Consider the following 144,179-nt stretch of genomic DNA (forward strand, 5'->3'; position numbering starts at 1 on the left):
GGAATCCTCTACCCCCTAGCAGTTGTTTCCCTCCTGTCTAGGCAGTCACTAATCTATTATGTGTGTCTATAAATCTGCCTTTCCTTTCATTGTTTTAAAGATTCTATCTTTACTCTTCAGCAGTTTTAACTTTATGAGCTTAAATGTGGATTTCTTTGTTTTGACACCCTTCCAAACTTGGATTCATAAACTTTTGTAATTTATAGTCTTACATTTTGTCATGTTACAAAAGTGAAAGTGAAAGTTGCTCAGTAGTGTCTGACTCTTTGCAACCCCTTGGACTATATAGTCCATGAAATTCTCCAGGCCAGAATACTGGAGTGGGTAACCTTTCCCTTCTCCAGGGAATCTTTCCAACCCAGGGATCAAGCCCAGATCTCCCACATTGCAAGTGGATTCTTTACCAGCTGAGCTACAAGGGAAGCCAAAGAATATCGGGGTGGGTAACCTATCCCTTCTCATGTTACAAAAACTATCTTCAATTATATGTCTCCCTCACTTGTTCACTCTCTCTTTTAAACTACACCTGCTTTGCCACTATGTGTGTATACCTTCACAGAGCTCATTTAAAAATATATATATATATATATATTTATTTATTTACTTGGCAGTACAAGGTCTTAATTGTGGCATGTGGAATCATTTGTGGCAAGTGGGATCTAGTTTCCCAACCAGGGATTGAACCAGGCCCCTTGCATTGGAAGCCTGGAGTGTTCGCCACTGGACAACAAGGGAAGTCCCACTCATCTTATACATTGAGTTCCCATAGTACATTTTGCATAGATCCTGTCACTATATTTTACATTTCATGTTTCAGTCTTGAGATGTGTTCTATATTTAATATTCTGTCTAGATTAGGAGTAGTAGTGGGAAAAGCAAGGGAAATTCTGAGAAACTGTACATTTTGTGTAGCTCACAGTCCAAAACATTTTTTATGGATTTATTTTAATAACTTTCACAGTTTTCAACCTACTCTGAAATGACCACAAGGGGATCACTAAGGAATCTAGAGCATATTAAGCTCTTATCTCCAAAAGTATGTATTTTGAGTTTGTATTTATTTATTTATTTTTGGATCTTGATTAGAAAATAAGAAGCTCTTGTGACTTTCCATAAAAAAAAAACATGCAGAAAAGCATGAAATACTTTATCATAACGTCTTCCATTGCCTTTGAAATCTGAATTAATTCTTGTAATGGATTCAGAAGCCATTTAGGCTTATCCAGGAAGTGATGATTCCTCAAAAATGATGACACAGAGTATTGACAAGGTTAAAAAATTTTTTTTTTAATTTAAAAAGTTTCATCCTGAATCCTTAGATATGGACCCAACAGACCCTAATATGGGCAACAATTAAAAAGTAATTTTTTAATATTATTTTTAAAAATTTGCTAGTGAACTACAGTACCTGAAAGCTGCACTGTAAATTTGCCATTTGGAATGAAGAATGCTGAGATGGAAAGTTTATTATTATAAGATTTTTTTTCTTTATATACCTACAAGGACATAGAATAGCATGAAATCTTCATAAAAGTTTAATAGGATTTTCTTTGAATAAGGTATTTACTTGTATTTGCTTGAAGGCAAACACTCTTCTCTATAGAAAATGAATAATAAGGTCAGTGTCATAATCTCAAGTTTAAAACATTAGATAAAGAGGGCAGCTTACCCATCCACTTTTCCTCACCCATCCATTCACTCAACAGATGTTTACAGCAATGCCTAATGACTAACATTTTAACAGCCAATCTATTATATGAAATTATTGGTTTAGTGGTCATATAAAGGTCTATAAGCAAACAAATAAGAGACTATGAGCTGAGCTGTCAGAACAAAACCAACAAAACTATCCTGCATTTTATCATCACAGTGCTGCTTTTTTATGTGAAGAAAAGAAAATTCATTCAGAATTTTAATGGTATAATCATGCTAAAAAAAGACATGAGTCAAAATAACCACCTGAGAATGTTAAACATCTTCGACTAAAACAGTAATGAAGTGAAAATAAGTGGAGGATTCAATTCTAGCCTGGGATGTAAGTCCAAGATTGTAATAAATGAATAATGAAAGTGTTTGCCTAATAATAATCAATTCTTCCAATAACAGGTTTGCTGTCAGTATATAATCATTTTGAGTAATTAAATTTCAATGAATTCAGTTGCTAACTCAGGCATATGCTTTGCGTTATCAATATGGCCAGGAATCTCTCCTAGGTACCTTCCTTGAGCCATTTTTCTGGGTTAGATTAAAAGAGTTTCTACACTAGTTGCTACAGTTTCCTTCTGTGGAGGCTTGGCTCATTAGATCAGTTATTAACCAGTGCCTGCTATGAGAAGGGAAGGAGGTAGGAGCCAGGGCCATGTTTGCCACACTGCCAAATCACAGATCCCTGCCCAAATATGGATACCTAGTTCTGTATCATGGTTCTGGATGAAATAAATACTGTCCTCTTATAATCTTCCTCTTTTCTCTACCAGAATCTCCTCAAGCTTTCCCTTTCAGGGTAATTTAGTATTCTGTCTCTCCATCCCTCCCTCCTCTTCCCCTCTCCCTTTCTCTGTCTCTAATGCACACATCACTTTTTCTCTCTTTTTACCATTACAATTTAGCATAACTCAAATTATGACAAACCTAGACAGCATGTTAAAAAGCAGAGAAATCACTTTACCAACAAAAGTCTGTATAGCCAAAACTCTGATTTTACCAAAGTTCAGGTAAAAATGTGAGAATTGGAGCATACAAAAGGCTGAGTGCCAAAGAATTGGTGCTTTTGAATTGTGGTGCTGGAGAAGACTCTTGAGACCCTTGGACAGCCAGGAAATCAAACCAGTCAATCCTAAAGGAAATAAACTCTGAACATTCATTCATTGGGATGAATGAATGATGCTGAAGCTGAAGTTCCAATACTTTGGTGACTTGATGTGAAGAGTTGACTCATTGGAAAAGACCTTGATGCTGGGGAAGTTTGAAGACAGGAAGATAAGGGGGCGACAGAGGATGAGACAGTTGGATGACAACACTGACTCAATAGACATGAGTTTGAGCAAGCTCCAGGAGATAGTGAAGGACAGGGAAGCCTGGTGTGCAGCAGTCCATGGGGTTGCAAAGAGTTGCAAAGGTTGTTTTACCAGAAATTGACTTCAGTTCAGTTCAGTTCAGCTGCTCAGCTGTGTTCGACTCTTTGCGACCTGATGGACTGTAGCACGCCAGGCATAGTCAATAAAGCAGAAGTAGATGATTTTCTGGACCTCTGTGGCTTTTTTGATGATCCAACAGATGTTGGCAATATGATCTCTTGTTCCTCTGCCTTTTCTAAATCCAGCTTGAACATCTGGAAGTTCACAGTTCATGTATTGCTGAAGCCTGGCTTGGAGAATTGTGAGCATTACTTTGCTAGTGTGTGAGATGAGTGCAATTGTGCGGTAGATTGAGCATTCTTTGTCATTGCCTTTCTTTGCGATTGGAATGAAAACTGACCTTTTCCTGTCCTGTGGCCCCAGCTGAATTTTCCAAATTTGCTGGCATATTGAGTGCAGCACTTTCACAGCATCATCTTTTAGGATTTGAAATAGTTCAACTGGGATTCCATCACCTCAACTAGCTTTGTCATAATAATACTTCCTAAGGCCCACTTGGTTTCTCATTCCAGGATGTCTGGCTCCTCCAGGTGAGTGATCACACCATCTGATTATCTGGGTCATGAAGATCTTTTTTGTACAGTTCTTCTGTGTATTCTTGCCACCTCTTCTTAATATCTTCTGCTTCTGTTAGGTTCATACTATTTCTGTCCTTTATTGTGATCATCTTTGCATGAAATGTTCCCTTGGTATCTCTAATTTTCTTGAAGAGATCTCTAGTCTTTCCCATTCTGTTGTTTTCCTCTAATTCTTTGCACTGATCATTGAGGAAGGCTTTCTTATCTCTCCTTGCTATTCGGAGCAACTCTGCATTCAAATGGGTATATCTTTCCTTTTCTCCTTTGCCTTTCCCTTCTTTTCTCACAGCTATTTGTAAGGCCTCCGCAGACAAACATTTTGCCTTTTTGCATTTCTTTTTCTTGGGGATAGTCTTAATCCCTGCCTCCTGTACAATGTTACAAACCTCTGTCCTTAGTTCTTCAGGCACTCTGTCTATCAGATCTAATCCCTTGAATCTATTTCTCACTTCCACTGTATAGTCATAAGGGATTTGATTTAGGTCATACCCGAATGTTCTAGTGGTTTTCCCTACCTTCTCCACTTTAAGTCTGAATTTGGCAATAAGAAGTTCATGGTCTGAGCCACAGTCAGCTTCGGGTCTTGATTTTGCTGACTGTATAGATCTTCTCCATCTTTGGCTGCAAAGAATATAGTCAATCTGATTTTTGTATTGACCATCTGGTGATGTCCATGTGTAGAGTCTTTTCTTGTGTTGTTGGAAGAGGGTGTCTGCTATGATCAGTGTGTTCTCTTGGCAAACTTTATTAGCCTTTGTCCTGCTTCATTCTGTAATCCAAGGCCAAATTTTCCCATTACTCCAGGTATTTCTTGATTTCCTACTTTTGCATTCCAGTCCCCTATAATGAAATGGACATGTTTTTTTAGGTATTAGTTCTAGGTGGTCTTGTAGGTCTTCGTAGAACCATTAAGCTTCAGCTTTTTCAGCATTATTGGTCGGGGCATAGGCTTGGATTACTGTGATATTGAATGGTTTGCCTTGGAAATGAACAGAGATCATTGTGTCATTTTTGAGATTGCTTCCAAGTACTGCATTTCAGACTCTTGTTGACTATGATGGCCACACCATTTCTTCTAAGGGATTCTTGCCCACAGTAGTAAATATAATGGTCGTCTGATTTAAACTTACCCATTCCAGTCCATTTTATTTCACTGATTCCTAAAACATCAATGTTCACTCTTGCCATTGTATTAGTTTCAGGTGAACAGCATTATATGTGTGTGTGTGGGTGTGGGTGTGGGTGTGTGTGGGTGTGTATACATATGTATATTCACATATATATACATGGAACAACAGACTGGTTCCAAATTGGGAAGGAGTGTGTCAAGGCTGTTTTTTGTCACCCCGTTTATTTAACTCATATGCAGAGACCATCATGCAAAATGTCAGGCTGGATGAAGAACAAGCTGGAATCAAGATTGCCAGAGGATATACATGCAGATGATACCATCCTTATGGCACAAAGTAAAGAAGTTCTAAAGAGCCTCTTGAGGAAAATGAAACAGGAGAGTAGAAATGCTGGTTTAAAACTCAACATTCAGAAAACTCAGACCATGACATCTGATCTCATCACTTCATGGCAAATAGATGGGGAGACAATGGAAACAGTGACAGATTTTAATTTCTTGGGCTCCAAAATCACTGTAGATGGTGACAGCAGCCATGAAATTAAAAGATGCTTGCTCCTTGGAAGAAAAGTTATGACCAACCTAGACAGCTTATTAAAAAGCAGAGACATTACTTTGCTGACAAAGTTTCATCTAGTCAAAGCTATGGTTTTTCCAGTAGTCATGTATGGATGTGAGAGTTGGACTATAAAGAAAGCTGAGCACTGAAGAATTGATGTTTCTGAACTGTGGTGTTGGAAAAGACGGGAGTCCCTTGGACTGCAAGGAGATCCAACCAGTCCATCCTAAAGGAGATCAGTCCTGAGTGTTCCCTGGAAGAACTGATGCTGATGTTGAAACTCCAGTACTTTGGTTACCTGATCGGAAGAACTGGCTCATTGGAAAAGACCCTGATGCTGGGAAAGACTGAAGGCAGGAGGAGAAGGGGACTACAGAGGATGAAATGGTTGGATGGCATCACCAACTCGATGGGCATGAGTGTGAGCACACTCTAGCAGTTGGTGATGGACAGAGAATCCTGTAGTGCTGCAGACCATGGAGTTGCAAAGCATCGGACATGACTGAGCAACTGAACTGAACTGATACCCACCTCCCAACACACACACCCATATGTATAAAGTGAAATTATCACCACAGTAAGTCTAGTTAATGGGCTTCCCTTGTAGCTCAGTCGGTAAAGAATCTTCCTGCAGTGCAGGAGACAAGAGTTCAGTCCCTGGGTTGGGAAGATCCCCTGGAGAAGGAAATAGCAATCTACTCCAGTATCCTTGCCTGGCAAATCTCAAGGTCACAGGAGCCTGGTGGGCTGCAGTCCATGGGGTTGTAAAGAGTCAGGCACGACTAAGCAATTATCACTTACTACATATTGTTACATTTTCTTTTCTTGGGATGAGAACTTTCAATATCTACTTTAGCAACTTACAAATACACAGTACAGTATTATTAAATATAGTCACTGTATTTTACATCCAGGGTTTTTGACACTCACTCTTTCTAGACTTTTTACTTTCTAGACTTTTTCTCCTTACTCTCTAATTGTGGGCCTACCTTAATCTGTGTTCTCTAGTAACTGAATCCAACATACTTCAGTGTAATTGTTGAGGGCCATGTGTGATGTTGACTGAAGTCAGCCCTAATTTTATAATCCATAAAACATGAAACACATTTTAGAATGTATTTCTTCTTTCAAGAGAACATTTCTATTACTGTCTTCTGGTTTTGATCACTATATGTTTCACAGCTGTGTATTACATCCCAAGTCTTACTTATTTTGTAACTGGAAATCTGTACCTTTTGACCACTTTCAATCATTTTTTCCTACTTCCTACCCACTGCTTCTGGCAGATGTCAATCTGTTTTCTGTATCTATAAGTCCATTCTTCTTTTTTTTTTTTTTTTGCTTCTATATACATAATGAGATTTTACAGTATTTTCACTTCTCTATGTGACTTATTTCACTTAGAATGATGCACTCAAGGTCAATTTGTGTTGTCACAAGTAGAATTTCCTGCTTTTTATGGCCGAATAATATTCTGCTCTGTATGTGTGTGTGTGTTTATGTTTGTGCACACATGCACACACACATTTTCTTATCCATTCATCTATCAGTTAACACTTAGATTGTTTCTATGTCTTGGATATTGTGACTATTGCTGCAATGAACATGGGGTGCAGATTTTCTTTGAGGTAGTATTTGTGTTTCTTTTGGATAAATGCCCAGATGTAGATGTAGCATTCTTGGTTCATATGGTAGTTCTGTTATTGATTTCTTTGAGGAAACTCTATGTGGTTTCCACCAATCTACATTTCCATATATACAAGATTTTTGACACTCACTCTTTCTGACTTTTTACTTTCTAGTATTTTTCTCCTTACTTTCTAATTGTGGGCCTACCCTAATCTGTGTTCTCTAGTAACTCAATGCAATATACTTCTATGCAATTGTTTAGGACCATGTGTGATGCTGACTGAGGTCACCCCTCATACTGTAAGCCATAAAACATGAAACACATTTTAGAATGTATTTCTTCTTTCAAGAGAACATTTCTATTAATATCTTCTTGGTTTTGGTCACTATATGTTTCACAGGTGTGACTTTTTTTTTTCCTTCTGTCATTGTTTTTCAAAAAGGTAACTAGTTACTATCTGTGGTAGGTTTGGTCTAATTTGGTTTGTCTGACATCAGAAGAAGTAGAAGCATTTTCTGTTCAGATTAAAACTTGCCTATAATTGATGACTGAATAATCTTATCCTGAAAGTTACATATTCAGTAAAAGTATATATGCCCTAAATAAGAGGAACAGAAATACTCACAGGAGCTCCATCTTAATAGTTAAAATTGTAAGCCATTAAAATTAAATCAGCAATAGAGTGAATGAACACATTTTGACATATGAAATCTTATACGATAAGAACAATGAAATGATTACAGATGCACTTAACAACACAGAGTAACTTTTAAAAGATATTTTAATGAAAGAAAATGATTCAAGAAAGTATACTGCTTGATTCCACTCGTAAAAATCCAAAAAAAAAAAAAAAAAAAATAGAAAAAAAAAAAAAAAGAAAATATGAGCTATAGCCATGGTTTATGTAACTTTAGAGAAACATGAAGGCCACTGTAATTCTGAGTGCCATGAGAGGTGCTACATCTTTGTACATTTTTTGATGACAAGCTGAACTCACGATGACTTATTTTTGAGTTTTTATATTTGCCTATTTCTTATATATGCCACATAGAAATTAAAAATAAGTGAAAACTTAGAAACACAAAGAAGCCATAATACTATATAGAAAATGGAAATAAAATAATTAGAATTAGAGAGATCTCCCAAACACATTGTTGATTTAAAAAAGTCAAATACAGAACAATGAGTATTCATTAGTTCAGTTCTGTTCAGTCACTCAGTCGTGTGTGACTCTTTGCAACCCCATGGACTGCAGCACACCAGGCTTTCCTGACCATCACCAACTCCTGGAGCTTACTCAAACTCATGTCCATTGAGTCAGTGATACCATCCAACCATCTCATCCTCTGTCATCCTCTTCTCCTCCCGCCTTCAATCCTTCCCAGTGTCAGGGTCTTTTCAAATGAATCAGTTCTTCACATCAGGTGGCCAAAATATTGGAGTTTCAGCTTCAACATCAGTCCTTCCAAAGAATATTCAGCACTGATTTCCTTTAAAATGGACTGGTTGGATCTCCTTGCAGTCCAAGGGACTCTCAAGAGTCTTCTATAACACCACAGTTCAAAAGCATCAATTCTTCAACACTCAGCTTTCTTTATAGTCCAACTCTCACATCCATACATGACTACTGGAAAAACCATAGCTTTGACTAGACCGACCTTTGTTGGTAAAGTAATGTCTCTACTTTTTAATATGCTGTCTAGGTTGGTCATAACTTTCCTTCCAAGGAGTAAGCATCTTTTAATTTCATGGCTGCAGTCACCATGTGCAGTGATGTAATATCTGCAGCGATGTAGTATATTTAGCAGCATTGTACCAGTGCCAGTTTTCTGTTTCTGATATTGTACTATAGTTGTACATGTACTATAATATACATGCTGTATACTATAGTATACAGCATGTAACCATTGTGGAGAAACTTAGTGAATGAGTCATAAGAAGTACATAAGAACCCTTTTGTACTCTTTTTGCAACTTCCTTTAGTCTATAATTATTTCAAAATAAAACATTAAAAGCAAAGACTTGATACTTTAAGTTGTTTATTTTCTACACATACTATTACAGAATATATGATTTATACACCTTGGCATAAGTAAGTGACAATATTGACTGGATAAAATAATAAATAAGTGATGTGGAAAATTAAAGTCTATTGACAAATAATCATGGGTCATTTTTCTAAAGGAAAAAAAATATATTGGTTTAGGAGCCCAAGCAGGGTATTTTCTTTAATCTCTATTAACTGAAATTTTCCCTCCTACTCCACCATTTGCACATAGAAAAACATTTTATTTCTATGATTTCAAATTATTTTCATACTGCACAATTAATAGGACCTCCCCACATATTTTTTTCCCGCTTTATGATCTAGTATGTCTACTTTATGAGTATCATCCCTGCCTTTATATTTGATCATCTTGAACATAATTATTCAAACCTTGAATATATAGCCTTCTCCATATTCTGCAGGGGAATATCTTCCTAGTCTCAAGGCCCTAAGATTTCTATTGTATTTAGGTGAGGAGAAATAAATATGAATTTCTCCCCTAAAATATACATTTAATATTTTATTGTAAAATATGCAAACATGTTTAAAATAATAATGTTGAGGGTCAAAAATGAAAGAGAAAACCAGAGCAAAACCTATCAGAGAATTTTAGGTCTTTCAGGTGTCAGATGTATATTTTATAATATACAGATTTGGGGGAGGATACATTATATTGAGATTTACTAGAGAGATATTGTGATACTTTATAAATAAACTGAAAGAAGGTAAAAATATTTAAATATTAAGAATCTTTATTATTTTAATGTCAAATTAAGTCCCTATCATGTAGATCATTTAAATTATTATACTGAATAGAAAGAGTTCTATTGGCTGCAACTGTCTGGATCCTCTTAGGAAAACAAAACAAACTAATGCTGTGTGTCTTATGTTTATACATATGTAAAATGTAATTATTATTTACTGTATCTTTTTTCTGGAGTAATACTATTATCCATAGGGCTTATGAAATTGTTTTTACAGTTGTATGCATGGAAAATGAACACAGTATTTATCAGTATTTAAATTATTTTAAAAAGTATGCAATTTAAGAATGGAGAAACCTATATATTCTATTTCTTTTCTGAAATACTAACCTAGATAAGCAGCTTTTTTTCACTATTTTCCTAACTTACACATTTTCCAATATCTGTGACATGAATATATTCACTGATTTAAGAAACATTCATTTGTACTCTTAGAATATTTAAAAGAATGTATTTTCAGTTTTACATCAGTGTATCAAGTTATGTGTTAAGCTAAATGTAACCTTCCTGAACTAAGTTAATATGCAATTTAATTTTAGTGTGTAGGAGGAAATTTAATATGCTTATTAGTTTTTTTAAGAGATGTTTTAATCTATTTTTATTCAGTCACCCCAAATCATTCTCGTTACCACACAAAAACAAACAGAATTAAATTATGTACAAAGTTTTTGTAATTAACATTCTAGTTTCACTTAAAAAAAATCTAGCTTTTTTCCCTAACAGTCTTTTTTTTTTTTTTTTTTTTAGAAAGCCATTGACTAAATCTGACGTTGTTGTTGTTCAGTCTCTAAGTCATGTCCAACTCTTTGCATTCTGAGGTTCTACAGCATGCAGACTCCCCTGTCCTTCACTGTCTCCTGGAGTTTCCCCAAAGGTGTGTCCTTTGAGTCAGTGATGCCATCTCATCCTCTGCTGCACCGTTCTATATTTGCCTTCAATCTTTCCCAGCATCAAGGTCTTTTCCGGTAAGCCAGCTGTTCTCATCAAGTCGCCAAAGTATTGGACCTTCAGCTTCAGCATCAGTCCTTCTGATGCTGAATATTCAGGATGAATGGATATTCAGGGTTGATGTTCTGTAGCTTTGACTGGTTTGATGTCCTTGCAGTCTAAGGGACTCTCAAGAGCCTTCTCTGGCACCACAGTTCCAAAGCATCAATTCTTTGGCAGTTAGCCTTCTTTATGGTCCAACTCTCACATCTGTATATTACTACTGGAAAAAACATAGCTTTGACTATCTTGACCTTTGACAGCAAAGTGATGTCTCTGCTTTTTAGTATGATGTTAAATCTGATGGGAAAACCACATTGTTTGCTTTAAACACTGTTTAAAGCAGTTCAAAAGTTTAAAACTGTTTAAAAGTCTGTTTAAAAGTCAGTTCATATCTGACTTTTTCCTTATATTGTACACACTGTTTAAAAGTCAGTTCATATCTGACTTTTTCATTGTATTGTACACACTGTTTAAAAGTCAGTTCATATCTGACTTTTTCCTTATATTGTACACAACTACACATAAGCTTAAGCTGTTGTATAATACCTTAATCTTTTAGGGTTTAATTGTATTATCCTCTGATATTTCTTGGTAGCAGCATTCTTTTTCATTTAGAAGGACTAAAAGTTGATTTCAATTCTTCAATTTGCATAGGAAAATGTAGTAGATATACTTTTTTCTCTTTTTCCTAAGTATGTCCAAAAATGCCCTGGGCATTATATGCAAAGCAGGCATAAGAAGGCCCTGAAAGGTAGAGAGAAGGCAGACTGGCCGAGGACTTGAGGACATGAGGCATAGCATGATGACAAGTTCTCTGAGCTTCATGTTGGTCTCTTGTACTGTAGTGTATGCTAAGTCGCTTCAGTCATGTCCGACTGTTTGGACCCTGTTGACTATAGCACACCTTGAAGCTTAAGAAGCTGGAAACTGGAAATGCCATTGAGTGACAATATCCCTCTTTCCAAAAAAAAAAAAAAAAGCCACAGCAGAAACCTACAGTTATCTCAAAGATTCTATAAAAAATTTAAGGTAAAAAAATTAATCAGGCTCATTTAAATATTTGACTGAAAAAAAAATTAATGTCCCATTTTACTTGTCTGTTCCCATCAGTTCAGTTCAGTTCAGTCGCTCAGTCGTGTCTGACTCTTTGCAACCCCATAATTCGCAGCACACCAGACCTCTCTGTCCATCACCAACTCCCAGAGTTTACTCAAACTCATGCCCATCCAGTCGGTGATGCCATCCAGCCATCTCATCCTCTGTTGCCCCCTTCTCCTCCTGCCTCCAATCCCTCCCAGCATCAGGGTCTTTTCCAATGAGTCAACTCTTCGCATGAGGTAGCTTAAGTACTAGAGTTTCAGCTCCAGCATCAGTCCTTCCAATGAACACGCAGGACTGATCTCCTTTAAGATGGACTGGTTGGATCTCCTTGCAGTCCAAGGGACTCTCAAGAGTCTTCTCCAACAGTTATCTCAAAGACTCTATAAAAAGTTTAAGGCAAAAATATTAATTAGGCTCATTTAAATATTTAACTGAAAAAAAATTAATGTCTCATTTTACTTGTTTGTTCCCATAGGTCTTATTAAACAAAGTATTTGGTGTCAACAAAACAATGAATTTTTTCAACTAACATATTTTGTTGAAAATTATATTGAGATAATTTTAATTTACATGATAATAATACATAAAGATGTCATGTACCCTTCAGCAGTTTCCCTCAATGGTAACATTTTATAAAACTATAATGTAACCAAGATGCTAACATTGATAACATCCACTAATCTTTTTCAGATTTTCTCAGTTTTATTTGTGCTCATGTGGGTATGTATTGTTTAGTTTTATATAATTATATAACATTAATCACATATCTGCATCAAAATAAAGATATTGAGCAGCTCAGTTGTCACAAGGATCCCTCATGTTGCCCTTTTATAATTGCTATCATCTTTCTTCCCCTACCCAGATTCTAATACCTGGCAATCACTAATATCTTATCTATTTCTAAAATGTTATCATTTTTTTAATATCATATAAATGGAATCCTACAGTAGTAATCTTTCATATTGTCATTTTCTCCCTCAACATAATTCCTTGAAGATTTATTCAAGTAGTTATATGTGCAATAGCACATTCCTTTTTGCTCCTGTGTAATATTCCATATTATGTATGTATGTATTGAAGGTCATCTGGTTCTTTCCAGTGTTGAGTTATTAAAGCTAAAGTTTCTATGAACATTTGTGAACCTAAGTTTTACTTCCCTGTGGAAAATGCCCAAGAGTATGATTGCTGAGTCATTAGATGGGTTCATATTTATTTTTATGAAAAACTGCCTAACTATCTTCCTGAGTGGCTATACAATATTACATCTCCATCAGCAATGTATGAGTGATTCAGTTTATCTGCATTCCTGCAGGTATGTGATGTTTTCACATTTAAAAAAAATAGACATTCTGATAAGTATGTTGTGATTATCTTGTAGTTTTAATTTGTATTTCCTTAATGGTATTTATTTTTCACTTAAGTCTATAATCCATTTTGAGTTAAATTTTATGTAAATTTATGAGGGTTAGGTCAAGGTTCTTTTTTTCTCTTCTCTATATATATCCAATTGCCCCAATATCAGTTGTTGTGCTGACTGTACTCCCTTCATTAAATTGCTTTTGTATCTTTGTCGAAGCTCACTTGAGCATATTTGTAAATGGTATATTTCTAGGCTCTTAATTTCAAAAATACTTTTAATGTGTCAGAATTCTATAAGATGCACAGAATATTGAGGTGAGCCAGTCATAATTTTTTTTCTTCAAAGTACTCAAAGTGTTATAGGGGCAAGGAACTTAAGCAGACATGACAGAATATAAAAGACACTATGTTTGAAATTTGTATCACTATATTTTGAGGCAAAATGTAGGGAAGAGACAGTTCTGTATAAAGAGGGACCTATCAGGAAGGACACTGATGAACCTGCTAAAAAAATAACCAGTAAGTGGACAGAGAAAGCACTTCAGGTATAAGAAGAAAATAATATTTGTAAAGGGTTTGAATATGAGAATCTAGAGCTTTGAAATTATCTGGGGGCATTAGGAGAACTGCATAAAGTTTGGAATGGCCTCAGCGTAGAGTCCAAGAAGACCTGATGAGATGTGAGACTGGAAACTTAAGAAGATAGACTATGGAAGACCTGCTTAACATTCTAACAAATGTGGCAAAAGGGAAATATTAAAAAAAAAATTAAGCTAGAGAGTGACATTATCAGTATAAAGAAAAGTATTGTAGACTTCATATTATTTTCTTAAAAATCAATTCTGCTTATATTTGTATTAGCCTCTCTGCACCTTCTCTTTCAATTTTTACAAATAGATTTATTTAGCTCCTGCACTTTCTGATTCAGTTCATACAAATAATATTCTACACATAGCCGTGATAATGAAGGCCTTACAAATTATAGATAAGGGAAGAAATGGCTGTTGGTTTAGGTGCAAAAGAACAAAGGATTAAAAAAATTATAACCATTTAAAGAATGTTTTAGGTAAAAATAGAATGTGAAAGTGTTTACAAAAAGGGAAATCCTGTTCTATAACCAGCAAGAAGGACTGATGCTGAAGCTGAAGTTCCAGTATTTTGGTCATCTGATGTGAACAGCTGACTCATTGGAAAAGTCCCTGATGCTGGGAAAGATTGAGGGCAGAAGAAGAGGGCGTCAGAGAATGAGATGGCTGGATGGCATCACTGAAGCAATGGACATGAACTCACTCAAACTTCTGGAGATGATGAGGGACAGGGAGGCCTGGTGTGGTGCAGTCCATGGGGTTGCAAAGAGTGGGACATAACTAAACAACAACAATTAGCAACCATGAAACAGTCTATGTAAAGTTATTGTATGGTTCCATTTTATAGTATATAAAGTATCTCATTTATAATTTTGTCTTCCTTTCTTGTCTATTAATTGATCTTTATGAATATAACTAATCAAATGGATGAACATAACTTCAGAAAATTTATTTTGAAGACTTTTAGGACTCTACTTCTATCTTTATTGTGTGTGAAGTTACATTCATTTGTTTGCCTTTGATCTCTTAATACAAAATACTAACAAAGGAGTTTATTCTAAAAGGAGTTTGAATTAAATATATAATTGGCATAATTTTATGTATATATTTGGCTTTGTGTGGCATAAAAACAGGTTAATATAATGATGGTACTGACCATTTAACAACATCTCTTCCAACATATGCAAATAGGTACAGATATTATAAGGATGCTTTTGAACTATGATGTTGGAGAAGACTCTTGAGAGTCCCTTGGACTGCAAGGAGATTCAACCAGTCCATCCTAAAGGAGATCAGTCCTGAATATTTGTTGGAAGGACTGATGTTGAAGCTGAAACTCCAATACTTTGGCCACCTGATGCAAAGAACCAACTCATTGGAAAAGACCCTGATGCTGGGAAAGATTGAAGGTGGGAGAAGGGGACAACAGAGGATGAGATGGTTGGATGCCATCACCAACGTGATGGACTTGAGTTTGAGTAGGCTCTGGGAGTTGATGACTGACAGGGAAGCCTGGAGTGCTGCAGTCCATGGGGTCACAAAGAGTCAGACACGACTGAGTGACTGAACTGAAACCTTAGACCAGAATGAAATTAAAAGATTCCTGGAAAATTTTTGTGATTAACAGGAGATAAGTTAATATGGAGTGATAGTATACTAGATGTGTGAGTAGCTGCACAATGTATTCTAGTTACTCTCGGGGTGATGTTTTGGTGTCATTTCCAACAGTGATTAACTCCTTTCTTGTAGTATTGTGGTAAAAATCATACTAGACAACATGACTAAAATATATGCCATTTAATAGCTGCTAAATAATTCATAACTTTGATTAAAGTGAATTTCATATACCTGGATTCTGGACTGCCATCCTCACATGTATTTTTAACACTGCCATTACTGCCTCCTTCTTTTTAGCTTTAGACATGCTCAAGGGCAGCAACTTTAACTGTTGCCTCTACATTTGCCTCATTTCCCCTGTTTGTACTCTGATGAAACCCTGCTATGGCTTACCTACTTAGGTAGCTTTTCTTTCTCACTATTTTCTACTGGATCATCTTCCCCTATCTGCCCTTAAATCTTGGCTCTTCTCCCAGTTGTATTTCTGGACAAATTTTCTTCTACCTTTATGCGCACTCTCTCTCTCTAGGCAATTTCATCCATTCTCATTGTCTTAACTATCATAAACTTTCTGATAGTTATATTCTTGTCCCTGAGCTCTGAAGCCATATATTGAACTGTTAATAAACATTTAAGAGATGATAGTTTAAAGCAGTTTCATTGACAGCCTGAATTTTCCATTTGCTAGCTGCTGCAGTATCATATGAATAAAATGAATAGCAACAGTTTTGCAAAAATCAGCTTCTTAGAACAAAGGCATAAGTACTCTCATGAGCTTATTCTATGCCTGCAGACAAGCTTGACTATGTTTGTTGTTGTTTTTGCTGTGCTTAACCAAGAGAAGATTGAATAGGCATGATGGCAGCAGATAAGAAATATTTAGTCAGTCAGTTTCAGTTTCATGATCATTCAGATCAGTTCAGTCACTCAGTCGTGTCCGACTCTTTGCAACCCCATGAACCGCAGCACATCAGGCCTCCCTGTCTATCACCAACTTCCGGAGTCCACCCAAATCCATGTCTATTTAGTTAGTGATGCCATCCAACCATCTTATCCTCCTTAGTCCCCTTCTCCTCCTGCCCTCAATCTTTCCCAGCACCAGGGTCTTTTCCAATGAGTCAGCTCTTCACATCAGGTGGCCAAAGTATTGGAGTTTAACTATCATGCAGGTGGCTATTAAAAAATATCACTGATAGAATATGTACAGAAATGTACACAAATTCTAAAGCACAACATAGTTATCTATGTGTAACTTTTCTCAGATTAAGAAATTTAATATTATTGACATCCCATAAGCTCCATTATTGCCCCCTTACAATTATTAACCGTGTCTTCCTGATACTGTTTCTAAAAGAACATGTAGACTTATGACAGCAGTTAGAAAATCCTCAGGCAATTGGTTTCAAACTTTTGAGTGCTACACATAGGCCATCGTCAGTTCAGATGTGCTGAATGTACAACACCATTGTAGGTTCGAGCTCAATGGAGATAAAAGTAACTTGGGAAACAGGGTTATAATTTTTCCTCATCAAAATATATGGACCTTCCTCTTGAGGAAGTATATGTGGCAGCAAGGACAACTAAAATATTACAAGGTCTCCATTAGATTTCTGTGTCTATCGGCTAAGGAGCCTACAGGTAGAGTAATGATTTTGGACTTGCTCTTTCTAATGAGAATGCTAAGGTTGTCTCATGAATTCCTAAGCATTAAATACACAGTGCAGCCTGTGAAGCCCTCAAGTATGTAACTTATGAGAAAAACTAAAATTAAAATTTGGCTCTGGAGACTGATGCATATTAAAACCAAATTTTGTAAGTTGAAATTGATTTTGAAATGGTTCTTTTGCTGAAACTATATGGACAAAAGAAAAGTTCAATTAATGTGGTCCAATTACCTGATTGTCCCATGTGATGTGTATTTAATCAAGATGATAAAATATACTTTAATATTTTTTACTGAGGAAAAATAATAAGTTATACTAAGCCCCGTAGGCCATTCCTAAGCATCAGGCTTTACAATCAAGCACAAGACAAAATCTGATCATGAACATCTGAATGTATTAATAGCAAGTCTCATATTGTAACTTAGGCAGTGCTCAGAGATCTGAAATGTTGTTCACATGTCCAAATGTAGTCAGAAAAGTCTAGCCTGAAAATGTCTACATGGAGACTTACAGATATCAATATCCTGTGTAAGAAAAATATATATCCTGTGTAGGAGAAAGGTATACAAACACAGGAAAATTTTTAGTTGCATAGCAGTCTGGAAGCTTCTCTTTAATGTCCACATAATAAAAGCCTTCATATGGTAAACAAAGCCTTTTCAAAGTTTGAATTAAAGCTTTCTTATCTTAGCCACAATTGCACATTCATTTTCAAATAGCACACTAACCATAAAAAACTGTACTCCCATAATCACTTCTTTATGAAGTACCTTGGAGTAGATCCTGGGTGATTTTGAATATATACCTATAGTGGTTAAATTTATTTACTAGGCATTAGAGAGTACTAAAAAACTCAGATTTATGAAAGTGTAGAATTATTTGTGTGTTTAAGGAAATAGCATTATGCAAATCAGTTCAGTTCAGCTGCTCAGTCAGGTCTGACTTTTTGTGACCCCATGGACTGCCACACACCAGGCCTCCCTGTCCATCACCAACTCCCAGAGCTTGTGCAAACTCATGGCCATTGAGTCGGTGATGCCATCCAACCATCTCATCCTCTGTCATCCTCTTCTCCTCCCCACTCAATCATTCCCAGCATCAGGTTCTTTTCAAATGAGTCAGTTATTTGCATCACTTGACCAAAGTATTGAAGCTTCAGCTTTAGCATCAGGCCCTCCAATGAATATTCGGACTGATTTCCTTTAGGATGGACTGGTTGGATCTCCTTGCAGTCAAGGGACTCTCAAGAGTCTCTCCAACACCACAGTTCAAAAACATCTATTCTTCTGCTCTCAGCTTCCTTTATAGTCCAACTCTCCCGTCCATACATAACTACTGGAAAAACCATAGCTTTAATTAGAAGGAACTTTGTTGCAAAGTAATGTCTCTGCTTTTTAATATGCTGTCTAGGTTGGTCATAGCTTTTCTTCCAAGGATCAACTGTCTTTTAATTTCCCAGCTGTGGTCACCATCTGCAGTGATTTTGGAGCCCTCACAAATAAAATCTGTCACTGATTCCACTGTTTCCCTATCTATTTGCCATGTAGTGATGGGACAAGGTGCCATGATCTTAGTTCTCTGAATGTTGAGTTTTAAGCCAACTTTTTCACTATCCTCTTTTACTTTCATAAAGAGGCTCTTTAGTTTTTCTTTACCTTCTGCCATAAGGGCGGTGTCATCTGCATACCTAAGGTTATTGATATTTCTCCCTACAATCTTGATCCCAGCTTGTGCTTCATCCAGCCCGGCATTCTGAATGATGTACTCTGCAGATAAGTTAAATTAGCAGGGTGACAATATACAGCCTTGTCATGCTCCTTTCCCAATTTGAAACCAGTCTGTTGTTCCATGTCCTGTTCTAATTGTTGCTTCTTGACCTGCATACAGATTTCTCAAGAGGCAGGTAAGGTGGGTTGGTATTGCCATCTCTAAGAATTTTCCACAGTTTGTTGTGATCCACACAGTCAAAGGTTTTTGTGTAGTCAATAAAGCAGAAGTAGATGTTTTTCTGGAACTCGCTTGCTTTTTCTATGATCCACCGGATGTTTGCAATTTGATCTCTGGTTCCTCTGCCTTTTCTAAATCGAGCTTGAACATCTGGAAGTTCAGTTTGTGTACCTTGAAGCCTGACTTGGAGAATTTTGAACATTCCTTTACTAGCGTGTGAGATGAGTTCAATTGTGCACTATTTTGTGGGCAAAAATCCCTTAGAAGAAATGGAGTAGCCCTCATAGTCAACAAAAGAGTCCAAAATGCAGTACTTGGATGCAATCTCAAAAACGACAGAATGATTTCTGTTCATTTCCAAGGCAAACCATTCAGTATCACAGTAATCCAAGTCTATGCCCTGACCAATTATGCTGAAGAAGCTGAAGTTGAATGGTTCTATGAAGACCTACAGGACCTTCTAAAACTAATACACCAAAAAGACGTTTTTTCATTGCAGAGGACTGGAATGCAAAAGTAGGAAGTCAAGAAATACCTGAAGTAAGAGACAAATTTGGCCTCAGAGTACAGAATGAAACAGGACAAAGGCTAGTAGAGTTTTGCCAAGAGAATGCACTGGTCATAGCAAACACCCTTTTCCAACAACACAAGAAAAGACTCTACACATGGACATCACCAGATGGTCAACACCAAAATCAGACTGATTATATTCTTTGCTGCCAAAGATGGAGAAGCCCTATACAGTCAGCAAAACAAGACCAGGATCTGACTGTCACCCAGATCATGAACTCCTTATTGCCAAATTCAGAGTTAAATTGAAGTAAGGAAAACCACTAGACCATTCAGATATGACCTAAATCAAATTCCTTACAATTATACGGTGAGAGTGACAAATAGATTCAAGGGATTAGATCTGATAGACAGAGTTCCTGAAGAACCATGGCCGAAAGTTTGTGACATTGTACAGGAGGCAGAGATCAAGACCATCCCCAAGAAGAATAAATGCGAAAAGGCAAAATGGTTGTCTGAAGAGGCCTTACAAATAGCTGAGAAAAGAAGAGAAGGGAAAGGCAAAGGATAAAAGGAAATATATATACCCATTTGAATGCAGAGTTGCAAAGAATAGCAAGGAGATATAAGAAAACCTTCCTCAGTGATCAATGCAAAGAAATAGAGGAAAACAATCGAATGGGAAAGACTAGAGATCTCTTCAAGAAAATTAGAGAGAGCAAGGGAACATTTCATGCAAAGATGGGAACAATAAAGGACAGAAATGGTATGGACCTAATAGAAGCAAAAGATATTAAGAAGAGGTGGCAAGAATACACAGAAGAACCTGCAAGTTAACCATACATTACTATCTATATGATTCTAATTATGAGAAAATTGGTGTATAATATATGATTTTGTGATACCTACATAATTTCTATAAGAGAAACACAATTGGTGGGTCTGATAAAAGAAAATTCCTGGTCCTGATAGTAATAGTAAAGTACTATGTTTCTGGGGAATATAATTCTGGTTTAGAGGGAGCCATAATCAAGTTTTAATCAGATGTCATAATAAAATCATGTCACAAATTTGCAGCTGTCTGTACTCCTGCCTGACTTGCTGAGTTAATATCCTTATATTCAGAAGTACAGATTCATAGGATACAAGGGATGAAATCTTAAAAACTTGCTTTTGAAAAACTTTGTTATTTGGAAATAGTTGTACACATTGCAAAAATTATTTAGTTGATTCATTAAAGTTCCAAATATAACAGTAGAAGTTTAGTGTCATGAATTTTATTTACAGATGGTGATTGCAGCCATGAAATTAAAAGATGCTTACTCCTTGGAAGGAAAGTTATGACCAACCTAGACAGAATATTGAAAAGGAGAGACATTACTTTGTCAACAAAGGCCCATCTAGTCAAGGCTATGGTTTTTCCAGTGGTCATGTATGGATGTGAGATTTGGACTATAAAGAAAGCTGAGCACTGAAGAATTGATGCTTTTGAACTGTGGTATTGGAGAAGACTCTTGAGAGTCCCTTGGACTGCAAGGATATCCAACCAGCCCATTTTAAAGGAAATCAGTCCTGAATATTCTTTGGAAGAACTTATGTTGAAGCTGAAACTCCAATACTTTGGCCACCTGATGTGAAGAGCTGACTCATTGGAAAAGACCCTGATGCTGGAAAAGATTGAGGGCAGTAGGAGAAGGGGACTACAGAGGATGAGATGATTGGATGGCATCACCGACTCGATGGACATGGATTTGGGTGAACTCAGGGAGTTGTTGATGGACAGGGAGGCCTGGTGTGCTGTGGTTCATGGGGTCGCAAAGAGTTGGACATGACTGAGCGACTGAACTGAACTGATTTTGTACATGTTTATCTGAGAGAAAAAGTTAGGTTGATGGTGACTTGAGCTTCAAAAATATGCAGTTGGCCCTTTTATCTGATGTAAATTATTTGGAAAAGACCAACTTGATCACCAAAAATAAGAAAGATTAAGTGAGGCACATTTTGTAAGCTTTCTTTATTAAAATGAAGACTATGCAAACATTCTATTCTTCTTTTATTTTAGCTAAGTTAACTGGATGATTGATTGCTTTCTTTTCTAGGATATTAATGCACAATATGTGTTTACTTTATAATCTTCCATAGTTCTCAATATTTAAGTAGGAATTATTCTCTTTCAAAAATCCATTGCAGTGAAAAAAATTGCAGATCTACAACACACTGAAAATAGAATATCATTTATAGAAAAATAATGTGAATATTTAATCTTTATTTTTCTTTTCATCACCACTTTCCCATCTTTTGTATTTTACAAAATAGTTGTCTAGTATATGACTCAGTCTTTCTTTCCTTCAATTATTCATTCATTAATAATCAAACACTGACTGATCAGTTACTCTTTGACAGATTTTGCTCTGCTATCTACATAAGGTCTTTGACATTCTGTTGGAAATTATACTTAGGGACTACTTCATTTTCCCTTTTGGCACCTTCATTGTTATACTGCTGCTTTCTTCTCATACTATATCTAAAAGCTACAAGTGATGTGTCCTGAAGATGCCAGTCCTTCCTCCTTGCTATCTGGCCAAAAGTGGCATAATCAGAAGTTTAACATTTTCTGGATTTAGATGAAACAGCACACCACAAAATATGGAACCTGATATCCTGAGGATCTTCAAATGGGTCAGGTGATGGAATTCTGAATAGAAAATGAATCATCCCCCTATAGGTTGAACTTTGAACAGGCGGAATGAGGAGATACATTTTCCTTCTTTTCTCTCTCAAATACCAAAGTGTATAATAAAGAATAGTTCACCCTCCTAGTCCAACCAGAAAAATCCTGCATGTATGATGTATAAGACTTCTGATAACAATATCTCTAAATCCTCCTAATGATTAAATGATCAGTTCAGCTCAGTCACTCAGCCGTGTCCAACTCTTTGCAACCCCATGGACTACAGTATGCCAGGCTTCCCTGTCCATCACCAACTCCCAGAGTTTAGTCAAACCCATGTCCATCAAGTCGATGATGCCATCCAACCATCTCATGCTCTGTTGTCCCCTTCTCCTCCCACCTTCAATCTTTCCCAGCATCAGGGCCTTTTCCAATGAGTCAGTTCTTCACATCAGGTGGCCAAAATATTGGAGTTTCAGCTTCAACATCAGTCCTTCCAATGAATATTCAGGACTGATTTCCTATAGGATGAACTAGTTGGATCTCCTTGCAGTCCAAGGGACTCTCAAGAGTCTTCTCCAACACCACAGTTCAAAAGCATCAATTCTTCAGTGCACAGCTTTCTTTATAGTCCAACTCTCATATCCATACATGACCATTGGAAAAACCATAACTTTGACTAGATGGACCTTTATTGGCAAAGTAATGTCTCTCCTTTTCAATATGCTGTCTAGGTTGGTCGTAACTTTCCTTCCAAGGAGTAAGCGTCTTTTAATTTCATGGCTGCAGTCACCATCTGCAGTGATTTTGGAGCCCAAAAACATAAAGTCTGTTACTGTTTTCACTGCTTCCACATCTATTTGCCATGAAATGATGGGACTGGATGCCATGATCTTAGTTTTCTGAATGCTGAGTTTTAAGCCAACTTTTATACTCTCCTCTTTCACTTTCATCAAGAGGCTCTTAGTTCTTCTTTGCTTTCTGCCATAAGTGTAGTGTCATCTGCATATCTGTGGTTATTGATATTTCTCCCAGCAATATTGATACCAGCTTGTGCTTCATCCAGTCCAGCATTTCTCATGATGTACTCTGCATATAATTTAAATAAGCAGGGTGGCAATATACAACCTTGATATACTCCTTTCTTGATTTGGAACCACTCTGTTGTTCCATGTTCAGTTCTAACTATTGCTTCTTGACCTGCATACAGATTTTTCAGGAGGCAGGTGGTCTACTATTCCCATCTCTTTAAGAATTTTCTGCAGTTTGTTTTGATCCACATAGTCAAAGGCTTTGGCATAGTCAATAAAGCAGAAGTAGACATTTTTCTGGAACTCTCTTGCTTTTTGGATGATCTCTGGTTCCTCTTTTTTTTTCTAAATCCATCTTGAACATCTGGAATTTCATGGATCACATACTGTTGAAGCCTGGTTTGAAGAATTTTGAGCATTAGTTTACTAGTGTGTGAGATGAGTGCAATTGTTCAGTAGTTTGAGCATTCTTTGGCATTGCCTTTCTTTGGGATTGGAAGGAAAACTGACCTTTTCCAGTCCTGTGCCCCTCCTGAGTTTTCCAAATTTTCTGGCATATTGAGTGCAGCACTTTCACAGCATCATCTTTTAGGATTTGAAATAGGTCAACTGAAATCCCATCACCTCCACTAGCTTTGTTTGTAGTGATGCTTCCTAAATGATAGCAAGGCTAATAATGCTACATCAGTTTGTAATGCTTCCTGTCTTTCTTCACATCCTATGCCTATCTTGTTTACTACTAAACTTTGAATACCTAACACTCTGTCAGGCATACATTAAATAAACACCTGTCACTCACAATTTTCTCTTTACCCTACTGCTGTACTGTATTAATTATTTTGTATTTGTATAGTACCTTTGTTGGTATTAAAATTCCATTTTTGCTACACCTATGGAGATCAGTGTTGCCTCCAAAAATAAAAACTCATATTGGGCCATAGTGAAAAATCACTTGCTAAAACATTGATGGTCAAAATAATTTTGAAAGAAAACCCCAAAATTTAAGCAGTTGAGAAATACTCATTGATTTGATTCACAAAGGATATACCCATCCAACCTAAGGACTGAAAGCAAGCACCATTTTTTATTTATTCTCCCACATTATGCTTCCCTGGTCCACAGGGCAAATCTCACAGTGGTAGCTGACCCATAGAGAGACCAACAAATTTCATCTGCTGAATTATCAGCATTCCTCATTCTTTTAATGAACTGTAACAACTGCAATAAATCAATTGGTTATGAGGAGAGAATGCCCTGTGGGTGAGCAACAGAGCTCCGGAGAGTGAAATCTTTAAATGAAGTGAAATCTGTCTTTAAAGTTTATTAACAACTTGAAGAAATAGCAGTGCCAAAAGCTCAGAGAATATTTTCATGACTCAAGAAAGTTTTTCATAAGTTTATAAATGCACAAGCTACATCTTAGATTTAAGTTAAGGGTAGGTTTCTTTCTTTCTTTCTTTTCTTCTTTCTTTCTTTCTTTTTTTTTTTTTGGAAAATAGGTTTATCCTCTGTCAAAACACAAACCAACACTTTGCGGGGAGAGGAGGAGAGGAAGGCAACACAGTCTAGCTCTATGGCACATTTAGAAGAGGAAATGAGATTAAAAAGCCTCACTCCACTGCTTGCCCAGATGAGAAAAAGTCACGACCCTAACACCCACTTATAAATATCTCATTATATTAAAAAAATAATAATATATTTCCAGGGCCCACCTGACTCTGCCACTGCTCAGAAAGGGTTCACCTTCACTAGTTGATATCAGGGTGCCCGGGATGGAGGTGGTAAGAAGAGGCAGATTGAGAAGAAGGAGATGCAGAAAAACAGAGAGGGAGAAGCCCGTGTGTCACTGGGGCCCTCCGAAATATCCAGAACAAATAAAAGGGAGGGCATCTGTCAGAGACAGAAACCAGAGCTCTCCCAGTGGTTGTCTCACTCCTGTCCTCAGTGCCCAATGCTCTGGGGTAACCTGTCCTTTCAGACACCCCTGTGAGGTTTCAAGATCAGAATTCATCTTCCCCTCTCAGTCCCAGCCCATTCTGCTCACCACCCAGCTTTTAAGGTCCTAACAGGGAGCAGTCCCCTCCCCAAGTAAGAAGCATGGGGAAAGCTGGAGGTCCTGCCTGGGAGGAGAGGATATTCTGGGGGGGTGAGTCCCTTTTGGGGTCCCCCTTCAGTCCCTGATCAGGTGGTAAATGTAGTGCCGCCCCCTTTCCCCGCTCATTGGTGGAAATCTCAAAGACGTAGGGGATGCAGAGCAAGTTTCTTGGTGTCTCCGTCACCACCTGGAGGATGGTGACGTTCTCCAGGATGCTGTTCATCATATAACACTCTGGCAGCTGCCACAATTTGTGCAGAAAATTCACCAGGTACTCCTTAGAAGGAAAGTTATGACCAACCTACACAGCAGAGACTTGACTTTACTGACAAAGGTCCATATAATGAAGGCTATTGTTTTTTCAGTAGTGGTGTATGGATCTGAGAGTTCAACTATAAAGAAAGCTGAGCGCTGGAGAATTGATGCTTTTGAACTGTGGTGTTGAAGAAAACTCTTGAGAGTCCCTTGGACTGCAAGGAGATCCAACCAGTTTATCCTAAAGGAAATCACTCCTGAATACTCATTGGAAGGACGGATGCTGAAGCTGAAACTCCTATAATTTGGCCATCTGATGCGAAGAATTGACTCATTGGAAAAGACCCTAATGCTGGGGAAAATTGAAGACGGGAGGAGAAGGGGACAACAGAGGATGAGATGGTTGGATGGCATCACCGACTCAATGGAGATGGGTTTGAGTAAACTCTGGGAGTTGGTGATGGACAGGGAGGCCTGGCATGCTGCAGTCCTTGGGGTCGCGAAGAATCAGACACGTCTGAGTGACTGAACTGAACTGAACTCGCACATGGGTGAGCGCAGCAAGTGGTACACGAATCTTCCGTCCTCCAGCTGGGCACGCTCGGTCTCCACCTTCTCTACCACCTGCTTGCCGAAGGAGCAGACCTTGGAGCAACAGGTGAGGGTCACGTTCTCCAGGCTCTCATGCTGGCTACTCACTCCACAGAAGCCACCGCTGCTGCCCCTTGCCCCCAGCTCCTCACCACTCGGGCCCTGGTTAAGTTGGCCCCGAACTTGACCAGGAAGAAGATACGGGGGGCCCCATGATTATACAACTCCCACAGACCACCCTTTTTCTTGTGGAATTTGTCGTAGATCTGCCAGACATCCACACTCTGGAGTGGGGGTGCTCCAGGGCTGGGGCAGTGCTGACTGATGTGTACAAAAGTTGCCTCTGCTAAGAGTCAGCTGCATCTGGTGGTTCCACAAAGGCTGAGAACTCCACCAGCTGCAACCGAGCAGTGGCCAGAGCCTGAGCCTGCTAGACTGGGGCTGATGGGGCAGGCAGGGCAAAGCCAGAGGGCTTGGGGGGGCTCCTGCCCTAGAGAGAGAAGAACAAACAGTAAAAATTGCTAATGTTCATTGACTCTGCCAAGCACTAGGTTTCAGGTTTGTATGCTCTTTTATATTTAGCAATGCAGTATTTATAGAGTATGACTTGGAAAATAAGTTCTTTATAAAATATAATCAAAGTATTTTTTGAGTGCTTATTCAAAGGGCTTTGCTGTAATTACTCCACAGATCTGCACAATAACCACATGAGACAGCTATATTTTACCTTTCAGAAGTATTTCTAAGTTCCACACTTAAAAATTACTAAAGTTGGGTTCAGTACCACATTTGTGTGAATCCAATATTTATGCTTTCGTTCCTATTATATCTCATAGATTTAGCATCTGATTTTGTCCTTCCTTGTAATACTATATATACATTTTCTAAGAATAGACTGAATTTTAAGTGAGATTGCTTTAATATTTTTTAAATGTTCTTAATTGTCTCTTTGATGTTAAATAATTCTTCCTTTTCTATTGAATAGTTATTACCACTAAAAAAATTAAAATTTTAAAGAAAAAAATAATTACAGTTCTAGAAATTTGCTGGATAGCTGATATCTCTTAAATTAGAAAATATGGTCCTAAATGACATCATTCCTTATAATTTTATCCTTTTCTGAGATACAGCATGAGGCCTCTTAGAAAAGGATAAGAATAATGTTCATTTACTCCTCATTTACTGTTACAGCTTGAAATGCTAACTGCATCTATTTGGCTTCCAATTTGTATCTCCATGCTTGTCTTCCACCCTTCCCTTTCAGTTGGGTGAAAACTTGTAAGGCCACATGATTTTCCTTATTATTCTTGAGTAACAAAATGTTCTATGGTTATTATAACTGCCTATATGATCTCAATTTAGTTTAAAATGTTTTATTTATATAATAAGAAAATTTGTGAATTTCTCCTTCCCAGCCAAGTCCTGCTACAGGCTAGATTCTTTACTAATTGACAGTCTATAATCTCAATTATTAATGGTATAATTTGTACCCTTACTAGTTAATATAAGTTACATATCAGTAAGTATATAATATGCTATATTATATTTCTAACCTTTTTAATATTTATGGGTAAAAGGGAAAAAGTAGAGGCCGGGGTGGGGGGAATTTCTTTATTAATGTTTCTGAATGGTGCTATTACCTTATCCAAGTTTGCAAACTGTTTAAATCTTCAGTTCAGTTCAGTTCAGTCACTCAGTCATGTCTGACTCTTTGCCACCCCTTGAACTGTAGCACGCCAGGCGTCCCTGTCCATCATCAACTTCCGGAGTTTACTCAAACTCATGTGCATTGAGTTGGTGATGCCATCCAACCATCTCATCCTCTGTTATCCCCTTCTCCTCCTGCCTTCAATCTTTCCCAGCATCAGGGTCTTGTTTCCTAAGTGAGGAAATTTATTGGTACTTTGGAGAACCTTTGCCCTCTTTAATACACACACACACACACACACACACACATGCATGCATACTGTCTTAATGTTGGCAAATCCAGTCCATTCCTGCATTGCTTACTCTTTTTTTATAGCCATACACTCAAAAAGCATCTTTGCCTTCTAATTCTTATATCACTCTTTAGACAGTCTGCGTGAGTAAGTGTCTCCCTCTCCTACATGGTCCACAGCTGATCCATTAGGTCGACTCAAACATTCTCTTCTTGAGATATCTCTGTGAGTGAAGGTAGATCCCAAAGCAGCAGGCATTCTCTTTTGCTCTGCCACCAAAGCAGATAGTCGTCCTATAGATTTCCCAAGATGGCTTAAAATACCAGTTCAGTATGCTTTTCCTAACTGCTCGGGAAGATATCAAGCTTTCCAAATACTTCCATTAAACTCTTTGAAAGAAGAGTGGCACTTACTGTACAATAGCAGGTTTTGCAAAATAGATCTAGAGCAATTTTCTCAATTTTCAGACACATAACACCATAAATACTCATGAAAGGAAGTAATCTAATCCTCAGATATTTTTTGTTTTGCAGCCCTCAGAGAGGTCTGCCTCAAAAGTTGCTATGGTATTTGATATCTGTTCAATATTTGTATCTTATTTTGACATATCTTATTTCACATTTTGACACCCTGTTGTGTTAACATAGGTCTAGTTGATTGCTCCATTGGGGAATTGTTAGGCAAGTCCAGATAAATAAAAACCAGATGATTTACATCTCTTCTTTCTCTTCTGTATCAGTAAATGCCATGTGGATTCATCTAGTTGTGAAGAAAATGGCTTAGGATACAGTCTATATTTTTACTTAGGGCAACCCACCCTCACATATAACCCATCAGCAATTCTTATTCAGAATGCCTTAAAAAAAAATGTAAGCAAGCATCTCCACTGCTTCCACCCTAGCCCTGTTTCATTGACTAGATGACTACAGTCAACTTTTTATTGCCTACCTGCTTCCTTTCTTGGCACAACCCACCCTGTCCCCTTACGTCATCCATAATGGCCTTTAAAAATAGCTTAGATTATTTAATTTCTTTGTTTTAAAAACTTTGATGCATCCCATTGTCCTTGTGAGATAACATAAAAAATAAAAATTAAACATGTCTTCTATGACAATAGAAGATATGACAATAAAAGCCATACTTTTAAAGATTTTAAACTTAAATGACAAGTATAATAATTTATAGCATATTTAAATTGAAATTACATCTGATCACATTTACCTTTTAAAAATATATAACCTTGGGGCTTACTGAGAACTCATAGATAAGGCTGACAATTAAATAATGTTTCAATAATTTAAGAAATGCTTAAGACACCAACTAAAGGGCAAACATGGATATAGATGGTTTCAAGATAGAATTCAAATGGTAGACATGTTAAGATTAGGTAACTCATAAACTACAAGAGGGAGGAAAATGTCAAGGATGGGTCATTGGTTTGTGCTTGGATGGTAGAAAGATTCACTGTGAGAAAAGAACCTGTTTGATATTTACATTTATCAAGTTAATTTTGATGTTCCTGGGAGATTTCTAGATTGAGATGTGCACAAGATAATAGAATGAGAGGTTTGTTAAAGGTAGAGAGTTTTCAGTCATTAACAAAACATTATTTTGAAATCTTAAGTGTACTGGATATGATAATTAATGAATGAATATGATATGAATGTGATAATTACTCCATAATTAAATGGAGTACAGTTGTCCTTTGAACACTTAGGGATTAGGAACACTGACTTTCCCCATAGTTGACAATCCAAGATCATTTATAATCAGCCCTCCCTATTATGCAGTTTCTCTGGATCTATGGCTGTATATAAGCAGATACATGTGGTATCAGTTCAGTTAACTCACTCAGTCATGTCCACTCTTTGTGACCCCATTGACTGAAGGACACCAGGCTTCCCTGTCCTTCACCATTACTCAGAGCTTGCTCAAGCTCATGTCCTTTGAGTCAGTATTACCATCTTGTCCTCTGTCATCCCCTTCTCCTCCCACCTTTAATCTCTCCCAGCATCAGGGTCTTTTCCAATGAGTCAGTTCTTTGCATCAGGTGGCCAAAGTATTGTAGTTTCAGCTTCAGCATCAGTCCTTTCAATGAATATTCAGGACTGATTTCCTTTAGGATTGACTGATTTGATCTCCTTACTGTCTAAGGGACTCTCGAGAGTCTTCTCCAACACCACAGTTCAAAAGCATCAATTATTCAGCTTTCAGCTTTCTTTATGTTCCAACATGCCTATCCATACATGACTACTGGAAAAACCATAGCTTTGACTAGAAGGACCTTTGTTGGAAAAGTAATGTCTCTGGTTTTGCATATGCTGTCTAGGTTGGTCATAGCTTTTCTTCCAAGGAGCAAGCGTCTTTTAATTTCATGGCTGCAGTCACTCACCATCTGCAGTGATTTTGGAGCCCAAGAAAAGGAAGTCTATCATGCTTTCCATTGTTTCCCCATCTATTTGCCAAGATATGATGGGACCAGATGCCATGATCTTAGTTTTTTGAATGTTGAATTTTAAGCCAGCTTTTTCACTCTAGTCTTTCACTTTCATTAAGAGGCTCTTTAGTTCCTCTGTGCTTTCTGTCATAAGGATGGTGCCATCTGCATATCTGAGGTTTTTGATATTTCTCCCTGAAATCTTGATTCCATCTTGTGCTTCATGCAGTCTGGCCTTTTATATGATGCACTCTGTATATAAGTTAAATAAGCAAGGTGACAATATACAGTCTTGACATACTCCTTTCTCAATTTGAAAACAGTGCACTGTTCTGTATATGGTTCTAACTGTTAATTCTTGACTTGTATACAGATTTCTTAGGAGGCAGGTAAGGTGGTTTGGTATTCCCATCTCTTTAACAATTTTCTACAGTTTTTTATAATCCACACAGCCAAAGGCTTTAGCCAACTCAATAAAGCAGATGTTTCTTTTCTGGAATTCTCTTGCTTTTTATATGATCCGATGGAAGTTGGCAATTTGATCTCTGGTCCTCTGCCTTTTCTAAATCCAGCTAGCACATCTGGAAGTTCCCAGTTTATGTACTGTTGAAACATAGCTTGGAGAATTTTGAGCATTACTTTGCTATTGTGTGAGATGAGTGCAACTGTGTGGTAGTTTGAACCTTCTTTGGCATTGCCTTTCTTTGTGATTGGAGTGAAAACTGTGGCCACTGCTGAATTTTCCAAATTTGCTGGTATATTGATTGCAACACTTTCACAGCATCATCTTTTAGGATTCAATTTAGCTCAGGTGGATTTCCATCACCTCCACTAGCTTTATTTGTAGTGATGCTGCCTAAGGCCCACTTGACTTTGTACTCCAGGATGTCTGTCTCTATGTGAGTGATCACATCGTCATGGTTATCTGGGTCATGAAGACCTTTTTTGTATAGTTCTGTGTATTTTTGGCAACTCTTAATATATTCTGCTTCTGTTAGGTCTATACCATTTCTGTCCTTTATTATAACCATCTTTACATGAAATGTTCTCTTTGTATCTCTAAATTAGAGATCTTGAAAATATCTAGAAAATATCTTGAAAATAACTAGACATTAGATCTTGAAAATATCTCTAGTCTTTCCCACTCCATTGTTTTTCTCTATTTCTTTGAATTGATCACTTAGGAAGGGTTTCTTTTATCTTTTTTAAGTCTTTTGTTTAATCTCTCCTTGCTATTCAAAAAGTTAAAAAAAAAAAAAAGGGTCTCAAAAACACTGCATTCAGATAGCCATATCTCTCCTTTCCTCCATTGCCTTTAGTTTTTCTTCTTTTCTCAGCTATTTGTCAGGCCTCTTCCGACAACCATTTTTCCTTTTTGCATTTCTTCTTCTTCTTGGGAATGGGTTCAATCACCACCTCCTGTATAATATTTCAAACCTCCACCCATAGTTCTTCAGGCACTCTATCTATTAGGTCTAGTCTCTTGAATCTACTTGTCACTTCTGTTGTATAATTGTAAGGGATTTGATTTAGGTCATACCTGAGTGGTCTAGTGGTTTTCCCTACACTCTTTAAGTGTGAATTTTGCAATAAGGAGTTTATGATCTGAGGCACAGTTAGCTCCTGCTCTTGCTTTTGCTGACTGTATACTGTAGTATTTATAGCTTGTCTGGGGAGTATGTTATTTCCTCTGTTCTGTCTCACTGCAGCAAAGGTTTGAAATGGCAGACCAGTATTATAGCTCCTTTACAGCTCAGTTTTAGAAAGTACACCCTCTAGGCTTGAGGGCTGGCCCACCCCAAATGAGAGGCCTCAATCCATCTTGGCTTTCTGTTCTTATAAGTTTTGTCTCCTCCCTCTGAGCTTGCCATATGCAAATTGGACTAGCCAGGAAGTGTCTTTGTTTCACCTGAAGTTCTCACTTTGGTCTGTATATTTTCTTTTGTTTATTTTTCTCGGGCTTTTCCCTTTCTTTTTCTTTTAGCCACCGCCATTTTGGACTCCTTTTTCCTATTTTAACTATCTAACATTTCCCCCTCAAGAAATGGGAAGTCAAATTCTTTGGGAATAGGGGCATGAGGTCTCTCTGGCTACTTTCTGCTGAGCTGGGATGGCGAGGGGCCTTGGACCTCACCCTCTTGCCAATCTCAAGCCTCAGAGTTCTAATAGCAGTGTCCATCTAAGGGTGAGTGATATTTTCCATTGTCGGGTGTAATTTTATATATCCTTGTTGAACTTGCACTTCATGTTGTAGCTTATTGACCTGTGCAGAGACAAAATGGGTTAGACAATTGATAATACATGGACCAATCACAAGCAGCATCAATATGGTGATAACAGGGATTAGTAGGGGCATTAACCAACTCCAAATTCCCCCTCACCAGGAGAAAGATCCCCCAAAGAGAGATTGTAGCCACCCTGGGAACTCTCCAGCTTGTTCTTTGAGATCCTGTAGGATCTGAATGTTTTCTTGAGGACTGTGAGACTTTCTTTAACTTCAATTCTGTTCAGTTCAGTTGCTCAGTTATGTCTGACTCTTTGCGACCTCATGAATCACAACACGCCAGGCCTCCCTGTCTATCACCAAATCCGGAGTTTCCTCAAACTCATTTCCTTAACTTAGCTGGAGGTATTTACCCAGAAATAACACGTCTCATTCAAGATTGCTCAAGTCCCTTCTTGTTTAGGGATCAGGAGATCTAGGGATCAGGAGGTCTATCCTTCCTTTCCTTGGGAATAAAGTTGGAATGCTTTTTCTAGATCTGGCAATCTCAAGGCGGGTGCTTGAGTTAAGGCTTGTTTTAGTGTAGCCTCTGCCTTCTTTTGAGGAGTTCCCCACATCAATGGGATTGAATCATCCTGCCCCTTCAAACTTTCATGTAAGGGCTGGGCAATTAGACCACAGTTGGGTATCCAGATTCTACAATACCCAGTTAGCCCCAGGAAAGCTTGCAATTCCTTTTGAGTCATGGGGAAGGACAACTGGAGGATTCCTTGTACTCATTCAGAGGACAGCCTCCTGGACCCACGAGTAATGTGAGCTCCCAGGCAAGTGACCTTTGCCTTGAACATCTGTGCCTTAGTATGGGAGACTTTATATCCCCTCTCTGCCAAAAAGTTTATTTATTTATTTTTTCCATTTATTTTTACTAGTTGGAGGCTAATTACTTTACAATATTGTAGTGGTTTTTGCCATACATTGACATGAATCAGCCATGGATTTACATGTGTTCCCCATTGCCAAAAAGTTTAGAACCTGAATTGCATGTTGTTGGATATTTTCTCATCTGAAGAGCAGATTAGTGGGTCATCTACATATTGTAATAATTTCCTATTAGGTCCCAGGTCCAAATATAGGAGATCCAGGCTAAGAACCTGCCCAAACAGGTTGGGGCTCTGAACCCCTGAGGTAAAAATGTCCAAATCATCTGTTGGTGTTTTGCTCTTGGAGCCTCCCACTTGAAGACAAAAAGATATTGGGATTCTTTAGCCAGTGATATGCTAAAGAATGCAGCCTTGAGATCCAGGGCTGTCAACCACTTGGCACTAGGCAAGATTTCTCTCAAGATGACATAGGGATTGAGTACTGTGGGGACTACAGCTTCATTTCTCATCTGGAGATCTTGAACCATTCACCAAGTCCCATCCTTTCTCTTTACAGGGAGGATTGGGGTGTTGCACAGCGAATTGGTGGGGACCAATAACCCACAGGCAAGGAATTTTTTTTTATTAGAGGCTATAGTCCTTCCTGAGCTTCTCTTCTGGGGGTGGGGGGGGGGGGCGGGTATTGTTTCCTGTTTGGTAACTGAATGGGATCTTGGAGGACAATGACAATTGGTTCAGCCTGGTGGGCTCATTCAGGAGTCCTCTGGTCTCAGACCTGGGGGTTAATTTTGTCTTCCCATATTTCTTGATCCCGCCCTATTGGAGAGAGTGTAATGAGTTCCTCAGTAGAAACCAGAAGCTGTAGGACCCTAAGGGCTGAAAAACTTCCCATTACAAGGGTGGTCCCCAGTTGAGTGAGTATATCTCTTCCCAATAAAGGAGTAGGACTCTCAGAGATCACCAGAAACTGGTGGGAAAATATTTGTCCATTCCAGCAGCAAAGAAATGCTCAGATGAATCTTTTTATAATTGTTTTTCCTGTAGCACCCAAAATGATACAGGTTTGGGAGGAGAAGGCTCCAGAGTAGGAGGCCAGGACAGCATAGGTAGTCCCTGTGTCAACCAAGAAATTCTCAGACCTACCTGCCAAATCCAGTTGTACCCATGGCTCCAGTCCCATGATGGTTATCAGTGACAGGGAGGTTGGCTGGAGTGGGCCACTTCAGTCCTATTGAACCATCCTGAGGGAAGGCTTGGCACTTGACCTTAAGGCTCTTGGGTCCTGAGGGCAGAGTGCTGCCCTATGTCCCAATTGATGGCATTTGCAACAAGCCATTTTAGGAGACTTGTCATAGTTTGGACGTTGGCCCAATGTCCCACCTGTCTACAGATTAGGTGTTTGCCTCATGCTTTGTCCTTCAAAAACCCAGGGTTTGTCATAGAGCTTAACTGGAGGACGGCCAGCATCTGGGAATGCCTGTCTCTTTCCTTTTCTCCCTTTTCTGGGTCTTGGCTTCCCTCTCCTGTTCTCTGTTATGAAAGATATTGGTGGCTGTCTGAACCATCTCATCTAAAGAGGCAGCAAGGTCCTGCTGCTGTAGCTGTTGTAGCTTCATCCTGATGTCTGATGCACATTGGGATAGGAATTTGTCCTTTAAAATCATGTGTCCCTCGTAAGAGTCTAAGTCCAGATTGGTAAACTTTTGAAGGGCCTCTTTCTTCTTTTGAAGAAAGGTAATGGGGTTCTTTTGGGCTCCTATGTTATTGCTGAGACCCTGGCGTAGCTGATTACTTTTAGTTGGGCTGCTTTTAGTCCTGCCTTTACAAGATCAGAAAATGATCCCTTTCCCAGATGTGCTCAGGGTCATTATAATTCCAATTAAGATCTGAGGAGGGGACCACAATTTCCCCCACTGGCTATTTATCACTTGACATGTGTAGCCCCATAGCATACTTTTGAGTTTCATTTAAGACCCCAGCATACTCAGGGTCTGATAAAATTTGACTAAATATGACCATGATGTCCTTCCATGTCAAGTCAAAGGCCAAGGTAATATGTTAGAGTGTATCTATATATTTGTCTGGGTCATCTGTATAGCTTCCTAAGTCTTGTTTGATCTGTCTTGGGATAAGGACTTATGGACCCAGGTTGGTCTGAATTCTCCACCAGTTTCAACTAAGGGACATACCAGAGTTGGCTTTTGTGGAGAGGGTACTCCCTGATATGGGGGCAGGTGGGATATGAGGAAGGAGCACCAGGCAACTTGGGAGCCATGGGAGGTGAGCCTTCATGGGGGGCTTCCTTCTCTTGGTTGTCTGTGCCTAATATTATCTGCTTAGTAGGCTTACCTTTAGGGCATACAACAATCCCTATACTTAAGACAGAGTTCCTTCATATCTCTTGATCAGAAGAAAATTTGGACATAGGGGATCTCTGTCCATTTCCTTTGTCTTTTGCAGCATAAGTGTAGCTGCAGGGTGGTACTGTATTTTAAACTCCCATCCTCAGGCCAGTGTTCTTTATCCCCAGAGGATACCATGGCCACACTGTGGCACAAAAGAATTTTAAGTGACTTCTCCTTAGAGTTAGAGGATTGAACAGCTCCCAGTTATCAAGGATGAATCTCAAGGGCATCTGTCGGGAAGTGGATTGGTTATTTCCCATCCAAAAGACAGTGATGACAGGGAGGAAAAGAAAAAAAAAGAAAAATCCGAATAGACTTCCTTCTATTTTTATGGGTGTACCTCCTTAGGGTTGAGTCTATCTGAAGCTTATCCTACCTAGTACTGTTGCAACCTGAACGCCTGGCATCCCCCGGTCAGGGTGCAGATCCCCAGGCAGGCTGAGGTGTGACAACCTCCTGGAGACCAGATCCCCAGGCAGGTCGAGACAGGTTGACCTCCTGGGACCCCCAGGCTGGAGTTGGGCATCCTCAAGGTTTCCAGTGTGACTAATGCTGGGTAGGATTAAGGGGTTGTAGCCTTAACTCATTGCTGGTTTGTCCACTGCAGATGGGAATAGACATCATGATGTAAAGCAATCCAAGCCTGTGCCCTGAGACTGGGAATCTGGTGAAATAGGCATAAGCCTTATCCTCTCATTCCTCTGAGGGAATGTAAGTCACTGATTTCTTCCCCTAGTCTTCCAAAAGAGCAGTTTAGGGTGTTTCTAATGGTAAATATTTCATTGTCATAGACCCACTTTAGGTAATAACAGAAGTAATGACAAAGGAGTGGGTTATCTGGTCCTACTAGGGGCATTAAGAGTATTTTAATAATAAGCAGAGTGGAGTGATATTGCCTACAAGGGAGCAGGGTCCTGGTTGTAGGAGTTAGTAAGTGGCTTAAGAACAAATTGGTAAGAGGCAACAGACCAGAGGTTCCATAAAAGTGGATGGAGATTTGATCTGGGGGATATGTTTGTAACTTTAGGAGAAGGGTGGTAAGGGTTTGGACCTAAACGGCCTGCAGGGCTAACTTCCAAAGTGGCAAACATTATCCCTGGAAGCCCGATTGCCCTTGAAGGGGTGCCACAAACAGATGGATTTCTATAAGGCATTGTGTGTCTGTCACCCACCCTAGCGGGTTTACTGAGAGATGCTGTTGTTGCACATGTTGTAGGAAACATGGAAGATGAAGGCCTGAATATCTAGAGGGCTTGGATATTATACAGTATTCCCCCCACCCCCCAAGGGCCAGCTATTTTCTGATTGTCCCCCTCAGAAGATTGTAGAGGCAACATTGTAGGCCTGGATGGGGCTCAAGAAAAGAGCATGAAACAGGAATTAAGAGGGCAGAGCACAACTTTTGAAAAAATAACATAGCCCAGGGGCATAACATAAACCAATTAAAATCAAATGGGCACGAGATGGCAGACAAGTCAAATTCATCTAAACCTTGATCCTCAATCTTCAAGCTAAATGACACACCCAGAGGTGACTTGACAGTTCCAAGGTACTGTCAAAAGACCAAGGAGTGGGTGGTTCCCCAATTGTTGGAGTGATCCTCCCACTCATTAGAATATGAAATCACCCAGGTCATAAAAAAACCAACCACACTACATTACATGGCTGCTGCATATACCCTCTGTGATAGGACACACTCTGTGGACTGTGCCTCTCTCTGAATCCAAACAATCTACCTCTTACCTATCACTGTGTCTCTCACTGAACTTTTTTGCAATGAGACATCAAAAACCTGACCTTTATTAGGTCCTGAAATGAGGCACCATGGATTTTAACCAGGCTCAAGTCCCGATCAGACACGACTGAGTGACTAAGCATAGCACAAAGTCCCTGCCACATGGGTTTGAGTCCCAATCTTGGTGAACAGTTTCAAGCACAACTTTTGGAAATGGAAAGATGATGACCTGCCCAATACTTTGTAAACAGTGGCATAGATGGAGAAAGGAGATGAAGGATGGGAGGAAAAAACAGTGGGAAAAACATACGAAGGAACCCCTTTCATAACTTGTCGGAAAAATGTTAATACCTGACCTGTGCCCACAATTATCGTTGGCCTGATCCTTGGCACAAAGGAGGTTAAGGACAGAAGAACTCTCACCTTCTTGGACAGCAGCTACTAGGTTGAAGCAGATAGTGGAGCCTTCAGGACACACTGGGGAGTAGCCCTGGCCAGAGTCCCTCAATTTCACCCACTGTCACTTGCCTGTTCACAGAGAGTTCAAGGAAACAAGAAATGAGAGAGATTGTAAAGGAATTAAGATTTTGTTAGCCATAGGTCCTTCGAGCCATAGGGGCAAGGACCTCCTATCTTAACCAGAGGTCTTCTGGAATCTTAGACAGAGTTCATGAGCTTTCTGCCGAGTTTGTTTTTGTTGTCCCAGTTCCCAGCATGCTAGGCTTCTTGTCACTTCCTCTGCGCTCAGTTTCCTTTGCGTTCAGCTTCTTCAGTGTGAACTTTCACTGAGTTGGGCTTTTGTTGTGCTTGGCCTCCGTTTTACGGGGCTGAGCTGAGGTTGTTTCAGCCAATTAAATCTGAGAAATGGGACCAGATGTGTTGGGGGAGTGTATGATTTCCTTGGTTCTGTCTTGCTGCAGCAAAGGTTTGAAATGGCAGGCCAGTGTTACAGCTCAGTTACAGCTCAGTTTTATTTGGCAAGCAAAGGAAAGTACATCCTCAAGCCTTGAGGGCAGGCCCACCCCAAATGAGAGGCTTCAATCCTTTTTGGCTTCCACTTTTTATAAATTTTGTCTCCTATTCCCTGAGCTTGCCCTATGCAAATTGGGCTAGCCAGGAAGGGGGCATGTTTGTTTCACCTGAAGTTCTCACTCCAGTCTGTGGATTTTCTTTTGTTCCATTTTTGCGGGATTTTCCCTTTCTTTGGAATTCTTTTTCCTATTCTAATTATCTAACAAACTGAACAACAACAACAACAACAAAAATACATATAAATGGACCCTCGCAGTTCAAACCCATGTCATTCAAGGTAAGTAACTACTTTGAAAATTTGATGTTGAGCTTTCAAGAAACCAAAGATATGATAGAATTTGAATTGGACAGGGAAACTGTGAGCAATTTGGCAAACTCTTTGATTAATGAGGAAAAATTATAAATTCTAAATCAATAGATGTCATAGATGAGAAAATTACAGTGTAGATTGGGTGATTTTAGACAAAAGAACAATATCGTTAGGAACATTTTGGAAAGTTAAAAATGAACATAAACTGTGGTGTCTTAAGTATTTTATATCTAATTTCCAAAATTGAATTATACTGAGTCAAATTAGTGAGAATTTCCTTATTAGAGGACTATAAAATTAAAGTTTTCAGGAGAGGGCTAACAGCTTTCACTATGACAAATTAGTATTTCCTAAGAACGATTTGAGATTATAGGAGTGCTGCTCATAATAAAAAGTGAACAGTGTGGCATAGGGATAAGAATATTAGGTGATATATTCTATTTCAAATGGAGTGTTTCCATAAATTTGCCTTAAAGTAAACACAAGATTTTTACCTGAAGGAATGATGATGAAGCTAGCAGCTGTATCCTTGTCCAAAAACACAAAGTTTTGATGCCAAAAACTTGCCCTCTGCACTCCAAACTGAATCTTGGAGACAGAGCTTTCAATGAATTAGAAAATGAATTACTTTGCCAGGTAAAGGGGGCTACATCAAGCTCAAGCCCTCAAAACTGTGTTCCTCCTGGGGAAGATTTGATAACAATGGTTCAAGGGTGGAGTTGCAGATAAGGATCAGGGTGTGTGAAGGGCCTGAACTCCTTTAAACTGGCCTCAGGTGGCCTCTTGAGATTCCTGAGGTTCCTTTAATGTGTGATCATGAACTATGGACTGAGATTCCTGATATTGTACAGGAGACAGGAATCAAGACCATCCCAAGAAAAAGAAATGCAAAAAGCAAAATGGTTGCCTGAGGAGGACTTACAAATAGCTGAGAAAAGAAAAGAAAAGGAAAAGAGAAAAGGAATGATATACCCATTTGAATTCAGATTCCAAAGAACAGCAAGGAGAGATAAGAAAACCTTCCTCAGTGATCAGTGCAAAGAAACAGGAAAACAACAGAATGGGAAAGTCTAGAGATCTCTTCAAGAAAATTAGAAATACGAAGGGAATATTTCATGTGAAGACGAGCTCAATAAAGGACAGAAATGGTATGGACCTAACAGAAGCAGAAGATATTAAGAAGAAGTGGCAAGAATACAGAGAAGAACTGGATAAAAAAGATCTTTACGACCCAGATAATCGCGATGGTGTGATCACTCACCTAGAGCCAGATATCCTGGAACATGAAGTCAAGTGAGCCTTAGAAAGCATCAGTACGAACAAAGCTAGTGGATGTGATGGAATTCCAGTTGAGCTATTTCAAATCCTAAAAGATGATGCTGTGAAAGTGCTGCACTCAATATGCCAGCAAATTTGGAAAACTCAGCAGTGGCCACAGGACAGGAAAAGGTCAGTTTTCATTCCAATCCCAAAGAAAGGCAATGCCAAAGAATACTCAAACTGCTAGACAATTGTACTCATCTCACACACTAATAAAGTAATGCTCAATATTCTCCAAGCCAGGCTTCAGCAATACATGAACTGTGAACTTCCAGATGATCAAGCTGCTTTTAGAAAAGGCAGAAGAACCAGAGATCAAATTGCCAACACCCATTAGATCGTTGAAAAAGCAAGAGAGTTCCAGGGGAAAAAAAAAAAAAATCTATTTCTGCTTTATTGACTATGCCAAAGTCTTTGACTTTGTGGATTACAATAAACTGTGGAAAATTCTGAAAGAGATGGGAATACTAGACCACCTGACCTGCCTCTTGAGAAATCTGTATGCAGGTCAAGAAGCAACAGTTAAAACTGGACATGGAAAAACAGACTGTTTCCAAATAGGGAAAGGAGTATGCCAAGGCTGTATATTGTCACTCTGCTTATTTAACTTATATGAAGAGTACATCATGAGAAATGCTGGGCTGGTTGAAGCACAAACTGGAATCAAGATTGATGGGAAAAGTATAAATAACCTCAGATATGCAGATGACACCACCCTATGGCAGAAAGTGATGAAGAAGTAAAGAGCGTCTTGATGAAAGTGACAGAGGAGAGTGAAAAAGCTGGCTTAAAACTCAACATTCAAAAAACTAAGTTCATGGCATCCAGTCCCATCACTTAATGGCAAATAGATGGAGAAACAGTGGAAACAGCAGCAGACTTTATTTTTGGGGGCTCCAAAATCACTGCAGATGGTGACTGCAGACATGAAATTAAAAGGCGGTTACTCCTTGGAGGAAAAACTATGACCAGCCTAGACAGCATATTAAAAAGCAGGGACATTACTTTGCCAACAAAGTCCATCTAGTCAAGTCTATGGTTTTTCCAGTAGTCCTATATGGATGTGAAAGTTGGACTATAAAGAAAGCTGAGCACTGAAGAATTGATGCTTTTGAACTGTGGTGTTGGAGAAGACTCTTGAGAGTCCCTTGAACTGCAAGGAGATCCAACTAGTCCATCCTAAAGGAGATCAGTCCTGAGCGTTCATTAGAAGGACTCATGTTGAAACTGAAATTTCATACTTTGGCCACTTGATGTGAACACATTGGAAAAGACCCTGATGCTGGGACAGATTGAAGCTGGGAGAAGGGGAGGACAGAGGATGAGATGGTTGGATGACATCACCGACTCAATGGACATGAGTTTTTGTAAACTCCGGGAGTTGGTGGATGGACAGGGAGCCCTGTTGTGCTGCAGTCCATGGGTTCGCAAAGAGTCGGATACGACTGAGGGACTGAACTGAACTAAACTGAACTAATGTGTGATGTTCTGTGGAACGAAGAACGCTAATATCTTCTATTTGTTGGGGGGATGGGGGGGATGTGGGGGTGGGTTTCAGTTCTGTAAAGAGCTCAAAGTTATTATTAAATGTATCCCTTGAAATGGAGCCAGAACACTGCCCTAAGGCTGCACTGTTGTTTCTTGGCTACTCCTCCCTTGTCTCTACATCCCCTCCCTTCCCTGATTAGCAACTGTTTCAAAGGTTTCCATGCCCAGGAGCCCCACAGCATCCTGGTCAGGTTTCAGCTTCGTGAGCCTAATTGATAGATTTAGAAGCAACCCTAGTTGGTAGATTTAGTCTTTGTTGTTGTTGTTGTTGTTTGTTATTGTTTTTGTGTGTGTGTGTGTGTGTGTTTTGTTTTTTTGCACAGAGATAAATTTAATTCCATAAGGTATGAAAAGAAGTATATGTTAATAAGAAGCATAGTCTTAGTTATAATGCCAATAAAAATGATCAGCAATATAACATTTCCATTGTAATGAAAGAGGGTTAATAATTTTCTCATAATTTCATTTCTCAAGTAATGATTAATGTCTCAGATAAAATTTGATTGTCACAGATTTGTCATGTGGTTACACTTTTGGGCAAAGAAGAAAACGACATATTTTCTCATTTTTGTAATTTTTTTTTTTTTTTTTAAGTTGGGCTGAAGCTCACATAGCATAACCTTAACCAAAGAATTCAACAGCATTTATTACATTCATGAGTTTGTTCAACCACCATTTCTATCTGGTTCTAAAATATTTTCATTGCCTCAAAATAAAACCACATACATATTAAACTGTTAATTCACTTTCCTCCCTTACCTGAGCCCCTAACAACTGACAACTCACTTTTTGTCTCCAAATCCTTACAGACCCCTTGTTAAAATATGTATCATTGATTCTTTTTTCCATGGAATAATATTATAATATGGAATAATATTCCAGTACATATATATACTATAGTTTGTTTATTCATTCATCTATTGAAGGACATTTGGGTTGTTTCCATCTTTTACTATTGTGAATACCACTGCTATGAATTCCCATGTGTAAGTATTTAGTTTGTGTTTCTCAGATCTTAGGGCTATATATTTAGGAGTGAGACTGCTGTGTCATATGGTAATTCTGTGTTTGAATTTTTGAGGAATTACAAAGCTTGTTTCTATGTGACTGTAACCATTTTTTTTTTTTTTTTTTTTACTGTAACCATTTTATACTTCCATCAGCAATACGCTTATACATGCACATACATGCATCCTGGCCAAGACGTGTTTTTCAAAGTGTGAAATAGTATCTAACAACTTTGATTTACCTGTCCCTAATGACTAATGATGCTAAGTGTCCTATCCCATGCCTGTGGGCCTTTCTATATCTTCCTTAGAGAAATGTCTATTCAAGTCCTCTGCCCATATTTTAATTGGGTTGTTTATCTTTTTGTTGCTAAGAATAGGGCATCTTGTGTGTAGCCAACAAAGGAAGACATATGAAGGAAAGTGAAATGTTATTATCTAAGTAAAGGCAAATGGATTTTAACAACCAAAAATATGTGTGTCATAATACAATGGAGCAAGACTCTATGGTCTGTCCACAAGTCCTCTGCCTGCATTTTGTTTGTGGGAAAACTTTCACTAAGGAATAAGTTTAATTAGAGAAGTGAGAACATGAAGAAACAAAAGAAAACAGTCAAAGGAAACCGATAAATAACAGTTTAATCATTAAGCATAGGCAAGGACCTTTAACTCCTTCTCAAGGACTATAGATAATATTCTGAACCATATCCTGTGAGCTGTCTTATAGATACTGAAACCCCAAGCATGTGGGAGAAGTTGACTACATGGTGACAAGACTGTAGCCATGGCATAAGCTGCCACAATTCCAAGAACTGGCCTCAGGGGAATAGGAAAAAGCGATCCATGAAACTGAAGATTAACTGTACTTAAAATAGTTGAGATGCCACTGGTCAGACTTGTTGTTTAGTTACTAAGCTGTGTCTGACTCTGCAACTCCATGAATTGCCGCACACCAGGCTTCCGTGGACTTCACTATCTCCTGGATTTGCTCAAACTAATGTCCATTGAGTCAGCAATGCTATCCAACCATCTCATCCTCTGTCGTCCCCTTCTCTTCCACTCAGTCTTTCCCAGCATCAGGGTCTTTTCCAAGGACTTAGATCTTCACACTAGGTGGCCAAAGTACCAGAGCTTCAGCTTCAGCATCTATCCATCCAGTCAATATTCAGGGTTGATTTCCTTTAATATTGACTGGTTTGGACTCCTTGCTGTCCAAGGGGCTCTCAAGAGGTTTCTCCAACACCACAGTCCAAAAGCATCAATTCTTCTGTACCCAGTCTTCTTTACAGTCCAACTCTCACGTCCATACGTGACTACTGGCCAAACCATAGCTCTGACTATACGGACCTTTGATGGCAAAGTGATGTCTGCTTTTTAACACCCTGTCTAGGTTTTTAATAGCTATTCTTCCAAGAAACAAGTGTCTTTTAATTTTGTGGCTGCAGTCACCATCCGTGTTGATTTTAGAGACCAAGAAAATGAAATATGACACTTTTTCCACATTTTCCCCATTTTTGCCATGAAGTGATAGGACTGGATGCCATGATCTTAGATTTTGATTACTGAGTTTTAAGCCAGATTTTTGTCTTTTTTTGGGGGGTCTCCAAAAACTTTATTATTATTATTTTTCATTTATTTTTATTAGTTGGAGGCTAATTACTTTACAATATTGTAGTGATTTTTGCATACGTTGACATGAATCAGCCATGGATTTACATGTGTTCCCCATCCCGATCCCCCCTCCCACCCCCCACCCATCCCATCCCTCTGGGTCATCCCAGTGCACCAGCCCTGAACACTTGTCTCATGCATCCAACCTGGACTGGTGATCTGTTTCATCCTTGACAGTATACTTGTTTCAGTGCTATTCTCTCAGAATATCCTACCCTCGCCTTCTCCCACAGAGTCCCAAAGTCTGTTCTGTACATCTGTGTCTCTTTTTCTGTTTTGCATATAGGGTTATCGTTACCATCTTTTAAAATTCCATATATATGCATTAGTATACTGTATTGGTCTTTATCTTTCTGGCTTACTTCACTCTGTATAATGGGCTCCAGTTTCATCCATCTCATTAGAACTGATTGAAATGAATTCTTTTTAATGGCTGGGTAATATTCCATGGTGTATATGTACCACAGCTTCCTTATCCATTCATCTCCTGATGGGCATCTAGGTTGCTTCCATGTCCTGGCTATTATAAACAGTGCTGCGATGAACATTGGGGTGCACGTGTCTCTTTCAGATCTGGTTTCCTCGGTGTGTATGCCCAGAAGTGGGATTGCTGGGTCATATGGCAGTTCTATTGCCAGTTTTTTAAGGAATCTCCACACTGTTCTCCATACTGGCTGTACTAGTTTGCATTCCCACCAACAGTGTAAGAGGGTTCCCTTTTCTCCACACCCTCTCCAGCATTTATTGCTTGTAGACTTTTGGATAGCAGTCATCCTGACTGGCATGTAATGGTACCTCATTGTGGTTTTGATTTGCATTTCTCTGATAATGAGTGATGTTGAGCATCTTTTCATGTGTTTGTTAGCCATCTGTATGTCTTCTTTGGAGAAATGTCTGTTTAGTTCTTTGGCCCATTTTTTGATTGGGTCATTTATTTTTCTGGAATTGAGCTTTAGGAGTTGCTTGTATATTTTTGAGATTAATCCTTTGTCTGTTGCTTTGTTTGCTATTATTTTCTCCCAATCTGAGGGCTGTCTTTTCACCTTGCTTATAGTTTCCTTTGTTGTGCAAAAACTTTTAAGTTTGATTAGGTCTCATTTGTTTATTTTTGCTTTTATTTCCAATATTCTGGGAGGTGGGTCATAGAGGATCCTGCTGTGATTTATGTCAGAGAGTGTTTTGCCTATGTTCTCCTCTAGGAGTTTTATAGTTTCTGGTCTTACATTTACATCTTTAATCCATTTTGAGTTTATTTTTGTGCACCTTCATCTAGGAGATTCTTTCACCTTCATCAACAGGCTTTTATCTCCTCTTCACTTTCTTCTGTTAAAGTGGTATTATTTGCATATCTGAAGTTGTTGATACTTTCCCCTGCAATCTTGATTCCAGCTTGTGATTCATCCAGCCTGGCATTTCATATGATATTCTTTATGTAAATTAAATAAATAGGGTGACAATATACAGCCTTGACATACTCCCTTCCAATTTTGAACCAATCCATTGTTCCATGTCCAGTTACAACTGTTGTTTCTTATCCTGAATACAGATTTCTCAGAAGGCAGATAAGGTGATCTGATATTCCTGTTTTATTAAGGATATTCCACAGTTTGTTGTGATCCACACAGTGAAAGGCTTTAGCATAGTCAATGAAACAGAAGTAGATTTATTTTTGGAATTTCATTGATTTTTCTGTGATCCAACATATGTTGACAATTTGATCACTGGCTAGCAAAAAGGCAAAGGAGAAAAGGAAAGATATGACCACCTGAACTCAGAGTTCCAAAGAATATCAAGAAGAGATAAGAAAGACTTCCTAACTGATCAATGCAAAGAAATAGAGGAAAGCACTAGTATGGGAAAGCCTAAAGAGCTCTTCAAGAAAATTAGAGATACCAAGGGAACATTTGATGCAAAGATAGGCATCATAAAGGACAGAAATGGTGTGGAAGTAACAGAAGCAGAAGACAAAAAGAAGAGGTGGCAAGAGTACGCAGAACTATACAAATAAGATCTTAATGACCCAGATAACCACAATGGTATGATCACGCACCTACAGCCAGAAACTCTGGAATGTGAAATCAAGTGGGCCTTAGGAAGCATCACTATGAACAAAGCTAGTGGAGGTGATGGAATTCCAGTTGAGATATCTCAAATCCTAAAAGATGATGCTGTGAAAGTGTTACACTCAGTATCAGCAAATTTGGAAAACTCAGCAGTGGCCACAGGAGTGGAAAAGGTCAGTTTTCACTCCAGTCCCAAAGAAAGGCAATAACAAAAAATGTTCAAACTAACACACAATTATGCTCATTTCAGATGTTAACAAAGTAATGCTCAAAATTCTCCAAGCTAATCTTCAGCAGTATGTGGTTTGAGAACTTTGAGATGTTCAAGCTGTATTTAGAAAAGGCAGAGGAACAAGAGATCAAATTGCCAACATGATCATAGAAAAAAACAAGAGAATTCCATAAAAACATCTACTTCTGCTTCATTGAATGTACTAAAGCCTTTGACTGTTTGTATCACAACAAACTTTGGAAAATTCTTAAAGAGATGGAAACACTAAACCGCCTTACCTGCCTTCTGAGAAATCTGCATACAAGTCAAGAAGCATCAGTTAGAACCAAACATGGAACAATGGACTGGTTCCAAATTGGGAAAGGAGTATGTCAAGGCTGTATATTGTCACCCTGCTTATTCAACTTATATGTAGAGTACCTCATGCAAAATGCCAGGCAGAATGAAGCACAAGCTGGAATCAAGATTGCTGGGAGAAATATCAATAACCTCAGATATGCAGATGACACCACCCATATGGCAAAAAGTGAAGAGAAACTATAGAGCCTCTTGATAAAGTTGAAATAGGAGAGTGAAAAAGCTGGCTTAAAACTCAAAATTAAAAAAAGTAAGATCATGGCACCCAGTCCCATCACTTCATGGAAAATAGATGAGGAAACAATGAAACAGTGACAGACTTTCTTTTCTTGGGCTCCAAAATCACTACAGGTGGTGACTGAAGCCATGAAATTAAGATACTTGTCTTTGGAAGAAAATCTTTGACAAACCTAGACAGCATATTGAAAAAACAGAGACATTACTTGCCAACAAAGGTCTGTATAGTCAAAGCTATACTTTTCCTAGTAGTCATGTATGGATGTGGTAACTGGACCATAAAGAAGGCTGAGTGCTGAAGAACTGATGCTTTCAAACTGTGGTGTTGAAGAAGACTCTTGAGAGTCCCTTGGATTGCAAGATCAAGGCAGTCAATTCTAAAGGCAATTGATCCTGAATCTTCATTGGAGGGGCTGATGCTGATGATGAAACTCTAATACTTTGGCCACCTAATGGGAGGAGCTGACTCCCTGGAAAAGACCCTGAGGCGGCAGAGGACAGGATCACTGGATGACATCACTGACTCAATGGACATGAGTTTGAACAAGCTCCAAGAGATGTTGAAGGACAGGGAAGTGTGTGCTACATGGTGTGCTACAGACCATGGGGTCACAAAGAGCTGGACACAACTGAGCAACTGAACAAAAACAGCAGACTACTGATTAACAATTTCAAGATGACTGTCAGAGCTTACTCACTGTTCCTACATGTAATTCCCTCCCTCATACTATAAAAGTTCTTGCCCAGTGATTGTCAGTGGGAGGGAATTGGCTTTTAGATAGACAACACCCTTCTACCCCAAATTGCTGGTATACAAAATCAAGCAAACTTTTCTTTCCACCGATCTGGCCTCTTTATTGACTTTTGAGCTCTGAGCCATCGGATCCCACTTTCGGTTACAAAGATATCTTTAAGCTTTTCTGCCTCACACAAGAGGGGATGTAGTTTGACATTTATTGCATTTAATTTATTTATTTTTCTTTGAATTTGAAGGATATTATAGGTGAGGACTGCATATCTTTTCATTAGTTATACTGAATATAACACAATATTTGTTGAGTTATTTTTTAATTTAGCATGACTTATTTACTCAATTTAGTGATTACTGAGGATATTTTTCATAAAGTTATTTTATCAAGTAGCTGAAAATATGAATGCACATATCCTTTTCTATAATGTCTACTTCTAGGTTGAAATACTAGTTACATAGTAGGTCTGATGTGAACACTTTCAGCAAATAAGTGATTATACTTAAAAGTTGTTTTTTGGTAATTAGTAGGATGTACTTATTTGAAAAAGTCTTGTAGGAAAAAATATTGAGGTGTTAGGGTATGGTTTTTATACAATCAACATAATAGGATTCAGTGGACAGAGGACTGAGTTAGAAGGACTCTGCTGTGATTAGTCAGTTGTGTCCAATTCTTTGCAACCCCATAGACCGTAGCCCACAGCTTCCTCTGTCCATGGGGATTCTTCAGGCAAGAATACTGGAGTGAGTGGACATGTCCTCCTCCAGGGGATCTTCCCAACCCAGGGATCAAAACCAGGTCTCTTGCATCGCGGGTGGATTCTTTATCAGCTGAGCTACCAAGGAAGCCCTAGAAAGACTCTGGTCACATAGCATACTGAGTTATTCAAGTACTTTGAAAATGAATTACCAGGGCCATTTTGAAGAAGAAAATACTTTAAAATGAATTTATATTGAATAAAAAAGCTTTTGAAATGCCCATCTATGACAAGTACAGAAAATATAACATTGAAGTTAACCCAAATAATTCTCACGATGTAATTTGCAGAATTCGCAAAACTTCCGTTTCAGTCACCCAAAGAAAATCCTTAGTCCATTTACCAGGCCTGTATTTTTATTTGTATATATCTTTATTCTCTCAGTGTGGATAAGTGAATGAAATGGACTTGTACATTTCTTGTGTGGCTGTCATTATTAGCCTGAATATAATCAGGCTAGTGAAAGCAGCTTCATTTTTTTATTGTTAAAATGTAACTAGTGATGTAGTTTTGACATGTATGTGGCTATTTAAAACTGAAATATCTCCCAATGACTCCTAAGATTCCAGCATGCTTGAGATAGAAAACCATTCGTCTTATTCCCAATTCTATATCTGACTTTGTAAATGTTACAAATAAGCCCAGCAACTGGAAAATATCCTATGAACAAGTGGCTAATATCCCTTACCAGGTGGTAAATTAGTATAGTGTGCTTGTGTAAAATTTCTTATTCTCCACCTACACATTTATTTGTTCAAAGAATTGCTTCTTACTGATTAATAAGTGAAAAGTCTCTTGCTTCCTAAATAGAAAAGCAGCAATCAAAGAACATGGTATTTTGAGTGTGAGAGTTTTACATTTCAATTCATAATCTTACATTTCTGTAGCTTTGCAACTTTGACAAATTATGTAATTTCCTCAATTCTCTATCTTTGTTTGATTAGTAACTTTAACTTCCATATTATTCATTATTTTTTCATTGTCTGCTACCTTGACCACGCAGGCAACTCTTCTTAGAAGTAATTCATGCCCTTATGATGCTAGTGATTTAGATTATTTAGTCAGGTAGAATTTTATCTTCTGTCTCAGTTGCAAGGGACAATTCATGACCCTTTGGTTTACATTTATGACTTGGATATGTACATGACTTTGTGGCTTCTTGTTCTAATGATGAGTATTTAATTGCCTTTGCTTTTATTTTTACACCTTTAAGATTGATTTTGACATTAGATCACTACTCAAATATAATTCATTCATTTCTCTTTGAAAATGTTTATCATTTTAGTTGCTGAGGATGGGATATTATAGAGTCAATACGTTTTTTTGTTTTTTAATAGGAGATTGAGGAAACAATTGTGTCCTGTGAACTGGAAACTATCTCATTTTATCTTAACATCCAGAACAGACTTATTAATAATATTTTAAATTTATTTTGGTAATTGACATTTATTGAATGTCTTCTATGTCAAATAGTGACTTAAGGGGTTTACCTATATGTCACTTAATCCTTAAAACCCTGTAAGCTTAATACTAATAGTATCTCCATTTTTCATATAGTACTGAGACTTAATATATCCAAGTCACCATATTAGTGAAACATTTTACTTTTCTGACTAATTATTATTCAGTAGTGAGTAAACTCCTAGTTTTTTAATAACTTAAACCATATTTAAGAAAAACTCTCAAAACTGAAGTAAGAAATACCTAGAATAATTTCAATTTCATGCAAATGGTCCACAGGGAATATTTTGATGTAATATTCTTCCCAATCATAACACACTGCACTAGAAAAACTCCAAAGACAGACAAGTTGATTGAGAGTATATATAAAAATAAGAAAGACTTGGCTATTAATTATTTATATTTGGTTTATCCATTGCAGGTATAGAGAATGTAAGTAACATCTAGAGTTGTGTAAAACAACACATATTCATAGTTTGGATGTGTATAGACTTACCAAACTATAGTCAGTTTTGCATTTTCTGGTTTTTTGCTACCATGGAATCAAACTCTTGCTTGCATTTTTACATGATATTGAAAGGTTGTTGCTGAACCATAAGACACCAGGATTCTTGGCCTCTGGAGGAGATGAATTCAATCCGGGGCCAGAGACGAGGCTGGATCACTCAGAGCTTTTGTGTAATAAAGTTTTATTAAAGTATAAAGGAGATAGAGAAAGCTTCTGACATAGGCATCAAAAGGGGACAGAAAGAGTACCCCCCTGCTAGTATTTAGCTGTATGTTATATAGTCACTCACAGTCTGTTAATGAAAAGAAAGGAATGTCTTAAAATTCAGAATGGCACCAGATAATTCATCCCTGGCCATAAAATGATTGACTTGAATCTTATAGAAGGGCAGATAACCACACAAATAGTTTCATTTACATAGATTAGGGGAACAATACCTGAGTATAACATACTGGTTTGTCAAGTAGTTTGAGCCGTTTGGCAGAACTTAGAGTCTGGGGTAAATGCATAGCACATTAATAGAGCTTTAAGATAAACATTTCCATAAGAAAAATGTATTGGTTAACTCAAGGTTTGAGAATAGTTAGCTTCAGGTGAAACCAGGTGTCATGGCAACACAGCATTTTAAGAGAAACCTCATTTTAAATTTGTATAGAGAAGAAAAAAAATATCACTAGTTTCCTACTGCCGCTTAAGAGAGAGAAAAATGTCTGACACTTGCAGCCTATTTCCTCCGTTTGGAGACCCCTGGTCTTCCTGCCTGTTACCCTCTCAATATGATTTCATCAGTATACTTAAATGCATATCATAATTCTGGGAACACTTTGCCTAGTGCCCACTCTAGTTTAATCTAAAATGTTTGATTTTATATATTTATTTATATTTATATATTTATATATATAATATATATATATTTATAAATATATATAACATATATTTATATTTATTGTATATATTTGTGTATATATATATATATATTACATATATAAAATCAGGCCAACATTTAAAAAATCAAGACCTTCCCAATAAAGATCTGTTCTCCTTTGTTTCTTAGGAAAGTGACCAGAAGATTTGGAAACACTGGACCAGAATTTAGCAGGAGTTGAACTGCATTTGCATAATTCAGACAGGATGCATACTTTCCAGTTCAGTAGAATACCCATCAATTTATTATCCCCTTGACAGAAAATCTGAAAGTCATCAATAGATCATCATCATTTGTTTTTGTTTATTTTTAAAGAGTAAATAAATATTTCCTTGTTTTTGTATCTCTAACAAAGATGTGCAAATGAAAAAAATAAATCTAGGAGAGCTTGTATTTCAAAATAACAAGAAATAATTTGTATTTCTTTGTGGAAATAAACATTATTCTTATAATTTGCTGTAAAAACAAAGTATTTATTTAATATGTAATGTGTATCTTTGGTCTTATACCCATGTTACTCCTATAGATATTTGAGTTTGTGATACCTGGTCTAGAGATATGCAACAGTAGAAACACTTTTGAATTTCAGTTTCTATATTTCTATCAACTGTAGTGCTTTTAACAGCACATGTGTGGTTCATCAGTTTAACCAAGTTTTCAGGGAAGGAATGTCAGAGGAATGCATCTGTCACAGAAAATTAAGAAACAGCCATACAGTACCTAGTGGCCTAGGAAGCTTAATCTGTTACCCAAATCACTTGACTTATTGTCTAAGTTTTTTGTTTCTTTGTTTTTTTTTCCCCTCCCATTGAGAATATCAAGATCAATATCATTCCTCAGACTTCAAAAGAAATCAGATTGTCTGTTCTTTCAAACATAAATCCAATAATTAATATTTGGTTGTCATGCTCTCTTATGGATTGTTTCTTAAAAACTAAAGATGATAATTGAGTTTAAAATACTGTGCTTAACATTTTAGGGTGATGCATAGTGAATGCAGTGGAGAATCTTTTCCTGTCAATGTGGCTATCTTAGTGGAAATTCACTTAAATGAGGGCTTATCAATTTGTAATATATTGTCTCACTCTGGTTCAGACCAAACTTCATTGAACACATGCCTGCGCCCTACACATAATACATTTCATCTTGGTAGTGCAATTCTTTTAAATAAATATTTTCTCTTTTTAAATTTTAAATAAGTTTTACCATCTGTTCTGTCCTTTAGTTGCAAATGCCAAAGAACATAACTTACTATTGTGCCACTTGCAAACTGCAGACAGAGAAGTGACTTAGTGCTTGGCATATCCTCGTTCTCAATTCTACAGTCAGTATTTGTTTTCCTCTTCTTATGCTTCAGATATATTGGGGAATATTACTCTGTTCTAACATGTTCAGATCTTTTCCAGCAAAAAGGGAACACAGGGAAGAAAAAATGATGAATTGAAAGACTTAACCAAGGCCATATCTATAGAAATGTGATGTTCCTGAAGATTATAATCATATAAGGAGGATGTTAACCCTAATTATTGGACTTCCCTGGTGGCTCAGATGGTAAAGCATCTGCCTACAATGCGGGAGACCTGGGTTCAATTCCTGGGTTGGGAAGATCTCCTGGAGAAGGAAATGGCAACCCACTCCAGTATACTTGCCTGGAAAATCCCATGGACGGAGGAACCTGGTGGGCTGCAGTCCATGGGGTTGCAAAGAGTCGGACACGACTGAACGACTTCACTTTCAACCCTAATTATATCAGGCAGATACAATAGAGACTGCATTGTAGCCAAGACCCTCTTATACTTGGCAAGGGATCTTTCCAAAGCAACAAAGAATTAAAGCTTGCATTCATCCTATCTACATCTTTTGAAAAGCGACGCAGTCTGAGAACATAGCAAAAATTACCTGGGCATTAGAAAGGCAAACACTACAGAGGAAAGTGGTGTATTAATTCTGGTTAATGTGTAAAAGTTATATTCAATTCAATTTATTGTTAATCAAGCCCTTTCCTTGAACAAATAACATAGAGGCACCTAGCTGAATACGTTCACAATGAGAATCAGAGCTGCTGTTTAAAAACAAAAACAGGGAAACCTTGTATGATGCTTATATTAATTCGTAAGGAACTAATGTTGTTAACAGGAAAATGTTGATATTCTTCAAAACCAGAACACGTGAGGTTTCATTCTTGGCTACTTTGGTCAAAAAGGCTTCTTAGGCTGTGACTAGGCACTCCTTTAAGAGGGTTTTTTCCCTGTATTGCTTTCCCAACTCTGCATTTTACAGCTGTCAGACAGCAGACTCAGCTGTCCAGAATACTGTACCCTGGCCAAGACCAGACTTAACTGAGTTCCCTGGTATATGATTCAGGACCAAATATTATTAGTCAGTAAAATTAAAACCATAGACATACCAAAGACCTCTCAAGCATTGTTGCCCAGAAATATGTCTAGTTTGTTGTAATCCTTCCTAGAGCTAAAATCAGTTCTCATGATAAGCTCTTTAAAGATCACCTAGTAGTAATCATCATGGGTCATCCCATCCATTTTGCCTTTTCTCTCTGCCAAAACTGTACCTCTCTTTCTCCCACTGTATCAAGTGATGATAGAAAGATAAAAATTGCTCATTAAACCTAAATGAAATTAGAAAGCTACAGAAACCTCAGCTGTTTAAAAGTAGTAAAATAAATTATATATATTTTTCTGTTTGATATCAATAGTAGATCAATCAGCAACTTTCCTTATCTTGCAAAATTACCCAAAGAAACAATAAATTAGAAATAGAATTCAGATAATAGAAATATTGTATCACCTATCTACACAATGAAGTAAAAAGCTAGAAGTTGAAACTGAAATCAGAAAAAAGAAGTTCTATCATCTGGATATGTTAACAGACAGACCAAAAAAAAAAAAAAAACTTTCATTTTAATTATCGAATCAAAGACAAAACCTAAAATGAAACTTTAATTAACCTAAAATATAACAATAATGAAATATTATATATAAGAAGGCATAAGGTAGTGCTAAAACAACTCTCAAAGGGAAATTAATAATATACATGCATACATGAGAAAAATGAAATTTAATTAAACATGTGGTTCAGAAATGAACAATAATATAAAATAGAAGCATAGGAAAGAAATAATAATAGTTAAGCAGGAAACAATGTATTAGAACAAAAGAATAGAACTCACAAATGTAAAAAACATCAGGTTCTTTGGCAAAAATAATATAACAGCTAATCACTAACTAATATGAATCTGGAGAAAATGAGAAAAGACCCAATGTGCAAAATAAATAAATACAAAAACAAAGTGAAAAGACTGTTAAGACGCTGTCTTGCACAGTTCAGTTCAATTCAGTCACTCAGTCGTGTCTGACTTCTTGCGACCCCATGAATCGCAGCACGCCAGGACTCCCTGTCCATCACCAACTCCCGGAGTTTACTCAAACTCATGCCCATCAAGTCGGTGATGCCATCCAGCCATCTCATCCTCTGTTGTCCCCTTCTCCTCCTGCCCCTAATCCGTCCCAGTATCAGGGTCTTTTCCAAAGAGTCAACTCTTTGCATGAGCTGGCCCAAGTATTGGAGTTTCAGCTTCAGCGTCAGTCCTTCCAATGAACACACAGGTCTGATCTCTTTTAGGATGGACTGGTTGGATCTCCTTGCAGTCCAAAGGACTCTCAAGAGTCTTCTCCAACACCATAGTTCAAAAGCATCAATTTTTCGGCGCTCAGCTTTCCTCACAGTCCAACTCTCACATCCATACATGACCACTGGAAAAACCATAGCCTTGACCAGACGGACCTTTGTTGGCAAAGTAATGTCTCTGATTTTTTGCCATCTAGGTTAGTTATAACTTTCCTTCCAAGGAGTAAGCATCTTTTAATTTCATGGCTGCAATTACCACCTGTAGTGATTTTGGAGCCCAAAAAAATAAAGTCTGACACTGTTTCCACTGTCTCCCCATCTATTTCCCATGAAGTGGATGGCACCAGTTGCCATGATCTTAGTTTTCTGAATGTTGAGCTTTAAGACAACTTTTTCACTCTCCTCTTTCACTTTCATTAAGAGGCTCTTTAGTTCCCCTTCACTCTCTGCCATAAGGGTGGTGTCATTTGCATATCTGAGGTTATTGATATTTCTCCCAGCAATCTTGATTCCAGCTTGTGCTTCTTCCAGCCCAGTGTTTCTCATGATGTACTCTGCATATAATTTAAATAAGCAGGGTGACAATATACAGCCTTGATGTACTCCTTTTCCTATTTGGAACCAGAATGTTGTTCCATGTCCAGTTCTAACTGTTGCTTCCTGACCTGCATACAGGTTTCTCATGAGGCAGGTCAGGTGGTCTGGTATTCCCATTTCTTCCACAATTTTCCACAGTTTATTGTGATTCACACCCAGTCGAAGACTTAGGCATAGTCAATAAAGCAGAAATAGATGTTTTTCTGGAACTCTCTTGCTTTTTCAATGATCCAGCGGCTGTTGGCAATTTGATCTCTGGTTCCTCTGCCTTTTCTAAAACAAGCTTGAACATCTGGAACTTCACGGTTCACGTATTGCTGAAGCCTGGCTTGGAGAATTTTGAGCATTACTTTACTAGCATGTGAGATGAGTGCAATTGTGTAGTAGTTTGAGCATTCTTTGGGATTGCCTTTCTTTGGGATTGCAATGAAAACTGACCTTTTCCAGTCCTGTGGCCACTGCTGAGTTTTCCAAATTTGCTGACATATTGAGTGCAGCACTTTCACAGCATCATCTTTTAGGATTTGAAAGAGCTCAACTGGAAATCCATCACATCCACTAGCTTTGTTTGTAGTGATGCTTTCTAAGGTCCACTTGACTTTTCACATTTCAGGATGTCTGGCTCTGGGTGAGTGATCACACCATTGTGATTATCTGGGTCATGAAGATCTTTTTTGTACAGTTCTGTGTATTCTTGCCACCCTTTCTTAATATCATTTGCTTATGTTAGGTCCATACCATTTCTGTCCTTTATCAAACCCATCTTTGCATGAAATGTTCCCTTGGTAGCTCTAATTTTCTTGAAGAGATCTCTAGTCTTTCCCATTCTGTTGTTTTCCTCTATTTCTTTGCATTGATCACTGAGGAAGGCTTTCTTTTTTAAAAAATTTATTTATTTATTTATTTTTATTTTTTATTAGTTGGAGGCTAATTACAACATTTCAGTGGGTTTTGTCATACATTGACATGAATCAGCCATAGAGTTACAGGTATTCCCCATCCCGATCCCCCCTCCCAGGAAGGCTTTCTTATCTCTCCTGGCTATTCTTTGGAACTCTGCATTCGAATGGGAATATCTTTCCTTTTCTCCTTTGCTTTTAGCTTTTCTTCTTTTCACAGCTATTTGTAATGCCGCCTCAGACAACCATTTTGCCTCTTTGCATTTCTTTTCCATGGGGATGGTCTTGAACCCTGTCTCCTGTACAACGTTAGGAATCTCCCTCCATAGTTCATCAGGCTCTCTGTCTATCAGCTCTAGTCCCTTAAATCTATTTCTCACTTCCAATATATAGTCATAAGAGATTTGATTTAGGTCATACCTGAATGGTCTAGTGGTTTTCCCTACTTTGTTCAGTTTAAGTCTGAATTTGGCAATAAGCATGAGGTGGACGCCATCACTCATGGAGAGGTTGGACCGCGCAGAAGCGCGCCTGCTGCGACGGACCGCGCAGAAGCGTGGCCGTGAGGAGCTACCCCTCGCCCAGAGTCAGGGGTGGAGACCGAGAGCGCCAGGCTGCGACAGCGCAGGGACGGGGCAGAGGAGCTTCCCCATGTCAGAGGCCAGGGGCGGCAGCCGAGAGGAGCTCCCCCACACCCGAGGTCAGGGGCGGCGGCCCAGAGGAGCAACCCCACCTCCAAGGAGCGGCTGCTGCGCAGGCGCAGGAGGGTCAAGAGGAGCTACTCCATGTTCAAGGTCGGCAGGGGCGGCCCTGAGGAGATAGCCCTCGTCCAAGGTAAGGAGCGGCGGCTGCGCTTTGCTGGAGCAGCCGTGAAGAGATAGCCCACGACCGAGGTAAGAGAAACCCAAGTAAGATGGTAGGTGTTGCAAGAGGGCATCAGAGGGCAGACAGTTCAGCCAACAGTAGTGGAGCAGTGGAGTGGTGGCCGTCAGGTGGTCAGTGAGTAATCACTGAGTGAACTGAAATTGGACATCATAATTGCTCTTTCTGTCACTGAGGAGAACAAATTCTGAGGTGGACGTCTTGCACAGTTCTATGCAAATATACATGGAAACTTGGATAACATTTATTTTTAGAAAATTTAATTTATGAAAACTAATTTTAGAAGAGGAAGGTAGTCTAAATAGAATGATTCTCATGGAATAAAGAGTTAATAACTCTCTCCCAAGTATATGTGGTTCATATGACTTAGAGAAGATTTCAATGCAAAATTCTGTTAAAAAAATTCCAGTGATACTTAACTAGTTTCAGAATATTAGAGGGTAAATGAAAACTTGTAAACTTTTATTTTAAGAAAATATAGTAAGACACCGATGTAAATGACAGAGAAAAGAAAGACCAGTCTACTTTATGAATATTAAGGCCAGAATGTTGATTTTAGTAAATAAAACAGCATAATAGTAAAATAATACAAGATAATAAATAATATAATTTATCATATTAATGTATCTATCAAAAGTTCATATGATTTTTTCTATAAGAAGTAAGCAATTGATAAAATATTTCTGTTCATTTTTTTAAATTAATTTATTTTTTATTGAAGGATAATTGCTTTACAGAATTTGCTGTTTTCTGTCAAACCTCAACATGAATTAGTCATAGGTATACATGGGATTAATGCTTAATGATAAATAAAAAAATAATAAAATAGAGATCAGTCCTATTTAGTTTATAAAATGTGTTCATTAACTCTATAGCATTTTAAGGAAATTAAGTAATATTCACTAATGTGGTTATTACTTAACATTGTACTGATAGTTGTAGTCAGTGCAATTAGAGAAAACAAAGAAATTGGAGACATATAGACTGTAAAATGTGAATAAAATATTACTAGTCTCCTCGCTCTGCTTTTATACTTAGAAAAATTAAACAAAATGAACTAGAAATTTTCCAGAAAAGTGAAGTCGCTCAGTCGTGTCCAACTCTTTGCGACCCTGTGGACTGTAGCCTACCAGGCTCCTCTCTCCATGGGATTCTCCAGGCAAGAATACTGGAGTGGGTTGCCATTTCCTTCTCCAGGGGATCTTCCCGACCCAGGGATGGAACCCAGGTCTCCCGCATTGCAGGCAGAAATTATTAGAAATGTTCTAAGTATATGTTAATTTGTAGAAATAACATAATACATAATTAATATATAGAAACACTAGGTCCCATGTATTTCAGTAACAGTTGTTTAGATGATATCATAGAGGATAATACTCCTTTTAGATTAGTCAGAAAAGATAGAATTTTTGTTGTTCAGTAACTCCGTCATGTCTGACTCTTTGAGACGCCATGAACTGCAGCACGCCAGGGTTCCTTGTCCTTCACTATTTGTCGGAGGTTGCTCAAACTCATGTCAATTCGATCAGTGATGCTATCCAACCATCTCATCCTCTGTCGTTCCCTTCTCCTCCTGCCTTCAATCTTTCCCAGCAACAGGGTCTTTTCCAATGAGTCAGCTCTTCGCATCAGGTGGCCAAAGTATTGCAGCTTCAGCTTCAGCATCAGTCCTTCAAATTAATATTCTGGGTTGATTTCCTTTAGGACTGACTGGTTTGATCTCTTAGGGCTTTCCTAGTAGCTCAGCTGGTAAAGAATATGCCTGCAATGTGGGAGACCTGGGTTTGATCCCTGGGTTGGGAAGATCCCCTGGAGAAGAGAGAGTCTTCCCACTCCAGTATTCTGGCCTGGAGAATTCCATGGACTGTAAAAGGTTTGATCTTTTAGGAGTCTCAAGAGTCTCCTCCAACACCATGGTTCAAAAGCATCAATTCTTCAGCACTCAGCCTTCTTTATGGTCCAGCTCTCACATCCATACATAACTACTGGAAAAACCATGGCTTTGACTATACAGACAAAGGTCAGCAAAGTAATATCTCTGCTTTTTAATATGCTGCCTAGGTTTGTCACAGCTTTTCTTCCAAGGAGAAAGCGTCTTTTAATTTCACGGCTGCAGTCACGGTCCTCAGTGATTTTGGAGCCCAAGAAAATAAAGTTTATTACTGTTTCCATTGTTTTCCCATCTATATGCCATGAAGTGATGGGACCAGATGCCATGATCTTAGTTTTTTGAATGTTGAGCTTTAAGCCAGCTTTTTCACTCTCTCACCTTCATCAAGAGGTTCATCAAAGATAGAATACTAAGGATAAATGTCTGTGGAAAGAACTACATTTGAAAAGTAATGTGTAAAATTTGTTTTAAATAAAAACTTTTGAATTCTGCAGAGCAACTAGCAAAAAATAATAAATAGAAATGCATACAGTGTTGCTACTTAAAAATATCAGAATAATGCCAGTATTAAAAGTTTTATGTGGCTCTATATGCCTTAGGTATAGTATCTCAAATCATTGAGAAAAAGTATGTTCACTTAATAAATGAATTTTGAACAAGTGAAGAACAAGTTAGAAAAATCATTTGACATTCATACTTCAGGCCAAATAAGATAATATGTTTCAATGAATGAAAGATTTAAATATAAGAAAGCTATAGAACTACTAGAGAAAATGTAGCATATTTTTTTACTAACTTTGTGATACAAAGATTTAACTGTGAAAAAGGAAAGATTCAGAGACTTGAAAACATAAAATATTTTCATTTAAAAATAATGAGTCAAAAATAATTGAAAAAAATGGAAAAAAAATCTATGAATCTTAACGTAGAAAATCTTCATATAGATTTATAAAGGAGAAAAGACTATAAAACTGCCAAAGACTGAACACAAAATTTCTAGAAAACTAAGTTTTAAAAAGCTTCTAAAACATTGGAACTGTTAAAAAGTTCAATTAAAACTTGGCTGAGATATTAATTTTCATTTACTGTATTGTAAAATATGTCTGAATTTTGATACTAGAACCCAGTATATATTCCTTGGGCAGTATAATTTGATACAGTCTCTATTGAGGTCAGATTGCCATCATTTAGCACTTTATCAATTCATCTATCCTTTGATGCAAGCAATACCAGTCTGAGAATCTGGAAATTTTTCCTGGAGATATACAGATACAGTGCATTGAAAATGACAAATGTTATTTGCAGTCTTCTTAGAAAACAGAAAATAAACAACACCCCCACCCCCCATAAAAAAAAAAAAGTAGGGAAATTTACATCCATAGCCTACAAGTCCGTCATCTATAAACCATTTAAATAAGTGATATTTTAGTCTATAAAATGGAATATGATGAAACTGGTGAAGGGAGGGGGAGAGAGAGAGTGAGAGAAGTCTATTTGCATTGATATGAAGCATTCCAAAATATGCTTCCTTGATGGCTTAGTGTGAAAATTTCCTTGCGATACAGGAGACCTGGGAGATGTCTGGGTCAGGAAGATCCCCTGTGTGTGACAGTAAAAATGTTAGTTGCTCAGTCGTGTCTGACTCTTTGTGACCCCCATGGACTGCAGCCCCTTCAGGCTCCTCTGTCCATGAACTTCTCCAGGCAAAAATACTGGAAGAGGTTGTCATTTCCTTCTCCAGGGGATCTTCCTGACCCAGGGATCAAACCCAGGTCTCCTGCACTGCAGACAGATTATTTACCATCTGAACTACCAGGGAAGCCCAAAATCTCTGAGTTTCACGTAGAACAGTAAAGTAGAAACAATAATATCTGCTGTACCAACAATATGGAATTGTTATAAAACATAATGAGAACAGATTTTGTGAAAGTATTTGGTAACCTATAAAGGATTTAGTGGATCTAATTTTGCATGTTTTACTACAATATTAATTGGAATATATTACAAAATGAAACCATATCTACTTCAACATATATAATTCATACCATGTTATACAACCATGTCCTAATATTGTGATTATAAACAGTTGACTAATACAGTTGCTGTTATTACAGACTTTAATAGGAAGATTATGCATATGCAGAATTTATTTTTCTAATTAAAAAATGATTTATAGGGCCTATGTTCTTTTATCTACTTTGCTATAAAATTTTAAAACCCACCTGTTTAGTTTATTAAAGGAATTAATTGCTTTTTCCATCTTCCATCTCTCATTTCTGCTACCAAGTAACAATTTGTTGGTTTTTGTTACTACATTTATGGTTTCTCCTTAGCAACTGGGAAGATTCTCAAAGAATATCTGAACCATGGCATGTAAGAGTATTTTAAGTTTCCACATTTATTAGGATAAATTTTTTGAGATTTTGCAAATATTATAGATATTGTGAAAGCTAATTAAAAATTATATGAATCCACTTAATTTCAAATTTCTCAGAAATTTTTTAGACTTTGAAACATGCAGGAAATCAAAATAACTCAAAATCTTGCCTTAAATGCTAACTATTTCTCACATTATCTTTTGAATGTTCAAAGCACTGTAGAACATCTGAAGCAGACCAGGGAATAAAGGCCTTGGTCCAAAGCTTCCCAGGTCTTATATTGTTTTATGTTTTCTTTTCTGAAGTTCAGTTCCTCAGTTCCTCTGATTTACCATGCTGTCTCTTGAAGGTTCTGTTAAGAAACTCTCAGTCCTACCACTATCTCTCAGTGCCCCTTGGATTTATTCATCTTCATTTCACAGTTAGATGACTTGTACAGTGTCAGTTGAGGACTGTATTATTTCTATATTTTTGACCAATGGAATCCCCAGCACTTTTCAAAATCCATTGCTCAAAAAAGTCCCTCAAGTAATAGTCTTCAGAAAAATCAAGTTGAATACAATTCTAATTAAGTAGAAAAGAAAAAGAAATGAACTCATAACCTTAGAAGAAAATTGTCAAAAGTGATCAGGGTAAAAACAGTGTCTGGAAAACTGTAAACATTAATTTAAAACCGGTTGAAAGACCACAAGAATAAGTGAATAAATATTAGGCTTATTATTGAGCACCCACTTTAAGTTTTAAAGAGGAAATCTACAAATCAGATTATTAGTGAATTTGGCACATGGATATCTGGAATATTATGTTATTCCGCATTTGTTTTGGTTTCTACAAAAGAAGCAAATACTTAGTGTAAAGGTGACCAAAACTCAGACAAATAAATATCTTGACATATCAATGTGCTGGTGATCAGAGGAAGAGAAAGTGATGGAGAAATAGTACTTCTCCAGAAATATCACTAAAGCTGAAACCTGACTTATTTGTATAGCAGTATGTGAGGAGCACTTGTTACAGATTGGAGTATATTATATTTATATGATCCAGGTATTGCAAAGTGGTATGAAGAATTTTTTGAAAAGAAGACTGAAAACCTCACCCCAAAATGCTATGAAATCTTTACTTAAGTAATATAGCCTTTGTATCAGAATTTAGAATGCTATTTTTATTTTATAGTAAACTGAGAGTTTCATGCAAATGTAAGGAACATGGTTTCAGAGAAACCTCCCTAGAGACTCACTGAGAATGATTAAAAGGGTATAAATAAAAAGTGTTCTTTACAGTGTCCTCTACAAACAAGCAAGAAAATAAACATTTGAGAAAGACAGCCTAATTGATCATATTTCTTTCAAAAATATTGAGCAAAAGCTAATTACAGTAGGTCCAAGGGTCTTTTAATTTGTATTTCTAGATAGAGAAAAGCTATTGTCTTGTGCATTAATCAGTGTGGGAAGTTATAATAAAGAACTCACAGGTTTTTGGAGAGGTGAGATGAGGAACATAAGCTATTACATGCAAAGCCTTCAGAACTGGGTCTGGCACATAATAAACCTGTGTACATATTAGCTAGTAGCAGATGTAGTAATCACGGTGGTAGTAGTAAAGCTACTATCCCTGTTTTAGCTATGCCTAGCATAACAAAAAATTCATTCAATTTATATCACAAAGCTAAGACTTTCCCATGAAAAAAAGCAAGAAGAAATTGAAATATATAAAGTACTTCTTTACTAGAGAATAAAGAAACCCTAATTAATAGAAATCATTCCTCAAAGACAGGAAGTGTTGTCAAGGATACTATCACTATATATATGCCTTATGTACTATTTTTAATAATGTATTTTGATATCTGATCCTACAGCATACTGCAGTTCTCTGTATTTGTGTCAGTTTCCATTTGTATCCAAAGTAGTACCCTGATATAATCTATATACTATGGAAAACATTTGTCATTAAGAAAAAAACAATAATGCAAATTTGATTCACTTTTACAATATATTAAAGGTAGATATATTTCATAATCTTTAATAATCTGTTTCTAAAATGTGATAAGGTCTTCTCTGGTAGCTCAGCTGGTAAAGAATCCACCTGCAATGCAGGAGACTGCAGTTTGATTCCTGAGTAAGGACATACCCCTGGAGAAGGGATAGGTTTACCTACCCCAGCATCCTTGGGCTTCTTTGGTGGCTCTTATGGTGAAGAATCCACCTGCAGTGTGGGAGACCTGGGTTTGATCCCTGGGTTGGGAAGATCCCCTGGAGGAGGACATGTAAGCCCATTCCAGTATTTTTGCCTGGAGATTGCCCATGGACAGAAGAGCCTGGCAGGCTACAGTCCATGGGGTCGGAAAGAGTCTGACACAACCAAATGACTAAGCATAGCACAAAGTGTGAAACAACCTGTAACTATAGGAAGTAAGCTTTTCATTTGAGTTTTTGGGGTTTTGGAGAGAGCACAGCTTATAAACTCTGCAAGTCAGAATGGAATTCAGATGATGACCAATGTATTTTGGAAATTTATTAAGAGTCTTTCTGTGATGCTGGGATCCATCATATTCTAGAACTCTCTACCATCAAAGCTAAAAGGCCAGATACATTCTATATGTGGGCAGGAATCTAAGCTTGGCCAATCTGAACCACCACCTCCCACCCACCCCGCCACAAGACTTTAATGAATCAGTGTAAAAAGAAAACAGAAACAGTTTAAAATTCTTTCTTCTGATGATACTGATGATAACAGTAACATCTCAGTAGTGTCCAGTGGTGGGGCCACCGAACCAACTCATTTTTGAGTTCTTTCTCATGAATTCAGTTGCCTAGAAACTCTTGACTCTTGCTAGTATTCTGAGATGAATTTTCTAGCACTTGTTTCTGTGAGAAACCACAGAGCTTTTCTAATAAATTTGATTTCCATATAATTAGCCAGAGTCCTTTGAGAGCATTTGCATCTAAAAGTTTGTTTGTTACAAACTTTTGTAGGGAATTTAAGTGAGTTGGTTATCTTGAATATTTGAGGCTAGAGGAAACGCATGTTTAATAATCAGAGTTTGGGTAAATGACACATAAGAATAACCAAATAATCATACATATTTATCTGGAAATAATTACCCAATAAAACTAAATGGTTGAGGATAGAATCACCGATATCATAGAAAAATATGACAGGCAGAAGGAATGTCAGGGTGAGATAGCTGCTAACACTGAATTTATATAGCTCTAAAAAGGAAATGACCAGTTCAGATAACTAACATCCTGAGGCACCAAAAGGATTCTGCAGGATTTTTATTTCTATCCAAAATTGATCTCTTATACTCTGATGTTGCAAGGTGAAGTACCTGAAAACCTAATGTAAAGTTTTATCCTTTAGGTTACTGAATTTAAATGTTTCTTATTTTTCCATCTTTCTCTGGTTCTGTTCTAAAATTTAAGGCATTTATTGTTTGTGTGGCACATACAAATAATGGGACATAAAATAGAGTTTAGAGATTTTTAAATCTCTCCAAATCTCCAAAATGTTACTGAAAGCCCTTTGTAACCAAAGTACTGTTTTCCCTTTGCTGATGAGACAGATTTTTTTTTCTTAATTAAATAAATTGCAATGTCCTAAATGAAGGGGATTACAAAGGAGATAAGACATATTCCTTATTTTGACCTCACATTTGTTCCTCTTTATCTCTGCAATTATATCTAGAATCAATTTCAGACATGCTGTTGGGAATGGAGGAACAATTGCCAAATACACAGTAAGTAAAATAATTATTTATGTTTTGTTAGGAAGATTTGTGTAATTTATGTATGTAAACTATTTTGAAAATATTTGTGGGGATAGAGTCTGATAGTGCTTGACTAAGAAGACAATAATTATATTTTGAATAAAGCTAAACTGATGAAAATCTGGATTAGTTTTGCTAACTCTAGCAATAGGGCATTGTTCATATTTTCATACACTTGTTTGAAAATTGGATTCAGCAGTAAATAAAGATGAGGTACCAAAATTCACTTGGTTTTGTGCTGGAAAATGAATCCAATAATTTAGGGAAATAGAAGTGATGCAGTGAACTTTAAATATTTAACTCACCCACTACACTTCTTATCCTAGGGAACCACATAAACCAATCTGTACTAAAGTCTGAGAATATATATTTGTGTTTAGGGAGGTCCCAAGACCATTCCCAGATTCAGTGATTAACTAGGAGGACTCATAGGATGAAGCATTTAGTTGCACTCAGGGCTGTGACTTATCATAACAAAAGAATACAAAGCAGAGTCAGCAAAGGGAAAATGTGCATTGTGGGGATGTCCAGAGGAATCCAAGCTCAAGTTTCCAGGAGTCCTATCCCAGTGGAGTCACATAGGACATGTTTAATTCCTCTAGCAAGGAGTTGTGACAATATTGTGAAATGTTGTCTACCAGGTATGCTCATTAGAGATTCCATGATCAGTGTTTTAAGTAGGTTCTGGTCACATAGGTCCTTCATAGAAGGTCCACAAAGAAGAAGTGGGTCCTTCTTCTTAGCAAGTACCAACTTCACTATTTCAGACTTCCAGAAGTAAATTAGGTATTCAACATAAACCATATTGCTTATACAAACTGTCTAGGCATTGTGAGTCACATTTATTAGCTCTCAGACTTGTGAGAAAAGTTAAAGTGAAAGTCCCAGGGCTATATAGTCCTTGGAATTCTCCAGGCCAGAATACTGGAATGAGTAGCCTTTCCCTTCTCCAGGGGATCTTCCCAACCGAGGGATCAAATCCCAGTCTCCCGTATTGCAGGCGGATTCTTTACAAGTTTGAGCCACAATGGAAAGCCAAGCATACTGGGGAGGGTAGCCTATCCCTTCTGCAGAGGATCTTCCTGACTCAAGAATCAAACCAAGGTCTCCTTCATTGCAGGCGGATTCTTTACCAACTGAGCTTTCAGGAAAGGATTTGTGAGAACCCTTCTAAAATTTAGTCCCTAGAAACCAGCAAGGTTCCAATCCCACAAGTAAGCCTTTCTAAGGAAAACAGTTTCAAGCATACTAAATTCATTATTTTCTGCCCAGTTTGTGAGAGGAGTACAGTATCTTTGAAAAATGTTCAGTAGCTCTGCAATGTAGCTCTGCCTTCTGATGTTAAATTTTATAGTTGAAAAAGGACCTTTATTTTAAGTGGGGATGAGAGGTAGCAAGGTGACAGCTGAGAAGACTCAGCACTTAGCTTCCATTTGTTCAGAGTCCAAATGAACATGGGTTTATCTCAAGAAGCAAAAGGATAAACATGGTAAACAAAATAGTCTGAGCCTAAAGGATCTTTCTTCACAGCTGCCATTCATGGTGTCCTTATGAATAGCAGGTGAACAGACAAGACGCTACTTGGGCTTCATAATCAAAAGAAATGCAAAATTTTCAGTTCTAATGAATCTGGTTAATTCACATAACCATTAAAAGAGTGAGTTACAAACCCTTACCCAGTTATCAATTTAAGAAACTGAGTATTTTTGAATGAAGGGAGACTGGACTCACTTAAGCAAGGATAATCTAGTCAAATCATAGATAATTACTATGATTTTCCCTCTAGCCCTGCCCTAAATTGATCTGCATCTGTTATTCCCAGTAACAGTGTGAATCATAAAGGAAGATATGGAGATTATGGACTTATTAGACACTTCTATGGTAAGTCTGCAAACCTAACATCGTCTGTTACTTACTTGGTTTAGTCACTAAGTCATGTCCGACTCTTGTGATACCATGGACTGTAGCCCATCAGACTCCTCTGTCCATGGGATTTTCCAGGCAAGAATACTGGAGTGGGTTGCCATTTCCTTCTCCAGAGTTACTAACTTATTTATGTTAATTTTAAATGCCATATTAAAACCCTTACTTCTTTAAGCCTGTAGTGGTTGTGTGTGGTATTTAATTGATTCGACTGATGAACTTGTTCTGAGATTTTCATGGTTCCTTTGGTATAAATTTGTCACTGAAGCCCATTGAGAAATATGCAAAGGGCTTGTAATGGTAAAATAATACCACTGTTAAGCTAATCAGTTTTATGTTGGCCCAGTGGAACCCATCCATTGTAATGTTTCCCATTTATGAGTGAAGAGTAGGTATGCATCTTCTCAGCTAACAGATATTCTAATACTTGCTTTCTTATCTGAGGGAACTCATGATTATAAAAATGACCAACTGAAAGTTCCTAGAATACTTCTGTATGCCAACACTGAATCAAAAGCAACACTATGTCTCTATGGGAATCACATATCATAAAACTAGAAAGTTTCAGAAGTGATCATCCCAGTACATTCCCATGTATCTCTTCAGTCTGGCTGAGACCCAAAAAAGAGATATTTTTTTTTTTTTTCCTGAAGAATTATAGAGCTTTATCATTAATTTAATTAGATGATTTTTTTTTTTTTCCAGTTGCAACTGCTGTTCCAAATATGCTTTGCTTACTAAAGCAAATCAATACAGCCCCTGGCATCTGGTATGCTCTTATTGATCCAGAGATAGCTTTTTTCCCTCAAAACCAGTAAACAGCAAACATGAAAAGCATTCTGCTTTCACCTGGCAGGGACAGCAGCTCAGCAGGATACTCCTAATTTAAGTCACCATCTACTTTTGAAGTATCTTGGAAAACAGGAAGTAGAAGTTATCTCTGTAAAAGGTATTGGTAAGAAAAATTATTTTCTAAGAACATATGACAAAGTCCATGGAAATACAGAGGGTTTTTTTTTTTAATTTTCCTCTTGCTAAACTTTCTACAAATATAGTGATTTGCAGCATATTGGGATATCCCCTTCAAAGGGACAAATAAATGTATGCAGAGTAGAACCAATTTTACTAAGAATAAGCTAAAACACCTAGTGAGTTTTAATAAGAATCTATATTCAATTCAAATTGCATGTGAGTGTGCTAGTCTGATTCACTTAAGTGTTATTGAATAGCTTTGACCTTTACATTCTTTACCTAACCTTTAGATTTTAATTGGAACAGTTTGATATTCAGCTTTATGACTCAGCAGATCCAATGATTCTGTGAATTCCTGTGGTAGAAGGATTTTTTTTTTTTTCTTTTTTTTAAGCATGGCAAGATCTAATAAACAACTCACAGTAAAGGTCCTGGTTTCTTCTTCCCTTCCTTCCTTTTTTTCCTTTTTTCTTTCATTAAAGACATTCCCACTTTAATAAGTAGTGATTCTCTTTTGAGGAAGGCCCTTCATCTGCTTCTAAGCCCTTATAAAGTTTTAACAGCTAACCATGGGACAACAAGTGAACACGCTGCCTACCGAGCTGTTCATCATCAAGTAGACACTGTCTATCCACTTAACCTTAAAAAGAGTTTGCTATGTAGCACTCTATCTTCAAGTGAGTGTACGTTTTATGACAACAGATCCAAGAATGCTCTGAAATCAGAAACTTGCTGTGAGTAAAAACTCTTACATCCTCAGTACTTTGGTTTCACTTCTACTCTATTCTTTATTTACACTTAAGAATTCATGTAGAATGCTTTTTAATTAATTGAATGAATTGGAAAATAGCCTAATTTATAAATGATTTTACTGATTATAACATCCAAAGGTCAATGCTGTGCCATTAGAGAATCATTCAGAAATGTCATGAACACTTAACAGGGAAGTCCTCTTAATGGTGTAAGAAACTTTAAGCAGGAAATATTATTTCCTGTCTGTCTGGAAGATGGGATGGCTTGAGGTAAAAATCTTCAAGGATCCATGGGCACCGGGTAGGTAATGCTTAGGTTTTATGACCAGAGATTTGGAAGGAGCAAAATTGGAGAATTAGTGATAAAGATGCTTCATGAACAAGTAGATGACAGGACCTCACAATATTTGTAAAATATCAGTTTCATATACATATTCACTAAATGTCTTGCACTGGAGGAAGTTTTCAATGTCAGATGAAAAAGCACATTTAATTGTATGAATCAGTAAGCTGTAGGTGAGTTAAAATAAGGCATTGTTGCATATGACATAGAACAGATAAGAGTCACAACTTTCAAAACTTAGAAAGGTATTTTTTTACTCATAGGAAACACTTTGTACTATATAATCAATGACTGTTATGGTGGCTTCATATTTTTAAGTGAACTAGTTTCCTTCTAATTAGTCTGATTATTTTATTACAATGTCTTTCAAGTTCAGCTCATGGTACACAATTGCTGCTGGAGTTCAACCCATCCTTTTTGTGTGCCAAGAAACAAGAATGAGAAAAGGCTGAAATACAAAAGGATCCACATATCAGCTAACTGGATGACTTTACACAAAATGTTTTGGAATTCTTTTGCAATATTTTTATTTTTGTGTCATTGACCAGAACTTAGCCATGTAATCTCACACGCATGAGAGACAAAAGAAGTACAGGCTTTTACCTAGATGCATTGCTGCTCTAGATAAAACTCTGGATTCTATTACTAAGAATGAAACAGCAAAGGTAAATTCAGTGGCAACTAGTCCTGCTTCATCCTGTTTTACTTGCCATTGCCATTTGATTAATATCTTTATTGATAAAAAAAGCTATTTTGGCAGAGATAAACACTATATGTAGAATCAACAACATGGATATCTATACTGCAAAGGCTTGCCTGACCTCCACCACAGCTGAATGTCTTACAGCAGTTTGCAAGAACAGGAAAACTAGGGTGAAATCAGTAATAAACATGTACTCTTATTTAGGTATTAATATATGGTTTATTTCTTCTTTAGTGAAAGTTACAGATATGGGAACTATAGGGTTGGGATGATATCTGTGACAGTCACACTCAAATACCTATACATAAGAAGATCCCAGGTCACTGTATCTTTCCTTTTTTATTGAATTATAGTTAATTTGCAACCTGGTATTAGTTTCAACTGTAAAAGTGATTCATATATATGTATATACCAGTTCAGTTCAGTTCAGTCACTCAGTCGTGTCAGACTCTGTGACCCCATGAATCGCAGCACGCCAGGTCTCCCTGTCCATCACCAACTCCTGGAGTTTACACAAACTCATGTCCATCGAGTCGGTGATACCATCCAATCATCTCATCCTCTGTCGTCCCCTTCTCCTCCTGCCTCCAATCCCTCCCAGCATCAGGGTCTTTTCCAATGAGTCAACTCTTTGCATCAGGTGGCCAAAGTATTAGAGTTTCAGGTTCAGCATCAGTCCTTCCAGTGAACACCCAGGACTGATCTCCTTTAGGATGGACTGGTTGAATCTCCTTGCAGTCCAAGGGACTCTCAAGAGTCTTCTCCAACACCACAGTTCAAAAGCATCAATTCTTTGGTGCTCAGCTTTCTTCAGAGTCCAACTCTCACGTGACCACTGGAAAAACCATAGCCTTGACCAGATGGACCATTGTTGGCAAAGTAATGTCTCTGCTTTTTAATATGCTATCTAGGTTGGTCACAACTTTCCTTCCAAGGAGTAAGCGTCTTTTAATTTCATGGCTGCAATCACCATCTGCAGTGATTTTTGAGCCCCAAAAAATAAAGTCTGACACTGTTTCCACTGTTTCCCCATCTATTTCCCATGAAGTGATATATATATATATATATATACACATATATATATATATATGAATATGCTACTTTTCAGATTGTTTTTCTTTATGGGTTATTACAAGAATATTGAATATAATTCCTTATGCTATACAGTAGTTCATTGTTGTTGATCTATTTTATTTATAGTAATATTCATATGCTAATCCCAAAGCTTCTAATTTATCTCTACCACCCACCCTCTGCTCTCCCATTTAGTAAAAATAAGTTTATTTTCTGTATATGTGTGTCTATTTCTGTTTTGTAAATTAGTAAATATATATTGTCACTCTGCTTATTTAACTTATATGCAGAGTACATCATGAGAAATGCCAGGCTGGATGAAGCACAAGCTGGGATCAAGATGGGCTGAAAAATATCAATAACCTCATATATACAGATGACACCACGCTTATGCCAGAAAGCAAAGAACTAAAGAGCCTCTTGATGAAGGTGAAAGAGGAGAGTGAAAAAGTTTGCTTAAAACTCAGCATTCAGAAAACTAAGATCATGGTATCCAGTCCCGTCATTTCATGGCAAATAACTGAGGAGACAATGGAAACAGTGTGCGACTTTATTTTTGGGGGCTCCAAAATCACTGCAGATGGTGACTGCAGCCTTGAAATTAAAAGATGCTTACTCATTGGAAGAAAAGCTATAACCAATCTAGACAGCATGTTAAAAAGCAGAGACATTACTTTGCCAACAAAGGTCCATCTAGTCAAAGCTATGTTTTTTTCTGTAGTCATGTATGGATGTGAGAGTTGGACTATAAAGAAAGCTGAGCACCAGAGATTTGATGCTCTTGAACTTTGGTGTTGAAGAAGACTCTTCAGAGTCCCTTGGACTACAAGGAGATCCAACCAGTCCATCCTAAAGGAAATCAGTACTGAATATTCATTGGAAGGACTGATGTTGAAGCTGAAGCTCCAATACTTTGGCCACCTGATTCAAAGAGCTGACTCATTGGAAAAGACCCTAATGCTCGAAGGATTGAAGGCTGGAGGAGAAGGGGAGGACAAAGGATGAGATGGTTGGATGGCATCACCGACTCAATGGACGTGAGTTTGAGTAAACTCCAAGAGTTGGTGATGGAGAGAGAGGCCTTGTATGCTGCAATCCATGGTGTCTCAAAGAGTCAGACACGACTGAGCAACTGAACTGAACTGAACTGAATCAGAGAGAAAAAAGAAATAAAAAGAATCCAAATTGCAAAAGAAGTAAAACTGTCACTATTTGCATATAACATGACACTATACATAAAGCATCCTAAAGATGTTACCAGAAAACTACTAAAACTCATCAATAATTTGGTAAAGTTGCAGGACAGAAGATTAATACACAAAAATCTCTTGCATTCCTATATACTAACAATATAATATCAGAAACAGAGATTAAGGAAACAATCCCATTTGCCATCACATTAAAAAAAAAAAAAAAAAAAACCCTAGGAAAAAAGCTACCCAAGGAGCCAAAAGATCTATACTCAGATAACTATAAGATACTGATTAAAAGAAAGATAGCACAAACAAATGGAGATATAGATATACCATATTCAAGGATTGTAAGTATCAGTATTGTGAAAATGATTATACTACCTAAAGCAATCTACAGATTCAATGTAATACCTATTAAATTACCAATGACATTGCTCACAGAATTTGAGCAAAAATTTTTATAATTTGTATGGAAACACAAAATACTTCAAAAAGCCAAACAAGCTTGAGAAAGAAACACGGAGCCAGAGGAATCGTTCTCCCTGACTTCAGACTATGTTATAATGCTACAGTAATCAAAAAGTATGATTGTTGTTGTTGTTCATTTACTAAGTCATGACTGAAACCTTGTGACTCCATGGACGGCAGCATGCCAGTCTTCTCTGTGCTTCACCATCTCCCAGAGTTTTCTCAGACTCATGTCTTTTGAGTCGGTGATGCCATCCAACCATCTCATCCTATGTCGCCCCATTCTCCACCTGCCTTCAATCTTTCCTAAAATAGAAATATAGATCAGGGGAACAGTACAACAAGTCCAGAGATAAAACATGCAAATATGGTCACCTAGCCTATGACAACTACAGTCACAGATAACTAATGAAACTGATCACATGGACCACAGCCTTGTCTAACTCAATGAAACTATAAACCATGCTGTGTAGGGCCACCCAAGATGGACAGGTCATGGTGGAGAGTTCTGACAAAACGTGGTAAAATAGAGAAGTGAATGGCAGACCAATTCAGCATTCTTTCCATGAGAACCCCATGGACAGTATGAAGAGGCAAAAAGATATGACAATGAATGATGAACTCTGCAGGTTGGCAGGTGCCCAATAACTCCAGAGACAATGAAGAGAGCCAAAGCAAAAGTACACCAAGTTGTGGAAGTATCTGGAGATGGAAGTAAAGTCCGACGCTGTAAAAGAACAATATTGCATCAGTTCAGTTCAGTCACTCAGTCGTGTTGGACCCTTTGTGACAACATGGACTGCAGCACACCGAGCCTCCTTGTCCATCACCAACTCCTGGAGTTTACTCAAACTCATGTCCATTGACTCGCTAATGCAATCCAATCATCTCATCCTCTGTAGTCCCCTTCTCCTCTAGCCTTCAATCTTTCCTAGCATCAGGATCTTTTCAAATAAGTCAGTTCTTTGCATCAGGTGGCCAAAGTATTGGAGTTTCAGCTTCAGCATCAGTCCTTCCAAATAATATTCAGGACTGATTACTTTTAGGATGGACTGGTTGGATCTCCTTGCTGTCCAAGGGACTCTCAAGAGTCTTCTCCAATACCACAGTTCAAAAGCATCAATTTCTCAGTACTTAGCTCTCCTTATAGTCCAACTCTCACATCCATACATGACTACTGGAAAAACGATAGTTTGACTACACAGACCTTTGTTGGCAAAGTAATGTCTCTGCTTTTTAATATGCTGTCTAGGTTCGTCATAGCTTTTCTTCCAAGAAGCAAGTGTCTTTTAATTTCATGGCTACAGTAACCATCTGCAGAGATTTTGGAGCACAAAAAAGTAAAGGCTCTCACTGCTTCCACTATTTTCCCATCTATTTGCCATGAAGTGATGAGACCAGATGCCATGATCTTAGTATTCTGAATGTTGAGTTTTAAGCCAAATTTTTCACTCTCCTCTTTCATTTTCATCAAGAGACTCTTTAGTTCTTCACTTTTTGCCATAAGGATGGTGTCATCTGAATATCTGAGGTTATTTATACTTTTCCCATCAATCTTGATTCCAGCTTGTGCTTCATCTAGTCCTGCATCTCTCACGATGTACTCTGCATATACGTTAAATATACAGCCTTGACATGCTCCTTTCCCGATTTGGAACCAGTCTGTTGTTCCATGTCCGGTTCCAACTGTTGCTTCTTGACGTGCATACAGATTTCTCAGGAGACAGGTAAGGTGGTCTTATATTCCCATCTCTTTAGGAATTTTCCACAGCTTGTTGTGATCCACACAGTCAAAGGATTTGGCATAATCAAAAAAGCAGAAGTAGATGTTTTTTTCTGGAACTCTCACTTTTTCGATGATCCAAAGATGTTGGCAATTTGATCTCTGGTTCCTCTGCATTTTCTAAGTCCACTGGAGATGGGAATGGCAAATCACTTCAGTATTCTTGCCTTGAGAACCCCATGAACAGTATGAAAAGGCAAAAAGATAGGACACTGAAAGATGAACTCCCCAGGTCATTAGGTGCCCAATATGCTACTGGAGATCAGTGGAGAACTAATCCCAGAAAGAATGAAGAGATGGAGCCAAAGCAAAAACAACACTGTGGTGGGTGTGACTGGTGATGGAAGTAAAATCTAATGCTATAAAGAGTAGTATTGCATAGGAACCTGGAATGTTAGGTCTATGAATCAAGGCAAATTGGATGTGATCAAACAGGAGATGGCAAGAGTGAACATTGACATTTTAGGAATCAGCGAACTAAAATGAACTAGAATGGGTAAATTTAACTCAGATGACCATTGTATCTACTACTGTGGGCAAGAATCCCTTAGAAGAAATGGGGTAGCTGTCATAATCAGCAGGAGTCTGAAATGAAGTACTTGAATGCAATCTCAAAAATGACAGAATGATCTCTGTTCATTTCCAAAGCAAACCATTCAATATCACAGTAACCAATCTATGCCCTGGCCAGTAATGCTAAAAAAGCTGAGGATGAATGGTTCTACGAAGACCTAGAAGAGCTAACACCCAAACAAGATGTCCTTTTCATTATAGGAGACTGGATTGCAAAAGTAGGAAGTCAAGAAACACCTGGAGTAACAGGCAAATTTGGTCTTGGACTATAAAGAAAGCTGAGTACCGAAGAATAGATGCTTTTGAACTGTGGTGTTCGAGAAGACTCTTGAGAGTTCCTTGGACAACAAGGAGATCCTACCAGTCCATCCTAAAGGAAATCAGTCCTGAATATTATTTGGAAGGACTGATGCTGAAGCTGAAGCTCCAATACTTTGGCCACCTGATGCAAAGAACTGACTCATTTGAAAAGACCCTAATGCTGGGAAAGATTGAAGGCAGGAGAAGAAGGGGACAACAGAGGATGAGACGGTTAGATGGTATCACCCACCCAATGGACATCAATTTGAGCAAGCTCCAGGAATTGGTGAGGGACAGGCAGGCCTGGTGTGCTGCAGTCCATGGAGTCACAAGTAGTCAGAAATGACTGTGCAACTGAACTGAACTTATTCTATGACAGATGTGGCCAGAATATTCAATAGAGAAAGACAGTTTCCTCTGCCCCATTAAAATTGATTTCCAGGATCTGATACTTTTTCAGGTTGTTTATATTATTTAGGAGTTACTTGAACTTATAAAACAAATGATAAACAAGATCTCTAGTCTCTTCCCATACAATATAAAAACTTAGATTCTTTAACTATTAATTGTCTTTTCCTTATGTCCTGTCTTTTGCCAATATCTTAATACCATCTTCCTCAACTATGGACTTACTCATTAGTTAATTTGCCCTGTCTTCAGCAATCTGTAATCATTTTTATTTTGTTCTTAATCTTAAGTGTTAAAGAGTTCCAATACCTTCAGGTTATATTTGTTTTATTTTAGTTTAGTTTGATTTTCTGTCTTCACTCTTTTGATGATTAAGCTTAATATTTTCTTGCTTTTGTTGTTGCTGATGAGAAATCTATTGTCTATCTACTTGTCATTCTTTTATTATATCTATAATTTTTATAGTAATATTAAGATTATCTACCTATTTTAAATGGGATTTTCTTTGTTTTGCCCAACTGAATTCTTCTTTCTTCTGCTTATGAAATTGATATGTTGCTTCAATTTGAGGATTCATGTATTTTCTTGATTCTGTAAATTCCTCATTCATTATCTCATATAATTATAAATCTGTAAGTTTCCTTATAGTTTTCTTCTTGTAGAACTTTACTGAATGGACATTAATTTTAAAACTCTCTCTTATAAATCTTGTCCAGAGAGAAGTATGATTTAATTTCATCTTTTTCTCTCACTAACTGGGTGACTTTAGTGGACTTGGTTAACCATTCTGAGAATCTGTGTTCTCTTCTGTAATGAAGAATCTTAATGGTACCTGATTCCTTTTTGAAAACTAAATGACATAGGCCATTGTACAGATTTTCTATTCCTACTATAATAGCCACAAATAAAACTTTTTTTACATTTTTTTTTCTTTTTTACAATTTTACAATTCTGTAAATCACAAGTCAAGTATGGATATCACTGGGCTAAAAGGAAGGCGTTTATAGGATTCTTTCTGAAGAATCTAGGGCTGGATATGTTCCTGACCTGGGAAAGGTTCTCCATTCTTAAAGACTCATGTGGTTAGATTTGACCCATCTGGATAGTCTTGGGTACTCTCCCCATCTCAAGGTCTGTCATTTTAATCACATCTGTAAAGTCCCCTTTGCTATATTATGTAACATATGGATTCCACCTTTGGAGGTGGGTATTTAGTTTGCCTCCTACAGCATATAAAGATCTTGACAGGTATTATACATCCAAAATATGTTATCCTCTATTTTAAAAAAATAGCTTCGAGACCATACACTATTTGCTTTTTCTCTCTGAATCCCTATTAAAAGGGAAGATATATGGATACTAAAGAGAATGTAGAAGATACATGATATACTATATATTTGAAATATTTGTAATTTGCTTCTATATTTAGTTGTACATATAACTTTTATTTTAGGAATATCAAGGATGGTAGTTAGAGACTAGAGATAGGATGGGTTTCAAAAGTCAACTCTATAGCACACTAGTTGTTACAGTTGCTAAATTGTCTGACTCTTTTGTGACCCCATGGGCTGTTGTCCAGCAACCTCCTCTGTCTGTGGGGTTTCCCAGAAAAGAATACTGGAATGGGTTGCCATTTCCTTCTCCAGGGGATCTTCCCAACCCAGGGATCGAACTTGTGTCTCCTGTATTGACAGGCGGAGTCTTTACCACCGAACCAACAGGGATTAACCACACTAGTAAATTAACCACACTAGTTAATTTATTGCAAAAAGAGCACTCACTTGTTTGCGCACTCTCTCTTTTTCTGTGTATACGTGTGTGTATGTGTACATGCTGTGCTGTGCTTAATTGCTCAATAGTGTCTGACTCTTTTGCAACTGTAGCCTGCCATGTGTGTATGTAAATACGTTTATGTTCATTGTGCTCGAATATGACAGGAATGAGAGCATTAACTCGTTGCTGGTAAGTGTATAACAGATGTCAAGAGTAAAGAAGGCTAAATATACTGAGATTGTATCTGGAACTAATGGGTTCATTTAAAAAGTTGTTTGACTTCTTGACTTTGTTAGCTGTTTTTTATCTCAGTAATTAAACAGGATCTGGTGCCTTTGAGATAGAACATTTATGTTACAGAATATGAGGTTCAGGTATTGGCCAAACTCTGAGTCAAGCACTAATGTGGCACAGGGGTTGGTATCCACTCTTTAATCATTTTGTGCCTGTGTCAGTCAAGATTCAGTTAGAGAAGCAGAACCAGAACAGCCTGGATCCACAAACACAAACTAGAACACACAGATATGCATAAAAATTCACATCAGTTCTCGTTGCTCTGACCTAGATGGTATAGGTATCTTGTAGGAGCCAGGGTACTTTCCTCATCTAGATGAACCTGCAGACCTGGCCTTGAGGTCAGAAAAGAGAAGGAAAATCCTGAGAAGGCTCTGCAACTTCCTTCTGCCAAAGAAGTGAGCCAACAGATGAGTGGCAACCTGTGTGAGCTGTTTAATGGCTGCTACTTTACTTTGCCTTTCATAGAAATCTCTTGTAAACAGAAACATATAAGAAGGCAAATTTGGGGATATGTAGTTCAGCCACCAGTGCCAAGCAACAGAGGAGGCTGAACTACATTTAGAGACTAGAGATACCAAGGGACATCTCATGCAAAATGGGCACAATAAAGGACAGAAATGCTATGGAAGTAACAGAAGCAGAAGATATTAAGAAGAGGTGGCAAGAATACACAGAAGAACTGTACAAAAAAGATCTTCATGACCCAGATAATCACGATGGTGTGATCACTCACCTAGAGCCAGACAACCTGGAATGTGAAGTCAAGTAGACCTTAGGAAGCATCATTACAAACAAAGCTAGTGGAGGTGATGGAATTCCAGTTGAGCTATTTAAAGTCCTAAAAGATGATGCTGTGAAAGTGCTGCACTCAATATGCCAGCAAATTTGGAAAACTCAGCAGTGGCCACAGGACAGGAAAAGGTCAGATTTCATTCCAATCCCAAAGAAAGCAATGCCAAAGAATGCTCGAACTACCACACAATTGCACTCATCTCACATGCTAGTAAAGTAATGCTCAAAATTCACCAAGCCAGGCTTCAGCAATACATGAATTGTGAACTTCTAGATGTTCAAGCTGGTTTTAGAAAAGGCAGAGGATACAGAGATCAAATTGTCAGCATCCATTTGATCATCAAAAAAGCAAGAGAATTCCAGAAAAATATCTACTTCTGCTTTATTAACTATGCCAAAGCATTTAACTGTGTGAATCACAGCAAACTGTGGACAGTTCTTCAAGAGATGGGAATACCAGACCACCTGACCTGCCTCCTGAGAAATCTGTATGTAGGTCAGGTAGTAACAGTTAGAACTGAACAGGGAACAACAGACTGGTTCCAAGTAGGTAAAGGAGTACGTCAAGGCTGTATACTGTCACCCTGCTTATTTGACTTATATGCAGAGGATAGCATGGGAAATGCTGGGCTGGATGAGGCATAAGCTGGAATCAAGATTGCCAGGATAAATATCAGTAACTTCAGATATGCAGATGACACCACCCTTATGGCAGAAAGTGAAGAAGAACTAAAGAGCCTCTTGATGAAAGTGAAAGAGGAGAGTGAAACAGTTGGCTTAAAGCTCAACATTCAGAAAACTAAGATCATGGCATCCTGTCCCATCACTTCATGGCAGATAGATGGAGAAACGATGGAAACAGTGACAGATTTTATTTTTTTTATTTATTTATTTTTATTCTCCAAAATCACTGCTGATGGTGACTGCAGCCAGCCCTGAAATTAAAAGACACTTGCTCCTTGGAAGAAAACTTATAACCAACCTAGACAGCTTATTAAAAAGCAGAGACATTACTTTGCCAAGAAAGGTCTGTCTAGTCAAAGCTATGGTTTTTCCAGTATTCATGTATGGATGTGAGAGTTGGATTACAAAGAAAGCTGAGCGCCGAAGAATTGATGCTTTTGAACTGTAGTGTTGAAGAAGATTCTTGAGAGTCCCTTGGACTGCAAGGAGATCCAACCAGCCCATCCTAAAGAAAATCAGTCCTGTATATTCATTGGAAGGACTGATGCTGAAGCTGAAACGCCAATACTTTGGCCACCTGATGCGAATAACTGACTCATTTGAAAAGACCCTGATGCTGGGAAAGATTGAAGGCAGGAGGAGAAGGGCACGGCAGAGGGTGAGATGGTCCGATGGCATCACCGACTCAATGGACATGAGTTTGAATGGACTCTAGCATTTGGTATGGACAGGGAGGCCTGGTATGCTGCAGTCCATGTGGTCACAAGAGTCGGACAAGACTGAGCAAGTCAACTGAACTGAACTGAGCTGAGTTCAGTCTAGTCAAGTTGATACTTCACAAAGTTACCACACAATACTTATGAGTACTTTGGGAATTTTTAAAATTACTTTTAGTTTGCACACAGTTTACTGCTAATAAAATTCCAGTGTGATTATCAAGATTAAATTTACAAAGTATGCAAATGATATAATTAGTTATTTCAGTAATTGATTCAGTAATAGTATTCTTCTGTAGTTAACACTAATCATTTCATCCATTTCTTTCCTAAGAATCAAGAAAAATCTTAACAATGAGAATTTTTAAGTTACTATCTTAAAAAAATGTACACAGTAAGTATATTTTAAAGATGCAGTAATGAAAGACATCTATGGAAATTATTTAAAATGAAAAAGAGAAAATACATTTGCATATGTTTCTAAAATTTAAATTATTCACTTGTGAATTCACTTATTCACTTGTGAATAAGCAAGTATATGTTTCTTAAGATATTTAACTATTTATTTTAGGTTCTGTACACATGATTTATATTTAAAAATGTGTAGTATTTATCCTGAATACTGTTTGCCCCCACTGCTTCTCTTTTTCCCATTACACAAAAGCTTGATTTTCTGGATTTAAATGGGTATAGTAAATAAAGTTGTTATTTCAACTTTGAACCAAAGTTACTGTAAATTAGTAAAATGCTAAGAATAATAAATATATGGACATTCACTTTGCACTTGCATTTATTTCATTTTTATAATATATATATATTTATTATGTATAATATAAAGTAATGTTATTACTTTGCATTTATTTTGCACATGATGTTATTTAACTTAGAATAATTTAATATAAAATTATAAAATATCTTACTCACCTTAACAATGTAATTTAAATGTCTGTACGTATGTGTCTGTGGTTTATTGTTTCTAGCTAACAACAAAATCACCTCCAAAACATTAATTTTTATATTGAAGTATGAACATTATCTGTTATGTTTTATTACCCTTATCTGTCCATCAAATTTCTTCTTAGGTCAGAATTCTTCTTATGTTCAAAGCTCATACAAATTGATAAGAAAAATAAACAGGGTTAGGAAAAACAGCTTCGATAGTAAATTCATGGAAGATTTTAAAATATTAAAAACTGAAAAAGTTCAATCTCATTTATAATAACTTGACCCATATGAAATTGCCAGTCTTGTGTATCAGAATCAGTCTATATTGACAATTTAGCATATGGCTACCTAGTAATTTAAGATATTAAAATTAAATAAAAAGACATTTTTTTGGTACTTCAAAACACCCAATATCACAATTATTATAACTAGTGCTGACATAAATGGGGAGGGATGTGGCATTGAGCCACATGGTGACTCCAATCATGGTGAACACAAACAGCAGTACCTTCCTCAAAGGTTTGAATATGAAAACCCGTATCAGCAAGTTTAAATAAATATTTATATAGAGAACAAGGCTTTTAATGGAGAACAAGACATAATATGGTGTACGTATATTATGGACATATATATAAGGACTGATGCTGAAGCTGAAACTCCAATACTTCACCTCATGCGAAGAGTTGACTCATTGGAAAAGACCCTGATGCTGGGAGGGATTGGGGGCAGGAGGAGAAGGGGACGATAGAGGATGAGATGGCTGGATGGCATCACCGACTCGATGGGCATGAGTTTTAGTAAACTCCAGGAGTTGGTGATGGACAGGGAGGCCTGGCGTGCTGCAATTCATGGGGTTGCAAAGAGTCAGACACGACTGAACGACTGAACTGAACTGATATATATATATATATAATATATATATATATATATATATAGAGAGAGAGAGAGAGAGAGAGATCCTGGATTCAAATCTATAATTGACTATTTATTTTCTGTTTATTTTTGATAGATTCCTTAACCTCTGTATGCTTCCATTTCCTCATCTGTAAAGGAGAAATAATTATGAGAATCAAATATGATGATGCAAATGAAAAATATGGCAGAGTGCCTCACATATAACAAGTGATAAGTTATTCGCCACATTCTAAGTGAGAAACAATAAAGGAATCTTTACAGCTCGTACACTAAATTAATTGATAAAGAGCCCTCTATACTTTGAATTTTTTTAACATATTTCTAATGGCATTAGATAATCCTTTGATGTGAAGTTCAGTTACATCATGACATAATCATCATGTGTATAATATGATTTCAGTATTGAAATCTGACTTTAAATAAGGTTAAACTGATTTAAAAGACTCAAAAATCCAACTTGATTCAGACAACTTCGAAATGCCGAAAAATACTCATAAGCCAGGATACTTTAGATAGACCGCTGCTGCTAAGTCGCTCAGTCGTGTCCGACTCTGTGCGACCCCATAGACGGCAGCCGACCAGGCTCCCCCGTCCCTGGGATTCTCCAGGCAAGAACACTGGAGTGGGTTGCCATTTCCTTCTCCTTAGACAGACTAAATAGATAAATATGAAAAATTGAAAGCATTTCCCCTGAAATCAGGAACAAGACAAGGGTGCTCACTCTCACCACTACTGTTCAACATAGTGTTGGAAGTTTTGGCCACAGCAATCAGAGCAGAAAAAGAAGTAAAAGGAATCCAGATAGGAAAAGAAGAAGTGAAACTCTCACTGTTTGCAGATGACATGATCCTCTATATAGAAAACCCTAAAGACTCTACCAGAAAATTACTAGAACTAATCAATGAATATAGTAAAGTTGCAGGATATAAAATTAACACACAGAAATCCCTTGCATTCCTATATACTAACAATGAAAAAACAGAAAGAGAAATTAAGGAAACAATACCATTCACCATTGCAACAAAAAGAATAAAATACTTAGGAGTATATCTACCTAAAGAAACAAAAGACCTATACATAGAAAACTATAAAACACTGATGAAAGAAATCAAAGAGGACACAAACAGATGGAGAAACATACCGTGTTCATGGATTGGAAGAATCAATATTGTCAAAATGGCTATTCTACCCAAAGCAATCTATAGATTCAATGCAATCCCTATCAAGCTACCAACGGTATTTTTCACAGAACTAGACCAAAGAATTTCACAATTTGTATGGAAATACAAAAAACCTCGAATAGCCAAAGTAATCTTGAAAAAGAAGAATGGAACTGGAGGAATCAACCTGCCTGACTTCAGACTCTACTACAAAGCCACAGTCATCAAGACAGTGTGGTACTGGCACAAAGACAGAAATATAGACCAATGGAACAGAATAGAAAGCCCAGAGATAAATCCACGAACCTATGGACACCTTATCTTTGACAAAGGAGGCAAGGATATACAATGGAAAAAAGACAACCTCTTTAACAAGTGGTGCTGGGAAAACTGGTCAACCACTTGCAAAAGAATGAAACTAGAACACTTTCTAACACCATACACAAAAATAAACTCAAAATGGATTAAAGGTCTAAATGTAAGACCAGAAACTATAAAACTCCTAGAGGAGAACATAGGCAAAACACTCTCCGACATAAATCACAGCAAGATCCTCTATGACCCACCTCCCAGAATATTGGAAATAAAAGCAAAACTAAACAAATGGGATCTAATGAAACTTAAAAGCATTTGCACTACAAAAGAAACTATAAGTAAGGTGAAAAGACAGCCGTCAGATTGGGAGAAAATAATAGCAAATGAAGAAACAGACAAAGGATTAATCTCAAAAATATACAAGCAACTCCTGCAGCTCAATTCCAGAAAAATAAATGACCCAATCAAAAAGTGGGCCAAAGAACTAAACAGACATTTCTCCAAAGAAGACATACAGATGGCTAACAAACACATGAAAAGGTGCTCAACATCACTCATTATTAGAGAAATGCAAATCAAAACCACAATGAGGTACCATTACACACCAGTCAGGATGGCTGCTATCCAAAAGTCTACAAGCAATAAATGCTGGAGAGGCTGTGGAGAAAAGGGAACCCTCTTACACTGTTGGTGGGAATGCAAACTAGTACAGCCACTATGGAAAACAGTGTGGAGATTCGTTAAAAAACTGGAAATAGAACTGCCATATGACCCAGCAATACCACTTCTGGGCATACACACTGAGGAAACCAGATCTGAAAGAGACACATGCACCCCAATGTTCATCGCAGCACTGTTTATAATAGCCAAGACATGGAAGCAACCTAGATGCCCATCAGCAGATGAATGGATAAGGAAGCTGTGGTACATATACACCATGGAATTTTACTCAGCCGTCAAAAAGAATTCATTTGAACCAGTCCTAATGAGATGGATGAAACTGGAGCCCCTTATACAGAGTGAAGTAAGCCAGAAAGATAAAGAACATTACAGCATACTAACACATATATATGGAATTTAGAAAGGTGATAACGATAACCCTATATGCAAAACAGAAAAAGAGACACAGAAATACAGAACAGACTTTTGAACTCTGTGGGAGAAGGTGAGGGTGGGATGTTTCAAAAGAACAGCATGTATACTATCTATGGTGAAACAGATCACCAGCCCAGGTGGGATGCATGAGACAAGTGCTCTGGCCTGGTGCACTGGGAAGACCCAGAGGAATCGGGTGGAGAGGGAGATGGGAGGGGGGATCGGGATGGGGAATAAGTGTAAATCTATGGCTGATTCATATCAATGTATGACAAAACCCACTGAAATGTTGTGAAGTAATTAGCCTCCAACTAATAAAAAAATTAAAAAAGAAAAAAAAAATGAAACTATAGCTAGAAAAAACTCTAGTAAATATTTCTGTGATAGCAATATATTAGTCTGGGTTCTCCAGAGAAATTGAACTAATAGGAAATGCTTATATCTTATTACATATAGTAAGTATTATAAGAAATTGACTCATGTGATTACAGAGGCTGACACGTTACAAGATCTGAAGTTAGCAAACCGGAGACCAAGGAGAGACAATGTTATAGTTATCAATGTGAGTCTGAAGGCCTGAGAACCAGTAAAATTGATGGTGTAAGTCCTTTCCAGGTTGTTGTTGGAAACTAGCAAGTCTGTATGTAGGAGAAAGGGCAAAACTGTATTCTTGGTATGTTGCCTTGTAGACTGTGGTGTGTATCTTTTCCACAGGAATAACATGGACTGAAGTTTTTAAAAAACTTTGTAGATATATCAATCCTATTATTAATGTCTATATTTCACTTGGGAAAAATTCCTAGCAATGTCTACCTAGTGTTAGATTTTGAAAGAAACAAGGAATGATTTAAAGGAAAGAATAACCTAAAAGTCTCTTGAATTTAGATTATCTGACATTTCAATTTGTTTTTAACTCTCTTCTCAAGATTACCATGTTTAGTTAGTTCTCATAAATCAGAACTCATTGGAAAAGACCCTGATGTTGGGAGGGATTGGGGCAGGAGGAGAAGTGAATGACAGAGGATGAGATGGTTGGATGGCATCACCAACTCGATGGACATGAGTTTGAGTAAACTCCAGGAGTTGGTGATGGACAGGGAGGCCTGGCGTGCTGCAGTTTATGGGGTTGCAAAGAGTTGGACATGACTGAGTGACTGAACTGAACTGAACTGTTGTTATTATATGGCAGGTAAGGCTTCTCTAGTATTTTTTTTTTCTTACATTCTTTCAATAAAGAAATACACACTGATATGATTTATTGACAAAACACCTTGCATCAAGCAAAGTAATTTTATCATGTGAACAAGTTTAATGCTGTTCATGAACTTAACTGCCTGTTTTATAGGTAAAGAGACTGATTCATATTAATGTATCAATAATAGTATCTTAGGCCATACTTGCAGCTATAACAAAATGCCATAGACCAGGTGGCTCATAAACAGCAGACATATTTTGTTCACTGTTTTGGAGACAGCAAGTCCAAGATCAGGATGCCAGCATGGTCATATTCTGGGGAGGACTTTCTTCCATGTTGCAGACTGCCAACTTCTCAAATATCTTCACATGGTGGGAGTTGGTGAGGGAGCACTCTAGACCTCTTTTATAAGGCTGCTATCTCGATTCATGAAGTTTCTCCCTCATCACCTAATTTAGTTCAGTTCAGTTCAGTCACTCATTCATGTCCGACTCTTTGCCACCCCATGGACTGCAGCACGTGATGCCTCCCTGTTCATCACCATCTCCCAGAGTTGACTCAAAATCATGTCCATTGAGTTAGTTATGCCATCCAACCATCTCATCCTCTGTCATCCCTTTCTCCTCCCACTTTCAATCTTTCCCAGCATCAGGGTCTTTTCAAATGAGTCAGTTTTTCACATCAGGTGGCCAAAGTACTGGAGTTTCAGCTTCAACATCAGTCCTTCCAATGAATATTCAGGACCAATTTCTCTTAGGATGGACTGGTTGGATCTCCTTGCTGTCCAAGGGAATCTCAAGAGTCTTTTCCAACACTACAGTTCAAAAGCATCAATTCTTCAGTGCTCAGCTTTCTTTGTAGTCCAACTCTCACGTCCATACATGACTACTGGAAAAACCATAGCATTGAATAGACAGACTTTTGTTGTCAAAGTAATATATCTGCTTTTTAATAAGCTGTCTAGGTTGGTCATAACTTTTCTCCCAGGGAGTAAGTGTCTTTTAATTTCATGGCTGCAGTCACCATCTGCAGTGATTTTTAAGCCCTAAAAATAAAGTCTGCCACTGTGTCCACTGATTCTCCATCTATTTGTCATGAAGTGATAGGACTGGATAGCATAATCTTTGTTTTCTGAATGTTGAGTTTTAAGCCAACTTTTTCACTCTGCTCTTTCAGTTTCATCAAGAGGCTCTTTAGTTCTTCTTCACTTTCTGGCATAAGGGTGCTGTCATTTGCATATCTGAGATTATTGATATTTCTCCCAGAAATCTTGATTCCAGCTTGTGCTTCATCCAGCCCAGCATTTCTCATGATATACTCTGTGTATAAGTTAAATAAGCAGGGTGACAATATACAGCCTTGACGTACTCCTTTTCCTATTTGGAACCAGTCTGTTGTTCCATGTCCAGTTCTAACTGTTGCTTCTTGGCCTGAACACAGATTTCTGAAGAGGCAGGTCAGGTGGTCTGGTATTCCCATCTCTTTCAGAATTTTCCAGTTTATTTTGATTCACAGAGTCAAAGGTTTTGGCATAGTTAATAAAGCAGAAATAGATGTTCGTTGAATTGATGATGCTGTCCAACTATCTCATCCTCTGTTGCCCACCCCTCTTGCCCTCAAATCTTCCCCAGCACCATGTTCTTTTCCAATGAGTCAGCCCTTTGCATCAGGTAGCCAAAGTTTTGGATATCATCTTTCAAATCTACCCCCATCTGCATTTTTTAAAACAAATTCACTAGAATTTAGTGTTGTTCTGCTTGTCCCTTTAAGCCTTATATTTATTGCAGTAGTTCCTAAAAGTAATTATTTTATCCATATTTGTGTAAGAATAACATAGGAAAGAGGTATCATCTTCTGATGGGGACAACTTTATCAGGTTTTTATATTTCTTTCTGTGTAAATTAAATAGACAATTTCAGTGAACTCTGAGGAAACCAAATTATTTTGGGAACAATCCTCCTCTCTTCATCATTGACCTTTTTGTGACAAGTAGTTACACTTTTTTTCTTTAAAGCAGAGAATAATTTTATTTGGCCTTAGTTCTTTGAGCAAAAGAGACATAAATATATAACCCCAGGAAAATACTTCAGGAATGTATAGATCTGATCTTAAGGTCCATGTGGTAAAACTTAATTGTGCTGTGTGTTCAGTCATGTTCAACTCTTTGTGACCCTTATGGACTGCAGCTCACCGTACTCCTCTGTCCATAGCATTTTCCAGGCAAGAATACTGGAGTGGGTTGGATTTCCTCCTCCAGGGGATCTTCCTGACCCAGAAATTAAACCCATGTCTCTTCTGCTGTGTCTCCTGCATTACAGGGAGATTCTTAACTGTTGAGCCACCAGGGAAGCTCCAAGACTTAATCAGAAGTCCGCAAACGTCCTAAGAGGAAAGGATGGATAAATGGTAACAGGCAGACGGATTTCAGGTTGAAATAAGGAATAATTCTCTGACAGTGAAATATGTCTGGTTCTAGTAATCTGGAAAAGTTTCTAGGTTGCCTTATGTTATGATAAAAATCATATCATCGGTTATCTTGAGGAAACAATTGTTTCTATACCAGAGTTCTGTGGTTTATAAGATCTTTCATGATTCAGAAAGGCAAGTTTGCTTTAGCCCTTTTGATAAGAATAAATCTCGCCCTTCCTTTGGAAAGAACAATCTGCATAATTTGGAGAGCCTGCCTTAGCGTGTGTTTTGTTTATCTCTGATAATTCTGGTTTACATTCAGCCCACCATGGATTGCTTCCCTGGTATCTCAGCTGCTAAAGAATCTGCCTGCAATTCAGGAGACCCCAGTTTGATCCCTGGGTTGGGAAGGTCCCCTGCAGGAGGGATAGTCAGCCCACTCCAGTACTCTTGGGCTTCCCCAGTGGCTCAGATGGTAATGAATCCACCTGCAATGTTGGAGACCTGGGTTCGAGCCCTGAGTTGGGAAGATCCTCTGGAGGATCTTCTCAGAGACTCGAAAGAGAATATTCTCTTCTCAGGAGAATATTACAGGCAATCCACTCCAATATTCTTGCCTGGAGGATCCGCATGGACAGAGGAGCCTGGTGGACTACAGCCCATGTTATCACAAAGAGTCAGACAGGACTGAGTGGCTAAGCACACAGCACCATGGATAGAAACACATCACAAATGATACATTAAAGTTCATTATATATCCTTTGTATGGCCAATGTTGGGCTTCCCCTGTGGCTCAGCAGTAAAGAATCCACCTTATTTATTTGGCACCACTGAGAAAGTGTTCTAGTATTTTATTCAGTGCTCTTAGTATTGCTAAAGCCAAGGTGGCTCTGGGGACTTCACCTACAGCAGTTTGAAGATCTTCCTCCTTGTGTTCTGCCATTGACATGATTCAGCTTCACTTCATTTATTTCTTTGTGGCGTGCTGCCAACAAGCATGTCCTGACTCCCAGGTCAAGTCCTGGGGAACATATTTTATTTGCTCAGCTAGCTTGGCAATGACTTTTACTCCAGGACACATCTTAGATCATTGATCATCCTACACCTCAGTCAGCCTTGGTCTACTCTGATGATATAGTCCAATGTCAGTGTCCCCTTCCATACACTGATTTCTTCAGAAGGTAAAGCAATTTACAGGAGGAAATCATATAGTAAAAAATGACTTATGTTTAGTTGAGTGAGCTATCCTTTACCTTACATGAAAATCATTCATTTAATAAACATGGACTTCCACTGGTGCCAAGATCTATGTACATGTCCCCTAAAATCTGTTCTACCCTTTAATATCATAGTAATAGAAATTGTATTCAATAAGCATTTGACACATATGCCTCAAAGATGGAAGAAACACCTGCAATCTTATCTTGGTTCTCAGTTGGACCCTAAATGTGTGTCTCAAACCACTGGCCACAGTTTCAGCAAATAACATATTTTCCCCTTTCTTATACTTGAACTCGGTAAATAAATACAATTTGACTCAACAGTGGGAAGGAGAAGAGTTGAGTTACATGCATAAAGAGGTAGTATGCTGATGCCCTATATTGCGCATTCTTAAGATAGAATGCCATGTACTTATTTCTAACCCAGGAACAGGATGGTCCAGTATATTCTTTATTCAGGCATCTAGTACACTGCAGGATCTTTTGTTGTTGTTGTTTCATAGTAAGAAAAACTTCCAGCTGCTTCTGACCCAACCTGTGGATGAGACTCAAAGTTGTTCCGCAATAGAAGCATCTTCATACATTGTATACATTTGGAAAACTAGATGGTTCATGAGGGTAAATATTACAGAGCTTAAAAAAAAAAAAAAGAGCAAAACTCTAAAACTAAGAAGAAGCATAAGCATGAGGTACTTCTACAACCAGTATGGAGAGATTGGAGTTGGTTTAACCACATTCTTACACCAAAATAATGATATTCATTCTGTTATAGTTACACTGCTCTTTGATTTATAGAAGAAATCTACTAATGCAAAACTGTTATAAATTCTTCACCATCATGATCAACTCATTTTAAAAACATAGATGACGTTTCTTAATCTAAGGTTTGGGAATTTGACCACAAATTCATTGCAAAATGGGACTCTTATATTCCTTTTATTTGTCCTTGTATGATGAGTACGAATATAGATGTCATAGTCACTTTTTAGTGACTAGTGGCTAAACAATATTAGCCACTTTTTAAAGTAATGAAATAAAACTTAGAGTAATTAAAACAGTCTGCCTGTAGTTTTGCAGCACAGTGCTTGTATGCAGGGCATATTTGCTGAATAAATGAACAAATATTTATGAATCAAAGTTGTGATTTAAAGCAAGGCTCAACCATATAAGATTCATGCTCTTCAACTGTAACTTACAGTTGACATTTTATATTCAAAGATATTTTTCTGTGTTCCTTAAGATTGATAATTACCATTAGGATTGTTCTTCCATTTAATTCACAAGATCTTCAGACACTGGCATTTTTTCCCACAAGGTATCTGCTCATATCCAGTATGGGAAATTTTGCACACATGAATAAAGTCATGAATTTCATTTCAAAACTGCCATTAAAATTCTCAAGAATGTCTGAATTCTAAAAAGTGCCAGTAAGCATTTAGGAAAAATATCAAAGTAAGACTTTTGGAGCAATAACTTCATGAATAAGGAACATATTTAAAAGTGTACGCTCTAATTTATAAATGGTTAGAATTATCATGTACTTCGCAAATATTATGTGGCTATTTGAATACAGCATTAATCATATCAAACAACTGGAAATAACCATAGGGGTATTTGCTTCTGCTTTTGGTTCTACACATGCTAATCTTTAGTTTAGAGTTTATCTCTTGAATTAGTGATTTTGAAATCACTTTGATATTTGCAGAGATTAGAAACTGCAGGAGAGTTTTGTGAAAAGTAATACAACAAAAATTTTTGTGTGATGATCAATAAAGTCATATATCATCTCACCTTTCTTGATTTCACTTGAAGGTGGGACCCCAGACCCATAATATCTGTGCAGCAGCAAAAGAGAAATTTCTCAAAGGGGATTTATTGTGTGCTGAGTGGTGTCTGGCAATCTTTTTGTGTGTTTTTTGGAGCATTTTATCACTGTGGTCAAGAGCAAAAAGATCTCTGATTTTTGTAATGATAGTTTCTCTTCCTTCCAACGAGTCAATAAAGAGTAAAATTGAACTTACATATATTCATATATTGGTGGCTCAGTCAGTAAAGAATCCACATGCAATGCAGGAGAACACCTGCAATGCAGGAGATGGGGTTCAATCCCTAGATGAAAGGATCCATGGGAAGGATTCCCCTGGAGAAGGAAATGGCAACCCAATCCCATATTCCTGCCTGGGAAATTCCATGGACAGAGGAGCCTGGTGGGTTACAGTCCGTGGGGTTGCAAGAGTCAGATATGACTTAGCAACTAAACCCACCACAACCACCACCATACAAGAGAAAAAGAGAGAGAGAGAGAGAAATAATTGAGGTGTAATATCAGAATCAAAATTTTGGGGTTTGGGCAGAAACTGTAAGTAGGAGACTATTCTTTTGATGGGCACCACGGCTCCCTGACATATACATTTAATCCCCAATAGATTCCATTCTCAGTGAATATGTTACCAATTAGTTTACTAGATGATCACTAGTTATCATTCATTTTCCTTGTGGGATTATAGCTACTCAACATTTATCTTCCTTTCTCACATTTAAGAGGGACTATATTATTGGATATCATCCAATAGAATATGAGTTGTCTTGGCCAAGAAAATGGATTTTAGAAGAATTGGAAGTGGAAAAGGTCCTAGGGGTCCTCATTGCTGAACAGATATTTTATAAATATCAATAAAATTTGATTCTTCTGTTGGTAGTGGATAAAAACAAGGAGGAGACCCACTGTACACAAGAGGAAATAGAAAGAATCAAGACTCCATGTGGATGAGCTTGAATTCAAATATTGGTGTTATTCATTCTCCAGAATAAAGAGATGGTTTTCCATTGTCTGAAGTCAAATGCTGCCTCAGACAACTAGTCATTGAGAAAGCACATTCCAGCCCAGAGTTCTGGTCCCTCATTCCAGGACTTTGAAACAATCATAAAGCATTCTTGAAGGTGAGATATGGGACAAAGAGAAAAGTGAATCTTTCCCTCCACCATCCTGGCAATAATTTTTATCCACCTTTTCTCTCCATCCTCTAATTCTCTCCTCCTTTTCCTATGCCTTTATTTTTTTCCCAAATCTGTCCTTTCATTATGTCACAGATATAATTTCATTGTAGTTTTCTGTTTATTTCACTCTAGTGCAGAAGTATCTGGTAGCTACTCTAATGACCCAGCAGTTTTATAGGTTTTGAAAACGTATATTTATCCCCAGAAATTTTAGCTGAAGCTGTTGATTTCCACTTGAAGCTGTTCTCACTCAGCTTCCCTATATAATGTTTTTTTTTGATATGCCTCAACTTAAACCAATCTCTCAACGTTTTCACAACTGACATTGTGGGCCATATATTTCTTTAGGTGCGGGACTGTTTTGTGAATGTAGTATGTTTTGCATCATCTTTGGCTTCTATTCACTAAATGACAGTCATACCTCTCTTTTATCTTTTGACAACCAAGAATATAAAAATATTGTCAAATATCCCCTGGATAGCAAAATCATGATGTTTCAGAACCTCTGACTTAGATACAGACATATACCCTCTCTGCAATTCTCCCAAATGCTTTATTTACACAAAAATAATGTGAATTGTATCTTTAAACAATTCTAAAAGTGGCACACTCTCAACTGCTTTGGTTACTGCTGACTTTCATGTAACATAGCCAGTTAGACAGCCTGGGCTAAATATGTGAACTCAGGACCATAAAAGACCCAGTGAAAAGGTACTTCTGCTCTGAAGTCTCTTGAAGCCAAGGTTTATTCCATAGATCTTGATGGTTCAACCTGGAGAAAAGCTAACAGAGATACAAAGAGGAGGGTTTAGAGAATAAATAAGTGAAAATAAATATTGTAGCACTCTACCTCCAAACCAGGAGACAAAAACTGTGCTATTTTCTGGCTTAAAAATCACTAATTGTAGTAGCAGCAGCAACAGCAACAGCTGTATCGATGCCTTAGTAAGAATAGAAATAAACTTCAGTGGAAACTTCCCTGGTAGCTCAGCTGGTAAGGAATCCAATGAAGGAGACTCTGGTTCAATTCTTAGGTCAGGAAGATCTTCTGGAAAAGGGATAGGCTACCCACATCAGTATTCTTGGGCTTCCCTGGTGGCTCAGGTGGTAAAGAGTCTGCCTGCAATGGGGGAGATCTGGGTTTGATCCCTGGGTTGGGAAGATCCCCTGGAGGAGGGCATGGCAACCAACTCCAGTATTCATGCCTGGAGAATCCCCATGGACAGAGGAGTCTGGCAGGCTACAGTCCGCAGGATAGCAAAGAGTCAGACAAGACTGAGTGACTGAGCACACAGCACAACAAGCTTTATTTATTTATTTTTTTCAAATGTTCCAGATACTTGGCTAAGTATTTATAAAGATGATATAATTTAATCCTTACAACAGACTTATTAGAGGTAACAGATATTAAAAGAACTTTAAAATTTTTCCCGAGTAGAAGAAAGAATCTAACAGAAATTCCAGACAGAATTAACTGAGAATGGGTATAGGATCAGGTTTAGGCACCTGCTTGAGTCAAAGTTTGGTAGATAATTAGAGAGAAGAAAAGATATAAAAATATAATTCCCCAACCCTTTTTGTATGTTTTAAGTTTAACTATTTAACTATATTATTCAGATATTTTTGGAACTGATATAAAATAGAGTAGGTAATAACAAATTTATGTCTGCAACTTTGGAATTCCTTGACACATTAAGATTTCTGTTTAATAAATATGGTTCAGGCAAAAGTTTGGAACCAGAAAATTAGTACAGTGAAATCTTCTCTAATTCTCATGTTCTATTACTCTTCCTTAATCTGTCAAAGCATCTTACAATCAAATTCAAGAGTTCCTTTGGAAGGTTTTCAGTGCTGATACATTCTCTGCTGTGTTCTTGATACCTGTGAGGGTGGTGAATTATTGAATAAAATGAGGTGCCAACACCCACTGATCTGTTGAAAGAGCCATGCTCAAATACAGATAACTACCATACAGAAGAGGACTTCGCAGTTGGTGCTAGTGGTAAAGAACCTGTCTGCCAATGCAGGAGACTTAAAAGGTGTGGGTTCGATCCCTGGGTCAGGAAGATCCCCTGGAGAAGGACATGCCAACCCACTCCAATATTCTTGCCTGAAGAATCCAATGGACAGAGGAGCCTGGTGGGCTACAGTCCATGGGGTCACAAAGAGTCAGACATGACTAGTGAGTAAGCACAGCACAGCACCACACAGAAACTTAGAAATTGCACATTTGAGTACTGTAACATAAGAGTGAAGAATGTATGAATTCTATCTTAGGGCCTAAAAGTATTGCCTGAAGATTCTACCATCTGAATATGATAGTTTGTTGTTGTTGTTTAATCACTAAGTCATGTCCAACACATTTGAGACTCCCATGGACTGTAGCCCATCAGACTCCTTTGTCTGTGGGGTTTCTAGGCAAGAATATTGGAGTGGGTTGCTGTTTCCTCCTACAGGGAGTCTTCCCAACCCAGGGATCAAACGTGTGTCTTCTGCATTGGCAGGCAGGTCCTTTTCTCCTGAGCCACCAGGGAAGCCTGAATATGACATTTACCCTGTCTAAATTGTACATTTGTACTCTTTGAAGAAGGCAGGTATAAGAGGGCAATAACAAACTTGCACTCCTACTACTTTTAGTAAATATATTTTCAATTCCAAGTATACTTATTTCTCATTCAAATATCTTTAGGATATAGATGTGAGACTATGATACTTATTGATAAATTATAAGATCTGTGAAAGTCGCTCAGTCATGTCCAATTCTTTGCAACCCCATGGACTGTAGTCCATGGAATTCTCAAGGCCAGAATACTGGAGTGGGTAGCCTTTCCCTTCTTCAGGGGATCTTCCCGACCCAGGGGTCGAACCCAAGTCTCCCACTTTGCAGACAGATTCTTTACCAACTAAGCCACAAGGGAAGCCCAAGAACACTGGAGTTGGTAGCCTATCCCTTCTCCAGGGGATCTTCCCAACCACGGAACTGAAACGGGGTCTTCTGCATTGCAGGAGGATTCTTTACCAACTGAACTAATAAGGGAAGCTCTACAAGAAGAGAAAACCGTCCTCATAAGATTTATCAGCATAAAAGGCCCGATCTACCTTTCTGGCTATTATTTTGTCAGTGTCTTGATTTGCCTTCCCTTGTACTTTCTCCCTTACTACCACCAGCACCATTTTAAAAATAAATAAATAAACAACATATAGAAGTCACGAATAGGACAAGTTATGTAACACATGTATTCCTTGTGAGGATTTCAAATCATTCTGTCTTAAGTGGGCGGCAGATGCCTCCCAAGGCTTTTTGGCTTTTTCTTTTCATCATCATCCTTAGTTGTTTGCTAAAATCTCTCTATAGTTTTAAATGGGAGAGGAAAGCTGTGGTACTCTCTGGCCTTAACAAATTAATTTTTTTTAATGATATTTCCTCTACTTTCATTGTTATACATGGGAACTATCCTAGAATCTTAACTATTTTTTCCTTAAAATTCTATTTTCTACAACTGTCATTCCTTATAATCAAGTATTCAGTACATGCTTCAGAAAGGTGGTTTAAGTAGGCAACCTTTAAGGCTCTTTCCAACCCCAACATTATTTAATTCCATATGATTTTCTCTGAAAAGGAAGAACTCCAGGGGGTTGGGTGGAGGGGTTGGTGGGTGGGAAAGCTTTTACACTTAATTCCCATTAATTTTCTCTGGGTAAGTGCAATGTCAGAAAATGATGACTGAACTAATCTGTATCCTAAAGGAAGGAAAAGGAAGTAATGCTTTCCTGCTTCAGTGAAAAATTATGACCCAGTTTTAAAACGGATATAGTAGAATGTTACCAAGATAATTACAGTGTTTACAATAAAACTTCTCTGTACATTTCTTATTTGCATATAGTTTTTTTCCCCCAACATAGACTAATGTTAACCGCTTACATGCTTTCTTGAATACCTCTAAATAATTTATCTTATAATTTATAAGGGAAAGTACAACAATTTAGTATATGACTTGCTTTTAATGTAGAAGCAAACCATTGACTAAGCTAAAGATTTTGTATTGATTCACTTACTTTTGAGATCAAAGGTAAGCTATTTCTTTCCATCTACACCTTCTTCAATTTCCTAATTTTAAACACATAGATAATAATTAGAATGTTTTTATTTCTCAGAAATGTTTGAAAGTTAGAGGGCTAGTTGTTCTTTCACATTCCATACACAGATACACATACACACCACACACCTAAAATGGTGTATATTAGGGACACTTTTTAAAAATTGTACAAAAGCATTAAAGAAATAAGGTGCACTAAAATATGAGGTCTTGTTTTAAAATCATTTGCATTTGAGAGAATTTTTGGAGCAAGATAGAGTTCAGGTTTCTTGATAGTTCTTTAATAACCTCTGTATCACCTGGAGACTTGCTACTATAGACCTGCAGCCTAGGAATAAATAGATGTGGATATATCCATCTCCAGTGTCTCAACACAATTTCTGATTAAGCTCTAGGAAACAAGTTACTCTTTTTTTTTTTTTTTTTTTTAACACTGTTGTAAGAGTCACTGCTGTAATATCCTATGTTTTGGTTTCAAAGTTTGTGCCCTCAAGAGTTTTGAGAGAAGTCTTACTAGTATAAGTGTTTTCCTGTGAAATATAGCTTTTGTCAGATCCTCAGGTCACTTTCAAAATTCCTAAATATTTAAAAATTACTCCTCTAGTGAAAAGTATATGGAATGAAGATTGTACTTAGCTGGATTTGGTTCCAGGGCCTGCTATTTACTACCTATGAAAGTTTAGGAAAATTATTTAACACACCTATGAGTCTTTTTCATCAGACTAAGGTGTAGAGTAGATAGCAGAGCCTGTGTAAAACCCACATACAGCACCGTCATCATCTGCCTGTTCTCCCGTTTCAAGTCTTCCCGTCTTCTATAGCTACATAATGTGTGTTTTTAATCTGAACATACATTTGTGTGGAATAAAGACTATTTCCCAGGCTTGTTGGTTATGATCATAGGAAAATGGAAATATTGTATATACCATGGAAAAAAATTCATTAGCACAAAGAGCATTGCCCTCCTCTCTTTTTCCCCTTTTCTTACCTTTTGATTGCGGTATGGATATTATAGCAGGAACTTGAGTAGGAATCCTAAATTGCAAGTTGGAAGGTTATTGATGAGGACCACAGAGTGACAAGATGAAAGAAATGTATAATTATTGTCATCGTGAGCTTCCACTTCAGTCTTGGGGCAAATTTCTGACATAATGTGTAATTCTTTAAAACTGCTATTATTCTGTGATCTTGGTTATTTGGAGATGAAATTAATCTTGACTAATATAAGCACTTCACCAGGAGACTAATTAATATGATTAGAATGTCAAGAAAATATGGTTACAAATTCTAGATCTACTATTATTACCTGAATAGCATTTTGTTTAACCAATCTATTCCTCAGTTTCCTTATTTTAAATGAGGAATACAAATGTCTACTTCCTATAGATATGAACATTAAATGAGATAGTGCACAAATAGTATCTAGTGTCTGGGCAAGGAGACCAAGGTACACGGACTATATCCAGTGCAAGAGTTATAGTCCTCTCTCTACTTAAATTTTTATGTAAATACATTTTTATTGAAACACATTCGTATTTACTTGCATGCGCATTGCCTTGGCAATTTTCTGTCTAGAGTAGCAATCCCCAACCTTTTTGGCACCAGGGAGTGGTTTCATGTAAGACAGTTTTACCATGGACCCAGGGTAGAGTGGGGCTGATGGTTTCAGGATGATTCAAGTGCAATAAAATTCCTGCTCCTCTGAGAATCTAATGCCCCAACTAACCTGATGCTTGTATTAGGAAGTGGAATCAGGCAGCAATGTGAGCAATGGTGAGTGTCCAAGAGATGAAGCTTTGCTTGATTGCCTGCTGCTTACCTCCTTCTGTGAGGCTTGTTTCCTAAAAGTCCATGGACCAGTACCAGTTCATGACCCCGGGACTGAGAATCCCTGGTCTAAAATATTAGAATTAAATAGTCAGAACAGATTCCTTTTGACTCATGGAGCCTAAACTATTATGTGGCTCTTCAAAGAAAGCAATGCCAAAGAATGCTCGAACTACCACACAATTGTACTCATCTCACACACTAGTAAAGTAATGCTCAAAAATCTGCAAGACAGGCTTCAGCAATATGTTAACCATGAACTTCCAGATGTTCAAGCTGGATTTAGAAAAGGCAAAGGAACAAGATATCAAATTGCCAACACTTCCTGGATCATAGAAAAAACAAGAGAGCTCCAGAAAAACATCTATTTCTGCTTTATTGACTATGCCAAAGCCTTTGACTGTGTGGCTCACAATAAACTGTGGAAAATTCTTAAAGAGATGGGAGTACCAGACCATCTGACCTGTCTCTTGAGAAACCTGTATGCAGGTCAGGAAGCAACAGTTAGAACTGGACATGGACTAACAGACTGGTTCCAAATAGGAAAAGGAGTATGTGGAGGCTATATATTGTCACCCTGCTTATTTAATTTCTATGCAGAATACATAATGAGAAATGCTGGGCTGGAAGAAGCACAAGCTGGAATCAAGATTGTCAGGAGAAATATCAATAACCTCAGATATGCAGATGACACCACCTTTATGGCAGAAAGTGAAGAAGAACGAAAGAGCCTCTTGATGAAAGTAAAACAGGAGAGTGAAAAAGTTGGCTTAAAGTTCAACATTCAGAAAACTAAGATCATGTCATCTGGTCCCATCACTTCATGGGCAATAGATGGGGAAACAGTGGAAACAGTGTCAGACTTTATTTTGGGGGACTCCAAAATCACTGCAGATGGTGACTGCAGCCATGAAATTAGGGGACGCTTGCTCCTTGGAAGAAAAGTTATGACCAACCTAGATAGCATATTAAAAAGCAGAGACATTACTTTGACAACAAATGTCCGTTTAGTCAAGGCTATGGTTTTTCCAGTAGTCATGTATAGATGTGAGAGTTGGACTGTGAAGAAAGCTGAGCACCAAAGAATTGATGCTTTTGAACTGTGGTGTTGGAGAAGACTCTTGAGAGTCCCTTGGACTGCATGAAGATCCAACCAGTCCATCCTAAAGGAGATCAGTCCTGGGTGTTCATTGGAAGGACTGATGCTGAAGCTGAAATTCCAATACTTTGGCCACCTCATGTGAAAAGTTGACTCATTGGAAAAGTCCCTGATGCTGGGAAGGATTGGGGGCAGGAGGAGAAGGGGACGCTAGAGAATGAGATGGCTGGATGCCATCACCGACTTGATGGACTGAGTTTGGGTAGACTCCGGGAGTTGGTGATGGACAGGGAGGCCTGGCGTGCTGCGATTCATGAGGTCGCAAGGAGTCAGACACGACTGAGCAACAAAACTGAACTGAACTTCACAGGAAAAAAAAAAAAAAAGTTTGCTGACTCCTTATTAGAAATATAGGAACTAATGCCATAATTATCTTCTACTTCTCTGTGAAACTATTGTCATATTGTTTTGCTTGTAAAACAATTTCTTCACTGAATAAGCTTCACTTATGCATACACTTAGGCATATGGGATTTCAGCAAGTTAGCAGTGTTTAGTTATCTAGTCTTTTTGTGTCATATGACACACATCTTCTTCTAAGGGAAAGATATGGACTATATCCTTAGTCTTCAATCTTAGAGAAGAGAATAACAGATCGGTCAGTACAGCATGAAAAACATGTTTCATATATTGCTGCTTGTACTTGGAGCCCATGGGACTGATCTCAGCCATTCAAATGCCAGTCATATCCCCTCTCTACTGACATTCACAACTCCAGCAAAGTAACCCTTTTTATCATGTAACGTTAACAAAATTAACTTATTTGGTTAAATAAATTTAGTGTGTCTCAAGCCCTCAAATTCCCTGCATTGGGAAAGCTAAGTCTTAGCCTCTAAACCACCAGGGAAGTCCCACTTACTTGTTTGATAATCCAAGAAAATGATATTTAAGGATTGTTCTCATATGGGTGCATTTAAAAGACTTAGCCATCCACTGTATCAGAAGTCTATTTCCTTGGATTCTGTGAAAATAACTTAGAACAACATTAAATTATTCCAAAACACTAATCAATAACTTACTATGTGTCAGGTACTATTCAAAATATTACTAATGCAATGACCAATAGACAAGGTCCCCATGTGTAGACAGCTCATAACAACCACTACTACCACTTTTATTCCTTTAGCACTTCAGTTCAGTTCAGTTCAGTTGCTCATGCGATGATATGGACTGCAGCATGCCAGGCTTCCCTGTCCATTACCAACTCCCGGAGCTTACTCAAACTCAGGTCCATAGCGTCAGTGATGCTATCCAATCATCTCATCCTCTATCTTCCCCTTCTCCTCCTGCCTTCAGTATTCCCCAGCATCAGGGTCTTTTTAAATGAGTCAAAGTATTAGAGTTTCAGCTTCAACATCAGTCCTTCCAATGAATATTCAGGACTGAATTCCTTTAGAATGGACTAGTTGGATCTCCTTGTTGTCCAAGGGACACTCAGTTTTCCCCAACACCACAGTTCAAAAGCATCAATTCTTTGGCACTCAGCTTTTTCTATAGTCCAACTCTCACACCCATTCAAGACAACTGGAAAACCATAGCTTTGACCATATGGGTGTTTGTTAGCTAAGTAAATGGCTCTGCTTTTTTAATAAGCTGTCTAGGTTGGTCATAGCTTTTCTTCCAAGGAGCAAGAGTCTTTTAATTTCATGGCTGCAGTCACCATCTGCAGTGATTTTGGAGCCCCCCTAAAATAGTCTGTCACTGTTTCCATTGTTTCCCCATCTAGTTGCATTGAAGTATTGGGACCAGGTGCCATGATCTTAGCTTTCTGAATGTTGACTTTTAAGCCAATTTTTTCACTCTCTTCTTTCGCTTTCATCAAGAGGCTCTAGTTCTTCTTTGCTTTCTGCCATAAGGGTGGTGTCATCTGCATATCTGAGGTTATTGATATTTCTCCCAGCAATCTTGATTCCAGCTTGTGCTTCATCTAGCCTGGCATTTCTTATGATGTACTCTGCATATAAGTTAAATAAGCAGGGTGACAATATACACCATTAACTTACTCCTTTCCCAATTTGGAACCAGTCTGTTGTTCCATGTCCAGTTCTAACTGTTGCTTCCTGACCTGCATACAGATTTCTCAAGAGGCAGGTCAGGTGGTCTGGTATTCCCATCTCTTTAAGCATTTTCCATAGTTTGTTGTGATCCACACAGTCAAAGGCTTTGGCATAATCAATAAAGCAGAAATAGATGTTTTTCTGGAACTCTTGCTTTTTTGAGGATCCAACACATGTTGGCAATTTGATATCTGGTTCCTCTGCCTTTTCTAAATCCAGCTTGAACATCTGGAATTTCACAGTTCATGTACCTTTGAAGCATGGCTTGAGGAATTTTGAGCATTACTTTACTAGTGTGTGAGATGAGTGCAATTGTACAGTAGGTTGAGCATTCTTTAGCATTTCCTTTCTTTGGGATTGGAATGAAAACTGACCTTTTCCATTCCTGTGATCACTGCTGACTTTTCCAAATTTGCTGGTATACTGAGTGTAACACTTTCAGAGAATCATCTTTTAGGATTTGAGATATCTCAACTGAAATTCCATCACCTCCACTAGCTTTGTTCATAGTGATGCTTCCTAAGGCCCACTTGATTTCACGTTCCAGGGTGTCTGGCTCTAGGTGAGTGATCATACCATCGTGGTTATCTGGGTCATGAAGATCTTATTTGTATAGTTCTTCTGTGTACTCTTGCCACCTCTTTTTATCTTCTGCTTCTGTTACATCTATACCATTTCTCTCCTTTATGGTGCCCATCTTTGCATCAAATGTTCCCTTGGTATCTCTAATTTTCTTGAAGAGGTCTCTAGTCTTTCCCATTCTGTTGTTTTCCTCTATTTCTTTGCATTGATCACTGAGGATGGCTTTTCTTTTTTTTATCTCTCTTTGCTATTCTATAAAACTCTGCTTTCAAATGGGTTTATATTTCCTTTTCTCCTTTGCCTTTCCCTTCTCTTCTTTTCTCAGCTATTAGTAAGACATCCTCAGATAACCATTTTGCCTATTTGCATTTCTTTTTCTTGGGGATGGTCTTGATCACTGCCTCCTGTACAATGCCACAGGCCTGCATCCACAGTTCTTCAGGTGCTCTGTTTACCAGATCTAATCCCTTGAATCTATTTGTCACTTCCACTGTATAATCATTAGGGATTTGATTTAGGCCATACCTGAATGGTCTAGTGGTTTGCCCTACTTTCTTCAGTTTAAGTCTGAATTTGGCAATCAGGAATTCATGATCTGAGCCACAGTCAGCTTCCTGTCTAGTGTTTGCTGACTGGATAGACTTCTCCATCCTTGGCTGCAAAGAATATAATCAATCTGATTTCGGTATTGACCATCTGGTGATGTCCATGTGTAGAGTCTTATCTTGTGTTGTTGGAAGAGGGTCTTTGCTACAACAAGTGCATTCTCTTGGCTAAACTCTGTTAGCCTTTCACCTACTTGGTGTTGTACTTCAAGGCCAAATTTGCCTGTTACTCCAGGTATCTCTTGATTTCCTGTGTTTTCATTCCAGTCTCCTATAATGAAAAGGACATCTTTTGGGGGGTTAGTTCTAGAAGGTATTGTAGGTCTTCATAGAACCGTTCAGCTTCAACTTCTTCAGCATTCCTGGTCGGGGCATATACTTGGATTACTGTGATATTGAATGGTTTGCCTTGGAAACGAATAGAGATCATTCTGTTGTTTTTGAGATTGCATCCAAGTACTGCATTTTGGACACTTTTGTTGACTATGAGGGCTATTCCATTTCTTCTAAGAGATTCTTGCCCACAGTAGTGGATATAATGGTCATCTGAGTTAAATTCACCCATTCCAGTTCATTTTAGTTTGCTGATTCCTAAAATGTTGATGTTCACTCTTGCCATCTCCTGTTTGACCAGTTCCAATTTGCCTTGATTCATGGATGTAACATTCCAGGTTCCTATGCAATATTGCTCTTTATAGCCTCAGACTTTCCTTCCATCACCAGTCACATCCACAACTGGGTTTTGTTTTTGCTTTGGTTTTGTCTCTTCATTACTTCTGCAGTTATTTCCCCACTGATCTCTGATAGCACATTGGGCACCTATCGACCTTGGGAGTTCATCTTTCAGTGTCTTAACTTTTTACCTTTTCATACTATTCATGGGGTTCTCATGGCAAGAATACTAACGTGGTTTGCATTCCCTTCTGCAGTGGATGATGTTTTGTCAGAACTCTCCACTGTGACTTTTCTGTCTTGGTGACCCTACATGGCTTGGCTCATAGTTTCATTGAGTTAGACAAGGCTGTGGTCCTTGTGATCAGATTGGTTAGTTTTCTGTGATTGTGGTTTTCATTCTTTCTGCCCTCTGATGGAGAAGGATAAGGGGCTTATGGAAGCTTCCTGTTGGGAGAGATTGACTGAGGGGGATACAGGGTCTTGTTCTGATTTGTGGAGCCATGCTCAGTAAATCTTTAATTATTATCTCCATATTTAATTATTATCACCATTCTACAGAAGAACAATTTAAGTTAAGAGAAGTTAATTAACTTGGCTAAGGTTTAACAACTAATTATTAAGTCATAGGATCTGGATCATGATCTATCTAATACTAAAGTCCATGAATTTAATTTTCTTTTTGCCAAAGCACTCTCTATTTTTTATTCTCAGTTTTCTGGCATATATAAAGATTTTTCTGTAGTATGATCACTGTTAGCTTCTATACTTTGCATATGCTGTTTCTGCTATTTTGAATAATGTTTTTCCAGCTATTTATATGAGCTTAGTTGTAACTTCCTTTATATCTTCTTCTGAATATCTTACAATGGTGACTCTCCCATATGTTCCTATGTCCTTTAAAAGAACTTGCACTTACTGTAGGATTTACTAAAGGACAACTTAGTGGTCTGTTTATTAATCTCTATTCCCACAATACACTGTGATTTGATAACCACAGTGGCTGACACTTACTGAAATACGTTGGCTTTCAATGAGTGAATGATAGCAATTTTGATTTTTTGCAAGTAATATTACCCTCTCAAATTTTCAAAATACCTTCCTAATTCACTTAACCTTTCTTTCTAACCATTTCTTCAATAGTATTTAAATCTGTCTGTGCTCCTACAAGGCTTTCTTTTTTACCTTCCATAAAATAGTCTTTCTATACCTAGTCTAGCCCTTGAAATCTTACCCTTTAAGACTTCTCTCAGATGCGAACTCTGCTATGAATCCTTTTGTAGCTCTCCGTTGTTTATGCAGGTGGAAACATGTTGTTAAGTCTTATCTTTTATTTCCTCTGGTTCCTTTTCTAAATAATGAAGTCCTACATTCACCCTTAGGGCTTCCCCAGTGGCTCAGTGGTAAAAGAACCCACCTAAATGTGGGAGCCACAAGAGACCCAGGTTCGATCCCTGGGTTGGGAAGATCCCCTGGAGGAGGGTATGGCAACCCACTCCAGTATTCTTGCCTGGAGAATCCCATGGACAGAGGAGTCTGGTGGGCTGCAGTCCATAAGGTCGCAAAGAGTCGGACACGACTGAAGCAACTTAGCACACACGTAGATATTCACCCTTACGTAATAACCACAGTCCTTAACATAATCACTAAACTTCTTTCTTAATAAATAATAGCTACAATTATCTCTCAGAAACTTTAGGACATAGATGGGTACAATTTACACACTATTTAATGTGTCTTTTAAGATATATTTGTTAAGTATATTTAACAATTTATTAAAGACTGCACTTTAAAAACTTAAGTACAAAACCTGATAGACCTGAAATGCTTTTAATAAACCTAATTGTCTCCTAATGTATGTTTCATATATCTCCCTCTACCTCATTGAAAAGTTAAGAACAGTTATATTTCTGAGATGTTTCCTTTTACAATCACACTCACATGCTTATGTAGCTGTTTCTTATTTTATTAATCACAGGAATTAATTATTGACTTATTATTGGATATTTGAGGCCTTGAAACACTTACGCAAGCTTATTTTAATTTTATGACTGCAAAAAATATTTTCCCAAATATTTTTTAAATGCTCTCAGACTCTAGCTTGCTAACCTGTTGGTCCTTTAATGGACCGGAACTTGGTGGTCTGGAGTCGACGATGAGAAAGTGAAAGAAGGAAAGAGGCTAATATTCCCCGGGTTATGCAGCTGGCTTTCACGTTTCAGGGAATCAGCCAGAAATAAAGAGATAAAGAGAAAGAGAGGAAGAGAAAGAAAGATAGAAAGACAGACAGAAAGAAAGAAATGGGAACCAAAGTTCTGATGGAGCAAAGGTGTTTTAATCAACATGGTGTGGGCATATATACTGTCTTACAAGGTAGTTATTCTCAGCAAAGATAAAGATTGAAATTCCAGACTTACAAAACACAAGGCGATCCCTATTAAAGAGAGAAGAGGGTACTTATCACTATAATGAGAAACTAACAAAGAAGATGCCTGAATTCCTCAGCCCTGGGAAAGGCATGCCTCTCCTCCTAATTCCTGAATATTCAGAAATTAATAAGGGCCAAAGATTTCCTGACAGATTGAAAACAGCACACAGGAAGCCTCCTGTTAAATGCTTCCTGACACTAACCTTCCAAAAATTTTTGTGATGGTTATTTTGCTCTGGGTATCATTAAAAGATGTTTATATTACTTACAGAAACATGGTAGAAAGATGATTTATCATTTTGCAGAAATTCATCAACAATTAGTAAAAATTAACCACTTTTTTTTGAGATTGGCAAATTATTTCTGGTTGTTTACAGAGAAACAATGCCTACAGTCATGTCTGGACAAATGGAATAAATGATCCATATATAAATAAATGTTGTTTTCAGTTGTGGAAGACTTGGTCCTTTCCAGCACAGGAGCACATACACTGAAATATTTTATAAAGAATTTTAAGTATATTTAAAAAAGAAAAACTGTAAGTTTCAAGTAAGTTATTATCAAGGATAACCTGTTTGAACCACTTTTTTTATTTTAAAGTCTTTATATAGAAATTAGGCAATATTTAGTATGCTTTGGATCACATTTAGCATTAATTTTGCTCATTTAAAATCTTTACTATTCACTATTATGATATTACCTTCACAAGTTATAAAAAATAAAATTTCATTCACTTTCTTCTTGTTTGCAGAAGAGTAATTTAGGAAGTTCTGAGGGTTGGCACAAGGGAAAAAGCAAGCATAAATTGTGGTTAGAGAGTAATTTTTTTTTTTTTTTTTTGAATCAGATAGTTTTGTAGCCAATCCCCCTTCTGTAGTGTACTAGCTGTATAATACTCAATTTTTTTAATCTTTGTATTACTTCTGTTATCTATAAAATAGAGATACCAAAACTAGATTTATGATATTAAGAGACTCAAATGAAGGAATGCATATAAAGTACAAATGTCTGGTAACAAGTAAGTTCTCAAAAAAATTAGGCATAATTGTTATTAGCACTACTGTTACTTTTATTGCTGTTATTATAAATGTTACAATTTGCAGTTATCTTTTAATTAATGGTTACTGATTATATTTTGTTTTGGCTAATTTAATATTCTAAATACAGCAGCTTAAAGAAAGTATATTCAGTAATTGAATGTTGTTGCTGTTGCTCAGTTGCTAAGTCATGTCCGACTCACTGTGACCCCATGGACTATAGCCTGCCAGGTTCCTCTGTCCATGGGATTTCCCAGGCAAGAATACTGGAGTGGGTTGCCCCTTCCTTCCTGGACCAGAGATCGAACCCATGTCTCCTGCATTAGCAGGTGAATTTTTACCACTGAGCCACCAAAGTAACCCAATTGAGTAATAACACTTAAATGTATGAAATGAGAATTACCTGCTGATTTACTTATAGAAATACCTAAGAATGGTGTCATAGTTCTATGTCAGAGTGAGACTGAATACATCTCACATAGGTAGATATATTTTGTAAATTTTATTTGCTTATTTTCAAAAATTCTAATGATAAAACCAGTGATAAAGTGAACTTTAAATATGACATGACAATAATTAATTGTATCGAATATATCATACCAATGCATGATGCTATTAGTAGGGGAAATAGGGAGAGACAATCTCCCTAAATATGGGAGAGACAATCTCTGTACTGTGCTCAATTTTTCTGTAAATTTAAAGCTGTTCTACATTCAAAGTCTATTAATTCACTATAAAAAGTTTATTTGAGAAGTGTGGTAAATTTAGTAATGTAAATGAAGAAACTTGAATGTATCCAATATACTTCAAGAAAAAATAGACCTTTAATGAACACTTCCTTTAGAAAATACTGAGAGAAAAATAATTCAAAATTATTTATTTTGTAATGATCTCAATAAAGTGAAGGTACATAGTCATTTGTATATTTATTTACTTACTTGCTTTATTATTATTATTATTTTTAAATTTTTGGCCTCATCCCATGGCCGTCTACCCTATCACAATACCAAATATCGATACTAATAATAGTAATAACAGTAATTATAGTTGAAATTGATATTTTTATAAAGTTATGCCTGATAAAATGATATGAAAGCCAGGACCCGATACTAACTACCAAGAGTTTGGAAAATTCTTCTTTCTATTTCATTCTAAAATTCTACCTATCACAGTTCTTTGATCCATTTCATCATCTTAATTCTAACTACTAGAGTTTTTATTAAGATTATTGTAAGAGCTTCCTAATTAACTTATGTGCAATAGTTTTTACTGTGCTATCAGTTTTGCAGATTAAATTATTTCCTTCAAGGCCCTAAAATTCCCTGTAGGAAAAGGTCAAAATACTATAATATCCACACTGATTTTGCATTATTTGATCCAAATCTAATTTCTCTCCATCAAATCTCTCATTGTATTTATTTCTTTACAAAACTTATATAGACTGTGCCTTCTTCCATAACCACAGGGTAAAATTTTTCTCTTTTTCTTTTTGCCTTTTCTGCCTGGCACTTTTCCCCTCACCTCAGAAATGTTAATATAACCGTTTTTCAGATCAAATAAAACATGCACTTATTTATGAACCTCTCTTCATCCAGAAAGAGTTGGTCCTTCCCATTTTCTAATTCTGTGAAACTATTTTACCAGCATATCTAAACTGCCCTCAAGGCAAAAACAGCATGATACTTATATTTTTATTTACCAATACCACTTACCAATATTTAGTCTGACACACAACAGATACTTATTAAACATTTTTAGTAAAAGTATGTAAACATAATAAATAAATGGCCAGGTGATGTAACTGTCTCTCCACAAGTTTATAAATAGATCTATTTTTGAACTTGAGTACAATCCAATGTAATGATTTTCAATTGTAAATTTTGATTAAGTTCCAGTCCCAATTTTCAGTTTACTTTAAGAGCACTGATTGTCATTTCTACTTAATTTGATTTGAATTTCAATCTAATTCTAAAATAACAATACTACAATAATTAAGTTTCAATTAGATCAAAAGCATTAGTAGAAATATCAACAAAGTTACATTTAAAATATTGTGAGGGGTAAGTAGCTTCTGAACTATATAGGTGATGACAAGTCAATAGGTGAGGACTGTGAAATGGAAGGCAGTTGACTGATACTGAAGATCATTTTTTTCTCATGCAACTTCTCTGACTACTATTAGACATAAAAGGTAAAGAATTATTATTTAAAGAAATTTTACCAAATGAAAAATACACATACATTCAAACATATATTCACAGGAACTCACTTGGCATTACTTAACTATTTATTTTAATTTCAGAAATGAGTCTTTATGACATACATGCCCCTGGTAACTTTAAATCATCTTAAATGAGAACTTTATAAAGATAGAAAGTGCCTACAGCAAGAGCCTAGTTCCAGAAGGTCCTACAGTAGCACCAACTTTAAAAATATTAAACTAGCAAGCTCAGAGTTTATTAAGTTTTTGATTATTAACTGCTATAGTTAACAAAAAATAGAATAAAAATTCTATTATGCATCTTCAATTTTTAATTGAGATATTCCATAACAGAACTACTTAACACTGAAAATACATTATATTTACAGTAAAACTAACTACAACTAACAATATATGTTAGAAATGGTCAGCCACACTAGTAAGTTGAGTTACTAATAACTAAAGTCCAATTTAAGCAATTTGTATAATGAGCTTCAAAAAGGATTATTTCTTTTGACTTGTCCATCCTAAAAGAGATCAGTCCTGGGTGTTCATTGGAAGGACTGATGTTGAAGCTGAAATTCCAATACTTTGGCCAAATGAGCTGACTCATTTGAAAAGACCCTGATGCTGGGAAAGATTGAGGGCAGGAGGAGAAGGGGACAACAGAGGATGAGATGGTTGGACGGCATCACCGACTCAATTGACATGGGTTTGGGTGGACTCTGGGAGTTGGTGATGGACAGGGAAGCCTGGCGTGCTGCGGTTCATGGGGTCGCAAAGAGTAGGACATGACTAAGCAACTGAACTGAACTGATGCTGGGAAAGATTGAAGGCAGGAGGAGAAGGGGATGATAGAGGATGAAATGATTAGATGGCATCACCGACTCAATGGGCATGAGTTTGAGTAAACTCCAGGAGTTGGTGATGGACAGGGAGGCTGGCATGCTGCAGTCCATGGGGTCACAGAGTCGGACACGACTGAGCGACTGAACTGAGCTGATTGACATGTATTTTGACCTTTCCCTGAATAAAAGTTTTAAAGTAGAATAAATAAGCCATGTACATGAAGAATACATGATCAATCTGTAATTGCAAAAAAAAAAAAAAAAAATCCAAATATTCATCGATAGGGCAGTAGTTAAGAAAAGTCCACTCAATGGAATATTACACTTATACTTTTTTAAGTGATAATTTTTAAATAGGTAAAAATCCCTACTATCCAAATATAAGATGAACTAATGCCAATTATTTGATTTTATATATTAATTAACAAGGGAAACAGTAAGTTATTAAAAAGTGATTCAAAGAAGAACTCAAGGAATGGGCACTTACATAGTCATAAATGTCTTATGTATATAAACTATAGACATGACAGAAATAAAAACAAGCTGCTTAAAATGAAAACTGCAATATTTGATATAAGAATACAATGGCTGTTTTTAACAGCAAATTAAACATTGTGTAAAAGGAAAAGTAAGTTACTTTGAAAGTGTAGCAATAGAAACTATCCCAATTAAAATTCAGAGGAAAAAAAGCTCCAACAGCAACAAAAATGAACTGAGTATCAGTGAGTCTTTTGTTGAACTGAGTATCAGTATCAGTCCTAAGTATTCGTTGGAAAGACTGATGCTAAAGCTGAAGCTCCAATACTTTGGCTACCTGATTCATTGGAAAAGACCCTGATACTGGGAAAGATTGAAGACAGGAGGAGAAGGGGACTACAGAAGATGAGATGGTTAGATGGCATTACCAGTTGGATGGTCATGAGTTTGAGCAAGCTCCAGGAGTTGGCGATGGACATTCAAACCTGGTGTGCTGCAGTCCATGAGGTTGCAAAGAGTTGGACGCAACAGAGAAACTGAACTGAACTGAACAGATCAGTAAGTTGTTGGACAATTTCAGATTAGTATAAGTGTTCCTGAAGTTTCTAAAAGGAGGAAAGAAGACAAAAATAATTTGAATAAGTGATGAAAAACTTTACCCAGTTTTGAGTAAAACCCTGAAAATACATCTACACAAAGGTCAAAATACTCCAACCTCAAGAAGCAGAAGGATTATTTAAATTTGTACTGTAAAAAATTGTTTTAATGTTAATGAGAGTACTACTTCAAGCATAAAAAGTCTTAAGAACTCATTATCAACAACTCATTATGGACATTTTTTTTTTCTCTGTGTTTTGGCTACTGTGAATAATGCTGTAATAAACGTGGAGGCACATATAACTAGTTGAAATCCCATTTTCATTTCCTTTGGTATTTCCCCAGAAGTAGAAATCTGGATGGTATGGTGAGTCTATTTTTAATATTTTGAGAAAACACCATATTGCCTTCCATACTGGTCACACCAATTTGCATTTCTATCAATAATGTATAAAAGCTTCCCTTTTCACCACATCCTTGATAGCACCTGTTATCTCTTGTCCTCTTGATGGTAGGCATTCATCACATGTGAGGTTGGATGTCTCATTGTAGTCTTGATTTCCATATTCCTGATGTTTAGTGATGTTGAGCATCTTTTCATATCTCTTGGCCATTTCAATGTCCTTTATGAAGAAATGTTTATTTAATTCTTGTTGTTGTTGTTGTTTAGTTGCTAAGTTGTGTCCAACTTTTTGTGACCTCATGGACCATGGTCCATAGTCCATGGATCCTCTGTCCATGGCATTTCCAAGAATGCTGGAGTGTGTTGTAATTTCCTTCTTCTTTAGTTTAATTCTTATGTATGTTTTTTAATTTGATTGCTTTTTGGTGGTGTTATTGAGTTGACTGAGTTCTGTGTATCAGTTCAGTTCAATCCCTCAGTCATGTCCAACTCTTTGTGACCCCATGAACCACAGCATGCAGGCCTCCCTGTCCATTACCAACTCCCAGAATCCACCCAAACCTATGTCCATTGTGTCGGTGATGCCATCCAACCATCTCATCCTCTGTTGTCCCCTTCTCCTCCTGTCCTTAATCTTTCCCAGCATCAGGGTCTTTTCCAATGAGTCAGCTCTCCGCATCATGTGGCCAAAGTATTGGAATTTCAGCTTCAGCATCAGTCCCTCCAATGAACACCCAAGACTGATCTTCTTTAGGATGGACTGGCTGGATCTCCTTGAAGTCCAAGGGACTCTGAAGAGTCTTCTCCAACACTACAGTTCAAAAGCATCAATTCTTTGGTGCTCAGCTTTCTTTATAGCCCAACTCTAACATCCATACATGACTACTGGGAAAACCATAGCCTTGACTAGATGGACCTTTGTTGGCAAAGCAATGTCTCTGCTTTTTAATATGCTGTCTAGGTTGGTCATAACTTTCCTTCCAAGGAGCAAACGTCTTTTAATTTCATGGCTGCAATCACCATCTGTAGTGATTTTGTGACCCAGAAAAATAAAGTCAGCCACTGTTTCCACTGTTTCCCCATTCATTTGCCATGGAGTGATGGGACAAGATATTTTTTATTATAATGTCTTATCCAGTATATAATTTGCAAAGATGTCTTCCAATCTCTAGATTGTCATTTCATTTTGCTAATTGTCCCATTTGCTATACAGTTCTGAGTTTGATGTAATCTTCTTTTTAATTTTTTTCTTTCACTATTTGTGTTTTTTACATAGTGCCCCAAAAATTTATTGCCAAGACAAATAGTGATTAACTTTCCCCCTATGTTTTCTTCTAAGAACTTTGTGGTATCATGTCTTTTATGCTTAAGTCTTTGATTTATTTCCAGTTAATTTTTGTTAGTAGTGTGAGATAGTGGTCCCATTTCATTGCCTGCAGATGTTTCTCCAGTTTTCTGAATACCATTCCCTGAAGAGACTATCTTTCCCCCATTGGTTGTTCTTATTTCCGTTATCAAAGTGACTGTGTATGCCTGGATTTAATTGTGGGCTCTCTATTCTGCTTCATTGGTCGATGCATCTATTTTTTGTGCCAGTAACATACTATTTTTATTATTATGGCTTTGCAATGTAGTTTGCTATCTAGAAATGTGATGCCTCCAGCTTTGTTCTTTTTCCTCAGAATTGCTTTGTCTCTTCAGGATCTTCTGTGGTTTAATACAAATTTTAGGATTGTTTCTTCTATTTCTATGAATAATGCCTTTAGTATTTTGATAGGGATTGCATTGAATCTGTAGATGGCTTTGGGTAAGGAGGCCATTTTAACAATATTAATGCTTATGATCCATAAACATGGGGTATCCTTACATTTGCTTATGTCTTCAATTTGTTTCAGTGAAGTTTTGTATACTTTTGTCATTATTTGCTGATCATATTATCCTATATATAGAAAATTAAAAAGAATCAGTCAAAAAAACTGTTGGAATTAATTTTAGAAAAACAGCGAGATACAAAATCAACAAAGGGAAATCAACTGTATTTCATACCACTAATGGTAAAGCATCTGAAAAAAATAAAATAAAGAAATCCCCCACATTCATAAAGCATCAAAAACAATAAAATACTTCAGAATAAATTTAACCAAGAAAAGGAAAAATCTGTACAATTAAAACTACAAAAAATATGTAAATCTTTTCAAAAGCTGAATAAGCCTTTTTCCAGAGACTCCGGATTTCACTGTTAAAATGTACTGAGCTCCTACCATGGGTCAATATCCTTATCTTGATTTCTTGTTGCCTAGAGATAACATCCTCACAGCCACAGCTGTCTTTCTCCAGGACCTGAGAAACATCTTTTTGAAATGTTGTCATCAAGGAAAAGAGTGCACCTATTTTTCAGTTTCTGAGGGAGGGTAGGAACTTAACGTGAGCAGGCACCTCAGCTAAAGTGGCAAAAGTGCCTACTGTCATAATGACATGAGAAGTTTATTTTTACTTTAAATAAAGCCAATTAGCATACACAGGTGAATACTCTGTCTGGTGAAATGGGAATGAACCACATGTGATACACAGTGCTGTCAAGTCGTCTTGCCTGAGTACTAGTTATTATATATTTTGAGAACATTTATGAAATGGGTTGTATCTGACAGAGTATAAAGAAAAGGATGAGATTTATGTCTGTCTGCAATTTCCTAGCAGATTGTCTGTGTTCTACATCACATTCTAATTTAATGCTAGATCAAAAATAAAGCTGGTGGGAGGGATTAATTAGGAGTACTGGATTAACAGATTCACACAACTATGTATAAAGTAGATAAACTACAAAGATTTACTATATGGCACAGGAAAATATATTCATTATATTGTCATAACTTATAAGTGGAAAAGAATCTGTAAAACAATATGTATATTTTTATATATAGATATGTATATATACATATATATATGTATATATACATATGTACATATATATAATTGGGGCTTCCCTCATAGTTCAGTTGGTAAATCATCTGCCTGCAACGCAGGAGACCCATGTTTGATTCCTGGATCGGGAAAATCCCCTGAGAAGGAAATGGCAACCCACTCCAGTATTCTTGCCTGGAGAATCTCATAGACAGAGGAGCCTGACAGGCTACAGTCCATGGGATTGCAAGAGTTGGACACAACTTAGCGACTAAAGCACCACTACCACACATATAATTGGATCAGTTCAGTTCAGTCGCTCAGTCATGTCCGACTCTTTGCGACCACATGGACTGCAGCACGCCTGGCTTCCCTGTCCATCACCAACTCCCAGTTTACCCAAATTCATGTCCATTGAGTCGGTGATGCCATTCAACTATCTCATCCTCTGTTGTCCCCTTCTCCACCTGCCCTCAATCTTTCCCAGCATCAGGGTCTTTTTAAATGAGTCAGCTCTTCGCATCAGGTGGCCAAAGTATTGGCGTTTCAGCTTCAGTATCAGGCCTTCCAATGAACACCCAGGACTTATCTCTTTAAGATGGACTGGTTGGATCTCCTTGCAGTCCAAGGGACTCTCAATTATATACATATAATTGGATAGACAAAGATTTAGTAGGTACAACACCAAATACATGACCCCATAAAAGAGGAAAAGTTATGATAAATAGAAAATCATCAAAGTTAGCATTTTCTGGTCTTTGAAAATCACCATTAGAAAATGAAAGACAGACAATAGACCAGGAGAAGATATTTAGAAATCATATAGGTATCTTCTTCTTATGGTGCTTTGCTTTATTGAGTTTCTTAGATACTTCTTTCTTTCTTTTTTTTTTTTTTAACAAACTAAAGGTTTCTGGCAAGTGTGCATCCAGAAAATCTACACACCATTTTTTCCAACAGTATTTCCTTATCTGTGTCTTTGTGTCACAGTTGTTAATGCTTATGCTATATCAAACATTTTCATTACTGTTATAATTGTTATTGTGGTCTGTGGTCAGTAATTTTTGATGTTACTACCAAAGAAAATTTGTAGTTTTCCAAAGCCTAGATGTTATTTAGCATTTTTAGTAATGTGGCATGCATGCATTTAGTATGTGGCATAAATACATGCTCAGTTGTGCCCAACTCTTTGCAATTCCATGGAATATAGCCTGTCCATGGACTATTCAGGCAAGAATACTGGAGTGGGTTGCCGCTTCCTACTCCAGGGGATCTTCTCACTCCTGACCCAGGGATCGGACCCTGTGTCTCTTGTATCTCCTGCATTGGCAGGCAGATTCTTTACCCCTTCACCACCTGGGAAGCCTCATTTTTAGTAATAAACTATTTTAAATTAAGGTATGTACAATGCTTTTGGGCTTCCGAGGTGGCTCAGTGGTAAAGAATCCACCTGTAATGGAGGAGATGCAGGTTTGATCCCTGGTCGGGAAGATCCCCTAGAGAAGGGAATGGTAACCCACTCTAGTATTCTTGCCTGGCAATCCCATGGACAGAGGAGCCTGGTGGGCTACAGTCCACAGGGTCACAAAAGAATTGAAGACGACTTAGTGACTAACCAACAACAGCAAAACAGTGCTTTTTAGACATAATACTATTGTATACTTAATAGGCTACATTATAGTGTGAAAATAAATTTTATATGCACTGGGAATCAAAACATTTCTGACTTGCTTTATTGTGATATCTGTTTTATTTTGGTGGTCTAGAGCTAAAGCCACAATATCTCCAAGGCATGCTTATGCTGAAATGCAGAAGTAAAGTTTGTAGCTAGCAGAGGCTGGTTCATGAGGTTTAAGGAAAGAGGCTGTCTCCATAATGTAAAAGTGCAAAGAGAAGCAGCAGGTGCTGACGGAGAAGTTCAGCAAGTTATCCAGAATATCTAGCCAAGACAATCAAATGGGAGTGACTGCAGTAAACAGATTTTTAATGTAGATCAAGCAACCTTGTATTGGAAGATGCCACTTAGGACTTTGATAGCAAGGGAGGAGAAGTTAGTGCCTGGCTTTAAAGCATCAAAAGACAGGCTGATTCTTCTTTTAGGGTCTAATTCAGCCCAAGAGTTTTAGTTGAGGCCAATGCTCATGTACCATTATGAAAATCCCAGCCATTAAGAACACTATTGAAACTATGTATAAAATAGATAACTAATGAGAATCTACTATAGAGCACAGCAAACTCTACTCAATACTCTATGTGACCTAAATGGAAAGGAAATCCAAAAAGGAGAGCATATATGTATATGTATAGCTGATTCAGTTTACTATACAGTAGAAACTAGCACAACCTCGCAAAGCAACTATATTCCATTAAAAATAAAAATATAAAAGAAAATAGAAGTAAAAGTTATGTTCACTTCTAACAAAATGGGATAAATTGCCTTAATTAAAATAAAGCAAAACTATGCTAAATCTATTCTCCCTATGATCTACAAAAAGAATAACAAACCCTGGATGATAGCACATCTCTTGACAACATGGTTTGCCAAATATTTGAAGCCTGCAGTTGAGAATAACTGCTCAGAAAAAAAAATCAAAATATTACTGTTCATTGACAGCAAACCTGGTCACTTAAGAACTGCGATGGAGACATACAGTAAGATCTGTGTTGTCTTCATGCCTGATGACACTACATCCATTCTGCAGTCCATTGTTCAAGGAGCAATTTTGGCTTTCAGCCTTATTAATTAATAAATATATTTCATAAAGCTATAGCTGCCATAGATTGCAATTCCTCTGATGGCTCTGGGGAAAGTCAACTGAAGATGTTATTGAAAGGATTCACCATTCTGGATGCCCATAAGTACCATCATGATTAATGGGAAAAGGTCAAAATATCAACATAAACAGGAATTTGGAAAAAGTTGACTCCTTGCCTCATGGATGACTTGGAGGAATTCAAGTAAATATAGTTGTGGTGGATATAGCAAGAGAATGCAAAAGGAGCCTAAATAAGTGACTGAATTGCTACAATCTCATGAGAAAAATGAATGAGGAATTGCTTCTTAATCATGAGCAAAGAAGGTGGTTACTTGAGATGGACTCTGTTCACAGTGGAGATGCTGTGCATATTGCTGAAATTATAGCAAAGGATTTAGAATATTACATAAACTTAGTTGATAAATCAGCTTTAGGTTTTGAGAGGACTGACTCCAATTTTGAAAGAAGTTCTACTGTGACTAACATACTATCAAATAGCTTTGCATGCTATAAAACAACTGTTCATGAAATGAAGAGTCTTTTTCTGGGGCAAACTTCATTGCTGTCTAATGTTATAAGAGTTCTACAGCCACCCCAGCCTTCAGCAACCACCATTCTGATCAGTCAGCAACAATCAATATCAAGATAAGACTCTATCAGCAAAAATATTATGGCTCTCTGAAGCTTTAGATGATGCTAAATCTGTTTTAGCAATAAAATATTTTAATTAAGGTATGTACATATTATTAGACATAATTCTTTTATATACTTAGATTATAGAGTGGTGTAAACATCTTTACATGCATGGGAAAATAGGGAAGGGATTCCAGGTGTGAGGTATATGAGAACTTCCCAAATCATCTTTGTAATTTTTTTGTTTGTTTGTCTAAAATGGTTTATTTTTAAATGGTCTTTATATAACTTACATATGATCCAACCATTTTACTCCTAGGTAAGAAGGAAATGGCAACCCCCCTCCAGTATCCTTGCCTAGAAAATCTCATGGACAGAGGAGCCTGGTTGGCTGCAGTCCATGAGTCGCAAAGAGTCAGGCACAACTGAGTGAATAACATACTACTACTAAATCATTCAATATAAATTGAACCATATACCAAAAACTGCATACATACCAAAAACTGTGTACATATTTTAGCAACTTTATTTGAAATAGGCAAAAAGTGAAAACTATAAAAATATCCACTAACAAGTGAATAAATAGAGTATGGTCTAGCTATACAATACAACTCAGCCACTCAAAGGAATGAACTGTTAATACATACAACAATATTAATGACAGTAATTATGCCAATAAAATATATATACTGTATGTTTCTGTTTGGGGAAATTCTGTAAAATGCACACTTTGTCTAGAGACAAAGCAGATTAGTAAATACCGAAGGACTGTACATAGGGATAGGAAGTAAGAGGAACAAATTGCAAAAGGATAAATGGAAGTTTTGGGAGGTAGCAAATATGATGTTTTTAGTAATGGTTTAACATTTTTATAGACATATTAAACTTATCAAACTATATAATTTAAATACATGGTATTATTGTGTGTGAACTATGGCCCCCAGTAGGTCTATAAAAAGTGAAACTAAGTAGCTTATAGAACTCAAAATCTGGGCTAAAAATATAATTGTATAAATAACTGATCATTTCATCTCAACTGCAAATTGTTTAAAGCTTTATTCTCCCAAATTTTTGCTTACTGTATGTTATTTTACCTAGATTAAATGGAGAATTTTTGCCTAGATTTTTTGAACATTTTTATTAAAATGACTGCAAACAGGAATTGATTTCTCTAAACATATTTTTGAAATAATTGTCAGTAACATTTCTCATTCAACAAACACAATCATGTCTTTCCAGAGAACTTCACTTAAAGTACATTAATATTCATAATCTATTTGAAATCACAACAGTAGTCATTGCTTCTACTAAGACATTTTATTTTCCTTTTTAAATGCAGGTATATTATCTGCGAGGATGAGTGCATTAAATCATTATAGCAACATTAGAAATATGGTTTAATTAGCTCAGTAGTCTCCTTCCAGGAAGAATTAGGTAGAGTTGATGGTATAAGGGAGTTGGTAGTCAGAAAAAGAAGTAATTAACTTAGAAGAATAAAGCTTACCTTAAGCATTTTGGTAAACAGCTGAATGGGAGACATCAGAGAACCTGATTATTTACCAGGGTGGGTACCAAAGAAATTAGGAACTAGTCAAAACCTTATATAAAACATCCTAGACCATGATCTTAATTTAGACATTCAGGCTGTTTCATGCTTAACCTTTTAAAAATATATACATTTTCTTTAAATTATAGAATTTTTAAACATTTGAAAGCATAACTGTTATATCAAATCTGTAAAGTTTACACCAGAACCATTCATTTTTGGTCCTCTACCTGTAAATATAAATGCTTTAGTTGCCAGGCTAGAAACATTCAGAATTTTTTTTATTATAGAGCTTAAAAAATTCTCTCATGACACTTTAGGTTTGAGGCAATATCCTCATTTATGTTTTAGTCAATATATTTATAGAATTTCTATTCTGCTCCAGGACTAGGGTAATAATGGAGAAATAAATTTAAAGTACTAAGTTTTTGTTTCAACTGTCATTTGATTTGTGTGTTCAGTTTCGGAATTTTAATCACAAATCAGACCTGAAACACAAAATGACCTTAAATTGGATTTGGTGTTAACATTTGAGATGTGTTATTATGTCTTACTGTATTTTAAACCAAAGTTATATTTGATATAGGAAAATATAGTTTCTAATCACCAGTTCCACAAAAACTGACGGAACTAGTAAGAATTAAAACCTCTAGCAAAAGAAATGTATGATTCCTAAAAGTAAACATAATTGGATAATTGATTTTAGTTTCTTTCTTTTTTTTTTTTCAACTCTAATTTTCTCTTCTTATTCTGGAATAGAAAATTGTGTTTTGAAAAACCTAAGCAATTGGTTTATAGGAAGTGATCTGCATCTCATTCATTGACAACAGATGATATTCTTGGACATAGTTCCTGTTGATTATGGATATATTCCCAGTGAGATTATTAAGATAGACAGGGGTCTCAGAGAGTGGTAAGTTTGTATGTAAATTTCAAATAACAGAAGCAAAAGAGTTTTGTTTTGTTTTTTAATGGAACTAAGATTTTCTTAAATTTATAAATATTTGTTTATGATAACATGTGCCAGATATGTTTAGCAACTTACGTAATTAAGCTGAATTATGTACAGTAGCATATTTCATTTGAAGAAAAAAATCTACATGCACGCTGATAATAGAAGATGAAGTGTTATATACAGGAATAGTTAACCAAGTTGAAGAGTACACACACACACACACACACACACACACACACTCTCACATATATGTATATATGCTTATATATACATATACATGAAAGTGCATATAAAATACATATATGTAGATATACACTTGAATTTTGGTAGGAACAAATATAAATTAAGAGTAAGAGACTTAATTCTGCCTGTTGTAAATAAATTTACTTAGTTTTATTTCATCATGTAGATTATTTTCACTAGATATAGAATTCCAGTTTGGTGGTTCTTTTCTTGAAGTATTTAAAACTTACTATGCCTCTTCTGGCCTCCATGAGAAATTCTCTGTTTTTTAAATTGGTTTCAGGTTAGATACCAATTCTCTGCCTGCTTTCAAAGTATTTCTTTTGCCTTTCATTTTTCAAACTACAACTCTGATGTGCCTTGCAGAGAATCTTACTGTGTTTATTAAAAGTTTAGCTTCTTGAATCTGTAGATCTATGTCTTTTGCCAAATTTGGGAAGTTTAACCCCTTTATTTCTTCAAGTACCTTTTCAATTTCACCTTCTTTCTCTTATTGTTGCTGGAATCCAATAAAGTAAGTGTTAGGTCTTTTGTTATACTTCCCACGGGTTCCATAAAGCTCTGTTTACTTTTTTTTTTTTTTCAATTGATTTTCTGACTCTGGTTTGGATTGGGTAATTCACTGTTTTCTTTTAATAGGTCTCTGATTTGTTCTTCTTTGTGCACCATTCTGCTGCTAAAGCCAGCATTTAATTTGTATGAGCATGTGTGGAGAGGTATTGTATTTTTAAATTTTCTGGTTTTAAACTGATTCTTTATTATATATTATATTTCTTTGCTGACACTGTTTTTTTTTTTTTTTTTCTGAAACCTTAGATCATTTTTTTAATGTATGTTCACAATTGCTTGTTGAACACTTTTGTGATGGGTTTTTAAAAACAGTGTTAGATAATTCAAAATTTATATTATCTAGGCCTTGGGATTTTTTCATTCAAGTTTTAATTTTCCTTAATTTCAGTAATATGGGTGATTTTTTTTCTCACTCTGGTTATTTTAAGACTGGCATTTATCAGGTATTGCATTTAATCTGTCTTTCTCTGACAGTTTTGGCAGGGAAAGGGAATAAAGATAGAAGCCCAGGTTTCTCACTCTGCCTCTGCTGATTGATACTTGTTGAGAGTGAGGGAATCCTCATTACTGCTGTGCTGGGTAAGGGTAGAAGTTCTGGCACACTCCTAGGCTTTTGCAGATACTATCCTGACTGGGAAGGTTAGGAATGTCTTGTTACTGCTCCCCTTATGGCCTCTTCTGACATAGGGACTTTTTCATTGCTTGGCAAAGATGAAAATCCTTACATTCCAGTAGGCCTCCTCTGAAGCCAAGTCAGCATGAAAGTGTAGGAGCATCTCCTTACTGCTGGGTGACAGTAGAAATCCAAGTTATCTTCATGGTATCAACTGATACAGGAGTAGGAAGAGGTTATTATTGCCCAGTGACAATAAAAATTTCAGCTTCTTACTGGGCATTCTCTGATACTATTTCAGTAGGAAAGTGGGTGGCTCATTATAGTCAGGCAAACATGGAAGTCCAGACTCCCTGGTTGGCTTTTACTGGTACAGGTGGAGTGGGGCTACGTTTGGTAAGTGTGAAGAAGTTATGGTCTAAACTCTCTCTGTCTTGCTAGGTTATATCTTTCCTGGTCTTTTCGCAGGAGAAAGAAGATTTTTACCATTTTATTTTTGTTGTTTGCTCATTTGTTTTTGTCTCTTCCCATTGGTGTTTCTGGTTTGCAAGCCAGTTTCTTCAAGTCTAAACCTAGGATAAATGAGGCAAAGTGAAAATCCAGAAAACTCACCATTGTATTATTTCTTATGTCTTAAGGTCCTTAGGTTGTCTTCTTTCTTCTTTTTAACTTTCAGATCCTTATTATTATTGCTTTATATATAATACACAAGGGTTTTAGTTGAAGATAGCTTTAAAAATAGAAGAACAAGAATCAACTTCACCTTTCTGTCAGAGGAAATCGATTGTGTTCTTTTGAAATAGCATGTTTTACAGTGTTTGATGCTTTACATATACTGGCAGTTATTTCAATGCAATGGACATTTCACTCAATATGAAATTTTTCATAAAATTTAGACTCTTTTGCCTGTGTGCACATAGGTGTACTGATGAGAAAGAGAATCAAAATTTATGACCAGATTACTTGCTGATATCTAGACTATTTGATTCATCCAGAAAATTTATTTTTTCTTCACTATAAATGTACTACCATTATCTCAATTTTCAAAATCATATTGAACTGATGTCTAGATAAATATCTTTTTGATCAGTATTTCTTTCAGACTGCAAGTTGTGATTATCCAAATTAAACTTTTGTTAGTGTAAGTTTATTATCATACTTTTTCTATTCTTTTTGTTCTTTGTTGATACATTTGGAGTACCGGTTGCAGTGTAGAAACTTCATGATAGGGACTTGTTTTATTTGTTAGCTAAATAGAAGCTTCGGTTGGTACAAGGTCATTCTCATTTTTTTTTTAAGAATCAATATTTGGTTTATGGTGCTTTTAATAGAGAGCAAATACACTGAATGTGATTTTATATTATTATAAGGTTATAGTATTTTCAATATTTTTATATCAGAATATTTCATTGGTTATGTCTTTGAGCTATAACTCAAATAAATAAATGTTTTTTGGATTATTTTAAAAGTTACTTGGGTAATAAATAAATAAATATATGAACATTCTTTGAATAAAACTAGTTCTACACAAGTGACATGCTTTTGCAGAGACCAAAAGTTTTCTCATTCAATCACTAGTTTATACAAAAAGGCATTTATTGATCACAAGGAGTACACCCACTCTTAAGGTAAACATGGATAAACTGTTGGAAATTACAAGGTGATCTTCTCACTATTCAAATAAGCAAAGGGAATCATGGAATCTTAAACAAAATAGAGAACAGCATCCATCTAACTGCTGGTAGTAGACTTGATATCCCTATCCTAAAGATGTACAAAAATCTCAAGTAAATGCTTGTTCCTGTGAATTTAATTTCAATTACATTCTGAAAATGAAATGAGTGTTTTCTTTTCTAACTTCTATCTTTCTTATTTAATAAAACTGTTGTACTTTGAACTTCATTTTGCATGATTTTGTAAAGAAATTTAAAGTACTCTTGTTGACTTTGTAGAAAGATGATTTAAATAATTATTAAATGTGCTTAATGATTGTATGATTTGATAAAATATAGTCTGATTTAATAATACACATTTCTTGATTGTTTTTATATATCAGTCATTTCCATAAAATACATTAGATCAGTTAATTTTTATAATAATTCCATAATATAAGAACTTGATTATCTCAGCTTTACAGAAAATAATCAGATTTCTATAAATTAAGTACTTTGCCCAATATTAAATTGCTAGTATTTAAAAAACCCAACACATGTTTATATTGTCCTGGAGTTTAAACTTTTAAAATCCATAATACACTGCCTAAGTACCAATCCAAAGGAATTACTATAGGACTTTGTTAAGGCATTTTAAGGTATTCACTTTAAAGTGGGAAAATGAAGTTCTGGGGTATTAGACATAGTTACAATTTGTCCTTCAGCACAGGTTAGAGTCTAATTTACCATGGGTCATGTAAAATACCTAGAAATAAAAACCAACCTAGAGCTATAAAATAAAAAGTGACCTTTAAAATCCGATATTACAGACAAACAACTTTTGCCTCTGGAGGCTGTTGAAGGACAAAATAGGGATAGGAAAATTCACTCGTGTGTCCTCATATACATGTCACTTTTTCTAGCCAGCCAGCAGCCACTAGAATTAAGAGGTTAGAGCTGCTGAAAATAGAATGCATTTTCTATATTTCTGAGACTTTAGAAAGCCACCTAAACTTCTATACATTGGAAAAGACTAACAGAAACCAGGAGCTTCTAATAGTGGTCTCACAATGAAGACAGTCAGTAGACAATTCCAAGACACTCATTATCCATTCCTTTTTTTTTTTTTTTCCAGTGGGTTTTGTCATACATTGATATGAATCAGCCATGGATTTACATGTATTCCCCATCCCGATCCCCCCTCCCACCTCCCTCTCCACCCGATTCCTCTGGGTCTTCCCAGTGCACCAGGCCAGAGCACTTGTCTCATGCATCCCACCTGGGCTGGTGATCTGTTTCACCATAGATAGTATACATGCTGTTCTTTTGAAACATCCCACCCTCACCTTCTCCCACAAAGTTCAAAAGTCTGTTCTGTATTTCTGTGTCTCTTTTTCTGTTTTGCATATAGGGTTATCGTTATCACCTTTCTAAATTCCATATATATGTGTTAGTATGCTGTAATGTTCTTTATCTTTCTGGCTTACTTCACTCTGTATAATGGGCTCCAGCTTCATCCATCTCATTAGGACTGGTTCAAATGAATTCTTTTTAATGGCTGAGTAATATTCCATGGTGTATATGTACCACAGCTTCCTTATCCATTCATCTGCTGATGGGCATCTAGGTTGCTTCCATGTCCTGGCTATTATAAACAGTGCTGCGATGAACATTGGGGTGCACGTGTCTCTTTCAGATCTGGTTTCCTCAGTGTGTATACCCAGAAGTGGGATTGCTGGGTCATATGGCAGTTCTATTTCCAGTTTTTTAAGAAATCTCCACACTGTTTTCCATAGCGGCTGTACTAGTTTGCATTCCCACCAACAGTGTAAGAGGGTTCCCTTTTCTCCACACCCTCTCCAGCATTTATTGCTTGTAGACTTTTGGATAGCAGCCATCCTGACTGGCGTGTAATGGTACCTCATTGTGGTTTTGATTTGCATTTCTCTAATAATGAGTGATGTTGAGCATCTTTTCATGTGTTTGTTAGCCATCTGTATGTCTTCTTTGGAGAAATGTCTGTTTAGTTCTTTGGCCCATTTTTTGATTGGGTCATTTATTTTTCTGGAATTGAGCTGCAGGAGTTGCTTGTATATTTTTGAGATTAATCCTTTGTATGTTTCTTCATTTGCTATTATTTTCTCCCAATCTGAGGGCTGTCTTTTCACCTTACTTATAGTTTCCTTTGTTGTGCAAAAGCTTTTAAGTTTCATTAGGTCCCATTTGTTTAGTTTTGCTTTTATTTCCAATATTCTGGGAGGTGGGTCATAGAGGATCTTGCTGTGATTTATGTCGGAGAGTGTTTTGCCTATGTTCTCCTCTAGGAGTTTTATAGTTTCTGGTCTTACATTTAGATCTTTAATCCATTTTGAGTTTATTTTTGTGTATGGTGTTAGAAAGTGTTCTAGTTTCATTCTTTTACAAGTGGTTGACCAGTTTTCCCAGCACCACTTGTTAAAGAGGTTGTCTTTTTTCCATTGTATATCCTTGCCTCCTTTGTCAAAGATAAGGTGTCCATAGGTTCGGGGATTTATCTCTGGGCTTTCTATTCTGTTCCATTGATCTATATTTCTGTCTTTGTGCCAGTACCATACTGTCTTGATGACTGTGGCTTTGTAGTAGAGTCTGAAGTCAGGCAGGTTGATTCCTCCAGTTCCATTCTTCTTTCTCAAGATTATTTTGGCTATTCGAGGTTTTTTGTATTTCCATACAAATTGTGAAATTCTTTGGTCTAGTTCTGTGAAAAATACCGTTGGTAGCTTGATAGGGATTGCATTGAATCTATAGACTGCTTTGGGTAGAATAGCCATTTTGACAATATTGATTCTTCCAATCCATGAACACGGTATGTTTCTCCATCTGTTTGTGTCCTCTTTGATTTCTTTCATCAGTGTTTTATAGTTTTCTATGTATAGGTCCTTTGTTTCTTTAGGTAGATATACTCCTAAGTATTTTATTCTTTTTGTTGCAATGGTGAATGGTATTGTTTCCTTAATTTCTCTTTCTGTTTTTTCATTGTTAGTATATAGGAATGCAAGGGATTTCTGTGTGTTAATTTTATATCCTGCAACTTTACTATATTCATTGATTAGCTCTAGTAATTTTCTGGTAGAGTCTTTAAGGTTTTCTATATAGAGGATCATGTCATCTGCAAACAGTGAGAGTTTTACTTCTTCTTTTCCTATCTGGATTCCTTTTACTTCTTTTTCTTCTCTGATTGCTGTGGCCAGAACTTCCATGAAATGACTATTGAAAACAGCATTAATTACAACACAGAAAAACTGCTGCCTATACTTTGAATCCTAATTTAATTAATGCAGTTAATAACATTTCCCATATAATCATTGAAATAACAGAGGGACCAATACGAATTACCATAAGTTATCTGAGCATACTGACAAAATTTCCAAATTGTCTTGCTCAGAAACCATCATATTCATGGACATTTGGAAATTATTGTACTTGCAAATTTCCGGCACATACTTTGGAAATTTTAGTTTCAGAAAGCTTGGGGTAACACCCAAAAATGAGAATTTTTAACAAGTGTAAGTATAACAGCTGGTTCTTATGCAGATGTTAGAGAGCCATACACTGAGAAACATTTTCCTGGAGCAGGGTATAGGCAGATGACTTTCCTTTGATTGGTTATGCATAGCTAGATATATTTTCATAAATGTAACTTTTAAATTTCTAAATTAATAGTTTTTTTGCAAGTATACCATGTTATGTCATAATTATAAAACCCCATCTAGAGACCATCAATATTGCTTTCACTGAAATGCTTGCCTTACGTACCAGGCTGGTCGGACAAGTAAGTTAACCATATATCCACTTGATAATTTCAACTAATTGTGTATATGTTTACAGAGTGTAGACAATAGAAAAGGGTTAGAGATTACTTCTTATACCCCTTATTAAAATGGAATACCAATATTACAGGCATGTTATTAATGTGTTCACCATTGGAAAAGACTAACAGAAACCAGCAGCTTCTAATAGTGGTACAATGAAGACAGTCAGTAGATGATTCGAAGACAATCTTTATCCATTCTTTTTCCAGTCCTTTCACCCTCTTAAATAAAACACTAGGTTTCAAGAATGAAGCCATTAACATTACAAGAAATCTAATTGGAATGACTATTGAAAACATCGTTAAAGACAACACATAAAAGCTGTCACTTGAAATAAATGTATTAAAATATTTTACTGAAAGCTACCACCAGACTGAGAAGAAGCATAAAGGTGTGGAACCTGGGTCCAAACATGTTTGTGAAATATTTGAATATTCTACAATTACTCCTGAAGTATATTGAAACTCTGTTCTAAAACACCTGACCATAGCCAAGCTTTTATCATAAGACTTGCACTGAGTCATTCTGAAATAATGCCTGCTTAACAATCATAACTGTAACCAGTTTTTCTATAAAAACAATTATAGACTTTGGATAGCAGCCATCCTGACTGGCGTGTAATGGTACCTCATTGTGGTTTTGATTTGCATTTCTCTGATAATGAATGATGTTGAGCATCTTTTCATGTGTTTGTTAGCCATCTGTATGTCTTCTTTGGAGAAATGTCTGTTTAGTTCTTTGGCCCATTTTTTGGTTGGGTCATTTATTTGTCTGGAATTGAGCTTCAGGAGTTGCTTGTATATTTTTGAGATTAATCCTTTGTCTGTTGCTTCAGTGCACTGGGGAGACCCAGAGGAATCTGGTGGAGAGAGAGGTGGGAGGGGGGATCAGGATGGGGAATACATGTAAATCCATGGCTGATTCATGTCAATGTATGACAAAAACCACTACAATATTGTAAAGTAATTAGCCTCCAACTAATAAAAATAAATGGAAAAAAACAAACAAACAAAAAAAAACCAAATAGGCACTCTTTATGTGGAAAAAGATGACGATAGACACCTTCTGTGGACTGGAGGAAACTTTTATAATAAAAAAATTGTTTTAAAAACTAAAAAAAAAAAAAAAACAATTATAACTAATTTTATTGTCAAGAGGTTCTTTAGTTCCTTTTCAGTTTCTGCCATTAGGTATCATTCGCATATCTGAGGTTGTTGATATTTCTCCTGGCCATCTTGATTCCAGCTTGTGCTTCATCCAGTTTGGCATTTTGCGTGATGTACCCTGCATACAAGTTAAATAAGCAGGGTGACAATATACAATTTTGATGTACTCCTTTCCAAATTTTGAACCAATCTGTTGCTCCATGTCTGGTTCTAGCTGTTGCTTCTTGACCTGCATACTGATTTTGCAGGATACAGATAATGTGGTCTGGTTTTCCCATCTCTTTAAGGATTTTTCACATATTATTATCCACACAGTCAAAGCCTTTCCCATAGTCAATGAAGCAGTAGTAGATGTTTTTCTGGAATTGTTTCTTTTTCTATAATCCAACAGATGTTGGCAATTGGACTTCTGATTCTTCTGTCTTTTTTAATCCAGCTTGTACATCTGGAAGTTCTCAGTTCAGGTACTGTTGAAGCCTAGTTTAAAGGATTTTGAGCATTACTTTGCCAGTTTGTGAAATGAGTGCAATTGTAAAGTATCTTGGACATTCTTTGGCATTGCACTTTTTGGGATTGGAATGAAAACTGACCTTTGTCAGTCCTTTTTCCATTGCTGAGTTTTCAAAATTTGCTGCCATGTTGAGTACAGCACTATAACATTATTTTTTAGGATTTGAAATAGCTTGACTATTCTATCACCTCCACTAACTTTGTTTGTAGAAATGCTTCTTTAAGGTCACTTACCTCAACACTCCAGGATGTCTGACTCTCAGTGAGTGACCACATTTTATAGAATAATCCTTCCTTCTCCAGTTAGTTTATAATGCTGTTTTTTATTAGGCTTAAAATCCTTATATATATCTTAGTACTGTTTTTTTATTCTGTCTAGAACACTGTAGCCACTTGTTTTAATATTTGTTTCATAATTTTTAATAGTGATCTTACTCTCATTATTCTTATCCAATAGTTTTCTTCTTAAGAAGCATTTTCAAATTAACTTTTTATTTTTATTTTTTAAATTAACTTTTTAGTATATTTGTATACCCCATCCTTAGTTCAATTCAGTCGCTCAGTTGTGTCTGACTCTTTGTGACCCCATGGACTGAAGCATGCCCAGCTTCCCTGTCCTACATCAACTCCTAAAGCTTACTCAAACTCCTAGTCCATTGGTTTGGTGATACCATCCAACCATCTCATCCTTTGTTGTCCCCTTCTCCTCCTGCCCTCAATCTTTCCCAGCATCAGGGTCTTTTACAATGAGTCAGCTCTTCAAATCAGGTGGCCAAAGTATTGGAGTTTCAGCTTCAACATCAGTCGTTCTAATGAATATTCAGGACTGATTTCTTTTAGGATGGACTGGTTGGATCTCCTTGCAGTTCAAGGGACTCTCAAGAGTCTTCTCCAACGCCACAATTCAAAAGCATCAATTCTTTGGTGTTCAGCTTTCTTTATAGTCCAACTCTCACATCCATACATGACTACTGGAAAAACCATAGCTTTGACTAGACAAACTTTTGTTGGCAAAGTAATGTCTCTACTTTTTAATATGCTGTCTAGATTGGTAATAGCTTTTCTTCCAAGGATCAAGTGTTTTTTGTTTTTTTTTTTTTTAATTTCATGGCTGCAGTCACCATCTGCAGTGATTTTGGAGCCCAGAAACATGAAGTCTTTCACAATTTCCATTGTTTCCCCAACTATGAGCCATGAGGTGATGGGACCAGGTGCCATGATCTTAACTTTCTGAATGTTGAGTGTTAAGCCAACCTTTTCACTCTCCTATTTCACTTTCATAAAGAGGCTCTTCGTCATCAAGAAGATGAAGCACTTCTTTGCTTTCTGCCATAAGGTTGGTGCCATCGGCCTATTTGAAGTTATGGATATTTCCTCTAGCAATATTGATACCAGCTTGTGCTTCTTCCAGCCTGGCATTTCTCATGTTGTACTCTGCATATAAGTTAAATAAGCACTGTGACAATATGCAGCCTTGGCATACTCCTTTCTCGATTTGGAACCAGTTTGTTGTTCCATGTCCAGTTCTAACTGTTGCTTCTTGACCTACATACAGATTTCTCAGGAGGCAGGTCAGGTGGCCTGGTATTCCCATCTCTTTAAAAGTTTTCCATAGTTTGCTGTGAGCTGCAGAGTCAAAGACTTTGGTATAGTCAATAAAGCAGAAGTAGATATTTTTCTGGAACTCTCTCGCTTTTTCGATGATCCAACAGATGTTGGCAGTGTGATCTCTGGTTCCTCTGCCTTTTCTAAATCCAGCTTGAACATCTGGCAGTTCACAGTTCACATACTGCTGACTCCTGACTTGAAGAATTTTGAGCATTACTTTACTAGCATGTGAGATGAGTGCAATTGTGCGGTAGTTTGAGCATTCTTTGGCATGGCCTTTTTTGGGATTGTAATGAAAACAGATCTTTTCCAATCCTGTGTCCACTTCTGAGTCTTCCAAATGTGCTGGCATATTGAATGCAGCACTTTCACAGCATTATCCTTTAGGATTTGAAGTAGCTCCATTGCAATTCCATCACTTCCACTAGCTTTGTTCATAGTGATGCTTCCCAAGGCCCACTTGACTTCACATTCCAGGTTGTCTGGCTTTAGGTGAGTGATCACACCATCTTGATTATCTGGGTCGTGATCTTTTTTGTATAACTCTTCTGTGTTTTCTTGCCACCTCTTCTTAATATCTTCTGCTTCTCTTAGGTGATCATATCATTTTTATCCTTTATTGTGCCCATGTTTGCATGAAACGTTCCCTCCTTTGGTATCTCTAATTTTCTGGAAGGGATCCTTAATCTTTCTCATTCTATTGTTTTCCTCTATTTCTTTTCAGTGATGACTGAGGAAGGCTTTCTTATCTCTCCTTGCTATTTTTTGGAAGTCTGGATTCAAATGGGTATATCTTTTCTTTTCTCCTTTGCCTTTAACTTCTCTTCTTTTCTCACCTACTCGTAAGGCCTCCTCAGACAACCATTTTGCTTTTTGCATATCTTTTTCTTGGGGATGTCTTGATCACTGCCTCCTGTACAATGTCAGGAACCTCCATCCATAATTCTTGAGGATACCATAGTTCTTGATGATGATACCCATCATATGAGATACTATAATTTACAATACAAGATTTTATATTATGTAAAAATAAGAGAAAATCTATCATCTAAATTATAACAGTCCATCAGTTGTAAAGTGAAGTGAAAATCACACAGTCATGTCCGACTCTTTGTGACCCTATGGACTATACAGTCCATGGAATTTTCCAGGACAGAATACTGGAGTGGGTAGCCTTTCCCTTTCCCAGGGGATCTTCCTAACCCAAGGATCAAACCCAAGTTCCTCAAATCGCAGGGGATTCTCTACCAGCTGAGCCACAAAGGAAGCCCAAGTTTACTGGAGTGGCAGCCTCTCCCTTCTCCAGGGGATCTTCCAAACCCAGCAATCAAACCAGGGTCTCCTGCATTGCAGGCAAATTCTTTACCGACTGAGCCATCAGGAAAGCCCCATCAATTATAAAACACATTCCAATCTTAGAGTTTTTAACAGATGAAAATTTGTGTTTATCTTAAAATCAATATAATATTTTTTAAATGGACTTTAGAGTAAATTTGTGAGCTATAATATATGTCCTTTTAAGGATTACTTAGATATGCATAAAACATAATTTTATCTTAGAAAAAAATAACAGCTTTTAGTCATCTTATATTGAATTATAGTGTGCAACTCAATATATTCTAGTCTTTCCTATCTCTCACTGAAGTTTCTTAGAAGTTAATCTAGATTTAGCACCTTCTTATTAAGATTATTCCTATGTATTTATATAACTTTCACTTCATATTGTGTTTTCACTCTATTTTAAAAAAAATTTTTTTTTCCTGGTGTATACTATTGATTTTCTAACTTTATTTTATCACACTCTAATTTCTTGAGTTGTTTTTGTAGTTCTATTCTGTTTCTCTTTATTCTCTTGTCTTTTTGAAGTGTATGAGGCTATTTTCTGAAAATATTGATAATCTTGTCTTTTCCCTACGTTTATGATCTTATTTTATTTTGTAATTTAGTGTATTTATGACCAGATAAATTCATTTAATTTTTACTATAAGTGTCATAAGTTATTCTCTGATGTTTATAAAATCCAGTGCTAGCACTTTCTGGCACTTAGAGACAGACAGATTTAGAATTATCAACTAGAAGAGATGGTATATTTTTCACTGATATATTTGCATTCTCTTGTCCAATTCTATAGTGATAAAATGTGTACTTTAAAAAAAATATAGCCTATATTCTTTAAAAATGTATTTCTCAAAATTGTTAGAAGCTTGTAAGAATCCCTAAGAAACCTTGTCATCATGTGTTTGTCACTATTACTAATTCACTCTAAATTTGGTTCTTTATAATCACTAAAGAAATAATCAGTGCCTGCAAAATTGGGTAAAAATCAAAGGCACAGAATCATAAAGTTTGGGTACTAACTTAATAGACTCCACCTTTTTTTTCTTTTTTAAGCTGTAAAATAACAATTGACTGACAGCTGGGAATTTTGCATTGAAATGGGAGTTTTAGTGTAAGAAAAGGTCCAGTTACATGACAGGACCAAAATTCTGAATGAAAAGCATAACTTAATATTTTAATTTATGTACATCCACATATTTCCCTAAAATGTTGTATCAAAATCATTATGAAATCGCTTTTTAAATTTTCTATTGGGGAGTTTATTTATTTATTTTCTTTTTCAAAATTTGAAATTAAAAAATAATTTTTGGCCCAGCATCCAGGAAAAGCAATAAAAGGACCTGCAATAATATTCACTTATATTTTTCAGTATCTGGGAAAACAAACAATACACTTGGAAGTTGAAACATTAAAAAATGCTGTATACCATACTAAAATGATCTCTTTTTTATAAGATAATTATAAAGTGGTATTGTTTATGGCATTCTTTTTGTTTATAGTTCTCTTTTAATCTAAAATATATATATTAAAACTTAAATAATAAATATCTGAAAACTTTGACGTGAATTTCTCCACAGACCTTCTGTTATATTTTTGGATATTTTATTTTTAATGCCGTGTTTCAGATTTTTATGTAAACCTATCTTAATATTTTAAAGATTTTTTATTTACTGGGTGGAAATAATTTTTATTTAAATTCTGCTTATACATTTTTATTTAAATTCAGTTTTATTTTAGAGTACAGGACCTTGATTCCTTGATTCTGGTTCTCAGCTAGTTACCTACTATTCCTTGATCTTCCACAGGGAAGCATATTCATATAAATAATGTTTAGAAAAGGGACTACTTTGAAATCTTAAGTAATTTGAATTCAAACTCTACCTGTCCTTCCTGAATTCTTGGACTGTGATGAATTACTAGTGTTCGCACTAGTGACAATTTCAGAACCTGGAACCTAGGCTTTCCCAGGCAAAGTATAAGCTTGTAAGACCATCTTATCTTTCTGGAATCATGGACCTAACAATAATAATAATAATAATAATTTTCCAGAAAATACAAAGAGCAGAATCAAAGAAAAAGAGAAATGGGTAAAGAAGAATGCCCTGGTCATCTAAGAGTTTGCACATTTCTACTTATTTCATTAAAATTCATGGAGAAAGGAATCAGATGGTCATTTGATCCAAAATCAATTATTTTTATACTCTTGATGAATATACATTTTAGTATCTTCAAAGCTGTATATTGCTGGGCTCTTTTGACGGTATGCTGCTGAAAGGTTGTTGCTGAACAATAAAATGCCAGGATTCTTGGCCTCCGGAGGAGACGAATTCAATCCGGGGCCAGAGACGAGGCTGGATCACTCAGAGCTTTTGTGTAATAAAGTTTTATTAAAGTATAAAGGAGATGGAGAAAGCTTCTGACATAGGCATTAGAAGGGGGCAAAAGAGTACCCCCCTCCTAGTCTTTAGCTGTATGTTATATAGTCACTCACAGTCTGTTAATGAAAAGAAAGGAATGTCATAAAATTTAGAATGGCACCAGATAATTCATCCCTGGCCATAAAACGATTGACTTGAATCTTGTAGAAGGGCAGAATACCAACAAATAGTTTCATTTACATAGATTAGGGGAACAATACCTGAGTAAGTAAGTGAGGCCGTTTGGGGGAACCAACTTGAAGATGGAGTCTGGGGTTCATTAACATAGCTTAAGACAATATTTCCATAAGAAAAAGAAATGTATTGGTTAACTCAAGGTTTGAGAGTAGTTAGCTTTAGGTGAGACCAGGTGTCATGGCAACACAGCATTTTAAGAGAAACTTCCTTTTAAATTTGTATAGAGAAGGAAAAACAAATCGCTGGTTTGTTTCTTCCTGCGGCTTAAGTGAGATAAAAATATCTGGCACTTGCAGCCTTTTTCCTCCATTTGGAGACCCCTGGCCTTCCTGCTTGTTACCCTCTCACTGTGAAGGAGAAGTTAGCTGTGACATTTCTTCTGTGTTTTGTTGTTAGTGCTTTTCTAGAAGTAGTCGGTTCTCTTCTCTATCCAAAGAACTTAACAGCCTATTCAGTCAATCACGGATCCTTCTTTGTGTATCAAATGAAGGGTATCCAAAGAATTATAGGATCTCAGCCTACATGTTTTCACACCATTATTCTAGCCTTTAATCATGTTGTACTACATTTTAGTGAGCACAAATTTGCTGTATGAACAAATTCAAGTAAGCTTATGTAATGTGCATTAGAAACTCAAAACAGCAACTACAACATACAGAAAAAAAAAAAAAAAAAAAAAAAAAAAACTCAAAATAATTTCCGTCCACTTCATAAGTGAAATACCATAGCCCTAAAACATACTTGACATCTCTATACTTTATGTTATTATATTTAATTACACCAGAGAAATTTCAGTTTTTTATTGGAGTTTGAAGTGAAAGTTAGAGTACTAATTTCTCAGTCGTATCTGGCTCCTTGCAACCCCACGGACACCACAGACCCCATGGACTATAGCCCACCAGGCTTCTTTGTCCATGGAATTCTCCAGGAAAGGATACTAGAGTAGATATCCATTCCCTTCTCCAGGAGATCTTCCTGATCCAGGATTGAACCTGGGTCTACCACCTTGCAGGCAGATTCTTTAATGTCTGAGCCACCAGGGAAACCCATTGGGAGTTTAAGTTTTCTTTATCCAATTGTGGTTGTCCTCCAGTAGAAACTGTTAGTTCTTTCAGTGATTTTAGTGTTGGAATATTCTAGAAAAATAACGAGACACATAATATTATCAAAGCACAAGCTATATATTCATAAAATTTTGGAAATACAGCATATAACCAGAATTAAAATGTCCACTGTAGTTACCTATACATAAGGACCAAGTTTCTGCTAAAATACTATTTCTTAAGCAAAAGTGTTACCCTAGGGAAAACAATATGAATTATAACTTAGGTTCACATTTCTTTTAACAATCAGGATTTATAATAAGTGCTTTGTGAAATTTGGAGGAAATATAGAGAAACTGGAATCTAAAACAGAAGATTTTCTTACTTTCTAATTTCAACAGAATGCCTGCCAATTGCTGCTAGTTGTCTGGAGTTTATAACCTGTGAAATTGAAAGTAAATTGAGTTTGGGAGTTGGGGAGCTGTACTATTTAAAAGTTTAAAAATTACACATGCATTATTTTCATTTAAAAGTATTCTAGCTTTCAGAAAGATTTGGATTAGTAGGATTTGGACTGTGTCACTGTGTTTTAACCAGACTGATACTAACCACAACACTATCTGTTAAGAGACTTCCTTAGCACTTTTGGGCTTTTCATTCCTTGTGATAGTATCTTACTAGTGTAAAGATAGGGCTTCAGGCAAGATATTCTCTTATGGCACTTCAAACTCTAAAGTTTTAATTTCAGCATTGTTTATTCTAGGAAAAATAGTGTAGCTCAAACATTTTCAAATATGAATTGATTCAATAACTCATGTCAATGTAGTTATCAAAATGGATTAACTTACTGCATATACTTTAAATATCAAAAAGAGAATGCTTCAAATTATTAACACTAGTTACCACTTAGGAGTGAGATTAGACAGTGAGAAATGAAAAGGACTGTTTTTCTTTAAAAAATTTGGGTGCTGTGCACATATTTTAATAAAATCCATGATTTAAAATGTAAGATTATATAAATGAAACATATGGTAAAATGATATATATTTAAAGGTTCAGAAGGATGAAATTTATATTATCTTTATTGTTCTTCTCTCCTAAGAACTTTATCATGAAAGAAATGATGCTTTCATTAGCCTGTCTCAGCATTTTGCCCTCAAAGAAAAACAAACTTACAAACAGTAGGTACATGTTTCTATTCATACCTCACTTTTTCTTAGGTTTTTACATCTTCAGGCATTTAATTGACCTTCATAATTGAAGAATAAAATGCCTTTGTTTAACTATTCTCCTGTTACACTTGAAATTCACTGAGAAATATCTATCAAATATAGTCAAAAAGCAGATTAGAGTGGAAAAAAGAATCTGGGAAGGAAATATTTTTTCTCACCTACCATAACTGACATCATTATGGGAGTAAGTCAAAGCTTTACCTGTTTGGAGCTGGAGCAACTCCTATCTCAGTTCCCTTTAAAATTAAAAGAAAATAAAAGGCACTGAAATCTGTCTACCAGAAAAAGAAGTGATGAAGATCCAAGAGTTTTTCCTTCTAAACATGTGCTTTTGCTATCAAAAATGTAGCTGACTCTGCAGTCTGAGATTTTTCTAAGTAGCCTGTACTGAGAACTCCTGAAACCAGAATTATCAGTTTTGCCTACAGATCATTGACCATGTTATAGTACCCTTGCTCTTTCTTAAGACTTTTAAAATATCAATTTAGCTATTCTAGTAACCTGGCAAGCCTTCTGTGGTCCTTAGAACTTGTTATCAATCCCACTGATAGCAACTGGACTTGCAGATGCAGTTATATGCATTGTTGTTCTAAGTGACTTCTTTCTCTCTAGTTCTGATGGGCTTTCCAAGGGTCTGCAGAAATGAGGACACTTCTTAAGTAAGAAAGAGTTACTGAAAGGAGGAAAGAGATAGAAGAGTGCCAGATAGAGAGAAATGGATTGGCCTTCTTAGCTCTGTCCTGTTTACCTTTACTAAGTTATTAGAAAGAAGTGAAATTAATTTTAGTACTCTTTATGACATTCTTCCATTCTGCTTTATCCTCTCAAAATGTATCCTGATTAATATGTTTTAGTTATAAAGCCAGCACAGCTTTAATCTTCTTTGAAAGTACAACTCCAAAGTTATTTATTTTTTTCTTTATATGTGTGTGTACTCAGTCATATCTGACTCCTTGTGAGCCCATGGACTGTAACCTGCGAGGCTCCTCTGTCCATGGAATTTTCCAGGCAAGAATACTCAAGTGGGTTGCCATTTCCTTCTCCAGGGGTTCTTCCCAACCCAGGGATTGAACATGCATCCCCTGCATTTCCTGGGTTGGCAGGTGAATTCTTTGCCACAGCAACACCTGGAAAGTCCTTTTTCTTTATTAAGTTAATATTCAATAAGGACCAAAACAATGAGCCAAACATTACTTTGGATGATGGGGAAGAGAGAGGAGTTGAACCTCTGTTCACAAATAAGTTCATTTCCAAGAACAAGTCATGATAATAACATTTCTTGGTTGTTTTTCCATTGATTTGCTTGGATACATGATTTTACTTTCCACCTAATTGTGTGGCAGGTAACTCTTAAATTATAAGGAATTGTGATGTTTGTGTTCTTTTATAACTTGGTTTCTGTGGGGAAACATTTTAAGACTATTATTTCTAGATGTGAAAGAAAAAACTTGGTATTAGATTTTTATATTTCTGGAGATTTAAAAGCCCATTAAAATAATGCTTCTTTGTCCTACATATAGAAAATGCTAAATATTCCAACAGAAAATTACTAGAGCTCATCAATGAATGTAGTAAAGTTTCAGGATATAAAATTAATACACAGAAATCCCTTGCATTCCTATACACTAACAATGAAAAATCAGAAAGGGGAATTAAGGAAACAATTTTATTCACCATTTCAGCATAAATAATAAAGTACCTAGGAATTACCCTACCTAATGAGACTAAAGACCTGTATGCAGAAAGCTATAAGATATTGATGAAAGAAGTCAAAGACGACACAAACAGATGGAGAGATATACCACGTTCTGTACTGGAAGATTCAACTCTGTTACCCAAAGGAAGCTACCAATTCAATTAAATCCCTGTCAAACCACCAGTGGTGTTTTTCACAGAATTAGAACAAAAAATTTCACAATTTTCATGGAAACACAAAAGACCCCGAATAGCCAAAGCTATCTTGAGAAAGAAAAATAGAGCTGAAAGTATCAACCTTCCTGACTTCAGACAATACTACAAAGCTGACTTCAGACAATACTACAAAGCTACAGTCATCAAGCTAGTATGGTACTGGCACAAAAGCAGAAATATGCACCAATGGAATAAGATTGAAAGCCCAAAGAAAAGCCCATGCATAAAGGGACGACTTATCTTTGACAAAGGAGGTGACAGTATACAACGGAGAAAAGATAGCGTCTTCAATAAATGGTGCTGGGAAAACTTTACAGCCATGTGTAAAAGAATGAAACTGGAACACTTCCAAACACCATACAAAAAATAAACTCAAAATGGATTAAATACTTAAATGGAAGGACAGAAACTATAAATCTCTTAGAGGAAAACATAAGCAGTATACTCCTTGACATAAATCACAGTAAGATCCTCTTTGATCCACCTCCTAGAGCAATGGAAATAAAAACAAAAATAAACAAATGGGATTTAATTAAACTTAAAATGTTTTGTACAGCAAAAGAAACAATAAACAAGATTAAAAGACAACTCCTAGAATGGTAGAAAATAATAGCAAATGAAACCACTGATAGAGGATTAATATCCAGAATATATAAGTAACTCATGCAGCTTAATATCAGGAAAACAAAAAGCCCAAACAAATAATGGGCAGAAGACCTAAACAGACATTTCCCTAAAGAAGACAAGCAGATGGCCAATAAACACATGAAAAGATGCTCAACATCACTAATTGTTAGAGAAATGCAAATCAAAACTACAATGAGATATCACCTCACACCAATCAGAATGGCCATCATCAAAAAAAAAAAAAATCTATAAGCAATAAATGCCAGAGAACATGTAGAGAAAAGGGAACCCTCCTACACTGTTGGTGGGAAAGTAAATTGATATAGCCATTATGGAGAACAGTATGGAGATTGCTTAATCAAGAATAGGAATAAATCCACCATATGACCCAGCAACCCCACAACTTAGCATATATCCTAAGAAAACCACAATTCTAAAAGACACATGTACTCCAAGTTTCATTGCAGCACTGTTTACAATAGCCAGGACATGGAAGCAACCTAGATGTCCATCGACAGATTAATGGATAAAGAAAATGTGGTGCATATATAAGATGGGATGCTACTGCACCATAAAATAATAATAATAATAATAAATTTTAGTCAATTCTAATGAGGTGGACAAACCTAGAACCTGTTATACACAGTGAAGTAAGTCAGAAAGAGAAAAATAAATATCGTATATCAAGGCATATATGTAGAATCTAGAAAAAATGGTATTGATAAACTCATTTGCAGGGAAAGAATGGAGACACAGATGCAGAGAATGAACACAGTCTGGGAGGGAGACAGTAGGAGGGATAGAGAAAGTAGAGCAACAGAAAGGGACACAGTGAGGAAGGGAGAGAGTAGGATGAATGGGAAAAGTAGCATCAACATACATACACTACCATGTGTGGAATGAATAGCTGGTGAGATGTTGCTATATAACTCAGGGAGCCCAGGCAGGCGCTCTGTGATGACCCAGAGGGGTGAGATGGGGCGGGGGAGCGGAGGGAAGCTCTAGAGGGAGTGGGTCTATGTATAATTATGACTGATTCATGTTGGTCTGTGGCAGGAGCCAACACAACAGTGTAAAAATTGAAAAACAGTAACAACAGCAACAACAAAAGAATGTTAAAAAGAAAAATTAGGGGAAGCCAGTTGAGGGATATAAGGAAACTTTTTAAAACTATCTTTACAACTTTCTTATAAATCTAAAGTTAGTTCAAAATAACAAGTTTCCTATGGAAAAAATATACATTGAACAGCATAAGGAATATAGCCAATCTTTTACAATAACTTTAAATGGACTATAATTTATAAAATTTTGAACCTGTAAAATTTTGAATTAAAATTTAATTAAATTAAAATTTTGAATCTATAAAATTTTCAATTGCACTGTGTTGTGCAGTTGAAAATAATAATGTATAATGTAATGTTATCATCTGTACATCAATTTTAAAATTGTTTAAAAATTAGAAAACAAATTATACTGCTAAATGAGCTGAAACTGATTTTAGAATTAGTTTACCTGTTTCAAAACAAATGCCAATTAGTGGCAAGAAAAGGGACACTGAAGCACAGAAGTAAACCAGGCTGAGATTAATGTGGAGAGTTAGCTCACATTAGTTACCTTCCTCTACTGAAGAAAAAGAAAAGAAAAAAAAAATTATTGAATATTAAGAACATAAGAATCACGTGAACAGTTTTCAAATGCAAATATCCAAGCTCCAGCCCTGATGAGTTTGATTTTATCACCTTGGTAACTGCCTCCTCCCCCAAGATAACTCTTTTTTTTTTTTTTTTGCCAGCTTTATTGAGATATATTTGACATGTAATATTGTACACAGTTGGTGTACAATGTGATAATTTGATACACAAATATTGCAAACTGTTAACCACAATAAGGTCAATTAACAAATTCTTTACCTTGCACAGTTACTATCTACAAATGTGTGTGTGTGTGTGTGTAGAACGTTTAAGATTTCTAAGCAACTTTCAAATGTCTCGTACACACTATTAAGTTATACTCACTATTCTGTACCTCACATCCCTAGCACTTGCTCATCTGTAATTGGAAGTTTGCACCCTTCTAATGAAGTTCATTTGAAGACCAGTGCTGTGGGGCACTATTTTTTTTTTTTTTTTTTAGTTTTAATTGGAGGCTAATTACTTTACAATATTGTGGTGGTTTTTGCCATACATGAGGTGCACTATTAAGTGCCTCTTGAGCACCAGCTGTGAAAACTTATGTGAGTATGTGAGTCAGGAAGGATTAGCTGAGGAGGAAATTTGAGTCATGTAGTTTCCTGGACCTTAGTACCTGGGATTTATTCTGAAGGTTAGTGGAAGTCCACTAAAGGCCCCTCTGGTAACTTAACTCTGCCGTTCTGCTTTATGATCTTCCCCTCAACTGTTTTCAAATTTTATATGTCATCTAGTATTATCTGCACTCAGAAAATGAGGAGACAGACTCAGAGAGGAAGGGATGGTAGAATTTTCTTATATTTATATAAAGGTGATATAGTAACAGAAATTGTATTTAAAGTCACTGTATACCTCCTTGTCTTCGCTGATCTCTACCTCCCCCTTGTTTGGCCTATAATAATAACAACTAATACTGAAAAAAAATAAAGTTGGCTTCTTCAAATATTCCATAAATTAAAAACTTTCCTAAAATGACCTTGAATTAGTACAGACTTACAAAGTAAGAAGAACATTGAATCAGGACATATGTCATTTTATGGTAATTTTAAATCTTTCTGGCACTAAAAAGACTTGCTTAAAAATACCAGTGTGGCCATGATTTGACACCTGATTAATTTACCTTTGAATTGTAAGGTTCAATTTTAACAGGAATAAGTGATGATGACTTAACATGAGAAACTATCAATATTTAATATAATAGAGTTTATCTTGTAGTTTCAGAAACAATTCTGGATTATTTATTTCTCTGAAGGCATAGATGCAGCTTGAAATTAATGAATTGTCCAACATCTGACCTATTTGTGGGTACCAGGGGAGATGTATATTTCTTAAAGAAGAGCTGATTTTAAAGGGCTATATTTTAAGATTTGTCATTGGCTGGGTTGGTTGTTGGATGCAAGAAACTAAACTTCAGCTAAAAATTTAATATGTGCAATTGCTTAAGTAATAACAATGTAAATATATAATTTACAAGGTACTATTTTATACATTGTATTTTATCCTCACTATAACCTTGTAAGATGTGTCATTGCTTTGTGCAAATAAAGAAATGAAAAAAAATGAGTATTACAAAGGTCAGTTTACTTACCAGAACACAGATATGTCAGTCTGAAATATATGATTCAAAATCAACTCTTCTGACTCCAAATTCCATCTCCTTTTATGAATGTCTGTGTGTGAGCTTCACATAATAAATCATATGTTAGTTGTTCCTGTTCACTTGCCTGGCAACAATAGATACACATCTTGTGGAAATATGAAATATGGCACTATTCAAATAAGTTTATATGTCAATCAAAATATAATTAAATCATTTTTGAAAAGTAATGGCATTTAAAACTACAATTTAATAATTATATATTAATATTTTGAAACTACATTTGAAAAATTAATGATTTATTGTCTAAACTATACAAATGGAATTCAAGCTGAGCTATTTAAAATCCTGAAAGATGATGCTGTTAAAATGCTACATTCAATATGTCAGCAAATTTGGAAAACTGAACAGTGGCCACAGGACTATCAAAGGCCAGTTTTCATTCCAATTCCAAAGAAGGGCAATGCCAAAGAATATTCAAATTGTGGTACAATTCTGTGCATTTCACTTGCCAGCTGGTTATGCTGAAAGTCCTTTAAGTTAGGTTTCAGCAGTATCTGAAACAAGAAATTCCATATGTTCAACCTGGGTTTAGAAAAGTCAGAGGAACCAGAGATTAAATTGCCAGCATTGCTGGATGAGAAAGCAAAGGAAAAGACATCTACTTTTGCTTCATTAACTACACTGAAGCCTTTAACTGTGTGGATCACAGCAAACTGGAAAATTCTTAAAGAGATGGGAGTACCAGACCACCTCATCTGTCTCCTGAGGAACCTATATGTTGATCAAGAAGAAACAGAACTGGAAATGGAGAAGTGGACTGGTTCAAAATTGGCAAAGGAGTTTGTAAAGGCTGTAAATTGTCACCAGGCTTATTTAACTAATATGCAGAATACATCATGCAAAACGCAAAGTTGGATGAATCACAAACTGGAATCAAGATTGCCAGGAGAAATACCAACAGCCTCAGAGAAGCAAATGATACTACCCTAAAAGCAGAAAGCAAAGAGTA

At 36.9% G+C, this 144,179-nt stretch overlaps 1 pseudogene; it reads right to left on the minus strand.

The window, feature by feature from the left end:
- Nucleotides 1–25,491: 25,491 nt before the first annotated feature.
- LOC122710027 lies at nt 25,492–28,460 on the minus strand (annotated as a pseudogene).
- Nucleotides 28,461–144,179: the final 115,719 nt, after the last annotated feature.

Source organism: Cervus elaphus, chromosome 16 (assembly GCF_910594005.1).
Source record: "Cervus elaphus chromosome 16, mCerEla1.1, whole genome shotgun sequence".
NCBI lineage: Eukaryota > Metazoa > Chordata > Mammalia > Artiodactyla > Cervidae > Cervus > Cervus elaphus.